Source organism: Dipodomys merriami, unplaced genomic scaffold (assembly GCF_024711535.1).
Source record: "Dipodomys merriami isolate MVZ:Mamm:240054 unplaced genomic scaffold, mDipMer1.0.p SCAF_3, whole genome shotgun sequence".
NCBI classification, from domain to species: Eukaryota; Metazoa; Chordata; class Mammalia; order Rodentia; family Heteromyidae; genus Dipodomys; species Dipodomys merriami.
In genome coordinates this window covers 2,225,603-2,342,441 of record NW_027204492.1, presented here as the reverse complement: position 1 = coordinate 2,342,441, position 116,839 = coordinate 2,225,603, and the positions used below count along the sequence as shown (strand labels likewise).

Here is a 116,839-nt window from a genome sequence, read left to right as displayed (position 1 = left end):
ATGGGTTTATAAACATGAAAAGTAGGAGGTGCAGGCTCTGAGGTGAGACCGCCTAGGTTCAAACGGAGCACCAACCCTCACCAGGTGTTTACTCCTCTCATCGGCAAAATGGGGGTGAGAGACAAATGTATCTCACGGAGGGTTATAAAAATGGAATGAGATGACATGGGTAAAGTGCTTGGCACAGTACCTGCTATACACCAATTTAAATCAATGTCAGTAAAGTATGCGCCCTCAGACCACTCCAACTAGTTTTGGCAAGTTGGCTTTGCCCATCCATTAACAGCATCATGGGAAAGTGTCAGAAGTTTCTGCTCTCTTGAGGTTACTAAAACTCACAGAAGATAGATTTGTCCATCTCGGACTTGATTTCATCCTCCCTCATCCAGGGAAGTCTCCTGAAGGAGGCATTTTCTGCCTCTTGCAACCTGAGGATTATTGAAGAATGGGACGACCAAGGCAATCCTGCAGGCTCCTTCCTTGCGGGGGCTCCTCAGCGACTCTTGCTGGGGCTTCTCCATCTTCTCTGATTATTCTGCATACCCTCAGCAATTCCCACACTGCCTAGGTCATGTCTTGTTTATCCCCTGTGGTGTCAAGGGGCTATCACTAGTTGCCCCTACCCCCAAATGCCTGGCCTTTCCCCTGGATGGCCCCATTCCTCTCAGATTCTGGTGTCAGTTTGTCTTGATTAGCACACAGCCCCCTCTATTCACTATCTCTCCCAAACCAACTTCATTACCCAGCCCTCACAAGGGCAGCTAGAAGAAAAGATCATGTTCCTCAGTTGATTCACATAGAGGCTCGAATTCTTGAATACACGAGTTGCGCAAGTAACTGATACAAGTAGCACCCTCCCCTTCCCAGCCCAAACACACTCTGAGCTAAGTCCAGTCCTCCAGATCCAAACAAACACCTGTCCTGTGTGGGAATGGGAACTCCAGTTTTCAAGAGAAGAGGGCTGGTGAAGCTAAGAGTCGGGGCCAGAGAAAGGAAAGATGAAAGTATATCCTAGGCCCATAGTAACATTTCTGCTGGTGCAAGAAATCTACATCAAAGTGGCCACAAGATGAGCTAATAGAAAATGGACGAATGTGACTCCACACTCCCTGTGTGGAATCCAGACTTCATAGGGAGAGGCCCACCAATGCAATTTTCCTGCTGTCTTGCCCTTCATGGGCCTCAGGACCCCATCTAGGATTAACCTTGAGCTTAGAAATGTAGGCATTTGCAAAAATGGCATGCCTGTCTTAGAATGGGTTTGGAGGGAGTGGGTCTGTTACACAAATGATCCCATCCCATTGTCCATAACACTTTCTGAACATTTGGTGTATACCTGACCACAGTCTGTGAGCAAAGAAGACTTGGGAGTGTGGGGGGGCCGGAGGGGGAGAGAATGGGCATTGGCTTCTGTCTTTGCAAGGGCTATGGGAAAGATGGGAAAACCAAATGGGACAGCCACACAGTGCCTTCTGTGAAGGGACTGACCATTCCGGATAACCTGCCTGTCAGCAATAGCTAAGAAGAGCAACCATATGAGAAGAGAGAATCCCCTTCTGGTGATCTTTGAGAAGCAACCACTTTCTACGGTCAAATTATGCACTCAGTCTGGCTTTGGTTTTAGATACAATTAGTTCTTTCTCAGGTGAGTGTGCCCTCTGATTCTGTTCATGTTCACCATTCCTCTGTATTTCTGATTTTGCAGACTTTATTTCTTCGTAGCTGTCATCTTTATAGACTTAAAAGTGCTTGGTTAGCAAAACAGGCTGGTTTATTACAGGAGCGTTCTGGCCTCTGACAGCCTGCTGGCTTTTTGCTTGTTAATCCTTCCTCTCTGGGCTTAGGCGAGGTGGGGGCTGGCCTCTGCTTCCAGCACACAGGGTGGAGGAGCCCACAGCTACTCGTTTTATGGGGGTGACACACATTGCTCTTGGCTGAAAGCAGCACCCAGAAGCCGTGAGTAGCACCAGCTCTGTGTCTTGAAAGTTTCCCCAGCCACAGGGAGGGAGGGAGGGAGGGATCTGGCATGACTTAAGTGGGCTCCTTGTAAAGTATTTGGGGGCCTCGGTATGGCCGTGTGGGCCTACAGTTGCTGTTGCAGGGGCTGGCAAGGCTAGCCTGGGTGTTAAGAATAGCACCCTTTTTTGTTTTTATTAGTGCTTTTTATTATGGAAGTAATACACTGTCATAAAAATTCAAAGAGTACAGCAAGAAGTAGAGAAAACTCAAAGTACCTTCCCACTCAGCCCACACAAACCCACTTCCTTGAGGCAGCCACTGTGATCACTTTCATGTGAAACCTTCCAGATCCTTTCTATGCATATGCAAGCACAGGGAATCTAAAACTGCAGTTTTTGAAAGCTGCTTTTTTAAAAAAGAAAAGATGCATATTTTAAGAAGTCAAACGTTGTAAAGAAAAACAGAGAAACAAAAAAAAATTAAAGTGACTGAAAATCCATCTTGTAGACCACAGCAAGTAGTAACATTCTCCAAGGGGTTTCCTGATGCCTTCCACAATTTTAAAGAAATGAAATCACATTATCCATGCTGTCATGTTTCTTACTTTCATGCAAACTGATTTCCCCTCTTTCATTCAGCAATATGGTATAGATAATATTCCACATGAGTAGAGATCTAAAATCATCATCCTGACTCGTCACAAATTGTCCAGTTGTAAATTTTCAATGTACCTCTTGGTGGAAAGGAAGCTTGGACAATGTTATAATGAGCAGACTTGTACTTAATTTTCCCCCATGATGCAGTTACCATGTGAGGATAAATGTTTAAAGGAAGGACTATAATTGAAAGCCATGGCAGGTTAGCACTTTGTACCCAGTGCATTGGCAAAATGTAACACAGGTGACAACACCAAGTGTTGCCAAGGGTATGGAGCACTGAGGACACTTAGGAATGAAAATTGGGTCAAACCATGTTTGGTCCTGCCTCAGACCCACTAGTGGGCAAGATCTGGGAGGTGAGACCCAAAACTCTGGGTTTGAGAATTGTTAGTCTAGAGAATCTCTTGCCCTGTAACTGGAGATATGTTCAAAAGTGTGCAGAACACCGCTGTTCATAATAGCAAAGCAACTAGAAACAACCCATTCACTGGCCAAACAATGGAAATGGCAGGAGTGATCAGATTTGGACTTATTGGGAAGGTGGTAGGATTTGCTGGCAGATTAGATGTGGGGAGCAAGAGAAAATGAAGAATCCAGGATGGCAGCAAAGACTGTGGCCTGAGTTCCTAGAAGGCGATGTCACCATCAACTGTCCTGGGACCAGTTGCAGAGAGAACAATCTTAGTTTAGATTGGGACATAGAATATGAGGCCCATGTGAAAGGTATCAGAATCAATATGGAGTTGATTGTGCCAATACTAGCCCCCAAAGAAAATAAATCTGGCATTATAAAGGCAGTGTTCTTACACCTGATAGGAACTATCACAAGGTTGCCATCACCTTATATAAGAAGTGCGTCTACCAGGACATCTGCCCAGCCACCATCCTTTCAACCTTGAACCTACACCTCCCTTGTTATTAATCGCTGTGGCCAAAGATTATTATTGAGTATGGGCTGACTCTAGTAAAACAATTCAGGTGGAGATATTGAACAGGCCAATATACTGTCCCCACCCCAACATGTCACCACAATAGATGTTGACTAGGATACTATAGATGTCACTCTGCAGTTCAGGGAAAGGTTGACATTTAGATGTCACCAGCCTGCAGGTGATGTTTTGAACTGCATACAATGAGTATGATAGAGAGAAGTTATAAGGACTGAATCCCGGATCCTTCCAAAATCAAGAGGTTGTCCTTGTGGAAGGAAAGAGAGTTGAGAAGGGGCCACAGAAGACAATATAAGAAGCCCTTGGTGTCTTGTAAAATGCAAACCAAGAACTGACCCTTGGATTTAGCAACATGGGAGGGGGGGTGGCAATTGGTGAACTTGACAAGGTTGATTTCTATCTAGTAGTGGAAATGAAGGAGAGAAGAAAGAAGGGGAATCAGACATGATGAGTGTAGATAATCCTCTCAAGGATTGTTCCTCTAATAGGAAGAGAAGCCATCAGTGGAGAGCAACTAAAGGGGAAGATAGGGTCAAGAGAAGGTTGGATTTTCTGGGAGTAGAATTACAGCAAGCATGTATGCAGGATGATCAGACGAACTCAGTTAAGAGGGAATAATTGATGAGCCAAGAGAAAGGGAGAAATGTTAGGAGTAGGCGATGAGAGATAGAATCTAGGGCACAAGCAGACAAGTTGGCCTTTCATCTGAGAAAAGGACAGGTTATTCCAGAGTACCAGGACAGGAGGCAGAATACGTAGGTAATGGTGCATCACATTTTACATAATATACAAAAGTGCTATTTTACGTATATGAGTGCATAAAAACAATCTGTAGCAATTGATATACTAGATCAAAAGAAGTCCTCAGCTTTCATTTTCTTACACATTTTAAGATCACCATCCTGGACTAATTTATACTCCCACTCTCGGGGGCTATGGAGCATGAAAGTCCCATTTTCCCACAGCTCAGGTAACTCCAGGCTTTGTGGTCCATTTTCAGTTCCCCATCCATGAGACTGAGGTAGAAATGACTGTCTTTATTTACATTTCAACTTCATATGTTTCCTCCGATGCCAGCTGCTTTTCTTGTTAGATTTATTTTACGAAGATTAAGCTTTGTGCTATCACATGCAGTACAAACAACGCTTCACTATTTGCTATTTGTCTAATGACAGTTATGGTGGGTTTGCCATACAGAAGTTTTTAATTTCTCCATCTTTTCTTTTATGGTTTCTGGTTTTCATGACATACTCAGAAAATGCTGTCCCCACCCCAAGACTCTTCTAGTACTTTTATGGTTTCGTTTCTTACATTAAATTTTTGAGCCATCTGGAGTTTATTTCAGTGTGGAGCATAAAGTAGGAAGTCTAGCTTGCTTTCCCTGAATGACCACTTGATCCAACATCATTTCTGAAATGATATGCCTTTAATGCACTGATTGGAATCCACCTTCATCATACACTGCATTTGAACGAACTTTTCTCCCTTCCTTCATATATACAGAATACATCTGCTGATGGCACACAACCAGGGCTCAAAGGAGACTGAGTATGAGGTGTGAATTGTGCATGCAAGAGGTGGAGAGAGATGCTGTACAACACACTGGCCACACCAGGTGATGAGTACTACAGGAAGTGGAAGACACAATCCCCTAAGTCTTTGTAGCTCTGGACAACTTTCTGCTACAAGCCATGACCTTAACCCCACAAGAGAGTATGGTGGTTAGCCAGAGCAGGGAGACCTACCTCAACATTAAGATCTAGAAGCAAGGCAAGTCTTAGGTTAGACGTCCAGTGTGTCAGGAGCTTAGAGCCTGAGGAGGTAGGGGCCATAGCAAGCACCAAACCTACAAAAGTAGAGAGAAGGAACAGTCTCAGAGGCTGCCCTGTTTCCAAGTTGGACAGAGAGCATAGGGAGAAGTATGACGGCTGCTTTGCAGACAGCAGATAGAGTAGGTCGAGAGCAGAAGCCAAAGAGCAGTGAGCAAGAAGTATGTGAGCAAGGACACCAACATGGAAGTGGGCAGAAGTGATCAGGCTCTGGATATGTTAGTGTCAGAACTGCAGTGAGGAGTTGCTGGTCCGTTGGATTCAAAAAGAGCCATTGATAATGAAGTCACAGAGGGAAGAGAGATTTGGAGGGCCCCAAACAAGGGATCTGTTAGACATTCGCGGTGATTTCAAGCAACAGCATTTGCAGAGGCAAGCATTCATTGTGCACTACCATGTAACAGTCTGTCTCTAGCCAGGTGCCAGAGGCTCACACCTGTAATCCTAGCTACTCAGGAGGCTGAGATCTGAGGATCACAGTTCAAAGGCAGCCTGGGCAGGAAACTCTATGAGACTCTTATCTCCAATAAACCACTCACAAAACCAGAAGTGGCGCTGTAGTTCAAGGGGTAGAATGCTAGCCTTGATCTGAAGAGCTGAGGGACAGTGCCCAGGCCCAGAGTTCAAGCCCCATGACGGACAAAAATAATGTCTCTATTCTAACCTTCATAATGACTTCTGGAGGTAGATGCTGGTACTCCTCCGTCTACTGAAGAGGTTAGACATTGAAATCCAGAGAGGACAAGTAACATACCCAAATGCATACAACTGTTAATTGGCACATCTGAAATTTGTACCCAGACAATCTGGTTCCAGAGTTTATGAACCTGACTTTCACACCTCCAGATAAAGTGAGGTGTCAAGGAAGCCAAGAAAGGCAAGTTTTTCCACAAGGAAGGAGTGATCCCCTGTGGCTAAGTGGTAAATGAAGGCAGGAATGTGAACATCAGGTTTGCAACATGATGATCCTTGGTGACACGAACTATTTTAAAGCTGTTGTAGGGCTGAAATCTGAATGGACATGTGATGATGAGTGAATGAGAGAAGCACATATAGTGAGTGTTGCGGAACAGAAAAATGGAGAAGTAAACTGAGGGGATGGTGAGGTCCAACTGAGATTCATTTATAAAACATGGTGGGAAGTGCTCCAAATGAGATAGATAGGTACTTTTTCATGTGGTGCATGGAATGAAACACTGCCAAGCAAGTGCTCTAGCACTGATCTACATCCCCAGGAAGACAGACGATACAGTGCAGAAGAAAAGGAGTAATTACAAAGATAGAAGTCCTTGAAAAGGTCTGTCAGGTCTCAGATTCTCAGTAGAATCTAGGATTTTATATTGGTATAATTTTGTACAGTCATATGACCATTGCTAGCCTGATGCATTGAAACACCGCGGGTATTTCAGATGCTTAGATTTGTCCAGATGTATAAGGCAGAGGTACCAGAAGGACAGTGAGGCCAGAAAGATTAGGATGTTGACAAGCCAGCAGTTGAAGTGATGGGCCCTGGACTCTTAGCCAAGTAGGAAGGAAAATGAAGACAGAAAAGAGCTGGTGCATGGAAAAGGAGAAGAGGAACCTGGCTGGAAGGTCATTAAGAACTTGGAAGAGCATTGTCTTAGAGGTAGTTGAACAAGTTCATTGGAAAAAGAGATTGTGTTGAGAAAGTAGGGGACTACCTTACAGACTCTAGAGGTGACCCCAGTACCCAGGCTGCCCCTGGAGAAAGTTGACAGGGTCTTTGGAGATAGGAAGGTGGGAAAATTAGGAAGCTTTGTGGGGCGGGGGGGCTGGCTGGCCACACTCATAGGTACGGAATTCATGTACACACTAACCCACCTCACTCCTAACACCTCTGCTTCCAGTCACTTTCACATACTGCTGCCAAGGCCAATTGATCTGAGCTTCAACATATGTGAGGTTTTCAAGCAAGGACACAGTAGTCTATCCAGAGATTGGTGGGCACAGGAGAAAAGAGAGCATCGTCTGGCAAGAACTGTAGGGGACTTCGCCTGATGGACAGGCCCTTCCTTCAAATAAAGAGGAAGTGGAGAGTTCCCATGACAGGGAAGCACAGCATATAGCACTGTCCAATGGAACGTTGTGCGATGATCAACCTGTCCTCTGTCTCTGCTTTCCAACACAGCAGCCATTGGCCATGTGGGGCTGTGGAGCACTTGAAATGTAGCCAGCATGACTGAAGAACAGATTTTCCAATATTTCATTGTAATGCAATTAAACTCCAATACCAGAGCCCCTGGGTTGGTCTCCTTCCCTCATGGGACAGATGGAACTAGTTTGGAAGTCAGGGTTCACAGCCAGGCATGGTGGCACTCCCAGCACATGGGAGATAGATGCAGGAAGATTGTGAGTTTGAGGCCACGCTGGGCTACATAGCAAGAGTGTCTTAAAATAACGATGTCAGGCCAAGCACAGGTGGTTCACACCTTTAATCTTAGCTATTCAAGAGGCTGAGATTGGAGAGTTGAAGTTTGAAGCTAGGCTGGGCAGGAAAGTCCCTGAGAGTCTTATCTCCAATTAACCAGCAAAATGTCATAAGTGGAGCTGTGGTTCAAGTGGTAGAGCCATACACCCTGGAGCCCAAAAGCTCAACAACGGTGCCCTTGTGTGTAGCCTGTCGCTCAGTGTCAGGCCTTGTAGCCCAGGGTCCCAATCAGAGCTGAGGGCCCCATCAACCTCAATGTCCACTCTGATGTTTCCATCTCTGAGCATGCAGCAGCTCCTACATCTTTCCTCTTCTATGCCCTCACTCAAAATACCCAGTAGGCATCAGTCCTGCCAGAGGGTCCGTGGAGACCGGACACTTCTGGGACAGCAGCAGGGCCTTGGGGCGGGGGGGGGGGGGCAAGGGGCAGATGGGTGTGGGGTTGGGCTAGGCTCTAAGGAGGAACCCAGCTGAAGGCAGACAGCCTGTGAATTCTTCAGGCAGAGGCCAACCTGGGACCCTGAGCGTGGCCCTACGCTGGCCAGCAAGGGCTGAGCTGAGCTTAGAGGATGAAGGGGGGAGGCTGGGCAGGGAGCCCACTGTCTCCTCCTCATCACTTCCCTTCCTCCTCATCCCAGGAGCCTCCTTGCCGGCCAACTGTACTAAAACTCCGGAAAACCATGGCGGGGAGGTTTTCCAATTAGAACATTCTTTTTCCGATCTGTGGATGATTCTTAAAGCAGCAAATAAAAAAAAAAAGAAAGAAAGAAAGAAAAAAGAAAGAAATAGAAAAAAGAAAAAAAGCCATTCTTCAGGGCTTGTGGGAATTATCTGCCAGCAAGGCCTTGGCTCCCCTCGTGCACTCGTGCTCTGGAGGCCTGGCCAGGGGCTGCTTCAGAGCCAGAGACAAAAGACACGAGTGTGTGTTCTAGGGCATCAGGTCATGCAGACCAGCACTACTAGTGAGTGCTTCCTGGCCTTATTCAAAGCAGTGGATTTGAAGAGCAGCAGTAGTCCAAGCTCCAGGCTGGGAAATGTAAGGAGATGCATGATCTCTTTACTGCTTCCCCCCTCTCCTTGCATGTCATGTCCCTTCATTGTAAAATGGGGTCACTGCTCCCGGTGGGGCTACAGTGGATGGGCGAAAGGATTCATGGGTATGGGTGCTCTCCCTGGGGGAGTGACGGCTCTGCTTCCTCCCTACACTCAGAACAGCTCCTGCTTGGGACTGGGTCTGCCTTGGTTTCTGGCGCATGCAGTGGGGGCACTTGGCAAAGGGCAGTCAGTGTGTTGCATGCCAGAGAGCAGGAGCAGGACCTCACTCCGCAGAGCGCAAGCGCCAGGCATGGCAGGAGGCCCAAAGGCAACAGCGAGTGGGTGGGTGGAGGGCTCACCCTGTCTGCTGAGGGTTTGGAGCAGCTACTAGCAGAGGAGCTGCTTCCAAACGGGAACAGGTTCAGGCTTCCAGAGGGCTCATTCTGGGCCAGTCCTGCCTGGTGTGGGGACCCCTGCCTCGAGGGAATGCATCCTGCTGGGAGTCTCACAAGTCACCCAGCAAGTGGAAACCAGTTGAAGAGCTTAGGAGGATGAGGTGGCAGGGCGGGCCTGGGAAGGAGGGAGGGGAAGAGGGGATTAGGGTGCAAGCGGGAGCCCAGCCCTCCCTACAGAGGAACCTCAGCACCCCAGCCTCTAGGCAGCTGGGTGGAGACCCATAGAGAGTCATTTCATGCAGAGTTTAGTCTCCGTTCTTGTCAGACTAGCTCTGGTGATTTTTGGTTAGCAATCTACCCTCTCTGGGCCTCAGTTTCCCCATTTGTCCAACGGAAAAGTTCAAGTTGTTTTAGTCCCCAGTCTTCTGTGGTGTAGGAACACTTCCCAGGTCATCTTTAGGGCCTGACAGCTTTCAAGGCCCCTCCCCATTTCCCCTCCCAAACCTAGGAACTCTTCAGCTAGATTGGCTTGCCTTAGCCCTACTCCCAGCCGTCCAGATGGAAATTGGGCCTCCCTGAGAGCAGAGCGATGCTGGCCTATTCTCTCACCTAGCCACCTGTCCCCCTCCCCATCTGCGGGCTTTCATCTGGCCTCCCTCAGTATAGGGTTACCGCCTGCCACTCTGCCTCCACCTTTCAGACCTTTTACCTCCTGTGATCATCCAGGCTATCCTGAGCCTACCATATTTGGAACCAGCAGCACCTTGCCGAGAGGGCTTGCTTATGCTGTTGCTCAGGCCCCTGAAAGTGTGACATTGCTACTCAAGCCTTCATGAGAAAGGCCAGGGCACTGGCTAATATTAGAGCTAAGGCTAGGGACTAAGACATAAAAAGATAGGAAAGCAGAGAGAGACAGAACCAAGGTCAGGCCAGGTAGAGGTAGAGCCTAGTCTAGGAAGCAGCCAATAGCCACTGGAACTTGAGAGGAGTCCAAGGGAAGATTCATGAGGAAGACAACATGACAACTGAGAGTGTATGGGAGATCACCTGGTATCTTCAAAGAAGAACTGTCATGCCAAACGAAGTGGGTATCTTGTACAGGGGGAGCGGCAGTGGTAGGAGAGCTCTTGATATATCTGAGTCCTTGTCACTGGGTATGTCTGGTGCCTGAGGAGGCTAAAAAAGACAGTATGGCTGAGCATTGGTGGCTTATGCCCGCCATCCTCATTATTGGGGAGGCTGCGAGCAGAAGGATCACAGATTAAGGCCAGTCGAGGCAGAAAAGTTCTTGAAACCATATCTCAAAGATAACCAGCAAAAACTGGGTTGGGGGCATACCTCAAGTGGTAAAGTACCAGCCAGCAAATATGAGGACCTGTGTTCAAACCCTAGTACTACCAAATAAACAAATGTCTGTAGGGCCAGATCCTGGTGACCCATGTCTATAATCCTAGCTACTCAGAAACAGAACTGAAGATTGTGGTTCGAAGCCAGCCTGGGCAACCTTATCTCCAATAAACCATCAAAAAAAAAAAGAGCCAGAAGTGGAGCTATAGGTCAAGGGGTAGAGCACTAGCCTTGAACAAAAATGCTCAAGGACAGTGTCCAGGCCCTGAGTTTTAAGCCCCAGAACTGGCACACACACACACACACACACACACACACACACACACACACACACACACACACACACACACACACACACAAATAAAAGCCAGTAGGGGTTTGGAAGACTGGCAAGTGACTACAGGTGGTTCTGGAAGGTAGTGGGGGTGGAAATCATTGTTGGGAGATTCTGCTGGGGCAGTGAACAGGTGGGCAGGGCAGGGCAGGGCAGTTACCATTCGAGTCAAACCCGTTTGCAGGCAAAATCCGCTGCAGGGCCTGGCAGTCTGGCCAGGAGGGAGGAGTTAAGGAAAGGCTGGTCTCTTTGGCTAAAACAGCATGGCAGAGCTGTCTTGGGCAGGGTTTTGTATCATCGGGGACATAAGAAGGGTTCGAGACCTAGCTAGCCCTTGGACCCCACTCACTCTTTCTCTTTCTCTTTAGCTGGACCACAATGACTTAGAACTGTGGAGTGAGTTTGCTGTTTCTTGAAGACAACCTTGGGAGACAAGTGTTCCCATCTCCCCATGACCTCTGATCCACCAGTATGTCATCTGCATGAGGAGGACAGACACCAGAGGAGTGTGACACACTCTAGGATGCCAAGCCACGCCCATGACCACCAAGAGCCACAGCGAGGGAAGGGAAGGTATTAGATGCCAGCCACCAGGCTCGGCCATACCATATTAATAAGGAGCAAAACACTTGACAGTAAGAACCATAGATGAACTGGAGTGGCTTTCTATACAATTCCCTTCAGAACACACAGTATCCCTCCTTCCAATGTGATGACCCCTCCAAGAGGAGCCCCTTCCTTTCACGATCTCAATTTCCTATACTTTGCGCAAATGCCTCAGAGCTGCTGGGCTGGTCTCTATGACCCAGTGGTGAGTCAGATGAAGTCCTGAGCTCCCAATGCTCACTGTGCAGAACAAGGAAGGGTGATATAGCTACTGTCCTGAGAGGGAACTAAGGTAGTGCATAGAAGGAAGTGATCGGCTTGACTGGGTCGCAGGCACGAGAGGGTTTGGGAATACTTGAGTGAACACTTGAAGAGTAATTGAGTTCACTAGGCAGACTTGGGATACAGGAAGGGCAGTGGAGGAATGTGGGCAGCTGAAGGTACAAGGAGACATGATGTGTTCAGAAGACACAGAAGGCCACCGTGAATGTACTGTACTGAAGAAAAGGAACACAGTGGGTGGGCTTGCAGAGAGAGGCCATCCACAGCCAAATCCTTGGGTCATGTTCAGAACTTCAGCTTTGATCCCAAAAGCTATGGGAAGCAATCGAGACGAAGAGGAACATAGTGATATTCACCCATCTAAGTGTCTCAACTGATTTCGAGGCTGAAAAGCCATGGAGAGGAGTGGGTGGATTTGAGGGCCTCTGGGCTACAGACTCACACCACCCGAGTAAGGAGGACCTGTTGTGTTGGTTGGTCCATTCTTTTGAGTCCTGGCTAATTCTCTGCCATTGCTTGGGCTGGCTTAAGTGTCCCGTCTTGTGGAGGGACTTCCTTAGCCTCACAGGTGGTGAGAGAGTTGGTGGTGGTAAATTTGTGTGTGTGTGTGTGTGTGTGTCTGTGTGTCTGTGTGTGTGTGTGTGTCTGTGTGTGTCTGTGTGTGTGTCTGTCTGTCTGTCTGTCTGTCTGTGTGCTGGTAGTGGAGCTGGCACCTGCAGTCAGGGCGTAGGCATGGTCTGGGCATTTTTTCCCCCTCAATGCTGACAATCTATGGCTTAAGGCACAGGTCTACTTCCAGATTTTTAGTGGTTAATTGGAGATGTGAGTCTTGTGAAGTTGGACTAGCTTCAAATGGTGATCCTCCTATATCAGCCTCCTGAGTAGCTAGGATTACAGGCTTGAACCGCTGGTCCTCAGTTTGGAGCTTCCTTTTGCTGCTCTCTCCATCGTAGCCCTGAAACCAGGACCAAACCTGCCATCATAGGGACTGTTGAGCAGCTTAAATGAATGACATGTATCCCAGTGCATGGACTCTGGAGCCTGAATGTGTCTTCGAGTCTAGTGTGTGAGGTAGCCTTGTTTATTGTGTCTTGAGGGGGGCTGCACCCCTTTCCCTGCATAGCCTTCCAGGGTGTCGGTTGTCCTGGGCCTGACGCTGACAGCAGCAGCTCCCTCGCTGCTTTCCCCTCCTTCTCTGCTTCGTAGACTTCCTGCATGATCTCAGCCAGCAGTATTCCCGCCCCCTCCCTGCCTGTGTCTGGGATCTCCATCTGTAAAATGGATCTAGGCACAGTAGTTGACAGAATTGACCCGACAGCATCTGTGGAAGTCGTTGGCCCTGAGCCTGGGCCAGATTTCGGCAGGCGCGGGCAGGGGCGCCGCTAGGCAGCGGGGGCCCTTCACGTGGTGGAGGCTTCTTGGCCCGGGTACCGCGAGCTCGGAGGAATTTGCCTGGAAGTTTTCCACGCGGCGAAACCTTCTGGAGCTCTCTCTGGGTTCGGCGTGGGGAGCCCGCGCCTTGATTTCTCCCGCAGCCCCGAGGGGGCGGGGCTGGGAAGGGGCGGGCAGGAGGAGGACACTGGCGGGAGAATGTGCGGAATGTGCCAGGCGCATCTACCTACCCTAGGACAGGGCAGAGGAAGGGGGCCGGACGAGGGGAGGGGCGAGGGGCGAGGCTCCGGGCAGCCGGAGAAAACCTGTTTGTTCTCCTGCGGGTGAGCCCAGTCCGGGCCTCCTCGCCTCCCCGAGCGCTCCCTGCTGCGTCCCGCTCCCAGCAATCGCCGCCACCTCGGTCTGGCCAGGTCCGGCACTTCCCACTCGAGGGAGCCTACGTCCGGCGCCCGCCCGACCCTCCGCGGGCCCCACAAGCTGGGCACCTGTTCCAGGTAGGGCTGTCGACTCGCCGTCCCAGGCAGCCAGACGGGGAGGCAGCGAGGGCCAAGCACCCATCCGTGTCCTGCAGGATACAACTCGGGACATCAGTTCTCTCACCCATAACTCCTTACTTCTCCAGGGAGGGGGCAGGGTAATCCTAGTGTTGATTGCTAAGAAATTCAGGGAGTCTGACGCCCCCACCCCCTACCCTCCACCCCGCAGCACTCTTATGTCCATTTTCGAGATGAGAAATCTGAACTGGCTGGCTCACCTGGAGGAACTCCTCACTGGTTCTCAACCTATGGAAGAGGACTTGATGGGGGTTTGTGATGAACATGTGCTGGGCACAGGGCGATCTCAGGGAGGGCCACGGGAAAGGAGTTGCTTGTGCTCAGACAGAAGGCGCCGAATCAAGTGTCACTGTGGTGCTATCAAGGCAATCTGCAGCACACAGGCTCTGTGGCTGGATTGTTTTGATGGGGGCAGGGGGAGCCAAGAGCCTTGTCCTCTTTGGAAAGTCAGAGTGATACCTTGCCTCACATAAAGGCTGAAAGCTCAGATCCTGCTGTCTGCTCTGCTACTTGCAAGCTTGGAGACACCCTGGGCAGCTCCATTGGCCCAGAGGGATAATATGCCAGGCAGCCTCTCACCAGAACTTCTCTGAGCAGGGATAAGGTAGGTGGTGGGATTGTGCCTGGGCTTTAGGACCTAGGAGATGTGTTCACCTATAGCATTTAGTCTTAGCACTGTGGAAGGTAATGAAGAAACATCTCAGGATGGAAAAAGACAGAGACAGAGAGGGAAGGAGGAAGACAAAGAAAGACAGAGACACACAGAGGGAAGGAGGAAGGGAGAAGGCCTTTCCTGCCCAATCCAGCACTGATCAAAGTTTCTGACACCTGGTATTACTGTTGCCATGGTCTCATGGCTCTTTTGACTTCTGCCTGCAGCCAGGAAACAGGGGTGGTTGATCTAAACCTAAACCTAAATGAAGCTTTAGGGTAAAGAGCCCTCGATCTGTTTGTATGTGTATGCGTCTGTCTGTATGTCTGTGATGTGTGTGTGCACGCACATGTGTGTCTGTGCATGCACATACCCACACAGAGCTACAGAACCAAGTTGAGGATGTTCAAGTGCCTTCCCAGGGCCTCAACTGTCACATCTGGGAAAGCAGGGTCTGCTTTGGTGAGCAGAGCACAGGTGCATTGACAAAGAGACAATGTTCTAGAGGGCTTGGTGCTTGTATCGTTCCCCTCATTGTACCCCCAGCACATTCACTCGAACATGAAAAAGAATAAAACCATCTCACTTGCCCTACCTTGCCCTCTTTGCCATTGTGGCTAGCAGAAGGCACCCAGTGCAGCACTCAGCACCCTGCCAGTGCTCAAAATCTGTTCTTTCTGTCCTCTGGACACTCAGCACATATGGTACTGCAGCTCTAGGAAGTAGAAAACATTAGACTCTTCCCCTGGACCAGGGAAGCAACTCTGGCTAAAAAGCTAAGGGCTGACTTCCTGGAAGAAGAAGACTTAGAAGCAGGATCAGAAGCTCAAAATCTGCCAAATCAAGGCTTACACATGGTTTGGAGTTGCTTGACTCTAGCTTTCACTCATTCCTGAAAAGCCAAAAGCAATTTTCCTTAGTCTCCAAAAATGTTCCTGTGAGAGCCAGACAGTGCAGGCTGGAAGAGAAAGCCTCGTGCCTGGCAGGGAGGAGTGACAGGAAGACAGATAAGCTACTTTGTAAGGAGCTGAATGGTAATGGCAGCAGTGATTGCTTGTCACTGGGACAAAGCGCTCTGGATTAAGGGCAGTGGTCCAGCGCAGCCAAAGCTGTACCTCAGCCTCACTCAGGCTGCTTTGCTTTCCCATCTTCTGTCTCACTCCCCCTGTTATAGCCTTCTGAGATCTTACAGAGCAGGGATTCTGGCCTCCCCGTGCTGACCCCAAAACCTGGTGAAAGGAAGGCATCCACACCTGTTCCCCTCAATTGTCTTCAGTTGCATGCCAAGAAAACACCCCCAATTCAGGGTTTGATCCATTGTGGAAGTTGGAAGCCTGTTCTTCTTTCCCACTCAAGTCTCCCCAAGTGACTGATTCCATAGGTGTGAATGCCGCCTCAAGGCACAGCCTGTAATGTAGCAGGCCACATGGCACACAGTGGGCCTCGCTGAGCCCTAAGGCCGCATTCATTACCATTCCCCAGGTGGTATGGGGCAAGAGCAGTGCCATGGAAGAGGAAAGCTCGTCTCTAGGTCTGTGGAACTCAGAGAAACGTCTCAGCTTCCACCCTAGGCCTTTGGGTCCCCACAGTTGGGACGAAGGATTTTGCATTCATCCTCCCTGCACCCACAGACAACTGGCTGATGGCAGAACAGGGCAGTGCACTAAGGACTGACAGTCAAGAAGGAATGAATTGTCCAGCATCTTGCTCCTAGTGGGGGATGTAATAGGTGAAGTTAGAGATGAAGAGGACAGCACCAGAGGTTATGCTAGATTCAAAGGAAAGCTCAGCTACCATGTAGCTGTGTGCAAACCCGAGTGTGCCACATGACCTCAAGAATGCTTGGGTTTCCTACTTGTATGAAAGCAGCTGGGTGTCTAGCTCAGAAGCTTAGGGGGAACCTCTTTCAGAAGCTCGTCAGGATGCACACTCCCTCCCACCCCTGAGGAAACGAGTTTGAAAATCCTTGATAGCTGCATGAGTGGTGCAGATAGTTTCATCATACAGTCCTTGGTGCTTAGGCCGAGTTCCCATGTCAACAAAAGTCTGGTTTGTTTTCTTGTTTCAAAGAACTCCTGTAACTTCCCACTGCTGACACATTGCCTCCTTTCTGATTGGGGTTATCGAGGGTCATTTTTCCTGAAGGGAAACTGAGGCACAGAAAGGGACTTGCTCTGGTCCTGTTTGAGGATGGGGAATGGAGTTTTTGATGCTCATTGAAGCATTTAACGTGCATTTTCTGCTCGTTTTGCTTGCTGCGATGGCTGGGAACCGAGAGGGCAGACAGGGAGGTGGGAGGGGCCAGGGCTAGGTGGGAAAAGAGAGGAGAAAATAAAAGGATCAGAGGTCCTGTACGTGTCCTTCCCCAGGGCCCGTGACTACACTGAGATTCAGAGGTGAGGAGGCAGAAAGGAATCTGGAGCTTAGGCAGATGTCCCAGGGGGATTTAGTTTCTGGAGGGACCCAGAGGCCACTTTCAGGAACACAGTCTGGGAACAGGCTGCCTGGAGCACTGCATGGGCAGTTCCCCAACCATGCCTAATGCCTGCTGTGTTGCCCCTCTTTCTGCAGAGCTTGTTCTTGAGGTTACTGCTGGTGGCTTAAAGTGGCTGTGGACCTCTGGAGCCACACCCCAGTCAGGGGGGAAGACCTGGGCCAGTGCTGAGCAGACCCCAAGCTGCTGGTGGTCCCTGGCCTTGGATGCGTTTGTGGGTCCATGTCAGGCACGTAGGTCCAGCCTCCTTGGTGTGGTCCCTGTGATCACTGGCTCCGCATGCCACTTTCTGATGACTAGGTCACTTTCCCCGAGAGCTTGATGTGGCAGAGTTGCTAGGGAGAGAGCAAGCACAAGAAGGGGATCCCTGCAGAAAATGCTTACATCAGACCCTGCCTGGTTTAGACTGGAACAGAAAACCACAACACAAACCAAAACGCAGGACTCGTTGCACCATTTCTGCCCGCGTGAGCTCCTACTCATTTTGGCATACTTTACGACCAGAGCCAAGGGCGCCTCCTTGGGAAATGCAGTGCTTTGGCAGGGCCACAGGGCTGTTCTCCCCTCCTCTGGCTCCTGGCTCCTCAGCTCTCCCCAGTACCCAGGCCAGCTGTTAGCTTTCCATAAATGCTTGTTGCAGAAAGGAAAATGTGACCTTGGGCAAATACTTTCTCCTTTCAAGGCCTCCATCTCTTAGTGAAAAGTAATGGGGGATAGGGGTGATAGTGGGAAGGGAGGGACTAAGAGGACTCTGAGTTGGAGCTGGACAGGAAAGTGAGAAAGGGCCGGGGCCAGGGGAGGGGGCGAGTGGGGGAGGCAAGGAAGCCCTGGGAGAGAAGGAGGCTGTAGTCTTGCCTCCCAGATCTAGGGTGAGGTTTCATCTGGGGGCTAGAGGGGCCTCTGGGTAGTCCTTACCTTTTGATCTTCACCTCTAAGATAGACCTAAAGCAGTTGGCTTTGGCCAGTGTTACTCAGTCCTACCCAGAGGTGGCAGCAGTGAGGTTGTATGTGACATTCCTGGGCATGGGAGGGAGAAAGAGAGAGGGGAAGGTGGGGTGGGGCAGGCCCCACAATTTCTAAACTTCTTTTTGTGCCAGTCGTAGTGCTTGATCTCAGGGCCTGTGTACTGTCCCTTAGCTTTATTCCACTCAAGGCTACTGGTTTCACCAGCTCCACATCTGGCTTTTTAGTGGTTAATTGGAGATAAGAGTTGCACAGACTTTCCTGACTAGCTTGGCTTTGAACTGTGATCCTCAGTGTCAGCCTTCTGAGTAAGATTATAGGCATGAGCTATCAGCATCTGGCCCTGAACCCCTTTTGGCCCCCTTTAAGCTGCTTTATCTACAGATGGTGGTAGTAGCATCTCTGCACAACTGAGACCTTGGTTCACAAGCTGCAAAAACTATTGTGGGGTGAGGGATGCAGAGGTTACCAGAGGCTGGAGGAGCCCCTGAGTTCCTCGGGGTCCTTTCTCATCGTACAGCCGACGAGGTGAGATGGTGATAGCACTGTGATTAGCTCATGGAGTCCTGCTGGCCTCGCCCAAACCCCTCCACAGAGGCGCTTCAGAGGGCTCTTCCCAGCATCCTTTGCTGGTCCTTGAGGCCACACCACTTCTGAAATGATCCAGTCTCCCCTAAGCAACTGCTTGTGTTCAGTTTACTGAGAGCCAGAAAATGGATAGCGGAGAGCCAGGTGAAAGCCTTGTGCCCCAGGAGTGGCAGGGGGCCATGGCCGCCTTTCCCCCTCAGGCTTCAGCTCCCCACCATCTTGGGAAGGAGCTGGCTTGCTTCAAAAATCTTCCTTCCATGGTCCCTTCAGCAAGACGCCGAGAAGTCTAGAATCTGGGGTGTTGGGGTGGGATGGCGGGAGGTGAAATTCCAGACTTTCATGCAGAAGTCATTTACCTGTAAAGCACATTTACAAATACCACCCCCCCCCAATACTAGTTCTTTTTCCATATTACATTTTTTCCTCAGCAACCAAAGTCTCTTCCAGCCCTTTTTTCCATTTGGTGAGCCTCCTTCCTGCTGTCTTGTTGGCCTCTAGGCAGGAGCCTCAGGGACTGGACTATCTCAAGCAGGTCGTGAGCTCCTGCAAGAAGGGAGGCTCGTGTAGCTCCTGGGAGGTATGTGCTGAGCAGCAAGTTAGGGGGGACAGTGGGGGATAGACGTGATCCAGCTGTTCCGCCACTGCTCTGCTGGGCCTAGCCCTGTCTAAGGCCTCTAAATCACTTTTTTATGCCAGTACTGGGCTTTGACTTCAGGACCTCATGCTTTTGCTTGGCTTTTACTCTCATGTCTGCCACTCTACCACACTTCTCCTAACTTTTTGGCAGATAATTAGAGATAAGAGTCTCATGGACCTGCCAAGTGCCAGTGACTCACGCCTGTAATCCTAGCTACTTGGGAGGATGAGATCTGAGGATCATGGTTCAAAGCCAGCCCAGGCACGAAAGACGTGAGACTCTTATCTCCAATAAACCACTAGAAAACCGGAAGTGGCGCTGTGGTTCAAGCGGTAGAGCACTCGCCTTGAGCTGAAGAGCTGAGCTGAGGGACAGCGCCCAGGCCCTGAGCTCAAGCCCTATGACCGACACACACACACACACACACACACACACACACACACACACACACACACACACACACACGCACACACACAAAGAGTCTCATGAACCTGTCTGCCCAGGCTGTCTTCAAACTGCAATCCTCATATCTCAGCCTCTCAGCCTCCCAAGTAGCTAAGATTACGAGTATAAACCACTGGAGCAGGTGGGGACAGTGTTAATGGTCCCTTTGCCTCCTTCTGGAAAGAAAGCAACCTGTCTAGTGATTCTGTTGAAATCCCAAGATATTAGGAATCCGAATTCTCGGATTCACAAGACCTGGACTAGGAGGCTGCATTATAAAATGGGACATTTCATCATGCCAGCCTTTTTGGCACAGAGAATCTGGCTGGCTGAGTGCTGGCTTAGGTCAGCCTGGGTCGAAACTCTATGAGCCAAGTGCATTCCTTGAGAAAGAACTGGATGGGGATATCCAAGTACTCTGTGTGTGTGTGTGTGTGTGTGTGTGTGTGTGTGTGTGTGTGTGTGTGTGTGTGTGTGTGTGTGTGTGTGTGTGTGTGTGTGTGTGTGTGTGTGTGGTGGGAGGGACATTCCTCAGCCTGCCTTGCACTTCAGGCTGTGTACGCCCTAGTACCCTTCCCAGGCAAGCAGGTGGAATATCAGCTTGTCCTTATACTTCCTGCTGTAGCTGAGGAGGAGGTAGCCTTAATGCAGCAAGGTTTTCTTCCTACTGTGCTAGGCTTTTGGTCCCACCCACCCAAAGTAGCACCCCATGGGGTCCTGTGACATGGGTGATCAGCAGAAGGTGCTGTTCTGAGCAAGAGGTTTGGGAGGGGAGCTATGGGAGCTGTGCCAAGCAGGCTGGAGCTTCAGGGTTGTCTCCTAGAAGGGCCAGAGGGGACTGATCTAGTGGTTGGAGGCTCCCTTGCAGATTTTTTTTTTGTCAGTTGTGGGGCTTGAACTCTGGGCTTGGGCACTGTCCGTGCGCTCTTCAGCTCAAGGCGACTGCTCTACCACTTGAGCCACAGCACCACTTTCGTTTTTCTAGTGGTTAATTGGAGATAAGAGTCTCACAGGTTTTCGTGCCTGGGCTGGCTTTGAACCGTGATCCTCAGATCTCAGCCTCCTGAGTAGCTAGGATTACAGGTGTGAGCCACAGGCACCGGGCTCCCTTGCAGATTTTATTTACCAAATGTTTAATCCTATGCCCTTATCCAGGTGGAGAATCAAGGGCCCATGAGGTGAGACTAGGTGTCCCAAGGGTTGCAGAGCTGGGATGAGAATGCCTTCTCCTTCCTACATACCAGCCATCTTCTCTGAGATCCCTCCATAAGCAGTGCCCAGCTGAGGGACTGGCACTGGCAGTATCCATGAATGTCTAGGGACTTGTTCCAGGGAAACAGAAGACTTTATCATCACCTTATCACTGTCCTCCTGACCAGATGGGAGCACTGTGTTTTTCCTGATGGGAAGGGGGAGTGCTAAGAGCCTGTCTCCCAACTATTTAACTATTTTGGGACTCTGCCTATCAGAGCAAGTTCTTGCCCCAAAGCTACATGCTTACAGACATCCTTTACCTAAAATATGGCCTGATGTCAGCCCAGCAATGAATCCCTGGGTTGGGCAGGTCAAGTCTTGATGGCTCATCCAGATGCTACTTGACACGTGCATTTGGCCACTGGGCTGCAGGTTCTTGCCTTGCCTTGCCACAGAAAGCTCATGCCTGTGGTCTTGGGCCCAGCAGGGCAGAGGGCTAGCTGCCTTGCCCCTCTCTAACTGCTTGCTCCACCTCTGCAAGAAGCCACCCCATCTCAGCTGTAGCAGGGGGAATTCAGGAGGGAAAGGGCTCTTCATCCTACAGTGGGCTAGTGTGGAGGCAGCATTAGAACCAGAGTGAACACCCTGGGATGCTATCAGTCAGAGCCTACACCAAACATAGATCATCAGAGCAGGTGGTCTTCCATGTCCATGTTTTCTGGGCTCCCACTCAGCATGGAACTAGGGGTCTGGGTTTGGGCAGTTGCAAGGTGACGTCTCAGTGTGAGGATTGCAACCTATCTTCCTAGACACTTCCTCTTCTTTCCATAAGTGACCAAGAGTGACATTGGACTGTGGCTGTATCCCTGGGCCAGGGAGCAGTGGGGCATGAGAGCTCCTCTAGGAAGGGAGATGGCTCTCATGAGGAATCAAATGTGGGGGGTTAGGGTGCAGCAGGGGCTTGGACAAAATGTCCTGTCAGTTTCATAGGCAGAGCACATCCCTGTGAAGTGCTTTTTCTTGGTACTGGTCTTGGGGCTTGAATTCAGGGCCTTGTGCTGTCCCTATACTTTTTTTTTTTTGCTCAAGTCTAGTGTTCTACCACTTAAGCCACAGCTCCACTTCCATTTTTTGCACATAATTAGAGACAACAGTCTCATAAACTTTCCTGCCCAGGCTGGCTTCAATCCTAAGATCTCAGCCTCCTGAACAGCTAGGGTTAATAGTGTGAGCCACTAGCACTTGACCTACTTGTGTTTTTATCTCATTCTCCTTACTCATCAGCCAAGCATATGTGTCACATCTTCTAACCCCCTCAACGTGGCTCCCGCTAGCCTTGAGTACTCTATATCCATTAGCTCTTTTGTACATTAGTGGGTCAGCTCTTGCTCTGACTTTACTCTGATGGTCCCTAACTCTGAGGTGCCTGGCTTGTTGTGGTCAGGAAAACACAGGCTCTTTGCAGGCCCCTCATTCCCTCCTTACTTCTATCTGTCCAAGACACTGATATGGAAGGTGTTAGGGAAGCCAGGCACTAAGCACATTGATATGGAAATTCCCAAAGTACCAGAAATTTTCTCCCAATCAAGGTAGAAGTGGAAGTCATGGTACGGAAAAGGTCCATACAATGGATGACCTGACTAGACAGGTGCTTGTGTGAATCATTTGGAGATTAGGACCCCACCATTATCAAAGTACCCAAGTCACAGCATGGAAAATTCCAGACAGGGTCACCTGCTCTAATTTGGGTGTGTCCTGCAAGAAAGAGGCTCTATGGACAGGTCCATGGACTTGGTGGCTCTGCACTACATTACAGATGAGGAGACCTAGGTTCAGAACCAGGAACTTCACAACTGTGTGACAACACTTTAGGAAGAAGAGCAGAGTTGTGAGCAGAGGTCACAGCCTATAAGAGAGTATTTGCCTTCAGGCTGGGCCACCTCCGATATCAAAGCTGATGGACCAGGATGACTTAAGTTCGTGGAAGGAACCCCAATCCCAGCAGTTTGCTCTTGAACTTTTTCAGAATTGTAGATCTCAGGCACAAGCCTGACAGAGGCAACAGAAGACAGGCTGCACAGCGAAGTGGAGGCCTTGCTCTTCTTCAGTCGGTTTCGGGAGTAACATGCTGATAAGTCTAAGCAGCTGGCAAGTCGGGGGGCATAGTCAGGCTATGTATTGGCTGGCCCCAGTGCTCAGCTTTGGAGGAGAAAGGAGAGGTGGCCGGTAGTGGGTGTGCCCGGATCCTGTCCCTTTACACCAGGAGCGTAAGATGCTGTCATGCATGCGGTTAGCAGGGCTCCTATATGGACTACAGCTCAAATCTTTGGGAGTATGGTCCTGGGCCAGCCCCTGACCTATCCTGGGTTCATTTGGTCATGGTGAAGCAGGAATGAAGTTGTAGTTAATGCCTGTGGTTTGCAGCTGTGCTGCCAGACGTCCGTGTCCCGTTCTCTGGACCTTAATGCAGAGTGCTGACCTGGCTCATGAGATGTACTGTGTGATGGAGGCCAGCTTTGCTAGCACTTCCCAGGGCCCCATGTGGCCTAGTGCCAGGTCTTCTTACAGCATGGCTTGGAACTGGCGGCAGCTGGAGAAAAGCGGAAAAGTCTGAGGCAGACTGTAGATGCTTCTCCCAAGGCTGATTGACTCTGTACTTGCTATTTTTACCCTAAGTGCAGAGAGAGCAGGTCCTGGGGGAGTAACTATAGGGCCATAAATATTTTGTGGGCCATACACATCTGTGCCAGGGACCTTCACTATCCCGCTTCTCCCCATTTTGTTTATATGAAGGCAGAAGCGTCTGAGGCTGTGCTGAGCACATATGCCCAGAGGACCATACTCATCAGTCTGGACACCACACTTTATATTTTCTAGATGCAAACCTCACAAGCAGGGAGTTCTCGTTGTCTCTTTGAGTACTTTGTTTTCTGCATAGATCCTGACTTACCAAGGATTGTGGAGCCTGCCCTGAGTGTGTGTGTGTGTGTGTGTGTGTGTGTGTGTGTGTGTGTGTGTGTGTGTGTGTGTGTGTATGTGTGTTGTACAGGGATTCCTCCTAACCTGATCAGCGCTTCTGCTCTAAGCAGGGAACAGATCCTTTAGTGGGCCACGTGTGCACTGTTTTTCAGCCATCTGTCCTAGTTTGTGTCCCTTGCACATTTCAGCAAAGAATGTAGCTTCCTCCCTCAGGGATATTTCTACTGCTTCTCTTGCTGTCATGACCTCACTGTTGGATCAGGGTCCAAAGGCACCTGCCTCAAAGTCTGCAGGTGCTCAAGTTCCTTCTATAACATTGTGTTGTATTTTCATGCTCTATGTGCATCTTCCCATGTGCTTCAAATCATCGCTAGATTTCTTATAATACAATGGCATTGCTATGCGAATGGTGCTTATTCTGTGCTGTATAGATGCAATTTTTTAGTACTTTTGATCTGAGGTTGGTTAAATCTACAGGTGTGGAAACAGACTATATAGGAAGACATGTTAAATTATAGATATTCATATAGATATTTGTTGTTTTTGGGGGGGTCCGGTTGTGGGGCCTGAACTCAGCCTGGGCGCTGTCCCTCAGCTCTTCAGCTCAAGGCTAGCGCTCTACCACTTGAGCCACAGCGCCACTTCCAGCTTTTTCTGCTTATGTGGTGCTGAGGAATCGAACCCAGGGCCTCATGCATGTAAGGCAAGCGCTCTACCACTGAGCCACCTTCCCAGCCCCAGATATAGATATTTGTGTATGTGTATAATTTGAAATAATTACATAGTGTGTGCTTGATTGGATTGGCCATACTATGTTTAGTATGACTGTTGGACTTCTAGATTATTCCCTTGGAAACACTAGGGAAACATCAGGAGGTGAGTGAGACATGGGGGTGGATATGGAAACGTAGGATTAGAGTCAATGAATGCTATTGGCAGGAAGGAGAGATGAATGCAGGATGACAAGGAAAAAAGTTGGCCAGGTGCTGGTGGCTTTCGCCTCTAATCCTAGCTACTCAGGAGGCTGAGCTCTGAGGATCATGGCTCAAAGCCAGCCCGGGCAGGAAAGTCCAGGAGACTCTTATCGCCAATAAAAACCACTAGAAACCCGGAAGTGGTGCTGTGGCTCAAGTGGTAGAGCACTCACCTTGAGCTGAGGAGCGCACGGACAGCACCCAGGCTCAGAGTTCAAGCCCCACAATTGACAAAAAAAAAAAAGTTATCTCAGCCCGAACCAAGAGGGGAAATGGGAGAGTATGACAAAGTGAAAAAAGATGGCAGCTCTCTGGCTAAGACTTAGAAGCTAACCCCACTTGTCAATCCACCTGCTTAAGACGGATCAACTTAAAGGTTGTTTTTTTTTTTTTTTATTTCAAAGAGCTGCCCTACTCTTCAATCTACTCTAGCAGTGATTTTTTGATTTATTGTCTTATCCAAAAAGAAACTGGACTTCTGAGATGCAGCCTGTTCCGAGAGAGAGAGAGAGAGAGAGAGAGAGAGAGAGAGAGAGTAGCCCATGCATAAGTATCAGCCCTGGTGTTTATCTGCTTCTGTCCCTGCCCCTTTGGCCTGGGAGTTGCCAATGGCCTCTCTGCTTATGTCATTCTGCACATGTATAAGTCTATATTGATTTGAGAAATAGCTTATGTGCTTCAGATTTGACAGAAGACTTCTAGGCAGCATGGCCATTAAATCTATCAAGGGAAGCTGAGGAGCTCCCGAGTCTCATGCTGGGCCTGGGATGGAATTCATGGGTGAAAACCAGTGGCCACAGCCTCTGAGGTCCTGAAAAGGAAGAATGTCCTTGAGGTTCCCTGAAGAAAGTAAGCTAAATCAGCAAGAACAGCCTGACAGGGTTAGAAAGACCCTTTGAGATCAAGTAGTACGAGGTCTTTGCTTGCAGGTGTGGAGTTAAAGCCCAGAGAAAGCAAAGGACTCTCGCAAGTTCTCCAAGTAGCACCAGGAGACCAACGACCAAGATCTCAGGCTACCTGGGCCTGACTTTACCCGTGTGCCCCAGCCTGTAAGGCCACTCCCCAGGAGGCCAGGATAGAGACAGTTGGGTAATTGGGCCTATGCAGCTGTAAGATCACCTGTGGAATGAGATCTTGACAGCAGTCTGATGTGGCAGCTGAGTTCAGTGCAGGGGCTGGGCATGCAGGACTCCCATCTTCCATGATGAGGTGCCGTTCCTGGCATGCAGCGGGTTTGGGCTGCCTGGACTGCTCATTTGGTGCAGTTTATGGGAGAGCCAGCTCTTGCTGACGTGGCTAATTTGGTTTGGTCTTGGCCCCTTGCCCTGCCCCTTTTAGTGTGCCCCTGACTTCCACACATGTCCAGGCTTTGCCAGCTGGCAGCAGTACAGAGCTGGCAGAGCCTAGCCCCGGAGGGGCCCACAGGGTGGCAGCCCCTGGGGAGAAAAGCTGTTCCTTCCTCAGAACTGTGCCAGCACAGCCCGGCCCCCACTTCTCACCTGCTGACCCCTCTGAGCCTCCCAGGTCCTCTTTTGAAACCACTCTAGACAGCGAGTAGACCCACATCCTAGACCTTTGGTATCCTTGCTGCTCTGAGTCACTCCCAGCCTGGAGGACAGGTGAACAGCCCTCGAGTTGTGAGGGGCTCAGAGACCAGCATGGCCCACCCCTTGCTGCCTTTCCCCCACCCTGCAGGGCACAGAGGAGGCAAGAGGAAGAGCAAAGCAAACCGCTAATGTGGGGCCTGACCAGAACTTCACCCTCATCTGGTCCTGCTAAGAGTTAGCACTGAGTCTCTAGGCTTTCCTCACTGGAAATGGAGCCAAGCCTAAACCAAAGAGAGCTGCATTACCCCAGACCATTTAAGTACGGACCCTCCCTCTTCCAGCAAAGACAAGTTGAGAGTTACTGCTACTTGGCTCCTGACCAATTGTCCAATCATCTTTCCTGTCCTCACAGAAATCCTGAAAGTCAGACTCCTAGTCCCATTTTACAAATGAAGAAATGAATCTGAGGCTGCATGGAGAGATTGTCTGACCTGTCCAAAGTCCATCAGACAGCTACTCAGGGTTACAAAAATGGTCCAGCCCCAAAGCAGCTGATTCCTCAAGCCCTGTCCTCCCTACATGCGTGGAAGTCAGGCCACCTGATTGCCCTGAGACTAGCTCCAGTCCCACCTTCTGAATCCAGTTGGACTGTCTTAACCCCATGCCAGTCTCCAAGACCCTGCAGAGGCTCCCTTGCTGCCAGCAGTCTCCCCCACACTACCAAGGGTACAGAATGAGGTCATTGGCACTCATTAGTAAGTTCATGCTTGGCCCCTATCAGTGATTTACTTGAATAGACAGTTCCTGACAGCTTGAGAGCTCTGTGCCCTCCAGGTGAGCTGGAGGTAGCGGTGTCACTCCCCAGTGGTAGGTACAGTGAGTGCTTGCTCCCTGGCCTTCGGCCTCCAGTCAGGACTCCACCAGTCTTTGCCACCCCCCCCCCCCCATGGCAAAGGAGACCGATTTATCTTCTTGTGCTAGAAATGACTTAGTGACTCTATTAGTCTTCTTTCTGTTACTGAGGCTGGGAACTTTATAAAGAAAAGATTGGGTTCGCTTACAGTTCAGGAGGCTGGCATGGTGTGGGCATGCAGTTTGGCTCTGCTGAGTGTCTCTAGGCTGATGACATCACAGTAGCAGCACAGCATGTGAGAGGATGAGCTCACACAATGAGATGGGAAGCCAGAAAGAGACTGAGGCCTGGCCAGACTCACTCCTTGATAACAACTCAGCCGTGTGAAGTAGAGTTCCATATGAGCTACAATTCATTCCCACGGAAATACCCCCACTGTGAGCAAGCTTCACCTGTTAAAGGTCCCGCCACCCCTTACTATTGTCACACTGGGAAACCAAGTTTCCAACGCATGAACTAGGGATTAAGCCACATCCCAACTATAGAAGCGACCCACAAGCCATCGCAAACATATGAAGTTACTAACATATGTTTGCCTTTGTCCCCAGGAGCTACAACTGAATCAACTGAGAAGGAAACTGCGCAGCAAACACCATGAGTATCTCAGCTCTGGGAAGCAGCACCAAAGGTGAGCTTAGGCTTCTAGGTGCTCTACTTATCTTGTTCCACATAACCCACAAGGGCCATGAATGCTGCCCAGGCAGCAAAGGGAGGGCAAAAGAAAAGAAAAGAGGCTGCAGGGCCTTGGGGCTAGGGTTCCCCTTTTAAAGTTGTGTGGTCTTGGCCCTGCCAGGGAAGCCCCTGCCTCCAGGTGAGGAGGAGCGCAATAATGTCCTCAAGCAGATGAAAGTTCGAACCATACTGAAAGGGGACAAGAGCTGGATCACCAAGCAGGATGAATCCGAGGGCCGCACCATGTAAGTTCAGGAGGGAGGACAGCAATGGAGTGGGACTGTACAATCCATGGGGCCTCAGCCTTTTGGGGGGAGGCTGAGGGGCGCTTTCCCTTAGCGCTCACTCCAATCGTGACCATTGGCCAGTCAGAGTTGATGGAGCACGGTGAAGGCAATCCAGCCAAGGGCAAGCAAGACCTAGAACAAGTCACAGAGCGGGAAAGCTCCCAGGTGCTAGGGCATCTATGTGCTCATGCACCAGTGGAGGAAGGTTGGGAAGGAGAAGGTGAGGTGGGAATGGCGGCATTCAGCAGCCTCTACAATGGAGGCCACGGGTGACAGGTGACGGATGCCCTTGGGGGCCGGTCTTTCACAAGGCTTCCTGCTTCCCCCCTCCCCCACCAGAGAGCTGCCTACGTGTCGGAATCGGGCCACATCCTTTTCATCACCTGGGGAGGTCTCCAAGGCCAGGTAAGAGGTGGTGCCCTGGAACTTTGTAGTATCTTGGGAGGCAGAGAGAGTGGACCATGCACAGGGGACACATAGAAGGCCTGAACTAAGCAGGAGCAGGAAAAGCAACACTGAGTCTTTTGAAATCCATAAGGAAGGTAAGGCTTTTCTGCTGCGCTTCCCCCTAGGGAAAGGATCCACTCCCTAGCCTTGCAGTGCAGGAGCAATGGCGCTGACTTCCCTTCTAGGCTATGGCTTCAGGTGGCCATGGGATAGAAATTATTAACAAGGCTGGGATTCTAAACTTGCCCTGCAGAAAAGAAGATCATATCTCTGAGGGTTCTCAGGCGGTTTTGATTCACCGGTGACTCAGTCCTGCCTGTCGTCCTGACTGCTGAGCACACACAGCACTTAGCCTGCCGGGGGAGCCTTACCAGTTTGCTCCAACTGTCCCCCTAAGTTCAGACTAATAGCTGGCCACATGGAATTGGCCTGTAGTTTAAGGCTTTTCCATCAGAAGTGTGGGCACATCCTGCTGGAGTTGGAAGGCACTCTCCTGAATGACATGCTCGGTCCTTGTTCCAAACTGCTGGCAGTGGCATTGGGAAGGGGGAGTTGCAGGTGATGGTAGAGGCAGTGTGGCCCAGAGGGCAGATTCTAGTAACTTCAGCCTTGCTTAATGACTCAAAATTGCTACGTACTGCCAGATCCTTTGTTGGGCACACAGGGTATAGTATTCATTGAGACCTAGATCCTCTCTCTAGGGGCCCACATTCCTTCCGGGGACACGGGCTCAGCTCAAGTAAAGTGATATATCCTAAGGAGACAAGTGGGAATTAGGATGGGCAGCACTGGCACGTAGTCCTAGCTTCCTTAATGTATGACAGACATTCACTCATATGAGCCACCTGGCTCAAATGAGTCTCACTCTAAGTGTTGCTGCAGGTTGACGACCTTGTGAAACACAGGGTGTGTGGGGATGAAGAATATTGGGCTTCTGCATGACCCTTTGACCTGACCTCACTGCTCTAGCCCAAAGCCTTTCCATTGGTGGACAGAGGGACTGTCTACCCCGAGTGCTTGTCTCCATATCCAGCTCTTAGGAAGGTTTCTTGGAGGTGCCCTGATCTCCTGTCCCTGAGCCCAAACCTAGACATTTTGGGGAACCTTTATCCTGAATTCGTTCACTTGTGAGAGCAGAGAGCAGGACGGCTGTCTGTAAGAAGAGCTGAGGAGAGCTCTCCTGCAGAAGCGTAAGGACCAGGCAGACCAGGAACAAGCTGGACTTTGGGAGAGACACTTCTGCAGTAAATGAGCAGCCATAGAACACACATTCCTAGGCACAGGAGTCAGGGCCATGCTGGGCCTGGCCACAAAAGAGCTATGGCCGCTCTTCCTGGGAGAGACTGCGAGCAACAGATGGAGGGAGCACCTGGGCTAAGGGGACGGGGATGTCTGGCTCCCCTCAGTCTGCTATACTGCACACCCATAAGCCAATACCCTTTCATGCCTCCAAGGGAGGCTTCATTTCACTTCCTACCTCATTTTCTCACAGCAGGCCTCCAAACACAAGGGCTTCTTCTGGTTATATCATCCGGTAAGTGCCTGCAGATCCCTGCCTGCCTTCCCATGCCACTTGGGCCACCCCCTGACTTCTCAACAACATCTGGGCTCTCTTGCAGGGGAGTGTTCACCAAGCCCATAGATAGCTCGTCTCAGCCCCAGCAGAACTTTCCTAAGGCTAATGGAGCTCCAAAAAGGTATGTCTATTGGGGTACTGACCTATTGGCTGGAAGGAAGGCATGATCCCTGTCCAGATTCATGGCAGAGAGAGGGGTATACCTCCTGCAAGTGATGGTGTGTGTGGGAAGATATCCTGACTGGCTCTCACAGCAGCCTGTGCAGTGTGGGGCAGAGGCATAAGGATGCAGCTGTGAGGAGCTGAGCCAGAGGTCCGCTGGCCCAACAGCTGACACTGCATATTCTGGGATCTTGGCTTTAGCCAATCAGAAGGCTGATGGGGCATATTATCCAAGCTCATGGTGTGAGGCACACCTGGGGCTCCATCAGAAAGGAAAGGCCAAGGAGACGAGAGGACAGGAAGAAGGCACAGTGAATCTGTTGGCAAGAGGTATCTTTCAGGGATGACAACAATGAGGAAAGGCTACCAGTGCCTTCCTTCCCCCCACACCCCAGCCATCTGTCACTCACATGACTGCTGGGCTGTGTGAGCGAGTCTGGGAACAAGAGAGGGCCTGTGGATGGGCACATGGGAACTCTTTGCCTCTCCAGTGCTACCGGACTGATGGGAGCGGGTAATCCCCGCCCCTCCTCCTCTGGCTACAAGATGACCACTGAGGATTACAAGAAGCTGTAAGTATGCACTGTCAGACCCAAATTTTGAGCCCAATAATTGGGCCTACTGAGAGCGGTTAGACACTTGGCTCCGAGCAAGAGATGGGAAACCTACTCTCATGGACTTGACAACCCTTGCCAGTTGCAGCTGGGATCTAGTGCCAACCAGAGTCCCATAACACTGGATAGCTATACATAGTGGTTTTATTTTTGTTCAATGTTTGAGGCAAAGTCTCGCTATGTAGCCAGGACAGCATTGTACTCTGGATCCTCATGTCTCAGCCTTTTGCATATGAGGATACAGGCCTGCGCTGCCATGCCTGGCTTCAGTGCATTTTTTGACTACAAAAACATTTCTAGGAGTGCAGGGATCTGGAGAAAGGACCATGGGCCATGGGCATGTGACTGTTGCTGGTGGGCTGTGTTTACTGGGCAACGTGCTGTATCGCTCTAAGTGTGAGGCTCTCAATCTGGGCTAGGCTGGCCTGAGAGTTTGATGATCCTTGAACTGTCTCTGGCCCTGGCAGCATATAGATATGAACATTTTTTTGTCTCAATCGGACTTGTTTCTAAGATGTGAACCTTTGGTATGCCCCCTCCCTCAGGATTCCCCTTGGGATTCTTAGCAGAGGCCCCCACTTAGGAAAGGAGAATCAAAATAAAGCTATAAGTAGTGCCTGTACTTCCCAGGGGCTTTATATTGCTGGTCCCTCATTCCCATCACCCAGTGTTGTGGAGTAGATGGCCCGTCATTCTAGGGAAGTGGCGAGTTGAACTGGGTCTAGAGGGAAGGGGATGGGGAAGAGTGCCCGCTCTCAGGAAGGAGGAAATGGTGCAAGCTAAGACCCAAGGGCAGCAGTAACAGCATATAGATGTCCAGAAGCAACACCACAAAGAGTGGCAGGCTGTGACAAGGAGCAGGGGGGAAGCGGTAGGAGAGCCATGACTGCCTCTCTTCTCCCAGGGCACCCTATAACATCAGGCGCAGCTCCACATCAGGAGCTGAAGAGGAAGAGCTGCCGTTCTCTTCAGATGAGCAAAAACGGAGGTAAGGGTGGTGTCCCTCATGGGCAGGACAAGGGCCTGACTGTCCAGGCTGCTGACAGGAATTGCCCAGTTGGGGCAACAGAATGTACCACACATAGGCCAGCAGTAAGTTCAGGGCGAAGCTTCATTTGTAGGTTCTTCAGGAGATTCTATGTTTGTTAGAAAGTGTCTTGAGAAAACTGAACAAAGATCTCTAGGATAGGGGCTGTGTACAGCACCCTCTATGCATGTGTGTGTCATGTGCAAAGTCGTAGCAGGCCCTACACTACACTCAGGAGGCAGGAACGCGCTCTGGGATTTTGAATGTAACTTTACCCACAAACGGAGGCTCTGCTTTGGGCTGACATCTGGCCACCCATCTGTAGCTCTGCTGACCCATCCGTGGCTCAGGAGCATGGGAAAGGCCCTTTGCTGAAGGCCTGGAAGCATGACAATCATAGGGAAGGAACTACAGTACCTTGAGCAGGAGTAGTGCAGGTGAATAATGCAGGAGCTAACACCTACCTTGCATTGAATGCCTGCTTTGCAACCTCTTAGATTTGTGCTCTTAGGCAAGTCACTACAGTCCCCTCAGGCCCAGTGAATGACAGAGAATAGATAGCACCCATGTGCCAAGGTGGGGCTGTCAGCATCCAGGGCCGGGCTGGGCACACACCGTGTGCTTGGAAGCAGTCCACATTTCTTTGGAATGGTCCTTGCAGCAGATACCATTATGGCTTCCTCCCTCATCCCCACGGGGTGGTCCTGACTCATTCTCACGACATCCTACACTACACTGGCACAGTGTGTCCACTTTACCACGTGTCCCATGCTGCTCCAGGTCAGAGGCTGCAAGCAGTGTAGTGAGGAAGACAGCCTCCCGGGAGCACTCCTATGTCCTGTCGGCGGCCAAGAAGACCACTGGGTAAGTGAGACAGCAAGGAGGCCCAGCAGGCCACATGTCTGCGCTCTGAGTCTGGCTTTGCTACCACCTGGCTCCATGCTCTGGAATACTTCCTTCTTCCTCAGGCTTCCAGTCCCTTTGCCTGGTGAAAGATTGGGTTGTAAAATTCCCAAGAGCCTTCCTACAGGGACCTTCTCAGCTTCTTGGATGTGCTTTCTAGAAAATGGAGGGAGTCTCTCTGCCCCTCATGAGGGAAGCTGTGATCTGGGTATAGGAGGGTCACCTAGAAATTTCTGGAGTAAGTGGCTGTGGTCACTGTCTATAGGCTCTGTCTGCTTCCTTTCCAGAAGTCCTACCCAGGAGATCCAGGCCCCATTTATTGCAAAGAGGTAAGTGTCATCAAGGAAAGCCATGGAAGCCTGTTGTTGTTGGCCATGGTAGAAGGCTGCCTGCCAGCAGGAGTGTGGGGAGACAGGGAAGGAGGGGGGATTGTTGTCCCTGAGCAGGACTTGTGAAAGGCCAGTGGCTAATCAAGCTGGGTCCATGATTCAAGATGGTGCCACCACATTTCCCAGGCACTCTGACAACGTGTTGCTGTTCTCTTGACCTCATTTGTGTACCTCCAGACATAGTTGGGTCCAGAGGCTTGCTACTGAGCATCTCTGGCTAGCTAAGCTTCATGCTTTTGTTCCACCCATTGTCCAAGATCCATTAGGAAGTATCTCCCTTGACCCCAGCAAAAGTCTTCTTGCCTCTTATCATACACTCTGCTTTTACTTAGGACCAGAGCAACCAAGAGACATTCCCTGAGAGGTGACCATGACATTAGAAATGAGTCCTAAAGGGCAAACAGGATGTCAGGACATTCTAAGAGAGTGAGGGAGGGGTGTGATTATGTGAGACAGGTCCCGCTCTGGGTGAGGAACATTTTGGAGAGAGGGTAAAGAAACTTCTATAAACTTGAGTCTCTTAGGGACCTTTGGTTAGATGGACAAGGAAGGCCTTTGAGGGAAGGTTGTATAACAAGCTGAGAACTGAAGTTCAAGGAGCATCAGCATGCTAGGTGTTCTAGGCTGAGGCCCAGAGGCCCAGAGGTGGGAATAGCTTGCTATGTTGAATGACCAGAAAGGCTGATTAGCATATCACACGCATGGGGTAGCGACAACACAAAGTAAGTGATAGAGAATAGTCTCACTGTGTCACTAACTGTATTTGGTTCTTGTGGCTGCTGTCAGAAAATATCACAAATTGGGTGGCTTAAAACATCAGAATAGACTAGCTCCCAGCTATAGAGGCTAGAAGTCTTAAGGCAAGGTGCTGGTAGGGTTGATCTCTTCCAGATTCACCAAGGGAGAAAGCTTCTGGTGATGGCTAGCAATCCTTGGTGTGCCTTGGCCTGTACCTCACTTGTTCCAATCTCTGCCACTGTGTTCACATGGCCATCTTTTCTCTGGGTGTCTGTGTCTGTCCAGATCTGCCTTGTCTTAGAAGGAAATCTGTCATTAGATTTGGGAGCCATTCTAATCCAATGTGACCTCATTTTACCTTGATTACATCCCCAAAGACCCTATTTCCAGATGTGATTGGAATCACAAGGAACATGGATTGTGTATGTGCCAGTACTGAGGCTTGAACTCAGAGCCTAGATGCTGTCCCTTAGGGTTTTTTCCCACTAAAAGCTAGTACTTTACCCCTTGAGCCACAGCTCCATTTCCAAGTTTTTGCTGGTTAATGGGAGATAAATGTCTCATGAACTTTCCTGCCCGGACCACCTTCGAACTGCAATGCTCAGATCTCTACTTCCTGAGTAGCTAGGATTCCAGGAGCGCACTACTGGTAACTAAGTAAGGAACGTGAATTTTGTCAAGGTACTATTCAGCTGCCAACGCCATCCTTACCCTGAGTTGCAGGACCTGTGTTCCCCAGCCTGGGCCACTTCATGATCACCTCATTTGGGCATCACTGAAAGCACTGGAGCCAGTAGGCTCTGGAGCAACCAAGATGACCACAAGTGCCACTTTTCCTCTTGCCTGCAGGGTTGAAGTGGTAGATGAGGACGGTACTTCTGAGGGGAGCCGGCAGCCACCTACTCTGGCAAGACCCACTTCTGGCTTGAGCAGGTAATGAATCACTCATCTCTGCCACTCAGATGCTAGAGAGCCTTGCTGGGCCTGGGTTCACTGTCCCCATGCGGCCAGTGGCAGAATGACAGGGAGCAGAAATCAGTAAGAGCTCATTTGAATGGATGTCCCAGGGCTGAAAAGAGCAAAACAGCCTGCCTCCAGGGAGGGAGCGCGTGGTTCTTGTCTGTTCAGTGCTTATCTGTGTCACCTTAACCCTTGCACGGCTGAGCCTCACAGTGGCAAAGCATCCCAAGAAAATGTACCAACTGGAGGGCTTCAGATGGCCAGCCACGGCTGCCATAGCGTGCTCTTGTTCAGCTTGCTCGTGGTGCTGCTATAAAGTGGCCAATCTCAGCCTGCCCGAGAAAGAAACTCTGCAGTCCCTAGCACTGTTCACGGCTGCCCTCTTTGCCAGTGCAGATAGGGGCAGATCGGATGCATGAGGAGTGTGCCTAGCCCCACCCTTTGGAAGTCAGGAGTCCAGGAGCTGGACTCAGCCACAAGCTGGCTCTACCCTGTGTGTTAGTCAGGTGTTTCCCACCTGCCTAGTTGGCTAGGCCTGCCAAGGAGAGAAGGTCTGGCAGAGTGGTGACAGGGCATGGGGCAGGCTGAGCCCTGCTTATCTCAGTCCAGGCGGGGCCGTGATTTGCCCTGATTTCTAAGCCCTGAGTGTCCAGGTAGATAATGGTGCTCTCTTGTCTTCAGATGAAGAGCATCAATACCTCCTTGTACTTTGCACTGAATAGTGCTAAGTCCTCCAGGGAGTGCCACTGCCTGCTTGCTGCAGTTGAAAGCACCTGCCTAGATTGAGAGCTTTGTCCAAGCCCAGTTCTGCACCTCTGTGGCACCCTGAGAAACACCTGAGGCTAGAAAAGGAGAGTGTATCCCTATGAGTCACTTCCTGGACCACAACTGTCTATTCTAGCTCTCCTGGAGCCATTTGACACCGTCCAACTTGAGCTTCCACCACTTTTAGACATGTGACCCTTCACTGTCTGCCCTACTCCTCCCATCAGAGCTCCCATCCATAAGGGATCTTTGTGCCAGTCCTAGGACTTGAACACAGAGCCTGGACACTGTCCCTGAGCTTTTGTGCTCAAGGCTCCTGTTCTACAACTTTGAGCCTTAGCTCCACTTCTGGCTTTTTAGTAGTTAATTGGAGATAACAGTCTTGCAGACTTGCCTACCCAGGCTGGCTTTGAACTAGAACCCTCAGATCTCAGCCTCCTAAGCAGCTAGGATTACAGGTGTGAGCCACCAGCACCTAGCTGTAAGGAACCTTACAGCTTGGAAAAGACAGTTGCAGAGCTCCTTGTCAGATGGTATGTAGGAGCCTTAGTGGTTGACGGGGTTAGGTCAGCAGCCATAGACAGGAACCACAGACTGGACAGCTTCAGCTACAGAAACTTCCTCATGGTTCTGGAGACGTAATCCAAGACCAAGGTGTATTAAGACTTGATTCCTCCTGAGGACTCTCTCCTTGCCAGGTAGATGGTCACTTTTTCTTTGTGTTCTTGAATAATCTTCCCCATATATATGCCTACATCTTCATCTCTTCTTTGGAGAATGCTAGCTATACTGGAGAGGGAGCACTTTAGTGACCTTACAGTACTCTGAGACCCCTGTCTCCAAATATCATACACATCTGACAAGAGCCATCCCACAACAGTATACATTTTAATTTCTCTTCATCTTTTGAAAAAAAGGAATAATTTTAAGATGCCTTTAATAGAGAGTACAGGTGGAAGTTTGAGTAGTACTATATGACAGATTTGAGAGGCAAAATTGTCTTGCCTGAGTGGCCTTAGGAAATGGAGCTCAAGCTAGATTATGGAACATTCTAGACTCCACAGCTCTCTAACAGAGCAGACAGAAGGAATTTTCCCATGTCAGAGTATGACTAGTTCGAAAAGCTGGAGATGGGTCCAAACTCTTAATAGTAGGCTCACCTTGATGCCTTCGACACTTTTCCCCTCAAGTTCTGCAGCCAAAACTAAATATGAAACCCACAGCTACTTCCGTTGAGCTGCTGGCCAGTCTTGAGCTTCTGGAGAGTCTTGTTCTCTGACTCCATCAATCAAATGCTGCACTGGGCTGGGCAGTCACCAGTGGTCCCCCCCCCCCCATGCCTAGTTCCTGTCTCTATCCATCTGAAAAGCCCAACCAGAGGGGTTGACTCAACCAAACTCTGGGTCCTAACAAAGCAGGTTGATGCGAGGGCTATATCCTATATCATGGCAGTGTCCTCCCTCATCCTGACCCTCCCTCATCCTGACTCTAACATGTCAGTCCAAAGGTTACCTTCTAATGACTCCGGTGCACCCTGTGAATTGAGCTGCTTGTCCTTCGCTGTGTTGGTCATGCTTTATGAGCTCTCTGCCTCCTGAAATCAGTGCAGGGCCTCAGCCTTCTGAGTTCTGGTCCTATGGTATTGATCCCATGATGTAACCTAACAGTATTTAGGGAACAGTGAGTAAGAGCATGGCTTCTGGCACAAAATATAACCCTGGATTTGCCTCCTGTTGGCTGAGTGACCTTGAGCAAGTCCCTTTACCTTTCACTACTTTGATTTTTTTTCATATACGTCATACAAAAAGCATCAATTCTTACTCAAGATTGTCTCAAATAAGTAGGATATCGCATTTCAATATTTAGCCTACTGGGCAGTGGTATTGATAATAGGTTTGCTAATTTGCAGAACTTGCAGAAAGAGCCTAGTATTGCCCCCTACTGGAAACTATGAGAACTGCAACTAAGTGCATTGAGAAGGAATTCTTCCCTTTCCAGCCTACCTCCACCCCCACCCCCCCACCCCACGCCACCCCCACCCCCCACACCTTCTCTCTGTCAGGATGGTGTCAGGATGGGTTAATGTGCTCTATGGCACAGGTCACTGTCACTTCCATTCCCACGGGTGTGCAGGGACATAGTGGGTGTTCAGTGATCAGTTTGGGGATTCAGGAAATGCCTGCTATCCAATGGTATGCAAACTTCCAAACTGTTCTTGGTCTTCTGTAGTAATCAGCTCAAATGAAAACTTCATATAGCACTAGAGCTCTCTACAGATTATGGTTTGGGAAGGTGGCAAGGTTTGTATGGGGCAACAGATAAGGAGAGACAAGATGGCCCCTGTATTCATCTGCTTAGACTCTGTAACAAAATGCCAGAAAGTGGGTGGCTTGAAACCATAGAAATGTAGTTTTGTACAATGTGAGAGGCCAGAAGTCTTATCACGGTTGGCAGAATCATGGTGCTTCTGCAGATTTTAGGGGAGAATCTGCCCCAGGCCTTTCTCTTAGCTTTTGTTGCTCACTGTCCATGCCATTCCTTGGCTTGCAACTTTTTACTTCTGTGAGTCTTTGCCTATGTCTTCACGTGGCCACCTTCTCTCTCATGTGCCTGTATCCAAATGTCCCTGTTCATCTAAAGGTGCCTCCAGCCTTTGTAAGGAGAATATGATCACATCAGTTCCCACCCTACTTCAAGCCAATCCTGTGGCTTCTTGTTGCCACACAGATATGGTCTCATTTCTACCCAGAAGGCCTTGTTGCTGTGCCTGAGAGAGTTCAAGGTGCAGTGTGTCCCCCTTTCTACTCCTTCCTCAGGGGCCTGAAGGTAAGGGGCCCCAGATCAGCTGCAGTACTCAGAAGGTTTAAGGTTAAAGAGCAGCTGAAAGCCAAACCAAAGGAGGAGCTTGGTGGGCATGAGTGTCCTGCTCACTAGCCAGGAGACGCCTGAGGGAAAAGGTCCCTGGATGCTACACAGATGGGGAAGTTGGAGGATTTTCCCATCATCAACCCTCCAGTTTCTCCTTTGGCCTGCAGCTTGAGAGGTGAGGAGATTGTCCGCCTGCAAATCACAACACCCAGGGCAGGACTCCGCGTGGTGGCCCCGGAACTGGAAAGCATGAGGTATGGAGAACTCTGGTGTGACCCTGTTTCGTTCTATACTATCCTTTTTCTTTTTCTTTTTTGTTTTTCTCTGTTTGCATGTTGGTAAGGGGGCTTGATCTCACTTGGCTTTCAGGCTCAAGGCTGCCTCTCTATCACTTGCGCCACACCGCCACACCTCTACTTTGGGCTTTTTGGTGGATAATTGGAGCTAAGAGAGTCATGGACTTTTCTGTTCAGTCTGGCTTTGAACTGTGATCCTCAGATCTCAGCCTGAGTAGCTAGGATAACAGATGTGAGTCTCTGGCACCTGGCTCCTGTATACCATTCTAGGGAGACAGGATGCAAATGACGAGGCCTGCCACCTGGTTTTGCCACTGTGGAGCTGAAAGATTAGTAGGTGCCAGTAATCCTGGGTCTTCTATCCCCAATTAATTCTTTCACTGAACACTGAGTATGAAAGGTGCACTTGGGCCTTGTGAGGCTGCAGTCAGTCGCCACAGCGGGATCCAGGGACGGTAGGGACCCTCTGAGTCAGAGTGACCGCTTCTATGTCTGATGATGGAGTCAATGCAGTCATGGCCAATGCTAACCACACTGTGTGCCCCAGTCCACAGGAAGTGACAGTATGGTTGGGCTGCATGGGGACACTGGGTTCATGTAGCCTCTTGTAGCCGCTGTGGTAATTGCTTTGCCTCTGTGGTGGGCAGGGGGGAGCACTGGTAACTGGGTAAGATTCCTGAATTAGCCTGCCTTTGTCTGTCCTCAGCCCACCCCCCACCTCCAGCCCAGGACCACAAGAAACCTGGAGTACAAAGGGCCTAGCTCTTTCTAGGGGAAGCAGAGGACCGTACAGGCAGGTGACAGGCCGGCAGCTTTGGGAGCCGTGAGCTGAGCCCAAGAGAAGATGGTTGGGCCACTTGTGAAGCCCAGAGTGTGGAGAGGGAAGCAGGATCATACATCAAAGATGATCCCTTAATCCCTGCAACACTGAGAACTCAGGGAAGGCTTCCTAGAAGAAGTAGCTTGGAAGATGAATCAAAAAGTCATCGCTAGGTCCCCTTATACTGCTCCTTGGATCCCGCTTCCTGCAACACACTGCTTTCCATTTTATTCTGTGTTGCTTCAAGTTCCACTGTCCCCCCTGGGGTTCTGGCCACCCCCACCTTAGCTATGTGCCACTGCATTCTACTGTCTCATTCTCAGACGGCCTCCCATGAATATACGTGGGTAACTATTGGGAAGTCATTAGCTCAAGGGAGACAGTAGACGCCATGGGGAGAGAACAGATGTAGGTAGCCCAGCAGGTGGCCAAGTGTGCGGACAGGGAGGAACTCGGGGAACCCAGACATTTAAGGGACAGAAGGGAGGAGAGGTGGCAAGGACGAGGGAGTAGCCACGATCAGCTAGGACTGATGGCGTCCTGAGATGACGGTGATGGCTGACTTCCTCACAGCCTCAAAGACAATAGCACAACAGTTGAGGCTTGAGATTTAGATTAGCTTACCTGGTAGGCAGCATCATCCAGACTCTGAACTCAGGCTGGGTTCAAATCCCACCTCTTCCTCTTATCTGTAGAACTTGGAGCACGTCACTCAGGCCTTCCAGACGTACGGTGGCTTACCTGGAAAATGGGAATATAAGAATATAACAACACTGCCCATGTCCTGGGGTTGCATAGAAAATAATAAGGACAGGGTGTGCTCCCCAGTAAATATTATTAGCAATGAGGTTTTGTGGACAGTTAGTTAATCAATAGGAGATACTAAGTTCCTTTTAGACGACTGGCATTTGAGGATGACGTAACTGGCTCCCCTGGCGTGTAGGTGGCTCCTAAGTGGTTAACACACATGTCTTTCCTCCATAGGTCTTCCCCCGGCCACAAAGACAAGGAGGCACCTTGCTCTGTAGGACTCAAGAGAAACTCGGCTGGCGAGGAAACCTTCAAGAGCCCCAACACGGACTCTAAAAGGTAATGCACTCCAGGGAACAGACTAACCCAAGAACACAAAGACCATGTGCACCCAGCGGAAGGACTCTATGGCCCTTGGTCTAAGATCAGCAGCTGAAACTGGGACCAGGACTATTTCTGGTGTGCCCCGTGCAATTGTATAGGTGTTTAGTGAATATTTGTTATAAGAATTAATGGGGCTGGATGTTGTGGTACATGCCTGTAATTCCAACATTTAGAAGACAGAGGTAGGAAGATTACAAATTCAGAGCCAGCTTGGGCTGCATACTGGTGGCGCACACCTACAATCGTAGCTACTCAGGGGAAGGCGATCTGAGGATCCAGCATTTTGAATGTCTGTGAGACTCTTTTTTTAATTTTATTTTATTGTAAAGATGCTGTACAGAGAGGTAACAGTTACCTGAGTAAGGTAGCGAGTACATATCTTGTCTTGAACATTGTTACCCTGTCCTTTGATTTCCTCCTACTATCCCTTCCCTCCTGCACCTCCCCAAGATCCATAAAGACTTTGATCTCGAGTTAAGAAGCAGTGAAAAGCTGAAGTGGAGCTATGGCTCAAATAGTAGAACACCTTCCTTTAGAGCAAAAGCTAAGGAATAGCACCCAGGTCCTGAATTCAAGCTTCAGTACTGGTATACACACACACACACACACACACACACACACACACACACACACACACACACACACACACAAAGAGTGAGTGAGAGAGAGAGAGAGAGAGAGAGAGAGAGAGAGAGAGAGAGAGAGAGAGAGAGAGAGAGATAAACCAGCAAGAAGGAGAGAGAGAGAGACAGGGAGAAAGAGAGAAAGAGGGAGAAAGGAAAGGAAGGAGTGAGGAAAGAAAGGAAGGGAGGGAGGGGGGGCCTGGGAAGGGCAGCTTTCTGCTAAGAACACCCAGTGAACCGAGTTCTTGGCCCTCAATGGGTTCCTTCCAGTCACCAAAAGCTGCCTCACTTTCTATGCAATTACTCTAGAACAAATCGTCTTTCCCAGGTTGACACTCAGAGGAATTCAATGACCAAAGAAAGTATACATGTTTATAGAACATCTAGCAGAGACTTGCCTGTGGAGAAAGGGAGACATTTGGGAACAGAGGGTGAAGGATGAGGAATCAGAGCCATGATGGAGAGGGATGAGCCCAGAGGGATGGGTGTGCCTGCTCATGCCACCATCACCCTGCAAACCTCTGGGCTGCGTAGGGAAGAATGATCTGGTGAGCAAGGACTGCACATCCCCATTTCCTCCATGAGAATTTGAACCCACTCTCCAGTCTTCTCAGTGTGGCACCCTGGAGTCCCAGTCAGGACTCTGGTGTCTGGGAACGAGGAAATGGAGCCCCAGATAGATGGAAGAACCTTATCTCTGCCTTCGATGGCCTAACGCTTTGCCCCGTGCTCTCTTGCCCTGTTGGCCCCCAACATGTCCTCCTCTCCAAGTTTCCACCTTGCTCTGGTTCTTGCCTCTGTTCCTTAACAATCAAGTCTGAACACAGAAATACTTGTTAGACTCCACTTGGTGTTGGCTCAACTCTTGTCAGAGCTATGTAGGGAGGAGGCAAGCAAGGGCCTGCACTTCCAGTCCTTGAGACCTGCCCTCAGGACTTGTAAGTTAGGTAAGGTCAAAGAGCAATCGCAGTCAAATGCTCTTCTTCTTAAAACAGATCAGCTACGCAATTGAGTGATGGCACCGAGGAATCTGGAGCCACAGGGTCTACACCAGAAGTCTCCATTGGAGAAGACAATGGCTCTGACACAAAAGGGTAAGGTGTTTGTGACACACAGGTACTCTCAAATCTCTGGTGATAGGCCAGGCTCAAGCTTCCAAACTGCTAAGGCTGCTGGGGGGTGGGGGGCTCTGGTAAGTTGTTGGGATTGCTGTGTGCTGCTTCTCCCATGCCCTGCCCCCAACCATCTCCTTTGTCTTGGGATTCCCACTTCTCTTGGAATGACTTGTGTTCCAATCTTGCTTCTTCTTCCCCCACCACTTTCATATTGGCCCTTAAGCTCCTGCAGAGCACGTACAAGGCCTGGCTACTAGACAAAGGTCCATCCCATAGCTGGGCCTTGCCTTGGGCAGATAGAATGTATGGGGAAAACAAAAGGGATAAAGAAATGGATGGATATATAAATGGTGGATGAATCAGTGTCATTTTCTTTCTGAGCACTGAAGACTATGGGAGGGAGGGGAGCTATTCCCCTGTCTTCTCCCCATGGCGGTGCAGACTGCCTCAGTTTATTATTGGCTACTGTCAACTTTTGGTCCAATATGATTGGCTCTGGTTCTGGGTGCTTTGATTTTGAATATTTATCTGGGCCATCTTTCTTGCTCATGCACCCTCATCAAAGGAAATCTTTGCTTTCTACTCCTGTGGAACAACTTCCTCTTCCATTCATTTTCATGCGTTTGTTCAATCATTGTGTGTAATCATTATAGATACACAACTGGTATGAGTAGGCTTGGGGACAAACATGAAGGAGTCTTAGTAAATGTTACTCAAGTGGAGGGCACAGATGTGTGCAGGTGACACGGTACCCTGTGAACATCAGTATGCGTATTTTACAGAGACAGAGGATGTGGCTTCACAGCAGGGATCCTGGGTAATAGAGGCTCAGGAAATCTGTAGCAACTGGGTAAATACAGATGGACAGTGAAAAGGTCCCTGTGCCTACAAATGACCACAAGATCCAGTAAGAGCAGGGAGCATATTAGCATGTGCTATGGTTGAGGCAGTATTTGCAGTACTTGGTCATGAGTTCATTTGTTTCTGTTAGAATACTTCCGAGACAGATCTGATGCTTGTTCCTAGTTTACTGATAATAGAGCAGTGGACCAAAGAGGTCAGGCAGTGTGCCCAAGGTCACACAGCTAGGAGAGACTAGCAGTGATTGGGATCCAGACCATGTGTTTCTAAGTTGTTGCACTTAACCAGTAGGCAACACTGTCCCACGTGTCCTTTGAGCAGTTCCTCATCTTTGGGGACAGAAAGCCACTTTTTTCAGTACAAAAAGTCCTGAACTTGGACCAGCTTGGCCTCCTCCAACAGGTGGGGCTCAGGTGCTAGCTCCACCCCTTTGTTGGGTGATCAGGATGTACATGGTGCCAGCTGTCACTCGTGTGAGCCTGGACCAGCAGCTGTCAAGTAAGAGTGTGGCAACTTCCCCAGGGACCAATCCCATTGCCAGACCCAGCCCGCAGAACTCATTCCAAGCTCCAGTGCCCACAGTTCTCAGCTCCTTCAAATGTCAGGTGCTCACAGCAGGGCAGGGGCCTGATCTAGAGCTACTGGGGGCAGTAGGAAAAGTGGGACAGGTGATAAGTCTATTGGACCCAGGACATTTCAGCATCAACCTCCATGAACTCACCGTGAGGTGGTAGGGAACCAGAAGCGGAAGGGAGGACACTGGGAGGCCATCCAAGAGAACACATTGTCCTGAGCACTGTCAGTGAGCCTGTTCCCAAGGGACTGTACTGTGGCTTACCAGATAGGAGGGAGGGAGAGAAATCCCAAGGTCAGACTCAGCAGAGAGAGCTGAGTCCAAGGGAACATGTGGCTGGAAAGGACAGATGGTAGCAGTGGTACAACTGAAAAACCATCCACCCCTGGCAGGCACAGTTCCGTTTGCCTGTGAGAAGGCGGCAGGCAAAGAGGAAAAGTTGGGCCCCAGCCAACCTCGGTGGCAGACCTCAGCAGTCCTCTCTGTTTTCTTCCCTCAGCTCCAGTTCCACTTCAGCCTCTGTTGCCCTGGCTGATAGCAAGGATGGCAGTGTAGCAGACCTGGAGGCTACCAAGGCGAACTCCAAGGGGTAAGGAAGGCATCAACAGGCAGTGCTGAGAATCTGGAATGGAGTGAGAAAGCATGGGTATGCATGGGTAGCCTTTGTCTGGGAAGGCCAGGCAGGAGAGCTGGTCTCAGGAACAGGGCAAAGAAGGAAGGCCCAGGGGGAACCTCGCAACAAATGCCTCTGAGGCCAGGAAGCTTTCTGTGAAATCCTATTGCTTCCAGCTGGTTAGTGCTCCCAAATCAGGAAGTATCACCCTCTTTCAGTTTGGTCCAGGCTGGACCAAGACAAATCAAGCATGGCTTTGTTTGCAAGGAGTCCTCATGCAGTCTATGTGGAATAAGGGGGGAGGTTGGATAAGATGTGGGCCACATTTGAGCAACACATCAGTACTACAGCAGGGAAGGAGTCTTTGGTATGGTTTAACAGAGAGGTTGTTTTTGAGGTTTTTCTCTTCATTAGATTCCTATGAATAGGAGTCCTACAAACAGTGAGAAGAGGATCTAGGAAGCTCAAAAGAACCCAGTGTTTCCTCTGTGTATAGCTGTGTGTGTGCAGAGATGTGATGTGGGTCTTTGGGGGAAGGAAATGATGGGAGAGATGGCTTTTCAAAGTAAGTAGAGCTCACTGGCTTTTTGTGCACAATATTGTTAATGACCACAAGAGCAAGTTCACTTTGGGGCACCTGTTGTGTTCACAGTATCCCGTAGAGCAGCCCCTAGTCTGTCCAGGTTTATGCCTAGTTCGAATAAAGAGTTAAGGGTATGTCTGAGATAGAAAGGTGATCGTGACTGAAAGCTTATATGCATTCAGAGTACAGGTGACTCAGGTAAGGAAAAGGAAGGGACAAAAAGACCTCAGCTAGCTTTGTTATTCAGAAAATGTGCACTAATTTTGCAAAATGTTCAACATTTGAGGCAAGTACTTTTGAAACTGGCATCTCTGTTTCTTTTTGTGCTGGTCCCGAGGCTTGAACTCCTCATCTGTATGCTGTCTCTGAGCTTGCTTGCTTGCTTTATTTTATTTTTAGCTCATACTAGCACCCTACCACTTGAGCAACAGCTGTACTTCCAGGTTTTTGTTGGTTAATTAGAGATAAGAATCTCACAGATTTTCCTGCCCAAGGTGGGTTTAAACTAGATCCTCAGATCTCAGCCTCCTGTTTACAATTGTGAGCCACCAGCTCCTTGCTAATAGTTAAATCGTGTGTGTGTGTGTGTGTGTGTCTTGTACTAGCACTGGGTCTTGAACTCTAGATTTTATGCTTTCCCTTGCCTTTTCTGATTAAGGCTGGCACTCAACCATTTGAGCCATTGCTCCATTTTGTTTTTTCTTTTTACAACTCCCAGTCTCTTCTCTTTTCCCATCTACGTGGTGAATATCTTCCTGAGCTAATCTCCCCTCTTCTTCACTCCAAGAGTGATCTAGTAAATAAGGCATCTAATTTCCACAACCGAGGGCAGGAGATACTCTCTCTTGAAAGTTAGAGACTAGACATGCCAGTCTACATGAATATCATTCACTACACATGACAGCACCTCATCTCCCAACACACACAACGGAAATAACAAGAAAAAACAGTACTAATGCCGAGGTTGCCAATTCCTGCTCTTTCACATTCACGATCTGCTTGGGAACAGAGTCAGGCTGTAAACAAGAAAAGGCGTGGACCTGAGGGTAGCCGAACCTGACAGAGACGTAATATTACGCAGGACAGGCAGAAGGCGTGGTCCACCGCTTTGGCGAGATTTCCCAGCGGCTAGCACGTAGCCACTTGCGGTGTGAGTGCGCCTGCGCAGGCCGCCATTTCCTGCAGCCGAGAGCTTGGGCTGCGACGTCTTTGGGAGAAAGGGCGCTGGTCGGGAAGCCAAAATGGCTGCTCGGTCGCGATCCGGCACAATGGGGCTCCTCCAGAGGTCGTACCCGCGTCGGCCGGTAGGTGGCAGGCGAGGATCACAAATGGTGTTGGCCGCTCCGTGGCCCCTCCCCCACACTGCTGGGCTCCGCCGCCCCGCCCCCAGGGACAGCAAGATGCGCGGGGAGGGGGAAGAGTCAGGAGAGAAGGAAAGGAAGAGATAGATCACAGTGGGGCCTTGTCCGCAGAGGACTCTGGGCAAAGCCCGACTGAGGGGTAGGGGGTGGGGAGCTGGCCTGCGTCCTGGAGCTCAATGATGAGGGACTTAGAAGTTTGATGGGGGAGCAGGCTGGGCAGGCCACAGCAGGGGTGGGAGGTTACAGAATGCTAGAATTTTACCTAGGTTACAAAGCTATTCCAACTGAATCTGTAGAGATTCTGCACTATACTAACTTGGTTCTGCTCCGTTACATGGATAGGAAGAGATGATACAGTACACTGGTGGCACTATGGACTCTGATGCTTGAGTTCAAAACCAAAGTCTACATCGTTGACTACTTGTGTAGCCTTGGAGGTATTATTTGTTACCTGTATCCCTCCATTTCCTTATATGGATACTGCTGGTCATAATATATTCTGTCATATAGACTTGTGAGGACTTCATGAGGCTGCATTAGGACATTTCTAAGCACAAAAGATTATAATGTCAAATGCTGCTTTTACAAAGGCTTCAAGTAAAATGAAGCACCTCTAGCGGAATGATTCCCTTAGTCAGCTGAACAAGGGCCCTTAAGAAGCTTGTCTCTGCTTACCTTAACCAAATTTATTGCCCTGAATTCATTTGATCACACATTTCCTTCCTGTTGAAATGTTGTATCAGACTTTGCATCTAAAACATGCTATTTTTCTCCTTGTTATGCAGCAGGTGTGGGTTTTACATGAGAAGCAGGTGAATTCTAGTTTCTTTCACTCACTGAGATCTCTTAGCCAGCACTAGAGGAATCTAGTCCAGATAGTGCCACAGTAGAAAGGGACAATGGCCTGTGGAGGGTGTGCTTATGTCCAGAATTAGCTATGGGCACATTACCCTCCTGGATCTTTGATTCAGACTAATTCCTACACCCACACAAATGGCTTCAGAAAATCCAAATAACTCCAAATATAAACCTCATTCATGGCCACCGTCATTATTACCTATCAGTAACCACTTCTAGGCAGTTCATCAGACCCCAGACAAATTAACAAAGAAATAAGATTGCTCTCCTCCCCCTCCTCATATTATATTTCTCAACAATGCTGCTTGTGTTTGATTAATATTTCCTATTCTTGACCCACATGGATTCCATCTCTTAAAATCAAAGTAGCGCTCCTCCAAGGCCTAGGATAAAGAGTTGTTATTCATCCGTTTGCCTTGTGTTGCATTGAACCCGAGATTGCTCTTTTTTTCTACTTTTGGGATTTTCTTTGGGGGTGGGTGTGTATGTGCCAATCCTGAGGCTTGAACTCAGGGCCTAGAACTTTCCCTGAGCTTTTGCTCAAGGCTAGTGTTCTACCACTTGAGCCAGACCTCTATTTCTGGCTTTTGGAGGGGGGGGTGGATAGTGTCTTGGAGATAAGAACCTTACAAACGTTCCTGCTCAGGCTGGCTTTGAACCAGGATCCTCAGACCTCAGCCTCCTGAGTAGCTAGTAGTGCAAGTGTGAGCCAAAGGTAGGTGCCCAGCTTCCAAATTTCTCTTTGGAAGAAACTTGGATCTGGTCCTTAATTTTGAGGACAGCTTCTATCACCACACTTCTACAAAGCACTGTGAAGCTGCAAGTGTCACTTGGTTTATTATCCCTGCCAGGGAGTTTTAGTTTCTCTTCAGTGAGGCCAAAAAATGACATCGTTTTTGGACATAGAAGTCCCTGAAAAGCATGACCATCACTTTCCATGTTACTCCAGCCTGAAAACGGGAAGCCTATTTAGTATGAACTTAACTTCCTTAAATAAATAAGAGTGCCAGGGATGGTGGTAGTTGATGGTTTTGTCTTGGGGTCACCCACCACCAGCTACTGGAGGCAACCCAATAGTGCTACCAAGTTGCTTTAGGTTCAGTTAAATCTGAGTGCTGGGATGGTGGGCTCAGGTGCCCCTGGCCTAGGAGTTCCTAGAATCAGGAACAGGAATGGTGATGTGAGGGTTACACAAGTGGAAGATGAATGACCAGCATTTCCTCTTTCTTTCCCTGTTGCTTGTCTTGAGAATTCAGCACAGGTGTGATGTAAGGCCAGGAAGAACCCCAAAGAGTTTCCGGCCCAAGACAGCTGGGGAAGAAGACACTCCCTGCTGGATTCAAGTGCCTTTGTTTATTATCCACAGAGGCTAGCTTTTTCCGTGATAAATGAGGAGCAGTGTGCCTGGCTCCCCCCTGCTGTATCCTCAAACACATGAGCCCCTCTGTGCCCGCAGGAGCTGACGGTGAGTGTGGCCAGGTGAGCAAGAACTACTTCCACCAATCATGTGCTTCTCTCTCAGGATCTCCGCCAGTTATGAGGTGAAGAGTGTGGGCCCCAAGATCAGTGAGGCCTCGCCGGAGAGATCTGGAGCCCCAGGAGCTGTCAGGGAAGGCGCGGCCGCACCCGCTGAGCAACTGGAAGATCCCAGTGCCTTGGAGCCGCAGAGCAGCCTCAGCAGTCCGGAGCAGTGCGTCGAAGTGCAGAGCTGCAGCAGCAGGTGAGGTTCTAGCTGCCCCGGGCATCTGCCAGCTGGAGCTGAGGGGTTCTGTCAGGGGCCATAACCCAGGTAGAACTTGCTTCCTCCACTCCCATGCCAGCGTCTTGACATATTACACAACCCGGAGCTTGTGCTGCTGCCTTGTGAGCAGGATCCTAAAGGCCACTGCTAGGCTGGCTGCTTATGGCTTGAGATGCAAGCCTGGGGTTGTAATAGGTGGAGCTGTGTGAGCACAGGTGTACGCACACAAATCCCCAGTGCTTCCCAGAGTTCATGTGCATGGCAGGAAGGGCATAGGCTGATTTTGTGTGCACAGTGGTACTGTGCAAATGTGACAGACATCACTAATGACAAACTATAAGGGACAGGGATGATTGGAAGTGAAGATAATACCATGATAAGGCAGTGGAAGAAGGTCACAGTGAGAGGACTCAAACCTGCTCTGAGCAGGTGGGAGTAGAAGTGACAGGAGATTGATTGGCATGTTGGTATGTGTGCAGGGGGAGGAGAGAAAACATGATGTGACTGGTGTGGGTGGGAGATTTTCAAGTCTGTCCTTTTCCCACACAGCCATGCACATAGAACAGACTCTTCCATCCGCTGTGCCTCCATTGTTGTGACTTTTAGGAGTAAAGAATTAGCTACTTCTGCAGATCAGTGTGGAGAGCTGCACACTTACCATAGAAACACTTCCCTGGCCCAGAAGACAGGACATGGTGGAAGTGAAAGTGTGTCCTCCTGGGGGTCTTCTTGCAGACTCCTCTTGCAGAAATAAAATGAAAATGTGCATTCACCCTGAGTTCTGGGACTCCTGGTACCACTCTTGCATAAGTAGTCAGGTAGAAGGGCATTTCAGGGCCAGGTTCACCTGTTACAAACATTTTGTTATTTACGAATGTACTCGCTGGGTGTTGGTGGTGATACCTGCAATCCTAAGCTAATCGGAAGGCTCAGATTTGAGGATCCAACTTCAGATCTACCCTAGGAAGGGAAATCCAATTAACCAGCACCAAGTCAGAATTGGAGTTGTGGTTAAAGTGATACTGCACTAGCTTTGAACACAAAGCTCAAGGACAGTGGCCAGGCCTTCACTTCAAGCTCTAATACCAACACAAAGAAAAGAATACTCCATGCATCCTTAGCTCCTTGGCCCTAGGCCCTCCAGGGGCCCAATCCAATGAGACTGCGTGCACAGCTCTGTCCCCTGTCTCGTCATTCTTCATACCTTGCTCAGCGTTCACACTATCAGGAGTATGGAAAAGGGCTGCAAAGAAGGTGATTGGTTCTTTTTTTCCTCTAGGGTGAGGATAGGTTGTGGTGTCAGGAAGGGTGTGCCTTGCAGGTGACATTGGAGCTAGATTGGAGGGCTAAGATACTGTATGCCAAATGGATATGCTGGAGGTGGCTTTCCAGTAGAGGAAAGGGAACATGAAGCATGGTGGCCATCATGAGAAGGGAAGCTATCTCCTGTCCTGGGAGAAGGCACCTTCCCCTGGGCACAGGGTCCCCAGGACTGCTGAGAGTTGCCATACAGGAGTGTGTCAGGACAGGTAAGTTGTAGGAGGCTGAGGCTAGGGAGGTACAGGGCAGCATGAGGTCCGAGGTCCATGAGGAGGCCTAGAGAGGGGTGATAAGGCTGCACCATTGATAACTGACTGAGGGTAACAATGAGGAAAATGGGGTGTTAAGGCTGCTCCCCGGATGGCAAGGCTGGGTCACTAGGTGGAGGGTGAAAGCAACTAGCAAAGAGTGAAGAGGTAGGGATGGTGAGGTGTGGGGAGCAGCATGAATCTGAAGTGCCTGGAGGCAATCTGAATGACAGTGTCCAGTATACCATTAAGTAAACGGGTGTGGAGCAGAGTGGCTAACAGGCTGAGAGCTGACACTCGTCAACATGTAGGGAGTAATTGAAGGGAGTAGGTGAGGTTGCTTGAAGCATGTCTTCAGAAGCCAATGGATACCAAGCCCACATTCTCCGCTTCGCCTCACCAGCACCCAGAGCCCTCATCCAGCCCCTGTCCATGGGGTTTGGGTTATAGAGGGAGATTTGGGAGCTGTACATCCAAACCTTTACCAGTAGACATGTATTCCCATTTCTGCTCTTGCTTTGTCTCAAAAACAAAGAAAAAAGCCAGGCGCCAGTGGCTCATGCCTCTAATTCTAGCTACTCAGGAGGCTAAGATCTGAGGATCACAGTTCAAAGCCAGCCAATGCAGGAAAGTCCGTGAGACTCTTATCCCCAGTTAACCACTAGAAAACCAGAAGTGGTGCTATGGCTCAAGTGGTAGAGTGCTTGCCTTGAGCTGCAATGCACAGCGACAGTGCCCAAGCCCAGTTCAAGCCCCACGAACAACAACAACAACAAACAGAGAAAAAGAAGGGCATTATTGGCCTCCCCAACCCCTAATCAAGTATACAAAATAAAAAGAGGTAAAGTCAAGTGCTGGTAGCTCACGGCCGTAATCCTAGCTACTTAGGAGGCTGAGATCTAAGGATCACAATTTGAAACCAGGGCTGGGAAGGTGGGTCAGTGGTAGAGTGCTTGCCTTGCATGCCTGAGGCCCTGGGTTCAATTCCTCAGCACCACATAAGCAAAAAGAAAAAAGCCGGAAGTGGCGCTGTGGCTCAAGTGGTAGAGCACTAGCCTTGAGCTGAAGAGCTGAGGGACAAACCATCCAGAGCAAGGAAGTCCCTGAGACTCCTATCTCAAATTAACTACCAAAAAAAATCTTGAGCTCAAGTGGTAGAGCACTAGCCTTGATCAAAAAGAAGCTTAGGGACATTACCCAGGCCCTGGGTTCAAACCCCAGGATTGGTAAAAAGAAAAAAAGAGGTAAAAATCAATGATGTTGACAGGCCTAGGTAAGGAAGAGGATCTGTAGAGAGGGTGTGAGAAGGAAGACTTCGGATAAATGGAAGAATTAGACAGGGGTGACGTCAGTCCCATGGCCGCTGCCTTGGGGAAGCAGGTTAGGGAGGAGGAGAGACTGATGTTAGGATGGAATGGATCGAAAAGGGAGTGTGAACTAAGATAGAGTTGGTGCGGACAAACAGCTCCTTAAGATGTTAGCCACACAATTGCAGGTGTGGGAGATATGCGGGTATCCATAGCTCCCGGGTGGCCGGGAGGGATTGCTAGATATGAAAACAACATAGTAGAAAAGATGAGTTTGCTGCTCAAATAGAAGACAGCGAATGTGAGGGAGGAGGGCTGCTGACGTCACAGCATAGTCTCAGAGCTGTGGGAAGGAAAGAAGGCTCTGTTTTGTAGACAGATGAGAGGTAGACCGAGAAAGGTGTAAGCCAAAAACTGGGGACCTTGAAAAATATAGGGATTTTGATTTTTTTCCCTCTCAGGAATTTATAAGCTGCCCCTGCCATAATTAAACAAAATGGTACTTAGTGACTCTTGTGTGTCCAGCCAAGTGCTCTAAGCACTGGGGACACAGACAAGGCCACACTACTTGACAGGGGTCAGGGCTGACTTGAAAGTATGAAGAGAAGAGACCCCATGGGAAAATCAAAGGAACACCCAAGGTAGCTGAAGGGACAGGACACCTGGAAGATGTAGTTTTCTGGGTGGTGAAAGGGATCCGGGAGACAGGGAGATTCTCCTGTGCTAATGTGTGGTTTGCTATGGCTAGTTTATGGTGACAAGTAGGGGAACTGATGTTGGCCAAGTGATGTACAGAAGGATGTTCATGTCATGGGTTACGGAGGGGAGGATGTGGGACTGAAGTTGAGGGAAACACTGGTTTTGAATAGGATGTTTAAGTGCTCAACACATCCCAGCTTCTACCCCTCCGTCCTCCCTAGGCAAGGACGCCAGATGTGATCTGCTGAAACAAGATGGGGGGAACAGTTTACTGAATGACACAGGACAAAGGCCATCCAGGCATTTATTAGCTGCAAGAGGATGGGCCCTCCCTTAGATTTTCATCTGCAAAAAACAGGATGAAAATGTTATTGCTTCATAATAATAGCTGTGACTATTGTCAGTCTCTAAAAGTGAGGCGGCCTCTACCTTGGCTCTTGGGGACTAGATTTGAAATGTTGCAAAGAAGAATTTTAGGACCCATCAAAGTAGAGACCAAGAAAGTTTATTTCTAAAGCCAAACCAAGAATAGTATACAACCCAGATATGGATGTAAGCACATCCACTAAGTAACTAAATGGGTGCTCTAGCATCATGGATATTTATGGTGGAAATATGGGCAGGGGTTAAGCTTAAATTTATTCCAGTTTCAACTTCTGCTTTGTTCTGGTACATTCTGTCATTCTTGCAGTTACCCTAGTTTTGTTATTGTTGTTGTTATTGTTGTTGTTGTTAATGGTGTTGTTTTGGTGTTCTGGGGCTTGAGCGTAGATCTTTGGTGGCCATCCTTTAGCTTTGTCACTCAAGGCTGGTGCTTTGCCACTTGAGCCACAGCTTCACTTCCAGATTTTTGCAGGCTAATTGAAAATAAGAGTTTCATAGAGTTTTCTGCCTCAGCTGGCAAACAACTGGGATTACAAGTGTGATCCACCTGCACCCAAGTGTCTGCTTTGATATAATCAATTGCACCCATTGATAACAGGTGCCATCAGTTTACTAAATCTAGGTAATTGTGACATCAATGTTTGTTTTTCTGATCATCCTTTTAAACAAAGTATGGGTTTCATCAGGTGCTTCTTTTAAGACAAATGTCTACCCTTGACATAAATGTTTTTTTCTTCTTTGTATATTGTTTGTGATCAATGGAGTTGTTTAACCATTTTTTTCTCCCCAAGGTTTTTTTTTCCCAGTATCTTTGCTCTTTTCCGAGTGTACTACTAATTAGTTGAGTAAGCGTAAGCAGGAAAGGTAAGAAAGCCTTAAAAAAAAAAAAACTGTCATAGCTTAGTGAGGGAGTACAAAGCTTTAAAAAAAAAACTGTTGTTTAATAAAGCCATTCATTAACATAATGTTTATCTCTCAATTCCTGGCTCTAGTTTCCCACCACCATTTACTTTCCTTGAGCTATATATACTACTTCACAATAAATAAGCTGGGATGGAATGGGGGTGAGGAGCGGGTGGGGTGTGCTATCTCTGAATGCAAACTGGAGGCAGTACATGTATGCCTGCGCATGCGTGCATAAAGATCATGGGCACTTAGGCCAGCGTGAGTGCGCTTGCGCACGCAGCCATTTCACACATCGGAGAACTGGGGCTGGAGTGCGTTTGTGGAAATGCAATAGTTCTGAAGGTGAAATGGCTGCCAGATCATAATCGTCCTCAGCTGCGGGGCTTCTCTTCAGGGTGTACCCGAGATGGCCAGTAGATGGCGTCTGAGGATCACAAATGGCTCCAGCCGCTCCTCTGGGCCCCGCCCTAGCAACAGTTCTCATCCCATCCCCCTCTCAGTGGATATCGCAGCCCTTTTGACAATGCAGTACCTGCTCTCTCCTTTATCGAAACCTCCGCAGCAGCATAGGTTGAAACCCCGTCTCAGATTCCCAGCCCTGACTGTGCTCACAAAGCTTCTTAACATTGGAGCCTAAGGGGAAGGCTGGATGGATTAGGTCGTTGTGCCCCTCCCTGCAATTCAACAGAACAGCTTGTAACTACTATGAATCTTTTTTTTTTAATGATCATTAAGTACTTGTATAAAGAGGTTGCAATCCCCTAAGTCAGGTTATGGGAACGATGCATCTTGATGAATGCATTGAGTGTTTTTAAGAGTGTGTGGTAGGTTGGAGACTCAGAAGGACTGGAATAAAGGAAGATGGCAGCATCGTGTGTTTCCAGTCAAAACCTCAAAATTTTAACACCTCACTGAGCTCATGAAGGGTACTTTGCCTTTTCCAATAACAAGACAGTAACAGAGATGAGTTCCCTGGAAGAAGCGATTCCCAGGCTTCCTATGGTGCAGGGCGTGCCTGGCTCCTTTCTGCCGCTGCCCCTCTGTGCCTGTGACAGCTAGTGTGCCCGGAGCTCACAAGGGCTACTTCCACCCTCCCTCCAATCGTGCGCGCTCTCTCTCAGGATCTCCGCCGGTTATGAGGTGAAGAGTGTGGGCCCTAAGATCAGTGAGGGCTCGCCGGAGAGATCTGGAGCCCCAGGAGCTGTCAGGGAAGGCGCAGCCGCACCCGCTGAGCAACTGGAAGATCCCAGTGCCTTGGAGCCGCAGAGCAGCCTCAGCAGTCCGGAGCAGTGCGTCGAAGTGCAGAGCTGCAGCAGCAGGTGAGGTTCTAGCTGCCCCAGTCATCTGCCAGCTGGAGCTGAGGGGTTCTGTCAGGGGCCACACACACACCCACACCCACACCCACCCACACACACACACACACACACACACGGAGCCTGTTACTCTCTGAATGGAGGCAGAGACAGACCAAAAGCAAACATGTCAGGATCTACTCCTCACAATAGTTCTGCACAGCTTTCACGTGGAGCCGTAGTGTGACATCTCTTAGGCCAAGGCTAACAGCCACTTGGAGGCTGTCAATGTGGGTCAGGGGACTTCCGACATTCATGGAGTTGGGAGGTCCCAAGGGAAGGTATGCGCTCCTGTGCCTGAAGGAAAGAATGCCACAAGACCTCACGTTCACAGTAGTTTGAACAGGCTGTGAAGTGGTAGTGCGAGGAAACAAGGGCCATGACAGCAGCCAAAGACCAAGGAGGAGCAGGGCAGAAGGGAACGGACAGTGCCAACTGCTTCATGTGCTTTCCTGCAAGCATCTCGATCTCCTGATCTCAGTAGAGCAATGCCCGGCCACAGCAAATCACTGTGTTCTCAGTATGACAACCTAGGAAGGTTGTAGAATATTTTTTTCACACCAAAAATGATCTAGAAGCAGTCTAGGGTAAAGGCTGTACAACGCCCTTCAATGTTCTGTGAATTCTTATCTGTAAAACTATGAGGAAAAACTGTGCTAAGGAAAAGCTGTGCGCTGGTGGCTCACACTTGTCACCCTGGCTATTTAGGGAGCTGAGATCTGAGGATCAAGATTTGAGGCCACGTACTAGTCCAAAAACAAACAACAAAAACAAACAAAAAACATGTATGAGGTAGAACATGGGGAATTCAGATGCAGTAGAAAGCTTCAGTTCTAGGTTCTTTGGGAGTTTATATCAGTTGGTTAAGGCTCCTGGGGGTGGAGAAGGTATCTAAGGAAAGTTGGATTTGTTGGGTCACATACAATGTGGTCTCTGGATGGATCTTCACATATTATAAGACATAGAGGGCTGGAGAAAAATGTCATAACTTGATAACATTCTCCCCAATCCTGCAAGGTGACCTGCACCTCCGTCTCTGTGGTGGAACTTTCTGGCCCCCACACCCAGCTTTGGTTCGTGGGAAGGCACCTTTGGCTCCTGCCCCAGCAGGTTGTAGAGTAGGGGCTTTTGACCCAAGGGAGGACTTCACTGCTCAGGATTCCCTCAGTCCTTGTGCTTCCTAGCTGTTCACCTGCCCTCTCACCTGATGTTGATCCATGCCCTCGCTCTCACCTCTCTGGTGGTTCCGTGCCTCTCAGTTCCAAGAAGTGGCCTAAAAGAGATTAGAATCCAGACAGTCGGCCCAGCACCTGCGTTATTAGTCACAGTGATATGCGTCCGGTCCTGTCGCTTTACCCCCAGTAAGCCAAGAAAGGAAAAATCGTGCTCTGACAGGAAGGGGCTCAGGATGGTCAGAGAAAGCTCTTGTGCTGATGAAGCACTTCAGCTGTAAGGGCTTGCCTGTAAATAACCTGGGAAAAAGCAACTTGGGCAAATTAGAGAGGGATGGGGGCACCTAAACCATGAGCCATGTGGCTGAAGGGGAGACAGTGAGGGGAACAGGACAGGAGCTAGGTCCTAGGCTAGGGAGAGGACACTGTTGAGAGGAAAGTGGGATAATTCCTTCAAGGGATGGACAGCTGTGTGTGTGTGTGTGTGTGTGTGTGTGTGTGTGTGTGTGTGTGTGTGTGTAGCGTGGGGGGGGAGCTCCTGCCGCTCTGGTTACAGTGCTGAGCAGTTGCCCTGAGATTGCTTTTTGAACCGTATCCCTTCAGTTCCGCTATCTGCTCATTCTTCTGGACACGGATCACAGGATACCTGCCACATGTTCAAACTATTCAGCCAGACAAAGTTCAGCTAGATAAAGTTCATCCTCTTTTTTTTTTTTTTGTGGATCCTGAGGCTTGAACTCTGGGCCTGGGTACTGTCCCTCAGCTCTTCAGCTCAAGGCTAGCACTCTACCAGTTGAGCCACAGTGCCACTTCCAGTTTTCTGGTGGTTTAATGGAGATAAGAGTCTCACAGACTTTCCTGCCTGGGCTGGCTTTTAACCGCGATCCTCAGATCTCAGCCTCTTGAGTACAGGTGGGAGCCACCGGCGCCCGGCCTTCCTCTTCTTCTTATAGGAAATTCTCTTCTTATTCTTGGCTTTTGCATTTTATTTCTCCCCTCCCCACATACACCTGTGTGTCCAAGTTCCTGTGGGGTCTCCCCTCCCATCCAGTCTCTTCTCCGTATCTCTGCTTCATGGGGCGCTACAGGAGTAGACACCGGATACACAACGTGCGGTAGACAGGCAGGTCCCTAGGTGTTATCTCTAAAGCCAGCACTCTTGGGGAACTGCAGGCCAATCAGTGTGGCTGGGGGTTTGGTTGCATATGACTCAGCTTGAGACTGGGATGAAGAAGAGCTACGCAGGTACCAGGTCATGACTGCTCATTCTGAAAGCATTTGAACTGTCAGGTACTGGATTCCCTGGCAAGGAAGTGATGCTCCAGAGCTGGGCCAGGTGCAAGAGCCATATCCACAGTGAGGAAGGAGTGGCAGACAAACCCATGTCAGCGCAGGGCTGGGTGTGCCCAGCCCTGCACAAAGGAAAACGTGATCAGTGGTGCCTGACAGGAGGTCTAGAATGACATCAGGCATCGTGCAGACTTTGGCACAAGAAGGTAGAGTGTGGGTCAACTAGAACTTGGGCAGAGAAAGGCCTGGGAGTGGCCTTGGGGGTTGCATCCCAGGACCGGACCCCTCTGTGGCATGGAGTCTGGCAGGAGCCTTCCTGGAGGATGTGCATCTGACTTTTGTCCTCATCCACATCTACATTCATTTGGCTTTCTGCCTTGGCCTTGTATTCTGCACACTTCTCTGCAGGTCCGGGAGAGGGACTGTTTGCCTGACTAGGAGTCAAGTTGTTCTGTGTCTTCCCTTCTCTGTCCTCACTGTCACATCATTAGCATCCTCACAAGTTATTCTCAGAGGTCCAGAACCTGAGCTGCAGTCAGGTTGGAAGATTGGGGTGTCGCAGTGCCGAGTCAAGGTGTGAGTTGGGCTATGTCTCCATGCAGTCCAGCTGCTTTTCTCTTCCATAAAGCGAGACGTTCATTTGCTGACCTCTGAGCACATGACATGATTGTAAAGGGAAGGACTGTGGGAGAAAGGATGGAGAAAGGAGAAAGTTACGGGCTATGATCTAGTGTATTATTGCATACATGAAAATAGTACAGTGAAGTTCACTAAAAGCTGAGGAGGGAGAGGGTTAACAAAGAGTAATAGAAGGGAGTCAATTTAGCTCAAAGGACACTGTATTCATGTATGTAAAAATTACAGTAAAACTCCTTTGCACAATTATTTTATGATAATAAAAATGGGAAGGAAGGAAATGCATATATCAATATCTATCTAGTAGCAAATGATTAGTGAGTTGTAGGCATGGTTTAAGAAATACTGTTTTGGGGCTGGGAAGGTGGCTCAGTGGTAGAGCGCTTGCCTTGCATGCCTGAGGCCCTGGGTTCGATTCCCCAGCACCACATATGCAAAAAGAAAAAAGCCGGAAGTGGTGCTGTGGCTCAAGTGGTAGAGTGCTAGCCTTGAGCTGAAGAGCTGAGGGACAGTGCCCAGGCCCAGAGTTCAGGCCCCACGACTGGACCCAAAAAAAAAAAGAAATACTGTTTTTCGCTGGGAAGGTGGCTCAGTGGTATACTACTTGCCTTGCGTGCATGAGGCCCTAGGTTCGATTCCTCAGCACCACATAAGCAAAAAGAAAAAAGCCCGAAGTGGTGCTGTGGCTCAGGTGGTAGAGCGCTAGCCTTGAGCTGAAGAGCTGAGGGATAGCGTCCAAGCCCAGAGTTCAGGCCCCACGACTGGACCTCCCCCCCCAAAAAAAAGTTATAAGAAATACTGTTATTCTTTAAAGCCCATTGAAGTGACAGTCTTGACATCAGGCCAGAAACTCAGCATCAGGGAAGTGCCCTGCCTGTGTCCCAAGCCAAGCCCCTCCTCCATTTCTTTCAGGGTGAAGAGTCCATCAAGCTGCATGGTCACGGTGACCGTCACGGCCACTTCTGAGCAACCTCACATTTATATTCCGGGCTCCTCAAGTGAATTGGAATCCAGCCCAACAACGTAAGAAGGGAGGCCTGCCATCGCAGAAGGGGTTTTCTGGGCGCATGGTGGCGGCTTTCTGTGTTCTCCTAGGAAGCAAAAGACTCAGCTCTCATTTCCTGTTCCTCCCTTGTAATGCCTCCCACAATGGGTTGACACAGTTCTGTTTTAGTCCCCCTAGTATATTTACTAGCACCCTTGACCTGTTTGCAGGCCTGCATTTGGTTCTCTATCCCCTTTCCCTATCCCTGTATAAAGCTTAGATGGTGTGTGCATGGCATCAATGGATGCAACCAGCACCAGGTCTCCGCCACCCATGCGACCTTGCTAGCATGCCCAGGAAACATGCCTATGTGTGTCTCATTCATCTACCCACAGCCTCACCTGTGCCTCTGGCCACCTCTTAGCATGCAGGAAGGGAGGGCATTGCAGGGAGTCTGCTGAGAGAAGTCGTGTGTGCTCAGGGGGTGACTAGAGGGCCCTATGCTAACATTTGGCAGTAGGCTGCAACATACAATGTGAAAATGAGGGCTACGTGTGGGCCATACTGAGCCCAGCATCATGCAGAACCTTGTTCCCAGTGCTCCCAGAGGCCTGTGTGGGATAAGGGGACTTCTGGGCCTGGGGACCTTCAAGAAGGAGAGAGGGCCTAGATTTGACATGGAAATGGTACAAGAGCTGAGGGCCTTGAGGGAAGGTACCAGATAGAAAGGGCTGGAATGGACAACAATTGAGACTTGAACAATATTCTGGTTGTGGGTAGAAGAAGAAGACACAGCTACAGAGGGCCAGTAGACAGGCACTGGCGGGAAGTGCAGGAGTCTAGCAAGAGGGTGCTGGCATTGAGGTCAGCATGGAGGAAGGCTGCAAGATCCTCTCTCGGTCCAAACACAACCTACAGGCGGAGCTTTTTGCCCATCCACAGTGGTCTCAGTAGCTTTGTCTGTTGCTGCTCGTGGAGGCTGGTATATACAAGCCACCAGCATCTGTAACCTGCACCTTCCTGTCAGCTTCTACACTTGTGGTTCAAACATGGCTAGGGGTACTGATCCCTCCTGTGGGCTACATCCAGTCCTTTGGAATGTTCTAGTATATTTCCTTCTGTTTTTTTTTTTTTTTTGTGCTTCTTCAGCAAAGGCATTGTGTTTGTGAAGGAGTACATGAACGCTAGTGAGGTGTCTTCTGGGAAGCCAGCATCTCCACGGTATGGCAGGTAAGAGCATGTTCCAGATCCTTCCTTGTCATGGCCTTCTGCCAGGCCTTGTGTTGCCCTCATTCCTGTATCTGATTACCTTTTCCAGGGCTCAGCTCTGAGTAGCTTCTGGGTAATCTTATTGTTGAAAGGACAAGTCATATGACTTGCCAGTGACATGACTTTCTGTATTTTTAAGATGTGCTGCATAATTGGTATCTTTGACTTTTCACCTAACAGTTAGGTCATTCTGTATCCCATACCCAGTGCCTCTCTTTTCTGTTTGTCTTTGTCACTTTCTTTCTTTCTTTTGTCAGTCATGGGGCTTGAACCCTGGGCTTGGGTTTTGTCCCTCAGCTCTTCAGCTCAAGGCTAGCACTCTACCACTTAAGTCACAGTGCCACTTCTGGTTTTCTGAGTGGTTTATTGGAGATAAGAGTCTCATGGACTTTCCTGCCCAGGTTGGCTTTGAATCATGACCCTCAGATCTCAGCCTCCTTAGTAGCTAGGATGACAGGTGTGAGCCAGTGGCACCCAGCACTTTGCCACTTTCTTTTGTTGCAGAGATGGTGGGGCCCTTAGGGCTATCTCATTGAGTCCATCCTGTTCCAGATCACAGGACTCTTGTCTTTGGCCCCATGTTCTTCCTCACCAGGCTGTGTCAGTTGAGAGCACATGACTAGTACTTGATGTGTATGTACTTTTCACTAGTCATCTTTTCAGTGTCTTCTTGCTTTCTGAGGGCACATAGAAGGCCATCTCCATGTCACCTCAGTGTTCTCCCACCTGCCCACATGGAGGCAGGGTACCAGGGGCCTCACAGAATGTGATATCACTGCAGGTCTGAGGATGTTTTTGTATGTGCTGGTTGGTCCTAGGGCTTAAACTCAGGGCCTCGATGCTGTCTTTGAGCTTCTTTTGTTCTAGGGCAGCACTCTACCACTTGAGCCATAGCTCCACTTGTGGATTTTTGGTAGTTAATTGCAAATGAGACTGTCACAGACTTTCCTGCATAGGCTGGTTTCAAATCATGATCCTCAGGTCTCAGCTTCCTGGGTGGCTAGGATTATAGGCATGAGACACTAGTGCTTAGCTAGGGATGAAGATTTTAGTAACCACAGATGAGCATCCTGGGCTTCTGGAAGTCTTCTACACTGGCTTTCACTATGGCTGGAGTGATTGATCACCATGAGCAACAGCGTGAGGTTCCAAGTTCTCAGATGACCTCCCACTGCTTGATTTATTTTAGATAAAGATGCTTTCTGAGTTGGAATGTGCCCTTCAAGTATATAATCCAGTGGGATTGGGTATATTCACAGAAGTATGCAACTGTCACTATCCCATTCCAGAATAGTATTGTTACCTTCCCCCAACAAAGAACCCGTTGAACCTTTAACAGACCCCCTACTACCTCCAGCCCTGGCCCACACACTCGTCTGTGTTCTGTCTCTGTAGCCTTCTTCAAGGACGGTCTAAGATGAGAAGTGACGTGAATGAAGCTAGCAGCATAGCCGTAGGTGCTGTCTCTGCCCTTCCTTCACTGAATCTTGTCCCATTTTCTTCTTTTTCACTATCAGTCTGTTAAATGTCATTAATGGACTCTTTTTTGAGGGTTGGTACTAAGGCTTGAACTAAGGGGCCATGCACTCTTGCTTGGCTTTTTCACTCAAGGCTCATGATCTACTGAACAAGTCAGAAGTCCATTTTTGCTGGTTAATTGGAGATGAGTCTCATGGATTTTTCTGAGCTGCCTTGAAACTGTGACCCTCAGATCTCAGCCCCCTGAGTAGCTAAGATTACAAATGTGAACCACCAGTACCTGGCTCATTCTTCAATCCTTGACAATTAAATTTATTTTAAAATTGAATTAAACATTTAATTACAATGTTATATCTAGTGAAAACCCTCAGACTTTTTCCTTAGCAGTCAGTGAGTACTGTGTAGTACTCTCCTGCTTTCCCTTTTTGCTTTCCTTTCAGGAAGCTTAGAGAAACTTCATGCTGACAAGAAATCAGGTCCAAGGCTGAAAAGTCAACTCATCTTTTATTCAGCGTTGCACTATAGGCAGGTTGACTGGTCTCTAACTAGCAATTTCCTCAATACCTCATGGGCACCCAAGGAAATGGCAGCTCCATTGGGAGTTTTGATGTATGTAGCTAACCAGCTCTTTTCCCGGAAAATATTTGCAAGCCATTAGTTTTTATTATTAAATAAAAACAAACAGTACTATTGAAAAGGAAAGCTGGGTGTTGGTGGTTCACGCCTGTAATCCTAGCTACTCAGGAGGCTGAGATCTGAGGATTATTATTCAAAGGCAGCCTGATTAATCACCAGAAAACTGGAAGTGGCACTGTGACTCAAGTGGTAGAGCGCTTGCCTTTGAGCTGAAGAGCTCAGAGACACCACCCAGGCCCAGAGTTCAAGCCCCACAACTGACAAAAAAGAAAAGAAAAGAAAATGAAAACATGGAAATGAAAAGTTCCACCTCATGCCTAATCCTACCATATAAAGGAAGCAGAGATGTCATGCTGTACACTTCTCTTGCCTTTCCCAGATATAGTGTCTGCTTTCTGCTGTTAGTGGGCTCCAGGTAACTCACGGTGTAATCCAGACACATACATGAATGGAAAAGCTCTAGTCTTTTTCTATTGGTCAGTAGAACTGAAGGTCTTCTTGTATCCAAGAAGCCATGTCATCTCCCTTCCCAAGGGATCTTGTTTATCCCCATGAAAGGGTTCCTCATCCAGAGAATTAAGCCTCCTTGGTATCATTATGCCTCTTATGGTACCAAGTGCCATTTAGGATTATGAGTGATGCCTGTCAGTGTAGTTATGTCTCAGCTTGAGGCCATGAGTTCATGAGAGAAGTGTCCCCTGCTCATGATGGTGGTTGTGATCTGACTCCCATCTTTTGCTCTCTATCATGCTTCCAGTGTCAGCAGTGCTGAGGACTCGCTTGACATGGAGAAGAAGCTCCCATACAACAGCACTCCATATTCTGAGAGGTACGTCTACTTTCTGACCAAGGAGCTTGCAGTTCCACATACAAAAGACAGTGAAGAATATCTCTGCACTGTATCTATTTGCTTTAGTCAGCTTCTTCGTGATTTCTGATCTATTAGAACATCTGTCACACAGTGTAATACACTATGTAGGGGGGTGCCACTTTCCTCAGGATATCACTCTTGTAGCAACTCAAGCCTGTGAACCCAGTTCAAAGCAAAAAATAGACACATCAGGCAACCAAGAAGGGAAGTGGTAGTGTCTGAAAACCCAGGGGTCACTTCCTCAGGAGAGGCAGTTCAGATCAGAAACTAATGAGCCACTATTGCACATTTAATCAGAAGTCAAAAAAAAACTACAAAACTAAGAATGCACAAGGATATAGAGTCATTGAAAGGCGCTGCCAGATGATAGTACAATCTTAGGATGATTTTGATAACAAAAAATTCCTACTTTTAAATTCTTGGAATAAGAGGGAAAAGAACATTTGAAATTGGATCCATTCCGGTTACAGTAAAGAAAAGAAGAATAAGTTATGCAGGGAGTTGGTGGCAGAGCCATAGCTAAATCCTACTGCCTAACTAGTCCTAATGCCTTCTCATTCACTGCTAGCTCTAAAGTGCTGTGAGGATGTTCCAAAACCATGGCTAGACTTGGAAAAAATGGAAGGAAGAAAGAGTTGAAAAGAAAAGAACCTACCAGGTGCTGCTGGCTCACGCATGTAATCCTAAATACTCAGGGGGCTGAGATCTGAGGATTGCAGTTTAAAGCCAGCCCGGGCAGGAAAGTCCTTGAGACTCTTCTCTCCAATTAACCACCATAAAACTGGAAGTGGTGCTGTAGCTCAAGTGGTAGAGCGCTAGCCTTGAGTTGAAGAGCTTACAGACAGTGCCCAGGCCCAGAGTTCAAGTCCCACCACCGGAAAAAGAAAAGAAAAGAATCTTTTGAGTCTCTCCTCTCCCTAACAGAATAGTCAGAGGAGCAGATGAATGAACAAGGCCATAGAAATCCCCTCCAGAATGGCTGAAGAAAGAGCCAAACACCTAAATTCTGGGCAACCATGTATCACTTAGTAAATCACATCACCAGGTGAATTCTTAGCACAAAAGGCAATGTACTAGTCTGTTACCTGTTGCTATCACAAATGCCTGAGGCAGAGAAGTTTCTAAAGAAGAGAGGCTTCTTTAGCTGACAGCAGTGGAAGCTCAAGAACATGACACTAATGTGTCTGGCTAGGGTGGGAGGCCTTGTGGCATCACAGGAGCCTTTTTTTGGGGAACTGACCTAACTATGAAAGATCCACATTGCTCTCTTTCAAAGACCTAATTATATCCCTGAAGCCTAACTCTTAAAGATCCCACTGCATGTCCCACTACCATACTGAAGACCAAGCTTTCAGCATATGAACCCTTGGGCACACACTCCAAGCAGAGGAGAGCAAGTGATTAAAAACATAGGAATGAATCAATTGTATAGGGTTAAATGGAATAAGGCAGATCAGATAGCCTAGAGCTCCCCCTCCTTGTGGTACAAATGTTAATCCAGAATCAAACATTTCTGGTTAATTGCTGAGTTTAGAGGAAAGAAGGAGATTCTCCAAGGACAACCTCAGTCGTCAGTGTCAGGTGCACAGACATGTGCACGTGCGAAGGAAGACTGAGTGAGATAGAAGGGGTAATGCACTGGATTCCTCTTGCTAAGGCAGGGCTCTCTTGCAACACTGATACCTACAAAGAGCTCTGGCCAACAGCAAGCTGGATGGCTGAATGCAGCATACCCATGATAAAGCTGGGCTGTGGCAGGACCTGAGGAAGCCAGACTGCTAGCACTTCCCTGGGTACTGTGAGAAGGAGGTATACATCTCTAGAAGAGAGCACTCATGATTTTAGCCTGGAGGAACAGAGCAAACTGGAGCTTTTGGCACATCTTATGTGAAGAGGAAAAGCACAGGTGACTGTTACGAACAAAAAGGTGGATCTACCAGGCACCAGTGGCTCACACCTACTCAGGAGACTGACATCTGAGGATCCTGGTTTGAAACCAGTCGGGGCAGGAAAGTCTGTGACACTATCATCTCCAATTAACCACCAACAAACCAACTCCCTCAACCAGTTCCAGGTACTGGTAGCTCACACCTATAGTCCAAGGTACTCAGGAGGCTGAGATCTGAGGATCACAGTTCCAAGCCAGTCCAGGTAGACAAATCAGTGAGATTCTAATTTCCAGTTAGCCAGCAAAAGGCTAGAACTGGAAGTATGGCTCAAGTGATAGAGCATGAGCCATGAGCAGAAATAGCCAAGGGAGGGTGTGAGGCCCTGAGATCAGGCCTCAGTACTAGCACATAAAACAAAAAAGAAACAAACCAGAGCTCCTGGAACACGGTTGTGAATTACCCCAAAAGGCAGTATCTTCAGCATTCACATGATTAAAGCAGGTTGTCCAAGCAGACTTAACGGCGGGGTCAGCCTAAGAATACAGAAGCAGAAAAGCAGGGTTCTGCAGTCCCAGGCATAACGTGGAGAAGGGCTGTCACACAAGGCTAGTGGAGAATGGGTTAGACCTAGGACCCAGGGCTACGCTCCCAATTGTGCACCACAGAAATAAGGAGCAGGCTGGATATGCTGAGAGGCTCTGGGGCTGGCTACATCAAGGCAGTAGGTCTTGTTGAATCATGTCAGAAACCTAAAAGACAGCTTTATCACTGGCTTCTTGTTTTTCTTCTTACAGAACAACTGGAGGGATCTGCACTTACTGCAGCCGGGAGATCCGAGACTGTCCAAAGATTACCCTAGAACATCTTGGCATCTGCTGCCATGAATATTGTTTTAAGGTAAGATGGAAGAATGGTGCTGGTGACATCACACAGAGCATAAGAGTGGCATGGGTTCTAGAGGATGTGAAGGCAGTTTGCTGTCTGTGAGCAAGTGTGAACTGTCTTACATGTGCTGCAGGACTGAGGAAGTGAAGGGGAATTGGTAACTGCACATGGCTAGTACCAATAAGAGAGACAAAAGTGGTCTTCTTCTCAACAAAGGGGCACTAAATATAAAGGTCCTAAGGTGGAAGCCTGGAGGGTGCTAGCTGGCATTGCTAGTGTGGCAAGTGTGAGGGGGAGAATGAGAAGAAAGGAGGAACTGAGCCGGTCTCTGGTGGCTCACGCCTGTCATCCTAGCTACTCAGGAGGCCGAGATCTGAAAATCACAGTTCAAAGCCAGTCCAGGCAGGAAAGTCCATGAGACTCTAATCTCCAATTAACCACTCAGAAAACCAGAAGTGGCCCTGTGCTCAAGTGGTAGAGCGCTCGCCTTGAGTTGAAGAGCTCAGGGACAGCAGCCAGGCCAAGAGTTCAAGCCCCATGACCAACAAAAGCAAAAATTAAAAAAAAGAAGATTCTGGAGGTAGCTGGAAGCTGCACTGTGTAGGCCTTAGAGGAAAGAGTTTGCATTTCATTCTACATGCAATTGGAACATAGAGGGTTAGTTGTGAAGTGATGAAATGTGATTGGTGCCTTTTCAAGGATCCCTGTCTTCCAAGGGAGGCTGCAAGGCAGGGAGAGAATGGTCACTTGACTCAAAGGATAGTAATGGCGAGGGGTGTCTGGATGGATAATAGAGCTGACAGGCTGTGGGATTCCAGACGCTGACAGAAGCCAAGATTTGGGATGTAAAGACACTGAGTGAAAGAATGGTCCTTTCCTTTCCAATGAGTGAGGGACTAAAGGGGTACAGGTTTGGACATGAATTCAAGAGTAAGGGTGGACATAGGTAACACTGAAGATGCCAATAGAGAGGTCACATAAGCAATTAAAAATGCATGCTTGGCTGGGTGCCTGTGGCTCACACCTGTCATCCTAGCTACTCAGGAGGCTGAGATCTCAGGATCGCAGTTCAAAGCCAGCCCGGGCAGGAAAGTCTGTGAGACTCTTATCTCCAATAAACCACCGGAAAACTGGAAGTGGCACTGCAGCTCAAGTGGTAGAGCACTGGCCTTGAGCTGAAGAGCTGAGGGACAGCGCCCAGGCCCGGAGTTCAAACCCCATGACCGACCAAAAAAAAAAAAAAAAAAAGCTTAAGTTTGGGTTCTAGGGAAAGGACAGGACTGGAGTCCATGTGACCAGATGAATTCAGCTAAGATGTAAGTAGGGGGAGGGGAGGACTGAGGAAACCAGCAGCTCTGTGGGTGATGTGGTATCAGAGCATAGCAAAAGGAAGACATTCAATAAAGCTTTGATGGAGTTCCATTGACAGACTGATTAGTCACTGCCTTTTGAGAGAGGAATGGGCCTTTTTACATCTTTCCCAAGGTTGCCAAACATATGATCCTTAAGGCTTGCGCCACCTGTTGAGTGATTTGAGAAGTGAAGATTGGTCCATTGCCACTTTGCAACCTAACCTAACCTAGGAATGACAGACTGCAGTAAAACTTTAGCCACTTTTGATGCCTTTTCAAAGGTGGTAGGAAAAGCTCCTATCCACCCAATAAAGATGTCAATAACTGTTAGGAAGTGTTTATGTTAGAGTTTTTATGGGTGAACATATGAGTAAAAATCTATTTGCGTGTCTTGGCTTGCACGTGTCCTTGTACTTGGTGTGTGGGCAATGAGGGATAGGTTTGCAACTGGTCCTGTGGATTGATTTGGTTCCAAATGAAGCATTGTTGTGCAACAGATGGAAAAGAATCCAAAGAGGGGCTGTGAAATATAGGGGGTGGAAGGAGTTGCATGCTTTTGTCCCTGTATATAGGGAGTTACAGATGTCTGCAAGGACACCCATCTTTCATTGTCAGGTAATCAAGGTCCTTCCCAGGTCGTCCCTGAGAGGGGAGGAATTAGGTGTTCTGTGGAGAGAGAGGCTTATAGGAAGGGTTTAAGGTATTAAGACAGGGATATGGCAGCTGCCTTGATATGCTAGGCTCATCTATGTGGCCAGGCAAATAGACCAGAAGGCTTACTGATGGGTGCGGGGCATCTAAGGTCTTATACAGGTGATAGTTTCTCAAGATGGCTGCAGTGGTCACCCCATAAATGATCACTAAGAGGTCAAATCACACTAAGCCTGAGAGTTAGCCATTGAATTCTGCAACATTCAGAGCTAAGGCTCACCTTGTGTGTGTGTGTGTGTGTGTGTGTGTGTGTGTGTGTGTGTGTGTGTGTGTGTGTGAGTGTGTGTGTGTGTGTGTGTGTGTTGGGTGAGATCGAAAGATAATAGAACATGTGGAAATAGAGAAAGCAAGTGTGGAATGACCTCGTTGAAGGCTTGGCCAACCATGTGAGTCACACACAGGGAGGGTCCCACATCAGGTGGTGAGAGATTGAGGAATTCTGTAGTTGCTCCGGTTTTCTGGATTGCTACAGACCACATTGTTTTTCTACTTTGTGGACATCCATGAAAGTCCTAGAAGATTCTGTAGACTTTAAGTAATGAACTTAATGATGGACACTCATGTGGAACACAGCATGCTTACCGGAATCTGAGAAGACAGGTGCTGTCTCCAGACCTGTGAGGGACACTGGTCTGGAGTTGGCAGTGAAAGGGCACGCTGGGCTTTGTTCAGGGTGCCACACACAGAAAAAGACAGCTGCTGCCTGGGTCTTGGCCGGGTCTATCAATGTAGGCAGAAAGCAGTCATCTGGCAGGCACAGAGAAAGTGCACAGCCAGGCGAGGATTTCACATCGCTTTGGACTCACATAAGGTGTGCACAAGTTGGGGTTGTGGCAGAAAAGTGGCAGAAAAGTCTGACATGCTTGGAGGATTTTTGGAGGGTGGACAGTGTGAGGAACTTGCCCAACCTTGCCAAGCTAATAAGTAGCCGAGTCCAGGCTCACACTGAATTCTGAAATCTAGGCTCCTGACCATTGTATGGTCCTAGTGCCATCTAGGGTTTTGTGGTAGTGGGGGGGGGGGTTCTTTTCATTTTTTAAGAATTTGTTCTTGTATGTTTGGTTGGCTTTTCTGGGGCTCTGTTGCAGGCCCTTAAATGTTAGACAAGCACTGTATTTATAAGCTACTCCCCAACCCTGTTTTTGTCTTATGTTTGAAGTTGAGTTTTGCTTCTCTCCTTCCCCTGGTGTCTGTACTTGGGTTTGTGCTCAGGGCCTTTTGTTTGATAGGCAGGCACTCTACCCCTTGAGCCATGATTCCAGACTTTTTTTTCTTTAGTTATTTTTGTCAGTAGGATGCTATGTGTTTGCTCAGGTCCAGCCTAAGACCATGCTCCTCATACCTGAGCCAACCACACAGCTGGGATCACAGACGTGTACCGTCTGATTACGATGTGGTCTCATTAACTTTCTGCCTAGGCTAGACCTGAACCATAATGCTTCAGATCCCCACCTCTGGAGTAACTAGGCTTAAAGGCATGAGCCACCACAGTAGGTTGTTTTTCTTGCCTTGTTTTATTGTCTTCTCGGAAGTTCAGGCTGTGCTATGGGCTCACAGCTTCTGCCTGCCCCCTTCCTGCTTTGAGTACTGACAGCCACCTGGCTTTCTCTTTCAGTGTGGCATCTGCAATAAACCAATGGGTGACCTCCTGGATCAGATCTTCATTCACCGAGACACCATCCACTGTGGGAAATGCTATGGAAAGCTCTTCTAGGTGGGTGCCTACAGACCATAAGATAAGCAGTCAAGAATCTACCAGAGGGAAGAAATTTGTCTAGGTCTCTGCCTATGTCTTTCCCCAGGACCATGCTATCCCTCTCAGCCTTTTGGTTCAGAGGGCCCTGAGTACTTGTCTTGTGCCATTTGACACTTGAGGTCTTCAGTAGCCTGGGTACTACTCCATGGGGATACTTCCAAGTTGGCCTAGTCATAGTCTCTTCCTGTCCACAGTACCTCCCACCCAGAAGCTCATCTGAGCTCTGTATCTCTGGGATGCCACTAGACCTCTGTTAGTCCCATTTTGTGACAAGGAAAAATAGTCTGGGGGTACACCTAAAACACCTAGCTGGTTTGTAGTAGAATCAAGACCTTACCCCAGGTCTTCAGACTCCAGTTGTGGCCTTTCTACTCTATTCTTTCAGAGCCTTTTGAGCACTTTCTGCCCAGCTTTAAATCCAGACATCAGAGCCTGGGTATTGAGTAGACTAGCCTCTAAGCTAACAGTCAGTGGAATTGCCCCAAGTATCTGATACAGAGCAGGAAATTTCCCTTGAAGGCAACTGGAATGGGTAGCAAGCAGGCTCTTTGCCCCATCTATATGCTGGTTGCCTTCTCTCCAGAAGATGCTTTTGAGTTGGACTCTAGCTCTTGAGCACTGGGGATGACAGATTACCTGCCCCCAGGGTCTGTGGCTGAATGTTGGATTAGATGTTTATTTCCAATATCATACTTCTGTTTCCTTTTAGCTCCCCACCGGCTGAGCAGAAGCTGATGAATCCCAGACAAGTTTGGCTATCCCATTGCCTAAAGTTACTGGCTCCTCTCTTTCTCTCTCTCACTGATCTCTTCATACTTCTACCCATCTTAGATTGAACTTACTAACATCCAATACTGTATCTTAATGATGCTACACCAATTACTTCTCTGTGTAGTTTTTATAGCTTAAGAAATCTCTTAACAGCTATGATTTCATTTCAGGCTTGAACTCCTTGATCAAAGGATCAAATAGGAACTGCATTTTGGCTTCTCTAAGACATACTGGCTTTATAACAAATGCAGCCAATCTGGATGTTAGGCCTGGGCAGAAGTGTGGGGCTCAATGTGCTGATTCTCTTGAGGCTTCTGAGGGACCACATTGAAAAGTATTGACGATCCCTGGTGGGTAAATTGCAAGCATTGAATGCTAGGCATTAAATAGGCTAATAGCTTGTCTATTTGCCACATGCATTTAAAAAATTTTCCATCCACATTTTAAAGTAGTTAGTTGTTTTACATGGAGTTATGTAGCAGATTTTAATTACTTCCTCCTATCTTCCTTTCACCATATTTGTTTTTCTGTGAAGGTTTGTGGGTATGTTTTGAGAAGTTTACCCAGTTAGACCTAAATTTAATAGGGTATGATTTTAGGAAGCTAACAACCAAAGGGCTATCTGTATCTGTTTGAATGTTGATAGCTGATTAATATCTTTGCCTTCGATTCCTACTCGCTGAGATTGACACAGAAGTCCTCTCAACTAGCTTTTAGGGTACATAGACCCCAGCAAGGTTAAGATGAGAGAAAAAGCAGATTACATTTCCTAAGGCCTCTCCACATACCAGCTGTTATCAAAAAGTGAAGGCATTAATCTCTGTGACCATCCTGAGGAGGGGGTGGGCATTTTTGGCCTCACGTTACACAAGGTAGTAAATCTCAAGGAGCTGGCCTGGCCTTCTGCAGAAGCCTGTGCAGAAACACTGCAGCCTCTCCCCACAGCCCATGCTTTCTCCAGGAGCCAATTGATTTGGTGTTCAGTATATGCCAAGCTCTGTTTGGAGGACACCTAATTCCCACCATGCAACACCACCCTATGAGTTTCTCATGGAGTATAAGAGGGGAACATTGTGAGACCAACTTTTCCTCTAAGCATCGAAGGGACTCCCTAAAATGCTCCAAGAGTCAGATTGCCCTTTCTCCCTCTCCTCCCTTTTCCATGAAAATTCCTCCAAACCACAGCTTTCAAGTGGGATCAGATTTAGTTCCCAGATCTTCCCAAAGAGGTGCTTGTCTAACCAGAGAAAAATCCAATAGGCCTGCTTCCCTGAGCACAGAGCCTTTGGTGGCCTGATTTCCAGTCCAACTTCTGTCTCAAGGTAGCCGCAACTACTGAGACCCTGAGTTCAGAGAACACAGGAATCTGTTGGCTGGCAGCACACAGGCAGGCCCATCTGCATGAACTTGACTGTACTCTGCTGTCTTTAGCCCCAACAGTAATTTGTAAGTTCTTTGAGTGAAAGAGCAAACTTTAAGTTTTTCAACTGAGTGGAGCACCAGTGGCTCACACCCGTAATCCTAGCTAATTGGGAGGCTAAGATAGGAGGATCATGGTTTAAAGCCAGCCTAGGCAAGAAAGTCCGTGAGACTCTTTATCTCCAATAAACTACCAAAAAAGCCAGAAGTGGAGCTGTGGTCCAATTGGTAGAGTGCTAACCTTGAGCAAAAGAAGCTCAGGGACAGTGCCCAGGCTCAGAATTCAAGCTCCAGGAGTGGGGGAAAAAAGTTGTCTTTTTTTTTTTAAAATTCAAAATGAAGGCCTCTTCTCTTGATCTTATTTGAAAATGTCTTTCCATCTCTTCACATTTTCTGAACCCTATGCACAATGATTTGTGGGCATATTCTTCCTGCCAAATGAGTAGATAGGAACGTGTCATTTATTTGCGTATGATTTACTCTGAAAGATATAAAACAAGTTGGCATGGTACACTCTGCACTCACACCACATGAGCTAGTCTTCCTGAAGTCTGATTCTCGGCATGGGTCTTGGCACATGATGAGCACTAACACTCAGGTGCTGAATGAATGGGAACAAGAGCAAAAAGCCACTCTTTGGTGAGAAGTGCTATCCCAGAGTATCAGTGAGGGCCCTTAAAGTAGAACATAAGGTAAAGAGACTTCAGATAGGCTGATTTCTCCACTTCAAAGTTATACTCTATCATTAAGGGAATTTAGAACCAAAATGTAAGATACGAAAAGACAGCTTGTAAAATGAATTCTGATTTTGATCCAAAACAGCTTCTTTCATTTCTTACAAGACACCGAAATCTGTAGACATAAGGAAAAGGAATGGTTGAATTGTTTTTGCTTTCTTTTCAATTGCTTAGTGTTTCTAATTATACTTGCTTAATCTACATTAATGTACACAATTACAATAAATGTTAAGCTATTACACAAGTCAGTGTTAAGCTTTCCTTTGTTATGAGTAATAACTTGGTGTGTTCTACCATGTGTATAATTTACCTGAACTCATTTTTTCTACACAAGCAGCTACATACTTGATATAAAGTATTATGCACAAGTAGTGGAGCTATCTAGACTCAGCAAATGCTACTAAGGAACACAGCATTCTTTTGGGGAGCATCCCTTCATGAGTCCTGTTACATACTTGGAGTGAGCAGGAGCTCAATTCCTTCCAAGTGTGTCTGTAGACAGCCTTAGTTTTAGAAAATGTATTCTTCAATTCAGTTAACAATCTCTTCACCTTTAATTGTCACCCATGATGGTCTGTAAAACCTCTCCTACATATATATATATATATATATATATATATATATACACCAGTCCCTAAAATAGATGAAGACACTTCTCAGGGTCTCATATTCTGTCAGTTTTTCCCATTTAAATAGCATTGGTCCCTTTTCTTCTTTGACCCTAATTGTTTTCGTATTTTTATTAGCTTCCATTAGTTACACAGGAATTAACTTCAGCATCACATATCCACATCCCTGAAACTAATTCTGAATGCACATGTCTCAAAGGCCCTCTCCAAAGATGCCACCCAATGTACACTGGAACTCGTTCCTCTACATATGTACAAAAGCTGCTTCATCTTGCTCCTTATGATCAATACCCCAGACTGTCTGAATCCTGTTGAGTTATCATTCAGCCTATCAAGTGAGCCAGGCTTCCACATTTTGTGTCATCTGAAAATGTGCCCAGAATGCCATCAAGGTCATGTTCCAACCCAGGGACAAGAAGTCCAAAGACAGAACACGTGGCATTCAGAGAACTCTGTCCACCACTGAGCAAGAACCTAAGGACTGTTCTAGGGTCCCTCATACCACTATTGATCACCATAAAGAGGGTATGACTGGGAAAGGAGGGAGAACGAATTCACAGAACGAGGACTATAACAGTAGCTCCTAATTACGTGTTGCTGTCTCAGCCGGTGATGGTATATGACACAGAGTAAAACAGGGTGACGTCATGAACAATGACTTGTTGACCATGTTGCCACTAAGCAAGTGGATTCCACTATTGGGCCTATCTGTTCCTCTTCCTGCTTTCTATCTGCTCCCTTCCCCCTGGGAGTATACTTACAAGGGCTGCCTCCCCATACCTAGTGTGCTGCCCTCTGGAGACTGCTTTTTGCTCACGAAGGTCTTTGGCCTGTAAATATCCTCCACAGAACACAAACATGTGAATCTTCTCTTCACAGTACCATCACTGGGAAGATGCCAAACCTGCTTCCAAGTGCTGTGTGCTCACTGTACTCTGCTTCTGAATGTCTCCCACGTCTGGCCCTTTGCCAGAGCCCTCTACCTGCTCTCTCAACTCTGCCACTGAGTTTTGACCTACCCAGACATTCCATAACCGAAGAGTTCTGCCAGTGAGACCTGTCTACACAACGCCTTCTTCCTGTGAGCATCCTTTCTCTAAAGCATGCTTTCTTCACTTAATTTCACTAAGGCTGTATTGCTTTTTGTTCCTAGAAAAAAAAATAGATTTTTCTGTTGTTTCATTGATTTTTTCTATTTTCTACTGTTTCCTTAATATCTGTTCTAATCTTCATTGTTTTATTTTCTGTAGTACTTACTTGGGATTTAGTTTTAATTTCTTAGGTCCTCAGTGTGCTTGGAAGTCATAGTTTGCTGTACATTCCTGAAGCTATGAAGTTGCATACTAATTTGTTTTCTTTAATGTGTGTGTGCAAGTTTTTCTCTCAGCTCTGCGTTAGCTGCATTTTTTTTCCTTTTCATTTGTTTCAGAAAATTAACTAGTTTCCCTAGTGACTTTGACCTACTGTGGAATGTGCTATTAAGCATGGATTCCAGGTAGGTGCTGGTGGTTCACACCTGTAAGGCTAACTACTCAGAGGCTGAGATCTGAGCATCTTGATTCAAGGCCAGCCCGGGCAAGAAAGTCCATGAGACTCTTATCTCCAATAAAGACAGAAGTGGTACTGTGACTACAGGGGTAGAGCACTATCCTTGAGCAAAAAGAAGCTCAGGGACAGTGCTCAGGCCAAGCTTAAGACCCAGCAATCGAAAAAAAGAAAAGAAAAAGAAAATTTAAAAAATTACAGATTCTAGCGGGGCACTGGTGGCTCATGCCTGTAATCCAAGCTACTCAGGAGGCTGAGATCTGAGGATCATGGTTCAAAGCCAGCCTGGGCAGGAAAGTCTGTGAAACTCTAATCTCCAATAAACCATTCAGAAAACCTGCAGTGGTTCTGTGACTCAAGTGGTAGAGTGCTCACCTTGAGCTGCAGAGCTCAGGGGCAGCAGCCAGGCCCAGAGTTCAAGCCTCACGACTGACCAAAACAAACAAACAAACAAAAAACAGATTCTTTAACTTTCTGTAAACAGATTTTTAGCTTCATTCTATGTAGGTCAGAGAATGTACTTTGCATGACTTCAGCCCCGTTCAATATATGTAGGGTTGTTCTGTCACCTTGTCCATTGCTCTGAATGTGCACTTCAGGGGTATTCTCTCTGAACAGCTACTTAGTATGGGTCTATGATCACTATCCACCCTGCCTTTTGCACTTGCAGCCTCCCTGGAGAATTGGCCCTGTGGCTAGGAAAGCCATTTCTGCCTTGCTCTTCACTTTTGAAGCCCACTGATCACTGGGCTCTGCATTTCAACACTCTCTGGAAACACATCTTTTTCAGACCAACTTCTGCCCTTCAATTGTAAGTGTGCTTTGATGTAGCATACATAATGCTCTGCTGCCTGGTCACCTTCTTGTCTGTCCACTAATACTCTTGATCAGTGCCACAAGAAATGTGCCACTTGAGTATCATCATACCCAGGTCAAACCCCAGTGCTGACAGCATTAAGGAAAGAGAAAAATAGACCAAACATTCTACAACTGAAAATCATTATAATAAGTGTTCTGAAGAGAACATGTAAGATGTGGAAATGCTGTAACAGAATAACCTATTCTGGGCTGATTGATCAGGAAAGCGTTGCCCAAGGAAATGATATTTGGCCTTAGTATGAGTTGCTAAACACGGGGAGAGTGTTTTCCAAACCATCATTTTTATGTGTTTGCTGATCTTGGGGATTGAACTCAGAGCCAAGGTGCTGTCCATGAGCTTTTTTTTTGTTTTATTTTTTCTGCTCAATGCTGGTGCTCAACCACTTGAGCCAGAGCTCCACTTCTGGCTTCTTTGGTGGTTAATTGGAGATAAGAGTCTCATGGACTTTCTTGCCCAGGCTGGCAATCCTGGCCCAATCCTCAGCCACCTGAATAGCTAGGGTTACAGACATGAACCGTCAGCACCTGACTCTGATCCCTCTTTAATGGTGCTCTACATTCAGTTCCACCAGCAAGGCAACTCATTCCTTTCACAGTGTGCCAGGTCTTCCATTGGGCACAGGGAATACAATAAGGAGTATTTAGTCACAGAGTGGCCATTTCCTGGTGAGACAGACAGGGAGCAAACCCTCTTCAGGAGTAGACAAGAGCTTTATGTAACCAGAATTTTCAGGTCAAAAATGGTGTCCTGGGGTAGGGGACCTCCGAGCTGAAGCCTGAATGAAGAAGTCATTCATTCATTCTTTCATTCATTCATGCAATAAAAGAATTCCTGAACACTCACTGTTGGTCACACGCTATAATGGGCCATGACAGGGTGATGGGTGGAGCTGTGAGTGAAGGCAGAGGTGTATTGGAGATCCCAGAAAGAGATGCTAGGAGCCCAGCATGCCTGCCAACGGAAGCTATAGGCAACAAGCAGAGCCAAGACTGAGACAATGGCCATGTGGTCTATAAGCACAGGATCACAGGGTCAGGGTCAGGAGTACTCCAGCTCTTGGGATCTCATATCCCACCAGCACTCCCTGCATACTGGACATGGAACTATGTGATTTAATGTTTGCTCTAGTGGGTTTTAGATTGGGCTTTGTTCCCATCTATCCTTTCTATGCCCCTATTCCTTGCTTTGGGAACTGTAATGATTACTCCGGGCCACTGTATGTCTGAAGCATGTAATTGATTTTTGATTGGTCATTATAGGGGCTCACATCTAAAAGTTTCCTGTGAAACTCAGAGGAGGCTTTGGATTTGAATTTTTTTGGTACCACTACTGGGACTTCAACTGAGGGCCTGGACTCTATCCCTTAGCTTTACCCCTCAAGGCTGGTGCTCTACCACTTGAGCCACAGCTCCATTTCCAACTTTTTGGTGGCTAATTCTAGATGAGACTCCCACAAACTTTTTGGCCTGGGCTGGTTTTGAACCGTGATCCTCAGATCTCGATCTCAGCCTCCTGAGTAGCTAGGAGTATAGGAAAGAGCCACCAGCTACTAGGTTGGCTTTGAACTTTTGAGCAATGCTGAAACACTTAAAACTAGGGACTCATTGGCTGGGAAGATGGCTCAGTGGCAGAGTGCTTGCCTTGCAATGCATGAGGCCCTGGGTTCGATTCCCCAGCACCACATAAGCAAAAAAAAACAACAACAACAAAAAAAAAACTAGGGACTCATGAAGACGGTCTAAGTGTATTTTATATTGTGAGATGGACATAAGATCTTTGGAGGCCAGGGGAGGATGTACAGAATCCCCCAAATGCCCATGGGCTAAAAGCTTGGTCCCCAACTTGGTGTTTCTCTGCCTAATTGTGGATTGGAGCATCTAAAACTATGAATCACACTACATCTTGTGAGAGGGCTGCTCTCTGCCCCCCCTCTCTTACTTCTAAAGCATAAGGTAAGCAGTTTTACTGCACCATGTGCTCCTGTCATGATGTGGTCCTAGTCACAGGTATAAAAGCAAAGGGACCACTAGAGGGGACCGAGGAAACCTCTAACACTGTGAGCCAAAGCAACTCTTTCCTCCTTATAAGTTAATCATCTCAGGTATTTGTTTTCATGTTTGAGCCTTTCCAAATTCATCTGACAAAGTTAACCATGCATTGAGGATTGGTAATTGCCTCTTTGGTGTGGGCCTCCTGAGTAGCTAGGATTATAGATATGAGACACCGGCACATGGCTTTAACTAGATTTTTAAGGCCCAATCACAAAGCTGAACACTGCTAGTTCATACCTAGCCACTCAAGAGGCTGAGATCGGAGGATCATGACTGAAAGCATGCCCACCTGCACAGAAAAGTCTGGAGATTCTTATATCCAGTTAACCAGCAAAAGCCAGAAGTGGAGCTGTGGCCAAGCGCCAGCCTTGAGATAAAAGGCAAAGCAAGAGTACAAGGCCCTGAATTCAAGCCTTAGTACTGGCATTAAAAGAAATCCCTATCATGAGTCAAGGTCACATTGAGGTATTAGGAGACCGAAATGGAAAATATAATTTTGTGGGGAGAAGAGAGAAAATTGAGCCCACATCAGTACTTTTTTGCAGCGTCATTTTCTAGAATAGCAATGAATGGGGATGATTTTGTAATTACTGGTGTTTTCCAAGACCATAGTACTCAAGTGAAGGTCAACAATGAATAGGTCACTGGTCCTGGTGCCAGGCAGGATAGGTGCTGTCACCCACAAAGGGTTCACAAGGCCAACTGCCATATAAGGGGCCACCATGCCCAGGGGAGAAGTCATGCCTCAGGCTCCATGGAGATGCAGTAGGTGCCTCGCTTTGGAGGGGTTTGCCACAATTGACCAGGGCTTTCAGTGGGGAAAATCTTTTTTGGGGGGAGGGGGTTCTGGTCATGGGGCCTGAACTCTGGGCCTGGGCACTGTCCCTCAGCTCTTCAGCTCAAGGCTAGCACTCTACCACTTGAGCCACAGCGCCACTTCCGGCTTTTTTCTTTTTGCTTATGTGGTGCTGAGGAATTGAACCCAGAGCCTCAGGCATGCAAGGCAAGCGCTCTACCACTGAGCCACCTTCCCAGCCCTGGGAAAATCTTATAGGGCAGAGCACACACCTGTTTTAGAAGTGGCCAATAAAGACCTGTGATGGTACAGATCAAAGGCTCCACCATTAGGGGATCTTGGTCCAACCTTTGAGCCCAGGGAAGTGGCTGGCAGGTGCCTAGGCTTTTTTCCTGCCCACATGACTCAGGTGAAGGTGCCAGGGTTCTAGGAGGGAGTGAGCCCCATCAATGGCCTGAGAGTGAAAGGAGAGAGACAAACAGTCATTCTGCTCAGGTGATATCTGAGGTTTGGGAATGGGGTGGCCTCCAGGGATCGGTGCCTTCTGACCAGACACTAGGCTTTCAGTTGGCCAGGGCCTATGGGGGATCAGGCTGCTCGGGAGAGGTCCTCACCTGTCGCCCCCTCTGTGGAGAAAGAGGGTGGAAATGAGCACAAGGCACTTGAGAATGGGCAAGCAGGGGCAGCAGCAGAGGGAGACGAGCAGCTCACAGAAGGCCAGGGTGGAGGCTGCAGCTTGCCTGGAGAAACCTCAGAGGTCCAGGACTGGCCTCTGGTTGGTGCTTCCTGCCTTCTGGTGGCATGAGCTAAACGCACGGTGCACGGTGACTGAGCAGCGGTGCCAAATACAGTCACTTTCTGAACGACCTCAAACTCAAACCCAAACTTGTCACCTCCCCGCCCTCAGGCCCAGAGGGGACGATTGATGGAAGCCCATCAGACAGTCACAGACTCACCTGCACGCGCATGATGCCGCACAGGCCTGTTGTGCTCAGGGGAAAGGCACAGAGCTTCCATGGGCTAGCTGACTGGCGTTAGCCCCTGCCCGGCCTTTGCCTCTGGTCCTGCTGCTGCAACCTGAAGGGGCTCCTGGCAAGTTGCCATGGAAACTGTGTGGCTCATGATGGGGACTATGACCAAAAACCTGTGCACTCCCTCCACACTTCAGTGGGGAGGATGGAGTTGGTCATGGATCTAAAGGCAAGGTCAGGTCTACTGTTTGCCTGGGCAAGATCACTTCAGTCTTCTGAGCTCCTATAAAAGCAGCTGCATGCAGGAGCATCTTGTCCTCATACCCAGGCTGATCTGGGAACTTTCTCTCGAGTTGTCAGCTTGGGATCGCACATATGGCCAGTCTGATCTCACTGAATGCCCCCAAATGCCCCCCAACACCCATGGTGCTGCCAGTGATCTTAAAGCCCTCTGACCCTTGTGCCCTTTCAACATCTGATCCACTTATACCAGGGGACTCCCCAAGTGCCCTGGGAAGCCAGGCAGTCACCAGCTCTGAAAACCATCAGCATGCTGTTGCCTGACTTCTGCTCATTTTCTGGCTCCCACAGCCCCTTACCAGTCTTGTCCTGGGCATCCCCAATGTTAGCCCAGAAACCCCCTTAGTACTCCCATCCCAACAAACATGAGACTCAGCAGGGAACATGCATGAAATTTATTGAAGAGAAACATTTGCTGAAAACCATTGAGAAAAGATGACAATAACTTCCACTGCCACTGAAGGATACCCATCTCTCTCCTCCACTCTTGACAACATCTTTTATTTACCAACTCCTCCTTGTCAACAGTCCTTGCTGAGAGTCTCAGATCTGCCTCTTGCCAATACAGTGGCCTTTGGCCATGCCCCCTCACTTCAGAAGTCCCTTCTCACTGTGTCTGGCACAAGACAGTCCCAAAACGCTGGAAAGCATAGCAAGGAACTCCACCCAAGTCAATCCTGGTCAGTTTGTTTTGCCCAATGTTGAAGTTTGGGTCACTGGTAAGTACTTTTTCATACACCCTTTCAGCTGGCTCCTGAGACTGGTCTCTGAGCCTCTGGAAAGGAATTGCTGAGTGAACGTAGGAAGACATACATGCACGCACACGCGCGTGCGTGCACACACACATATGCAAGAGAACACCAGGTAGTTTGGCCTGTGTCTGCAAGAAGAAACCAGAGGTGGACTATGGCACTAGACAGGAGCAAGGAGAGCCTGGGCCCCAACAGAAGTTCTCATTAGCTGGCACCTCCAGGTCAGCTGGTGTCTTACAGATACCTCCAGCTCAGCCACCCGAGTTGGCAGGGTACAACCTGGCCTTGGCCTTAACAGTGGCTGAGGTGTAACTTGCCATGCCAGGCTCCAGAACTCCCTGCTCATTATCTCCGGTTCTGCAGTCTCCCTGCAGGAACAAAAAGAACCAAACGACCCCATGCCACGTCCTCCCTCCTCTGCTGCTTCTGTTAGAACAAAGGCTGCCCAACACACCCACTCATTCCCACAGCAGTTCTACAGAACTGTCCCAAAGAGCTCCCCACCTCCACCGTGCCTATTTGTAGCATCTCTTAAATCTTTGGTGTCCTTCCCACACAGCCTTGTCAGGCTGCAGGGGAGGAAACTGCCTCTGGGTGGCTCTGGCCTCCCAGGGCCTTTAGGTCTAGGGACCCAGCCTTTACTTAAGCAGGGGCTCCAGGATTCTGCCCTCCTGGAGTTCCCTTGGAGCAGTGCAGATGATCCTGAAGATAGGCTGGACTATGCAGCTTCTCCTGTTGGGTCTTCTCTCTGTCCTGAAGCCCTGGCTCCTGCACACTGGCTCTTTCTGGCTGTGGCTTCCCTGAGGCAGGCTGCTTAATCCCCAGTGTGGCCTCACATTTAGTGAGGCTTAAAGCAGAGCCCGCATGGGGGGCATCTGGAGGTGACCTGGTGATGAGACCAAAGCCCTCAGCCTCACCATCTTGGTCCTCTGTTTCACTGTGGTCTACCTCAGGGAATTGGCTTTCTTGTGGGCTGGGTATGTCAGCTTCCTGGATATGTCCCTGGCCCTTCAAGGGGCCCCTGAGTATGGCCTTCACTGAGCTGGGTGAATGTTGGTCTTGGTTAGTGTCATATTTTCTAGTTGGTGGAGGGTGACAGGATGTGGTGTGGGCCTGGCTGCCCTGCCCTTCTGCTCCCATTAGGTCCCTTGTTACTTGTGTGGGCTCCCTAGTTCTCCTTTCAAAGTGTGCCTGCGGCCTGCAAGGAGAAGGAAGGCCTGCATCTCCTGAGCCTTTGTTTCCTAGGGCTTGGGGTGGCTCACAGCCCCAGGCCCCTCCCCATTTCCCAACTCTATTTTAGGCTGGACAATCTCAGGTCCTTGGTTTGTAACCTCACTCTGCCCTTCTTCTATTATACCATTAAGCACTGTTCGCCTGCGCTTCAGTGTCCCAGGTATCATTTCATGTGTGGTCTGGGTGCCACTCTCACTAAAAGTCACCGTCTGGGAAGCAGTGGTAGTGTTCTGGACACTGACTCCTGCGCTCTGTCTGGTACCACCCCTTTGTCTTGCCAAAGCCTCTAACCTCTGCTTCTCCCTCATCACTAGGATGGTATTCTCACGCTCCTCTTCATCTCGGACAAGCTTCATAAAATCCAGGAAACAAGGTGGGCACCCTCGCTTATCTAAGAGCTCAAGCTTACCCCGGAGGCTGGGGGTCATGGACACCTGAGATAGGACATGCTTGAGACGAATCATATCTGCATTTTGTGTTAACATTGGGCTTTTCTGCACAGCTTTCTGCAACAGGGGCTCTAAGCGCACCAAGAAAGCAGACATCTTCTCTGTAATCTTCTGAGAAGACTGCAGAAACCTGAATTGGGATGTTCTATAATCCTCTTTATCCCCAAAGATCTGATTCAGGGTGTCCAGGCACTGCTCCACAGTCATGGAGTTGTCATTGGCCACGAGGGGCCGAATGATCGCCAGGGCAGGGCCACGCAAGCTCTCGAGGAGGCGCCGCCTCTTCTCTCCCTGTGACACCTGCCACATGTGTATTATCTCAGTGACCTGCTCTAGCCAGACATCAAAGGGCTCTTCATTTTGACCTGGGTAAACGGTTCCCGAAAACACTTTGAGTTTTCGGTACCATGTGTTTTCCTGCAGAGGCTGCAAAGATAATGGTGTGGGGTCGCCTGCAGCCTCTGGGCTTACCCCCTCCTCCACGGGCATCATGCCGAACCCCAAGGTTTTGGCCACATCTACCATTCTCCGGCCCTCATCTTTGAGAAAAGAGTTCAGCTTATGTAGAAACTCCTCATCCGGGTTACGGGGTTTGACTATCACTTCCCAGGTCCCCCCATTTCCTTTGATATGAGTGGGTATCGTAGCATAATTGACAACATCAACCAATTCAATGAACACTGCCTTAGCATTGTCTTCCCTCCTGAAAATCTTGCCTGCCACCCTATACTCACACAGCGGATGTAAACCTGTCTTCACAGTCTCCTCAATCTCCACCTCATTACAGTGCACTGGGATACCCACAATCAGCAGCGCCTTTTGGGGATCCACGTCCATCCCCTTGCACCAATCCTCCAAGAGTGCCACAGCCATTGTCCCCACTCACTATTATCTGACACTACAGCAGTAATAAGTTCACAATCTTAACAGAAAGAATTCTACACCAGTGCCAACAAGACAAGTAGAAGGGTTCCAGGTTTCCACCACAGCCTGTAATACAGATGGGAAAGAGCATAGTTAGTAATTCCACCATTCCCTACTAACGGCCCTCTGCTAGAACCTCCCCTTAGAAACTTAGACTCTAGGCTTTCAATGTGGTTCAGTGGTAGGGTGCTTGCCTAGCATGCACTGAACCCTTGGGTTTGATTCCTCAGTACCACATCAACACAAAAAGCCAAAGTGGCACTGTGGTGAAGTGGTAGAGTGAGCAAAAGAAGCTCAGGGACAATGTCCCAGCCCTGAGTTCAAGCCCTAGGACTGGGGAAAAAAAGAAATTAATTTACTTTTTACTCCCTACACATCCCACAATCATTTTGTGCAGGGTGTTTGCAGGAAATCCCCCACCACCACCACCTACCGTGCTGACCTCCTACTGCTGAAGGTTCGTCCTTGGAAGTTTCGGGACTGTACTGCTATAAAGACCTGTGGTGGAAAAGGCCAATGTCAAGAGACAGAGTGTGATGTCAAATGTAGTGGACATACATTTCTGGAAAATTTTCCCATGGTCCAGTTGGGGTGTGGGAGTGCAGGTCACCTGGTATCGTCCTGGCACAGGACTTGTGTGGAGCTCCACTTTGAGGAATGTGTGATAAGTGAAAACAATGGCCACAGCTCTGAGAAATGTAAGAAGAGCAGTAGGTGTGGGGAATGGGAGACCAAGTGCAGTGTTTTTATGGAAACTTAGATTGTGGACTTTTATTAGCAAGCATGTTATACAGTAAAGTTAAGATCCTTGGAGAGTACCAGGTGCAGCCTCTGGCCTCCAAACAATAAAGCATCCTGGTTATAAGGGGTGGCGGGATGAGTATTGAGGGAAGAGTATAGTGCTGAGAAAACAAGAGTTTGTGGATTCAATGTGTGTGAAAGCTTGAAAGAGAGGCAAAGGAGAAGTGAGAAGGGTTAACACACACTTTGCACTATAGTCTGGGCATACAGAGCAGTGTGTGAACCATGGTAGGCAGCCCCTGCCCCTTTCTGCTATTTGTCAGGGTTTCTGAGTCCCCTCCCCTGCCAGCCTAGGCCACACAAGTCCTCACCGCTGTTCGTGTTGCAGTGCTAGACTGTCCTGGAGGTGGTTAGCTGTAATTTGGCTGGAACTAGAAGGTCATGGGCTTCCTGGACTCCGGTAGTCAGTCCCTGTGTCACTGGAGCTGTCCAAGGTAAGGAAGCAGGTGGTTTTTATTTTGGTTTTGTCCCTTGTCGTCCTGTGGGCTCCTGTTCTAGAGAAGGCATACTAAAGGGGAGTCTGTACAGAAGTTTCCACCCACCCCATACAGGGAGGAAGTGTTCAATATGGGATAGCTGGTAAGACAAAAAGAATCCCAAGGTCCAGTGGATCTCCTGGCCCTACTACACATCGTACCCACGCAAAATGGAGCTCACCGGACCCCACTCATGCTCAACTTCCCCACACTAAGTCATTAGGTAAACCCTTGCCCCCCAAAGGTGGGTGTGGTAGGATCTGGTTATGAGTCTGAGGCAGACCGGTTGCTTCAAGTCCAGAAAATCTATGATAGCTTAGGCTACACAGTGAAATCCTATGTCCTAAAAATAAAAATAAATAAGTAAAAGAATCCTCGCCTAACGATCCATATTCCTTCATATAAGGCCCATCCCCATCTGTAATTTTCTCCACACTGTGCCACACAGCAAAGTACCATATAAAAAACTGAAGGAGTCAAGTACCAGTGGCTCACGCCTGTAATCCTAGCTACTGAGGAGGCTGAGATCTGAGGATCACAGTTTGAAGCCAGTCCAGGCAGGAAACTTGTGAGATGCTTTTCTCCAATAAAAAACGTATCAGAAAACCGTAGCGTTTGCCTTGAGCAGAAGCGCGCAGAGACAGCGCCCCGGCCCGAGTTCAAGCCCCACAACTGACCCCTCCCCCCTCCAAAAAAGAAAAGAACAAACAGGTACAAAAAAATCTGCGTTTTTACCACATATTACTTCATCTAAGTTCCCCTAGCCACCGTTTTCTTCACAGCCTAGGCAACAAAGTGAGACCCAATATTTAAAAACCCTACCTATAGTCTATATTTCCTCATCTACCGCCGCACGCCCCCCCCTCAGCCCCCCTCCCCCTCCACATCAACGGCCATTCCCCAGCAGGGAGTCAAGGGTCAGGAACAGCCAAAGCCGAATCCCTCGCCTCAAAGTACCAGGCCACTGGTACTGTCCCCCAGACCTGTAGAGCACCACAGAAAATAGTACAGCTCTTTACTGGGTGCTGTGGCTAGGGCTGGGCCGGGAACCGAGCAGTATACCGGCTAGAAATGTCTCCTGAGCTCCTTCCCGCTTCTGCCTCCTCGTCAGCCACCGAACACACTAACCACCAAGCCGAAGCGGCAGCAATTTATACTAGCTGCCCCACCCCCCACGGCATAGCTGCACACGACCCTCTTGCGACTGCGCATTAGTGATCTTGCCCTGTTCTCCCCTTCCCCACCCCCACCCGAGTCCTCCTGCGTAGAGAACAAACTAATTTCCATTGTACAGTGTCTGAGTCCAGCTAATTTGGCCGAATGGATACACCCACGGTCTTGCCAACCCAGCAGCCACTGCGGCTCTGCTTGGACGGTCCCTCCTTAGACCGTACACGCACTTGTAAATTCAAACTGTTACTAGAGGGCCGAGAGCAAAATGGGGGGCCGTGCACAAAATGGAGGGCCAAATGCAGAATGGAGCATTGAGTACAAACGCAATCACCACATATACATCTGCCACTAAATACAGCTCTGTCGAAAATACAAGCCAATGTAAAATATAGGACTGGTGGGGCCTTTAACCAACTCAAAGGTGAAGACTTTGCTTATTTTTTTATTAGGCTGTATACAAGGACTTCTAACAGGGACACTAAATTTTTCACTGCTTACTAACAAATGAAAAACCTCAGAGAAATTATATTCTCTTTATTTTCTCATCGGGTATACCCCATTTTAGCACCCAAGCGGCCCTCTTGCCTTTCACAAGCAAGTTACTTCCACAAAGGAAAAACTTCCATGTTAACTCAGCAACCCCAAATCACAATCCTGGAAAAGACTGTGCAGATGGCATACAAATGAACACACTGAAAGTGCACATTTCAGAGTCAAAAGTCGAAGGTATTGCAGAACAGATTTCTTTGGCCTTATTTATGATTTAAAAGATTAGCCTTTTATAGAATGTCCTCATTAAAAATATTAAAAACACACAAAAAAGGCCACTGACCAAGACATTTGCATAAATGTCTTCCCACCTTATTTATTTATTTATGCAGACAAAATTCTGAAGGTAACCAAATGATCAAGATATTTGCAAAATTACTAGCCCCATTTATTTACTTGCTAGTTTTCAGACAAAATTTTAACGGTCACTGACATACTTGAAGAAATATGTGCCCACCCACCCACTTTACTTGTTTATTAATTGAAAGCAAATCTTAAGGATCATTGACCAACATATTTGCACAAATGCCTTCCCACCTTATTTATTCATTCGTGTATATATTTATGCAGACAAAATTTAAAAGCACTGAATGATCAATGCATTTGTAGACACAACTATTAACACTTGTTTATAATTTTATTTATTTTCATAGTACTAGAGGTGAAACTCAGGGCCCAGGCACATTAAGCGTGTACTCCATCACTCAGCTACATCCTCAGCCTTTAACTGCATCTGTTTTCTATGTCTCAGATGGATAGCATACACCTCCACTCTTGCTATTCCTAATAAGAACATTCCTTGGACATTCTTTTAAATCAGTCTCCCCCTGACGAGGAAAAAAATAGTGAGATAGTACTACTAGAGTTACAGATTCAATGTGATGCATTACCTGCAGCACCAGTCTGTGCTATCTCCTTGCCTCCACCACCTACCATTGTACATCACTTTATCATGGCAGTCATTATGGGAACAGGTCATATTCACCTTTGAGAGACTGCATGCTCCCATACTCAGACTCCCCTTTACTTCATACTAATAGAAAACTAGCTTCCTCTCTCTCCTTCCTTACGGTATAAGAAGTGGCAAAGGAATGATAGCAGTGTTGAATTTTACCTGAATCATGTGATAATGGAACAGTGTTCCTACCTTTCTGCAAAGAAATGTTTCCCCATGTGACTTAGATGAAACTTAAGGAATGCTTCCCTTATAATCCATGACAAGTCCAGACCAAGGTCCTTCAAAATCCTGTTCTTTTTTTTTGGGGGGGGGGTCATGGAAGCTTGAACTCTGGGCCTGGGCGCAGTCCCTCAGCTCATCAGCTCAAGGCAAGTGCTCGACCACTTTGAGCCACAGCGCAACTTCCATTTTTCTAGTGATTTATTGGAGATAAGAGTCTCATGAATTTTCTTGCCTGGACTAACTTTGAACCATGATCCTCAAATCTCAGCCTCCTGAGTAGCTAGGATTACAGGACTCAATCACCAGTGGCCAACTAAATTCTTGTTCTTTTGTGTCATAAATGATTAGTTGAACATCTTCCTACCACTCATCAACAGGATCAAAATCATTGCTTGGCAAGGTTTGAGGTAGTTTCTCTTCTTCTTATAGACTCAAACTTTAACCCATTCTTGTACCAAGGCAGCAGACGCAATAGAGGCAACCTCTAAGAATAGTCTGTTCCCAGGTAAAACATTCTCTTCTACATTCCAGAAATCCCCATTCACACACTATATTCTTTTCAACCTAGTTCACTCTTCCCTTTACAACAAACCCCTTTCTTGCCTAATCAAGAAGTATTTTTAGTATTGCAACATTTATCCTTTCCTCCTGACGGAAAGCCTTTCAGGTTAAGTCTCCTCATTAAGGTGATTCATTCTTTCCTAACCTTTATTGAGGTATGGTTGAAAATGAAAAAATTCATATATTTAGTGTGTATAAAGTTTTGATGTATGTACATATTGTAAAAATGTTTGCTATATTCAAGCTATTCATCATTCTACAGTTATGTAGAATTTTATGGAAACAATGAGACAAAATAGATCAGGGAAAAATTTTAAAAAACTGCAATATCTGGATTGGGCCCTGTGTTGATGGTTTTAAAGAATGAGTCCATAGACACAGAGGGAGAATAAAAATGGCGAAGACTTGTTGACGGAAAAGATACTCAAAGCTCCCACTAGATGAGAGGTTTCCCAAGGAAGAGTCAGTGCTTTTTGGAAGTGGATTGTGCTGAGAATAATAAGGTGCATATCCAAGAAAGAGCTATAAGACTCTACATAATTTAACAGCCCATGCCCATAGCAGTCCCCAGACCCAATCAGAGGCTCCATGCAGCCTGCAGGAGCTCTCCACATGTCGTTCAGCCCCTCTGACTTGGTGCCTATTCCATTGCACACTTTTAGGGTCCAACCTGTCTACTGTTCCCATGTAACTCTTTCTGGGGCAAGAGGCCATGAGGTGATGTCTAGACACTGTCATGCATGATTGATCAAGGCCATGGTGAGAAACAGAGTCCCTATGGGAGGGGGTCTTTGCCCTGATTGTATACCCAGGCATTTTCTGCTCTCAAAATGAATCATGGAAAACAGCAGAGAGGAATTCAAAGGTAAACATTGTATTAATGCATAGCTAAATTAAAAATACACAGTCTTCACCCTCCTAAGTAGCTAGGATTATAGGCACGAACCAATTAGCTAGCAAAGCAACAGAAGTGGAGTTGTGGCTCAAGTGGTAGCACGACCCTTGTGCAAAAAAGCTAAGAGATAATGCCCAGGCCCTGAGTTTAAGATCTCAGATTCCTGAATAGCTAGAATTACAGGTATGAGCTATCAGTGCCTAGCTGTGATAATTAATCTTCACTGTCAATTTGATTGGTTTTAGAAGTGCCTAAAACATAAAGGACACCTCTGGCTGTCTTTGTGAAGATCAACTAAGGAGGAAACATTCTCTCTGGATATCCCAAACTGTGGGATGAGTGACATTTAAAAAGGGTAAGAGGAGGAAGCCCACAACTACAAACATTCTCTCCTTCTCTTTCTTTCTCTCCCTATCTCTCTGGTTCATGGCTGCCATGAGTTGAGCAGCTCTATATACTGCCTCACAACAAATGTAATGAAATATTTGGTACATGACTAGCTACAGTGAGCTACACGTAAGAAATATATGTATGTATGTATATATATATATGTATATATATATATATATATATATATATATAATCCTATCTAGTTATTTAAAAAAAAAGAATACATAGACTGCCAAGGCACAATAAAATCTTTTTTGTCACTTTAGCAGTTTTTCATGAATGCCTGATCAATATAACCAAGTACTCAAGCTTTCTGGCAAATTGTGACATTTTTCCTTCATCAAATCAGATTCTAAATGATGTCTTCTCAAACTTAAAGTCTGTTTGAGACTTCATAGAGAGCCTCAGGAAAGAAGAATCTGTTCTTTCATGTTGGAAAATGAGAGCTAAAATAATTAGGTTAACTATGATATAAGTTGCAATGGGAAATATTGTCAAATTCTTAAAAAGTGCTTACCTTTTCCTATATTCCTATCAATAAAATGTTATTATCATTAACATTTCAAAAAAATGATCTTTGCTTCCATTGGGTTATAATCATGGTTAAAATAGTTGCAATCATACCTACTTTGTAGCTGTGATGGAATACCTTGATTGTTTATTTGAACTGGATTAAGGGGCTGGGAAGATGGCTCAGTGGTAGAGTGCTTGCCTTGAATGCATGAGTCCCTGGTTCGATTCCTCAGCACATATTTATGGTTCAAGTAATAGAGTGCTAGCACTGAGCACAAAAAGGTAAGGAACAGGGCTGGGAAGGTGGCTCAGGGGTACAATGCTTGCCTTGCATGCATGAGGTCCTGGGTTCAATTCCTCAGCACCAGAAAAAGCTGGAAGTGGTGCTGTGGCTCAAGTGGTAGAGTGCTACCCTTGAGCTGAAGAGCTGAGGGACAGGACCCAGGCCCAGAGTTCAAGCCCCACAACCAACAAAAATAAATGAACTGGATTAAGGGAGATTCGGAGATTAATAAAGCACAATACTGGATGAAGGCATTTCCAGAGATGATTAAATTATTATGGTTCTGCTCTAATGAATTTGACTATTTTAAAGCTATTAATGACCTCAAAATTTGAAAATGTTATTGAAAGGTGGTAGATCCATGGAAAATGGGGCCTGCTTGGAGAAGAAGGTCACTTGGGAACATTTCTTTGCGTGCTACATATTGCTCTGGCCCATTTATTAAGTTACTGCTTCTCTCTGCTTTCTTTCCACCATGATATGAGTGCTTGGTTACCCCCTCCCTGCCATGATAGATGAAACTTTTGAAACCATGAGTCTATATAAACATTTCCTCTTTTTATTTTCCAGGATTTTATCACAATGATGGAAAGCTCACTAATATTAGTTCTGCTTATGTACGCCTATTCCTAGTGGGTCCTTTTGTCTGAGTGAATGATTCCAGAGGATAGGGGAAGAGAGAGAGAAAGAGAAAAGGGGGAAAGGGTGATGGAGAGGGAGAGACTTATGGTGTTCAGATCTCAAACTCCTGATTGTCTACAACAGAAAGAAACAACCTGTAAGATACAAAAGACAAATCTTACCTTCATTGCATTGGTGCCTGACACTAACTTTCCTAATACTAACTAGAGTTGTATTACATCACAGCCCAGTTCAAATCCTGACGAATGGAAGTTACATACTTCAGGAGAATGATAGTGCCTTTTTGGGGAAAACATTTCCACCAATCCCCATATTTCTTGACACAATTCCTGGCATACCATGAAACCCCTAAATATGTGAAGTAATAGGAATATGTGAGTGACCCATGCCTTCATTGCTCTCATTCTGTTCTCTGAAGCAATTCTCTGGGCCAGCCTACATTCCTGAGTAGTAATTTACAGGGCCCCATGGGGGTGGGGGGGAGGGTAGGAGGTCAAGCTGTCTGGGTGAAGTTCTTATCATATCACCCTTTCCATGGGGGATAGAGGCAGAAAGTAACAGCCACATAGTCCTAAACATGGCAGAAAAAAGGCCTCTCTTGACTAATGCCTACAGAAGCAGTCACATTGTCACTTCAGCCAGTTCTTGTGTTCATTGGGGAAGCAGTCCCAAAGTTATACCTTATGTTACGTTTCTCACATTGCTCACCATGGGACTGTATCAAGCAACCTTCTGTATTCCCCGCATTGTTAGCCTGAGCATCCCTTCTATTTCTGATCCTTGTGGTCATTTGCTGTGCACAGTGGAAGGTAAAGCCCATGAAGAGTGTTCTTGTGGCCCATTTACAGATGAGGAAGGAAGAGAGACCTTCTGCATGTCATGCAAAAATGTCTGCTTAGTGCTAAGTAACCTCATCTTTGGCTGTCTCAAGACGCATTCTCCAATGCAAAGAATTCCTAGGTGGCAAAAGAGGCTTCTGAGCCAGGAACAGTCAGTCTCTGCATGATGTGGAGGTTCTTGGAATAATGAGGTAGACTTGTGTTTGCATAGGGACCATGGGAAACTACCTATCCTATCTTTCTGCTCTTCCACTAGGTCGTTCTGTTGATAGACAGCCAATGGAAATGCTTGTTGCCCTAGAAGTTTCAAGTCTTGCCATATTAAGCCCTGACCAAATAGGTTCTGTTTTCACAGCAGCGCTGACACCTCCATGTGTTCCATCATTTTCCTTAAACAAAGACATTTGAGATCTTTCTCTCCCATGTACCTGGGGCTTCTGGGAGAACTGAGAGGCTCAGGGGACCTTATCACAGGTATGAGAGGCACTGACAACTGCCCAACTGCATAGTTCTGGAATCCTGACATGCCTGGCTGAGGTGCATTCTTGGACCCCTTGTTCCTGGGCTTTGAGGCTGCTTCTAGAATCAGCTCTGCAAACTGGAGGCCACATTTTTTGAGCCTTTCAGGGGAGTTCTCTATACTGTGAAGTTCTCTGCAGCAGCACTCACAGCGTTAGAGAAAATTAGCAGGCAGCCAGGGGGCTTTGTTTGAGTAGGAGCCCAGAGTGATGTCAGTCACCATGGAAAGAGATTAGACTGCTGGCCCTGACTGGCAGTGGGCAGAGAAGGAGGTCTCAATCATGCAATTGGAGAAAGTGGGGCTTCCTGGCTGTAGAGAAGAATCCAGACTGCTGACGAAGCGTTGGCAACAGAGGCTCAGGTAGCAGTGAGAGAAGAGAGGCCCTGGCTCTTGTAAGGGGTAGGAACTCCTGGCTCTGGGTATGTGGAGCACAGTAGGGGGAGTAGCAAAAAGAATGAGGACAAGAATAAGAACAGAAATGATCATACTGCTGAGACCAATGATGTCACAGAGGCAAGTGCTACCACTGGCACCAAAGAGACCAATGTCTCCTCTGTCATTAGGCTAATCCTCATCATGAAAAGGCCCACCCGTAACTTGTATGCCCCTTAGTAACCCAGCGGTCAAGCGAGTGTACACTACCACACTGGCCATGCTTTCTGTGCAGAGGCACAGATGTGTCCCAAGCCTGGACAGAGGTCCTGGCACACCTGGCCAGCCTCTTCCATACCTGGGTATGTACTGTGAGCTTCCTCCCATGCCAGCCAAGGCTCCACTTGTTTCTATCCAGTGTCATGAGCTCAACCTCTGCTTTCTCAGTGTAGATCTAGGCCGGCTGCCTGCCGCCAGTTCTCGTGGACCTGTGTGCACGCGTGTGGGTTATGTTCTTCTCTGAGCACTTCCTCCCCAGAGGCCCCAAGCTCAGTCCCAGGAGCCATCAGGAAAGATGGACGATGAAGGCATGACGCTTCATGGTGGTTCAGACATTAGCCTCCATCGGGAAGATCGGGAACATAGATACTTGGGGTTCTGAGCAAAGTGTCTTGATGTTTCCTCTGCTCCATGAGGCTTTGTTTGCTGTGATTTCCAGTGTCCTGGGACTATCCTTTGCTGGCTTTGGGGCAAGATCACACAATGGTGGATGATCCCTTTGGAGGATCTCCTGGAGTGACTGGCCATTGGAAGAGGCCATCATCATAGCAAGAGGCAGATGTGGGCACTCAGCAAGAAGAATAAGGTGGCAAGGGCCCCAGCATGGGAAACGTGAGGCACCTCATCAGCAGTCCCAGGAGGAGTAAGGCCTGGGAACTGTGGCATCCATTGGCCATTAAAAGTTCCCATGTGTGCTGTTACCCCTTCTCAATGTTTTCAGCCAATGATTTTATTTAATAAATTTCTTGGATGTTTAAGCTTTGTCAGTCTCTACTTTGGGCTGCTGAAGGAAGGTTATGTTAGGCCTGAACATGGTGGTGGAAAAATGGTGGGCAGGTATACTCATCCTACAGGGCGTCGAAGGTTCTGTTTATAGGCACAGATAAGCACCGTGGATGATATGCTGCTAGTCCATAGGAAACTTCTGGAAGAAACTTCTGGCTACTTGCATCCCCGTGTCATGTACAGAGACTTCTGGGATGGAAAGGTTGAAAGGAGGGTACAGGAAAATAGACAAGACGTTAACTGTATCTCGAAGGTCTTGTATATGTATGTGTCATATTATTGGTGTGTCCATATCTATCATCTATCTATCATCTATGTGTGTATCTATGTACCTATCTATCTAATGTAGATATAAATAGGTTATGAGAGGGAAAAGATCGAGTGGGAGAGTGAATAGTGAACTTTGTGTTTGCTAGGGAAAGTAGTACCACTTGAGCCATGCTTCCAGCCCCTCTTTTCGTATTGATTATTTTTGAGGTAGGATTTAGCTTTATGCCTCGCTGGTCTGGGTTGAGATTGTCTTCCCTGTTTCAGTAGTGATGGCAGGCTCACCTCTGTGCTCACCCACTATTTACCCCATGGCTGGGATAACAGGTGCTTGTCACCACACCTTGCCATTGGGTCAGATGGAGTCTTGCAAACTTGTTTTTGCTGGGTCTGGACTACAAACACAATCCCCCATGTCATAGTTTTAATTGTTTGCTGTTTTTTTTATTATTATGTTTATCTTGTGCCTAAGCTATGGTACTAGACTGTTTATAATCTCTGGGAATAGTGATTTGAGCTATACAATAGATGAGTGGGACATTACAACCACACACACTGTCAGGAACCTGAGCATTGAACGCCAAACTTGTTCACGGGAGCATGTGAGAGCTCATTTTTCACTTGAGCCTTAGGCGCCTGTTCCTGTTCCTAGGTGAGTTGCAGCGAGCATGTGCGCGCCTGCGCGTGTGTGTGCACTGGGGGAGGGGGCGCTCTGCGCCTAGACCACCGATTAGGTGTGAGTGCGCCTGCGCAGGCCGCCATTTCCTGCAGCCGAGAGCTTGGGCTGCGACGTCTTTGGGAGAAAGGGCGCTGGTCGGGAAGCCAAAATGGCTGCTCGGTCGCGATCCGGCACAATGGGGCTCCTCCAGAGGTCGTACCCGCGTCGGCCGGTAGGTGGCAGGCGAGGATCACAAATGGTGTTGGCCGCTCCGTGGCCCCTCCCCCACACTGCTGGGCTCCGCCGCCCCGCCCCCAGGGACAGCAAGATGCGCGGGGAGGGGGAAGAGTCAGGAGAGGGGAAGGACTGGGCACTCATGGACCCTTAGGAGGCGGGGGAGATCGCTATGCCAGCAAGAAGCAGAAGAGGGCTTGACCGTAGAGGACTTAGCTAGGACGCCTACTGGAAACTGCGCAGCCCGACTTATCCCTAAGGAGCTGGTTCATGCCCAGGGGCTCCGTGATGATGGAGTTAGTACCCTATGTGGTTGATGAGGGGCATGCATGGGTGGGCGTGGGGTGATGAGATTTTTAAGAGCTCGGAATGGTGAAGGGACTCTTTATAGGAGGGACTAGAAATAGATGAATAGACAATACTGGGGGTTTAGCTGGTTCAGTGCTTAAGGACCGGGCTTCTTAAATCTGAAACTCGTGCCCATTTCACTACCCTCTACTGCTTCCAGTTTGGGATTGTCTCTTGCTGCCAATGCTTTGGTGAGCCTGTGACATTCAGTTCAAATGTGAAGGATGAATGCGCTGAGGCGCGGTGGTTCTCCCACTTCCTACCTCTTAGATGCCTGTTTGGACACCGCGACCACTTCTATTACATTTAGAAATCTAACATTACTATTATTGCCCAGACAAACTACTTCTGTTCTTTAATGTTTAATTATTACACTGGGAATGACATCCTAGAAGTGACTCTCCATGATCACCCTCTGTGTAGCATGTTCCTGGTCTAGTTATAAGAAGTCAGGCAGTTTCAATTAGGGCATTGGTGCCAAGCAGCCAGTAGAGCCCAATAGCATCTTTTCCCCACAGGCTCTGCTTTAAAAGAAAAATTATTACTTCCAGCAAAACCCCTCCCTGATTAATGACAAGCAAAACTCAGACTACTTTGTCCTTTGTCTTTTGCCTACTAAAGTCTTCTTTTCCCTAAGTAACAAAAGTGCACAGAGAGGCCACCCAGCATGTATTTCCCCTAGAAGATAATTTTTACTTTTCACCTAGCCTTAACTCTTTCCCTCGAGTCTCACATCTCAGCAAGCTGATAAATAGGTGAAGTGCTCTCTTTTTTTTTTGTTGTATAATGGTGATTCAAACCAGGGCAATTCTTTTCCCCCCATAAAAACTCTTACCCCTTCCCTAGAACTAACCCCAATGAAAACTCAGGCTACTTTCTTTTCTGCTCACCCAAGCTGACAGGCCTGTTCTGCTCTCTTCAGAACTATCAATTATTTAATTAAAGACATTTTTTCTTGGCTCTTGTGTGTGTGTGTGTGTGTGAGAGAGAGAGAGAGACAGACAGACAGACAGACAGACAGACAGACAGACAGACACACACACACACACAGACAGACAGACAGACACAGACACAGACACAGGGAGGACAGTAACAGACACAGACACAGAGATGGACAGAAAGACAGAAAGAGACAAAGACAGAGACACAGATATGCAGCAAAAGATAGAAGCTGGGGGAACTTCAGTGTCAACATCCAAAGCAGTTTTTAGATGTGGGTCTATCTTTTCAGGTTACCTTAACACTCAGGAAAACCAAGTGGAAGTGTGTTAAACTATACTCACTCACATGGCCAGGAGTATAAGTTTAACACAATATCACAATAGCCAGGTTTCTGGTAAGCCACAGTTCTAATCATAGCTTCTCAGGAGCCTGAGATTGGAGGATTGTGGTTCAAGCCCAGCTTGGTCAGAAAAATTCCTGAACACTTGCCTCCAATCAGCCAGCAAAAACAAACAAAATTACATTTGGACATGATAAATTAAACAAGACTCTAAACATTCACACAATTCTTAGGAGAAGATTAGAAAGGCTCAATAGCTATGTGCATATGATCATAAAAATGTTTATCAAAATGAACTCCAAGAAATGGAAACAAGAGGGGTTTTTGGGTTACTTTATTCCTCCCCCTTTGTCTCTGTTTTTGATTTCTGTATTCGTGTCTTGCATGGAAGTTTATCTGCTTTGGGGAGGGTAAGGGGGAGCACTGAAACAGTGGGACAAAGTGTAAAAAACTGCAGCAGTTGTATTCACTAGTCACTATGCTGAAAATGAACTGAACCACACTTGTGGGTGGAATGGGAGATAAAATTAGGAGACAGCAAGGGAAAAGGTGACACTGTTCAAAAAGAAATGTACTCATCATCTAAATTATGTAATTGTAACCCCTCTGTACGTCAGCTTTATACAAATAGATCAATTAATTTAAAAAACGGAGTGGACAAGTGGTAGAGCGCTAGCCTTGAGCTGAAGAGCTGAGGGACAGCGCCCAGGCCCAGAGTTCAGTCCCCACAACTGGACCCCCCCCCAAAAAAACCCAAAACTGAGTGGAGGTGCAGCTCTCAAGTGTTACAGCATGAACCTTGAACAAAAATGTGAAGTGACAGCACCCAAGCCCTGAGTACAAGCCCCTCATTGGTACCTTCCTCCCCACAAAACAATATTAGAATAGGCACTGCAAAACTTAGAACCACAAACACTCCAAAAAATCTTAAAGATATGTAACAGTCCCCAACAATTCCCTTTAATTTGTTCTTCTATACTTTGCAGACATCGAGTAGTTTCTGGAGAATGGCTGTCCACTGTCACACGCTAAACCAAGTAGCATCCTCATTTCTGATGCTATATGTTAAACATGGGGTCATTTTTCAAGCAGGTTCGTAAAGCCTTATGTGTAAGACTTGTGGATGGGGGCCACAACGCAGCCATTTGTCTTTTACTTTGGAGTGGACATCTTGGTGTATCCCAGGTAGGCAATGATTTGACCCATTAGGGAAAAGAATAGTAGTTCAAAACCATAGGGATAAACAAAAATCTTTATTCACACCTTGCTTCAGGGCCTTGTTAACTCTCCTTCCCTCTTTCATAATACCCTTCAAGGAGATATGGATTGTTTAGACAACACTCAGAACATTATGCAGACCTGTTATACTGACACCAAATAATGGAGACCTTAGTAAGACACACTTATTCTAGAAGGTGGGAGATAAGTCCTAAAAACGTCAGGTAATTGCCACCTTACTGAGCTTTTTACAGCTCTGGTATCAGGCATACTAAGATATCCTCTCCAAAGTAAAAGACAAATGGCTGTATCATGAGCCCATCCCGCTCCCCAAGAAGCAATGGTGTGCTGCTTTGGGTTCTGGGGAGAAAAATATCACAACTCTGGGGTGACTGCTCTGGTCCAAACACTGTGTGGCAGTGACACAGAAAGCTGAGAGCTTTGAGGGGCCAGAAGCAGGAGAGCAACGTACAAGGCAGGGTGGCAGGGGAAGAAGTGCTTGGATCATCCTATCTGACAGGCCCTATGGTGCGAGAGTGAGGCTTGGGTAGGAAAGGATGCAGCGTTGGGTTTAAGTTCAGCCCCCTCAGGAGAATCGCCATGCAGACCCCTAAGGGCTCTGGAGGACTGTGGGGAACGCCTTCTCGACCAGCGAGGAAAAACGACCACCACACCAGGAGTCTTCTCAGATCACACTTTATTGGAGAGCCTTTTAGTTGTAGGAGAGCTTGGGCGCGAGAGAGCGAGCACAGAAAAAATGGCCGCTTATATAGGGAATAGGGACACGTGTCGTCCTATCATTGGTCGTCTGCCTTTCACCGTCACCAAGTGCCACGGGATTGGCTGGGGACTCTACGTGGCTCGCGCATGCGCAAAGCCCAGGACCCACCGTCCGGCCAAGCACTGCCTAATATGGAGTTGTTTACCTCAACGCTGGAAGGGAGTGGGCGGTGGGCGGAGTCTAATTGCGTTCGCCCCCGCTCCCCACAGAGGACAGCCATGCCACTCCCATCAAAGAATTATATGCCTTTGTAGAAACAGTTTCTGGTGAGATTCTGGGTCCCTCTAGAAATAATACTTGACCATAGGATTTCAGGTGGCTTTTGTGTCTCAAACTCCCTATTATGAGCAGAGTTCTATCAGATGCCTATCAGCAATCCGTTATAGGATTGAATTGGTACATAAACCAGGTAGGGATATAAGTGCAATTGTATGGACAGCAGGGTAGACTCCTTGTTACCATCACAGTTACACCAATGCCCGTCTCTCAGTTCACGTCTTGGATCATATGATCTTGTAGCTAGGGAAGGGGAAATGCCCATGTTCAGTTTATGGAGGAATTGACTAGGTATTTGGAGTCATCTAAAGTGGATACAGCTGCATCCAACTCACCCTTCATGCCCACCTAGGGATGCCCCCAAATCATAGTGCGGAAGAAAGACCTTTCCCAATGGGTGAAGCTTTGAGTGGTAGACCTTGTTATTCATTTTGTGCGGAAAATAAATGGCTCAATAGGAATATACACAGATCCCTGAGCAGTGTCAAAGTTCTGGGAGTAAAAAGGACTCAATGGCTGAGGATAAAGGAGCCTGGATACACAAGCATATGTATGAGCATGAGAGGAAATACACGAATGCTCATCAGAAAGAATCAACAATTGGACATGACACCATTAGTCCACATTATGTCCCTTCTTTCTTGGAAGGACCAGGCTTTTCTTTCTTATAAGAATAAAAGCCTATTCTGAATATAATTTTTTTCTCCCCTTCTAGCAGAACTTCAGTCGGAATCACTATCCAGGGACCACCAAAGTGTGTGATATAGATTTGGAACCTCACAGAAGATGGCATCTTACTAGGGGACATGCTTCAGAGTGAAGGAAGCGTGTGACAGGACCCATGACCTAGAATGCTCTGCTGTCACACCTGGCACCAGCCATGAGATACTTGTTAGAGGTAGAATGGCCTGATGAAGGTGCAGCTAAAGCACAAGCTCAGCACAAATACTCTGCATGAAGGAGGACGCTTCTCCACAGTGTTACATGCTCAATCATAGACCTCCAGGCAGCACTTTGTTCCTGGGAGCAATATGTTGGTCAGGAAACTAAGGGATATAAGCCACAGAGCCCAGTGACTTAGCCAAGAATCATATCCTCACCTCTGGGCTGTGTAGAGATTCTCAGCCCTAAAGACAGTACATTTTCACCAGGAGGTAAAGCCAGGATCCCCTTGTACTTATAGCTTTGACTGCTGAGTGGGAATTACTGTGGTTCACTGGGTCCAGAGATGAGCAAACCGGAAGTCTCACCCTCTTGGTAGGGGTGATAGATATTTACCAAAGAAGAAGTAAGGCTAATGTTAAAATCGGGACAGGGAGGAACATATAGGGGACCTAGAAGAGCTCTGTGGGTGGTTCTTGGTATTTCTTGTCCGACTGAGGCTGTGAATAAACAAGTGCAGAAATTTTGGCCTGACATGAGTGTACATACCAAGGAATCAGCTCCCCAGGGATGAAGGAAAGTCACTAAGGCTGCAGAGATGAGAGCTAAGGGTGAGGGAAGTGGATAGTGGAAGAGAAGAGTGAATGGGATTACGAATACTTGTTGCAATCACAGGGCCAACCATACCAATGGAGGCTGGATTTTGTCCTACCAACTTCTGTTTGCCTTCAGAAAACCCCACAGGAACCACGGAGGAGCTGCTCCATATGCATGGGTCTCTGTGTTAGAAGAGGTGGCCTGAGGCAGCTATGGGAGTGTACCACTGACATGTGTCTTTAAGGGAGCCCTTGCCACCACGGGTACAGTTAGCTGACAGTATTTGAACCAAGGCCACGCCATTTCTAAGGACCTGCTAGTTAATGGCTTAGCACAGCAGAGTACTAGGGTGATTTCTAGCCAATGTAAGACTCTTCTGTAGGAGTCCGAGCTATTGCCAAGATCTTCTCAAAATTCCATATCTCCTCTTCTTATTTTTTTTTTTTTTTTTTGTCGGTCATGGACTTGAACTCTGGGCCTGGGTGCTATCCCTGAGCAATTTCACTCAAGGCTAGTGCTCAGCCACTTGAGCCACACCACCACTTCCGGTTTTCTGGTGGTTAACTGGAGATAGGAATCTCACAGACTTTCCTGCCTGGGATGGCTTTGAATCACAATCCTCAGATCTCAGCCTCCTCAGTAGCTAGGATGACAGGCGTGAGCCACCGGCACCTGGCTTGTCTGAATATCTTCTGTCAACCCTTCTCCTGTATCCCTCTCTCCTCAGGTATCAGGCCTGTATTGATCTAAAGGCTCTTCCTGCTTCACTTGTGGCTTTTCCACTTTGTCTTTCTCAGTAAATCTCTTGCACTCTGTTTTGCTTCCTGCAAGATCCAAACTGACATGTTTACTTTGCTGTTAGAAAGAATGCCTCCAAATCTTCCTCCGCAGAGAGGGTAGGAGAACAGCCAAAGCACTCTTTGCTCCTGTAAATTCCTTCCAAAATCATCTTTGAAATGCATAATCTTCTCTTTAACAGCCTCCATGGGATGGTGTTTGCTAAATTGGCTTTCCCATCTTTTATTTTATTTTATTTTTTGTTGGAAGTTCTTCAGTCTTGCTTTCCTTCTTTTTTTTTTTTTATTGTAAAGATACTATACAGAGGGTTACAGTTACATGAGTGAGGTAATGAGTACACTTCCTCTTGAACATTATTACCCCCTCCATTGTTTTCCCCCTACCATCCCCTCCCTCCCTCCCTTCCCTGAGGTTCTTTTTTTTTTATTGTGATTAAGTGATTACATAATTTCCGGAAATTCACAGTATTGTGGAATAATGATGCTCATTTAAAGTCACAAGTTCATTCTAACTTTCCTGGAGCAAATTGTCTATCACAGTCTGTAATATATAACGGTGCTCACATGTTATATACCATATATGTGATCAGCAGCATGGGGATATTTAGTAGTGGTTCAACCAGATGAGTGGGAGTTCTTTGTTTCTTAAGTCCTGTTAGTTTTGTCATATCACCTAACATTTTGGATTTAGCATCCACTTATCAGGGAGACCATGTACCGTTTGTCTCTTCGTTCTTGGCTTACGTCGCTCAACATGATTCCTTCTAGCTCCATCCATTTCCCTGCAAATGCCATTATTTTGTCATTTCTAATGGCTGCATAATATTCCATTGTGTATAGATACCACAATTTTTGGATCCATTCATCTGTGGTGGGGCATCTAGGTTGTTTCCATATCCTAGCTATTGCGAACACTGCTGCAATAAACATGGAGGTGCATGTGTCCTTGTATATTGGTTCCTGTTGTTCAGGGTAGATGTCTAGAAGTGGTATGACTGGGTCGTAAGGGAGGTCAATCTTTAGCTTTCTAAGGACCCTCCAGACTGCTTTCCAAAGTGGTTGTATAAGTGTACATTCCCACCAGCAGTGTAATAGGGTTCCTCTTTCTCCACATCCCCTCCAGCATTTGTCGTTGGCTGATTTGTGGATGTGGGACATTCTGACTGGGGTAAGGTGGTATCTCAGGGTTGTCTTTATTTGCATTTCCTTCACCACCAGGGATGATGAACATTTCCTCATGTGTTTCTTTGCCATTTTTATTTCTTCATTTGAGAAGTCCCTCTTTAGTTCCCTTGCCCATTTAGTAATTGGTTTGTTAGGTTTGGGAGGGATTAGTTTCTTGAGTTCCCTGTATATACAGGACTTTTCCATCTTTTATTACAGTCAGCAGTATATATAGGGATTTGGAGGCTGAGCAAGGAAAAATATGACCACAAGGGGCAATAGTACAGAGAGATCAATTAGGAGACAGCAGTTTGTACAAGAGGAGACTGTTCAGATTCTTACCAAGGAGAGCTTAAGTGCATCATCTGAGAGGGGAGGAAGGTATAAGGGACTCTTATGGAACAGAGATATTAAAAAAAGAGTTTACATAACTTGGCAATGCCATTCACAAGCACACTAAGAAATCTCTGGGTAGAGTACTAACTCTTGATTATTTGGTGTATTTAAAATAATTGAGCCAGGTGCAGGTGGCTCACGCCTGTAATCCTAGCTACTCAGGAGGCTGAGATCTGAGGATCACAGCCAGCCGGGGCAGAAAAGTCCATGAGACTCATCTCCAATAAACCACCAGAAAACCGGAAGTGGCACTGTGACTCAAGTGATAGAGTGCTAGCCTTGAGCTGAATAGCTGAGGGACGGTGCCCAGGCCCAGAGTTCAAGCCCCATGACTGACAAAAAAAATTGTGCGAAATTTGAGTTTGGATGATACACATTGTGCAGGGATTTACTTACTGTCCTCAGATTTGAACTGAAGTCATGTGAAAATAGGCAGCTTTCAGACTAAAAGTCCTTGAATAGCAAAGGCTGTTCTAGAACACTTTTGCAAGTATTGCAACACTGGACTTCAGTTTATACTGCAAAACCATAGTTACAAAACACAGTTTAATATGGCCACAAAAATAGACATGGAGACCAATGAGACAAAATAGAAGACTCATCCAGGCACCGGTGGCTCACGCCTGTAACCCTAGCTACGCAGGAGGCTGAGATCTGTGGATTTCCGTTCAAAGCCAGCCTGGGCAGGAAAGGCCGTGAAACTCTTATCTCCAATAAACCACCAGAAAAGTGGAAGTGGCACTGTGGCTCAAGTGGTAGAGCACTAGCCTTGAGTTGAAGAGTTGAGGGACAGTGCCCAGGCCCACAGTTCAAGCCCCACGACCGATTAAAATAAATTAATTAATTAATTAATTAATTATAAAATAGAAGACTCAAAAAAACAAGCCAAATAGTTATGACTATCTGATTTTTGACAAATGAGTCCAAATACACCCCGGTGAAAAGACAGCCTCTTCAACAAATGGTGCCAGGAAAATTTGTTATCTACATATAGTCAAGCCTCAATTCCTTCATCTGTGTAAAAACTAAGTCCAAATAGATCAAAGATCCTACCATGAGACCTGAAATCTTGACACTTTACAGGAAAAGTCTTACAGGGAAAACTCTCAAGGTGCAGACAAAGCTACTTATTTTTTTAAATAGGACCCCAATTGCTCTAAAATACAAGCAAGAATCAACAAATGGGTTCACATCAAATTAAAAAGGGTTTGCATATAAAAAGACAAAGTCTTGACCAACTATTCAACACACAAAGGATTAATATGTAGAATATACTAAGAGATAAAAAAATGAATCAGCACAAAATCAAATAATACAATTAATAAATGGGCAAACAAATACAACAAAGTTCTCTAAAGAAGAAACACAATGGCTAATAAATAAATGAATGAATGTTCAAAATCCTTGCTATAAAGGATATGGCCATTATAGTTCTACCCACAGAAGGATATCTAGGCAAGTGGGGGCAGAGGGTGCATAGGGTGTTGGTCATAGGACCCATCAGGAGCCACACAGTTTCCATGGCAACTTGCCAGGAGCCCCTTTAGATTTGAGAGGCAGGACAAGGGTAAGGGCAAGTAAAGGAATAACATCAGTCAGCCAGTCCTTGGTAGCTCTTTGTCTTTCCCAGGGACAGAGGGCTTGTGGATGCTGTGCTGTGATGGCTAAGTAGGTGTGACTGGAGTGGTGTGAGGGAGTAAGCAAAGGTATATATGATGTGGGCATGCATGGGAGCAGATGTGTTCATGTGAATCTCCAAGTATGTGAAACTAAATGAGAGTGAGTGTATGTGATTGTCGATGCCTATGTGTTGTTGAGAGTGTGGGTCACTGAGAATGTGGGGGAGTGGGTGTGTCTGAAAATGAGAAGGCTGTGAATCAGTGAGGGCATATACTGTGTATGAGCATGTGAGTATGCCATTCTGTGTCTGAGTTTGTGTGGCTTTGAATATGGAATGTGTAAGTGTACCACTGAATGAGTATGATTTGCTTGGCTTGTTTGTTGCGATTTGGTCTTGCTAACTTTTCTCCTATGCTGCCCCCAAACCACAATCCTCCCCATTTCTACCTCCAAAATAGCTCTATCAAGTTTCATATCGGTGCTATAATGTCAGTTTAATGGTGTTAACTCTGCGGGATGTCAATTGTTACTTCTCTGTACCTTTGAATTTGATTGTGAATACGGTTTAATAGCTATGTTAGGGGATATTACTGATTTCTCTTGTTTGAAATTACTATACATAAAGTAGTGGTTGTGCTTTCCTTTTTACCTTTTTGTTGTGGGGGGGGTCCGGTCATGTGGCCTAAACTCTGGGTCTGGGCGCTGTCCCTCAGCTCTTCAGCTCAAGGCTAGCACTCTACCACTTGAGCCACAGCGCCACTTCCGGCTTTTTTCTGTGGTGCTGAGGAATCGAACCCAGGGCCTAATGCATGCAAGGCAAGAACTCTACCACTGAGCCACCTTCCCAGCCCCTTTTTACCTTTTTATATGCTAAACTTTGTTGAATTTTTTGTATGTGTGTGCTAGTACTTGGGGCTTGAACTCAGAACCTGGGCATTCTTGCTTGTCTTTTTTATTCCAGGATGGTGCTCTACCCTGGCGACACAGATCCATTTCTGGATGGCTGGTGGTTCATTGGAGATAAGAGTCTCATGGACTTTTCCTGCCCAGGTTGGCTTGGAACCAAGATCTTCAGATCTCAGCCTCCTGAGTAGCTGGGATTGCAGGTGAGAACCACCAGTGCTAGCCATTGAATTTTTCTATATTGAAATTTAATTATGAGAAGCTCTTGTAAACAGAATTGCTCAGCCTATGTTAGACTCATCAGTTCAGTTTCCAGAGGTGGACTCCACAAACTTGCCCTCTTAGTGATAGTTGCCACTGGTTATCCTTCTCCATCTATTACACTTTTCACCTCACAAGTGGTGTTTATCCATTTGGTCTCCAAATGTAATGCTTTTGTGCTAGCTACCATACCAGATAGTGGAGACATAAAAGCAAATAAGACATTTCTACGGCCCCAGGGTCAGTGACTAAATTCAATTGGGAAAGCGTTCATAAACTTTTCAAACTGAACATATTCTACCTATCACCTCTATGCTTGGTATTCTTGAATCCTTTTCTGATGTACACAACATCCACCTGTCTGGGACTTCTAACAGTCTCCTATCTGGAGAAATTCCTGACATACCCTCTTGTCTTCACACCACTGGATGTTTTCCCTTGACAGCTCACAGCTTTGTCATTTATTCACTGACATTATATCTGTAGTGTCCCTTTGCTGAGCCTAAATTTCTGTCCCTGAAACTCACGCAATGAAGATTTGAACCGTTGGAGTGATAACGGTGGGACCAGAACATGGGCTTGGGGTTTTAGCTCAGTGGAAAAGCACTTGCCTGTGAAGTGCAAGGACCTCAGTTCAGTCCTCAGCTCTGGAAAAAAAGAAAAAAGAAAGAAAGTAAAAGGTCTAATAAAAGAAAAGAATACAAGGGGCTGGTTTGGCAATTTCCAAATGAATATTTTCTAGAGAGATGCATTCTGAATGATCTCATACATTTTTATGGACCAACACATACATTATTTTTGGGGGATGTTGAGAACATTTATTTCAACGAGCTAAGATTATTTTTCTCTAAATTCTGGAATTGGAGTATAATTTTGAAAATTTTCCTTTTTTTCTTTTTTTATTGAAAAGGTGATGAACAGGAGTTTACAGTTACATAAGTAAGGTAAGGAATGCATTTGTTTTTAAATACTGTTACCCCATCCCTCATTTATTCCCACTTACCCCTTCCCCCCAAGATGTAAGGTGCATTTTCAAAATAGTGACAAGTAAATGTCAATGTTGCATTAGTTCATCCTTTGTCCTGCTGTTTCTGTGATTCCCTTTCCCTTCCACAGATTGAATAAATTTATACATGAGGCACAAGGTACAGAAAAGTAAGAGAAAAAAATGAAAGAAAGAGAAACTATACATAGGGCATAATAAGCACCTCTTGTTCCCATGTCTTGGAGTTCATGTTGATACGTTTCATTGTATATGGTCCTATGCACAAAGCAGTTGGGTTATTGATATCCCCTGTTAAGAATATCTAAACATATTCTACTTCTTAAAATGAGGGTTCCCATTCAACCTACTTTTCTTTGGGTCTGGTTTTCTTCGCTTAATATATATTTTTCCCCAGGTCTTTCCTTACGAATTGGGCAATGCCATTCTTTCTGATGGAAGCACAGAATTCCATTGGGTATATTTACCACATCTTCTTGATTCATTCATCTACTGAGGGACATCTGGGTTGATTTCACATATCAGCTATGGTAAATAATGCTGCAACAAGCATGCCAAAACATACATTCTTGATCTTCAAAGCACCAGTGACAATGTCCCATTCTACATGCCATAGAAGGTAAATCACCACTTTCAGAGCAAGGCAATTGCGTCATATTTCCACAAGAGGGAATTCTACAAATGTGAAGTTAAACCAGCAGTCTCACTAATATATGTGGGAAGGACTACCGAATATATGGAAATCTGAAAAATAAATTCTGAGGTTAAAACAACCAGGGAGCAATGGTCCCAACTGTACTCAAAGACAGATGGACAGGGATTTAAGATCTAGTTTTGATTCAACTACAATGAAGTATTTGACCTTGCACAAGTCTCTTAACCTGTCTGAGGGTCATGAGTCAAATAAGGACAGTGTTAATAAACATACCTTACAGGGTTCTGGTGAGTAGTAACTAAAATGATTCCCATAAAGAGATTAAAAATTCAATCTGACCAAGGAAAAGCCATCAGGGGCCATTGCTTTTGGATCCCTGACAACTGACAGAACAATGACACATACAAATCTGAGGCCTCCCGGATGAGACCCAAGTCATGTGGACAGTTTTGTGTCACATTACTATACAAGGTGGTTTCTAACACCTCACTGGATGGATCCCTGTCTGAGCAGGCATGCATGCTCCTGGTGGGCTGACAAGAGGATAGAATGCTGCCCACAGGAGGCTGGGATCTAGCCCTCAAAGCAAGCATGATTACAAAGACTTAGGTGAATGGTACTCTGCCTCAAGGGGAGTCAATATCTCCCTCATTCAATTGCCTCCCTGACACCAAACAAATAGCAGGTTCAGAGACTGGGAAAAATGAGGCCTAGCATGTTGGGTTCAATATCAAAGGCCTTTCATCTGCATAGCGCAAATGCAGTCCACCACCCTTGACTCGTCGTGCAGAGAGAGAAAGGTCCATGTAAACTGTGCTATAGGTCACCCCGGTCTCCTGGACACTGGCCCCAGGGCAGGAAAGTTCTTTTGCTTCCACTGTGGCGCCACTGCAGGCTCAGGCCTGCCTGCAGTCCCCTTCTTCCAGCCAGATGGGCAGTCGAGCATGAACCTATGTGAGCACATGTGGGATCCCCTCCAGGGGACCCTACTGGGCAGGTAGGCCCTGCTCCTCTAGTTTATGGACCGGAGCCGTTGTGAGTGGGATCGGATTTAAGGAGAGCTGGGAAAGCCTCAGGGTCCCTGTTCCCATGCCTTGGCCACACCTCTGACCATTTTCTGGTGGCCTTGAGTGCAGGACGCTATCACTCCCTGGTCTCGCGGGCCCTGGACAAGTGCTCATCCCACGTCCCGAGGGGCGGGGTCGGGCGGCTGATCCCAGATAGGAGGGCCGGGCTGGGGGGAGCCTGGGGTCCTGGAAATCAGGTTCTTGCTGCCCAGGACGTGGGCGGGCGGGTGGGCGGGGGTCCCCCGGGACTGGGCGGGAGGGGTCGTGGAGCGGTGCGGCTGACGTCACCCGCGGCCCCCAGTGCCTGCGGCGGCAGTGGCGGTGGACACAGCGGCCCGGTCCCGTGACCCGCGAGCGCCAATGGCCCGGCGGTCTCCAGGGCGACGCGGAGGGTCCGGGCTCAGCCGCCGCCGCCGCCAACGCCGCCGCCGCCGCCACCGCACCCCCGCCCCGAGTCCGCACTGCAGAGAGCGGTGGCGAGCAGGCGCGGACGCACCGGCCCACGTGCCGGAACCAGACAGCCACAGGCACAGCCACAGCCAGACGCGCTGAGCGAGCCGGAGAGCGCGCAGCAGCGCACGGGCGCACGCACGCACGCGCCGGGGAACCGGGAACCGGGAACGGGGAGCCCGGCCACCGGGGAACCGGGAACCGGGAACCGGGGCCGCCCACCGCCCACGCCGCCGCGCGCAGCCCGCCGGAGAGCCCCGTGCGTGCGCAGCCCGCCTGCCACGGACCCGGGCCACGGCCACGAAGCCCCGGCCCCACGAGAAGGTACCCGCCAGAGCCGCGCGCGGCGGGCAGGAGGAGGGGAGGGAGGGGTGGAGGCGGCCGTCCCCGCGGAACCCCGGCGCCCTCCCTGCGTCGCGCCCTGACCCACTGCGGCAGCCTGGGGCGCGGGGGCCGGTGCGGGGACGGACGCCCACCCGACCCGACCCGACCCGAGCCACGGGGATCGGCCCACGGGCGGGGGAGGGCGCGGATGGGGTCCCCCCGGACAGGAAACACGGGCGCCTCCGGGGGCGGTGGCACGGGGCTGGGGCGGGCTGGGGGGCGGGCCTTCACCTCGCTCTTCCCCCCCCCCCCCCTTAGCCTTCGCAGGCACTGGAGACCTGGACGGGGATTGATGTGTTTACACGTAAATTAGAATACGCCGCAACTGCAAACATGCCTTTGACGCTGTTGCAGGACTGGTGTAGAGGGGAGCATCTGAACAGCCAGCGCTCCATGCTGATCCTGGGCATTCCGGAGGACTGTAGTGAGGATGACTTTCAGGAGACGGTCCACGCGGCTCTCAGGCACCTGGGAAGATACAGGGTCATCGGCAGGATGTTTAGGAGGGAGGAGAATGCCCAGGCTTCTCTACTGGAATTTGCAGAAGATTTTGACTGTTCTTCAGTCCCCAGAGAAATAGTAGGCAAGGGGGGGGCCTGGGAGGTGATTGTGGAACCTCCTAATTCAGATGGTGAATTTCTTACTAGATTGAACCACCTGTTAGAGGAGGAGAGGAGAACAGTGTCAGACATTAACAGAATCCTTGGATCCTATACTAATTCTACTCCTAGACTGGCTTTTAACCCAGAAGTTTGGAACTGGGCCCAGACCCTGGAGGTCACAGTTCAGCCTCTGCTAGAACAAATGTTGTATCGAGAGCTAAGAGTGTTTTCTGGGAACACCGTAGCTGTCCCAGGGATGTCAGCCTTTGAAACCTGGTTTGAGCATGCCACTGACATGTTACAGATGTGGCAAGTGCCTGAGATGGAAAAAAGGCGCAGGCTGATAGAGTGCCTTCGAGGCCCTGCTCTGCAGGTGGTCAGTGTGCTTCGGGCAAATAATGCTGGCATTACGGTAAAGGAGTGCCTGCAGGCCCTGCAGCAGGTGTTTGGGCCAGTAGAGAATGGCAAGATGGCTCAGATAAAATTTTGTAAAGCCTATCAGGAACCAGGAGAGAAAGTCTCCAACTTCGTGGTCCGTTTGGAGCCACTGCTCCAAAAAGCTATTGAAAAAAAGGTCATACCACGGAAGAATGTGAATCAGACTCGCCTGAAACGAATTTTAGGTGGAGCCACTCTCACTGACAAACTTCGAGACAAGCTTAAGCTGATGAAACAGCGCAGGAAGCCACCAGGTTTCCTGGCGCTAGTGAAGCTCCTGCGGGAAGAGGAGGAGTGGGAGGCTACCATGGGTACAGAAAGGGAGTTCCTGGAAGGGCTGGAATTATCCCCAAGATCACCAAGCAGAGTCAGTGGGTTGGGGCCTTTTGTCCCTACCTCTGACCAGAGTGTGGACACCTGGCCTTCCCAGGGCTCCCTGCGCCGTCGCCGCCGTGGCAGGAGGGGCCGCAGAGGTGGGAAGGGAAGTGTGCTGGGAGCTGGCTCTGGAGATGCAGGAAACCGGAACCATCACACATTCTGCTACAGTTGTGGAGAAGATGGCCACATCAGGGTACAGTGCTTCAACCCCTCCAACCTGCGCTTGGTGAAGCAGAAGAAGCAGGCTGCAATTGCAAAGTTGGGAAACGGAAACTGGGCTTGAGATAAGAGCCAACCCAAGCCCCAGGCCAAGTAGGCTCCAGAGAAGAAGGCACCCACTTTTACCACAGGTTAAGCAGACAAAAGACATACTGGAAAAATGGAAAGGGGCAGTCCAGACAAATAGCAGGAGACTTGAGGGGGGCAGAAGGGCCAGGCCAGACCCCCTCACCCTTCACCAGCTGCCACCAACCAAGACTAAACGGCACCCAACTCTTTGGAAGCCACACACAGGGACCCCATGAAGTGTCAGGGACACATGCAAGAAACAGACCCTCCTAGCCCAGAAGCCATCAAAAACTCCACTATAGGACTCAATGAAGCAGAGGCCCAAGATAGTGAGGCTGGGGGCTGTGGTCTGGGTGTCAACCCAGTGACATGGCCACCTCCAGATGCCCACCATGGGAGCTCTGATTTAAGCCTACTCACTAAATGTGAGGTTGCATTGGGCATAGACAGGCCTGCCCCAGCCAGAAAGAGCCAGTGCTGCAGGACACAGAGAGAAGACCCTACATGGAAAGCCCAGGCTGCAGCTTGTGTTCAGAATCATCCCCACTGCTCCAGGGGAAGCCCAGGAGGGCAGAATCCTGGAGCCCCTGTGTGAGTAAAAGCTGGGTCTCTAGACCCAAAGGCCCTGGGAGGCCAGAGCCACCCAGAGGCAGTTTCCTCCCCTGCAACCTGACAAGGCTGTGTGGGAAGATTCACGAGACCACCCCCTCTCCCCGCTTACAGGGACACGGGACTCTCCCTGGGACAGTTTTGTAGAACTGCCGTGGGAATGACTGGGTGTGTTGGGCAGCCTTGTTCTAACAGAAGCAGCAGAGGAGGGAGGACGTGGCGTGGGGTCGTTTGGTTCTTTTTGTTCCTGCAGGGAGACTGCAGAACCAGAGATAACGAGCAGGGAGTTCCAGAGCCTGGCATGGCAAGTTACAACTTAGCAGCTGATAAGGCCAAGACCAGCTCAAACCCTGCCAACTTGGATGGCTGAGCTGGAGGCATCTTCTAAGACACCAGCCTACATAAGGGTGCCTGGAACTCATATGGGAGAAGACACCATTTGAAAACTGCCAGCTGCCTGCCTCTCCCCAGACAGGCTACTTCCTTTCCTGGATAAGCCCACCCTTACCTGTAGGCCCCTTAGTTACCCCAGCTGTCAGACAAGAGCCCGCCCCCCCACACTAACCACTCTTCCTGTGCAGAGGTATGATGTGTGTGTCAAGCCCAGGCAGAGGCCCTTACTCACCTGGCCAGCCACTTCAAGGTCTGAGCACAGGCCATGAGCTTCCTCCCATGGCGTCCAAGCTCCTCTTTTTGTCCAGTGTCATGAGCTCAACTTCTGCTTTCTTGGTCTAGATCTAGAACAGCAGCCTTGCCGCTGGCTCTCATGGGCCTGTGTGCACATGTGTGTGTTATATTCTTCTCTGAGCAATTCCGCCCCAGAGTCCCTGAGCCCAGTCCCAGGAGCCATTGGGAAGAATGGACGATGAGGAGTGCTCTTCTGTGACCTGATTTTTAAATTTGGGCAAGAAGACCCAGACCAGGGATTTGTGGGGGGTCTGATGACTGTATTTTGATGTTTTGTTCCTGTGGCTCATTGTGACTCAGTTTCCTTTGCCCACTGGGGGTATTTTCTGCTGTTCTTTCCAGCATCTCAGAATTGTCCTGTGCTGACCATGGGCAGGGTCAGCCCACAGTGGGTGATTCTGAAGACAGCTGTGGAGAGTTCCTCTCTTTGCTTTCACTCTCTTTTTCTCAATGGTTTCAGCAAACATTTTTATTATATAAATTTCATTAATGTTTTTACTGTGTCCTGTCTCTGCTTGGATGAGTTGGGTTGGATCGAGGGGTCAAAGCACCTGGATTAACCAGGCACTGGTAGCTCATGCCTGTAATCCTAGCTGCTGAGGAGGCTGAAATCTGAGGATCACAGTTTGAAGCCAGTCATGAGACTTTTATCTCCAATTAATCACAAAAAAAGCTAGAAGTAGCTTGGTGGTTCATGTGGTAAAGTGCTAGCCTTCAGCAAAAGGAGCTCAGGAACTGTGCCCTGACCCAGAGTTCAAGCCCCAGGATCACAAAAAACAAACAAACAAACAAACAAATAAAAAACAACAAACCAAAACGGACTGGGCTAATTTTGAGAAATATGTTGGGCAGGGTTCACAAGAACTGTGGAGTGTCCTAAATGCAGAGGTGCTCACAACTCAGAAATAATGGTTTATAGAGTCAAAGAAGCCCAGCTGAACAAGTTGGCAGTTGACAGGGCATTAATGGATACAGGTAATGATCTCTGAATCACCGAGGTACCAGGGAGCTCCTCAAAAGTAAGTAGGCAGGCATGACATTAAAGGTACAATGGGTGTCATCAGGCTGCAGCAGATGGCTCATATTTGCTAGTACTGCTGGTGGAACTCAGGGCATCATATCTGGAGTGTCAGCCTTGTTCCTTGTATGTGAGTAAGTGTGAGGTGATGTGTGAAAATGTGTGAACTTCTGAGTTACTGATTGAGTGGCAGTGGATATTATATTAGCTTATGTTAGATAGTGGATATTATGAATGAGTATTTCAGTTAGTGAGACAGTATGCTAATGACTATGCTTGTGTGAATATATTAGGAGTTTTAAAATAAATGTATGGGTAAGTGAATGTGAATATGTGAGTGTGTGAGATGATCTGTGAATGAATATATTGTCCAATTGATTATGTATATACCTTCAAGTGTGAATGAATGTGTGCACTGGTACAAGTGTTTTTATGAGTGTTAATGTATGTAAATAGATGTGTGATAGTAGAGTAACATTGTAAAAATGCACATGATTATTTTGAGTATATGTGTGAGTGCATGTGTATACATATAAGTAAATGTGTGATCATACATGAAGTTGTGCTTGTGAGTAAATCCATGGGAATTTGTTTGAAGGTACATGTTGAATGTTTGGAGAATCAAAAAGACAAAACATTACATACAGGATGCAAGAAGTCTGATTAAGGTGCCAGGAAGATTCATGCCAGCTAGAAGATCTGACGGAGAATCCGTTGCATTCCTTTCAGCCTATCTCTGGGGGCCTTGGGCTTTCCTTGGCATGAAATACTATCTGAGAAAATTTCACATGACATCTGGCCTCCGTGGATGTCTGTATTTGTGTGTAAATTGTCCCTTTCATAAGAACATCAGTCATATTGGATCTGGGGCCTATCGTTCTTCAGTTTGACCTCTGTATTTGTGCCCAAATTGTCCCTTTCAAAAGAACATCAGTCATTGGATCTGGGACCCATCGTTCTCTAGTTTGACCTCATCTAAATTTAACTAATTAAATCTACAGTGATCCTATCTCCAAATAAGGTTGCATCCTAAGGCAAGGCAGGACTTCTTTCTTCCTTTCTTCTTCCCTTTCTCTTTCTCTTTCTCTTTCTTTCTTTCTTTCTTTCTTTCTTTCTTTCTTTCTTTCTTTTTCTTTCTTTCTTTCCTTCTTTCTTTCTTTCTTTCTTTCTTTCTTTCTTTCTTTCTTTCTTTCTTTCTTTCTTTCTTTCTTTCTTTTTTGAAGTAGTAGAGTTTGAACTCAGGAACACGTGATTTCTAGTCAGGTACTCTTACCACTTCAGTCTAACCTCCAGCCCACAAAGGACTTTTTAAATAGAAACCCTTTTTTAAAAGCAAGGGGGGAGGAGGGGCTTGGAATGGTGTGTTTCCAGTCATGGAAGAAAGTAACTGACAACCTAGATTAGTGTATCCAGCAAAGTCATCTTTCATGCTTGAAGCAGATATAATATGATAAACAAAAACTAAAGAAAATCATCACTTGTACACCAGCACTACAGAATGTACTTAAAAGAATTCTACACTGCAAAGAGACAGATAAGTACACTCACAAAAATACAGGAAAAATCACTTGATCCATGGATAAGGAAATGAGAAGAACAAAAATGAAACCCTACAAATTCAATAAAAACACAGGAATTACTACATGCTTATACATTATTCTGAATGCAAATAATCTTCATGTCCCAACCATAAGAAAGAGTGGAAAACTGAGTTAAGAAACAAGCTCAATCATTTCTTGCCTACAAGAAAGGTACCTTGCTGGCAAAGACATGGGCTTAAAGTGAAAGGACAGAACAAGAATTTCTGAGAAAATACAAACTGAAACAAATGTGTTCGCGTGCGCGTGCGTGAGTGCGCACACATGTGTGTGTGTGTGTATGACAATCTTACTTCAAACCCAAATTAGATGCTCCAAAGAAGGACACAGTATTGATAAGGGGAAAAATCCATCAGGAGGATATAAGACATAAACACATGTGCACTGAATGTTGGCACATCCAGTTTCATAAAGTAAACACTATTGGTTATACAAACATATATTATACTCCTTCATAAATACAAGGTGACTTCAATCCACAACTCTGTCATCCAGACAAGTCTAGTGAACATGTAACTTCAAACTTGAATATCACTATAGAGGGAATATACTTAACAGACATTTGCAGAATATTCCACCCCAGAATTTCTTCTTAGCAGCTCAAACATTCTCCAAAATAATGCTTTAGTATATAAGTCAAGTGTTAGTAGATACAAGAAAATTGAAATTAGTTCTTTTGTTTTATTAGACCACAATTGAATAAAGTTAGAGATCAGTATTGAGAAACTATTTCCACCAATATCTGGGCATGGTAACACATTCGGGTCACTTTAGCTATGTTGGAAATGTGAAGAGGATGATCAAAGTCCAGGCCAGTCCAGGGGAAAAAATAGACTTCATTACAAAAATAAGTAAAGCAAAAATGCTGTAGAACTTGGCTCAACTACAGCCCAGCAAGTGGAAGAGACTAAGTTCAAATCTGAGTATCATGAAACAAAATAACAATACAGGAAATTAATCAGAGTTTATTATTTGAGAAGGTAAAAAAGATTTTAAAAATTCTTAGCCAAGCTGAGTGCCAGTGGCTCATCATGCCTGTAATCCTAGTTACTCAGGAGATCTGAGGATCACAGTTTGAAGCCAGCCAGAACAGGAAGACTGTGAGACTCTTGCCTCCAATCAACTACCAAAAGAGCTGGAACCAGACCTGTGGCTCAAGTGGTAGACCACTGGCCTTTAGGCAAAAAAGTTCAAGGATAGCACCCAGGCTCTGATTTCAAGAACTAGGACCAGAAAAAAAGGAAACAAAAAAAAAGAAGAAATATCCTTAGGCACTCTTAAACAAAAGAGAGAAAATACACAATTTACCAAAATTAAAAATGAGAAAGGACATATCACTACAAATATCTATGAAATTTGGGGAATCATTGGTTCAGCATTCACTTATATTCTAATAATATGAGAAATCTAGAAGACATGGATAATTCCTAAATGTATATAACTTAATAAGTTTAAATTAAACAGAATTCAACAACACAGTAAAAAGATTAGGTAGCACAAACAAGTTGCTTTAATTGCAGGGATGCAAGGACATTTCAATTTATGCAAATCAATAAAAGTAATATAGCACATGAACAGAATAAAGGACAAAAATCATATAATCATCTCAATAAATACAGAAAAATGACAACATTCAGTATTCCTTAATGGTGAACTAGGAAGAGAAAGAATGTAACTCCATAATGTAAAGGCTATATATAATAAGCCTATAGCTAAATCCTACTAAGTGGGAAAAACTAAAAGTATTTCCTCTAAAATGAAGAACAAACCAAGGATGTTGATTCTCCCCAATCATATTATGATTGAATCATTAGGCAGGTGAAAAAAGGAAAAAGAAATAAAAGGGTTACAAGTTGGAAAAGAAGCCAAATGATCCCTACTTGCATAAGTCATGACTTGGTACTTAAAACTTTAAAGACTCCACCAAAATACCCCTGAGGTTTCATAAACAC

At 47.7% G+C, this 116,839-nt stretch overlaps 3 protein-coding genes across 7 annotated transcripts; 2 read left to right on the top strand and 1 right to left on the bottom strand.

Moving 5' to 3' along the window:
• The first annotated feature begins 13,571 nt into the window (after positions 1–13,571).
• On the top strand, positions 13,572–73,481 carry Znf185 (zinc finger protein 185 with LIM domain). 3 transcript variants are annotated; one of them, XM_070039547.1, is made up of 23 exons: positions 13,572–13,731; positions 27,725–27,804; positions 27,970–28,093; positions 28,475–28,540; positions 30,078–30,116; positions 30,202–30,279; positions 30,812–30,892; positions 31,839–31,922; positions 32,742–32,825; positions 33,152–33,193; positions 34,841–34,924; positions 38,752–38,838; positions 40,685–40,789; positions 42,453–42,551; positions 44,507–44,596; positions 48,945–49,142; positions 55,149–55,346; positions 59,390–59,500; positions 60,612–60,692; positions 63,604–63,675; positions 66,401–66,503; positions 70,170–70,268; positions 71,020–73,481. In XM_070039547.1, the coding sequence occupies exons 2-22, from the start codon at positions 27,771–27,773 to the stop codon at positions 70,266–70,268; spliced, it is 1,959 nt and encodes a 652-aa protein (XP_069895648.1). In that variant the 5' UTR covers positions 13,572–13,731; positions 27,725–27,770; the 3' UTR covers positions 71,020–73,481. The 3 variants fall into 3 exon arrangements, with proteins under 3 accessions (XP_069895648.1, XP_069895647.1, XP_069895649.1); XM_070039546.1 differs by having other exon boundaries at positions 30,075–30,116; XM_070039548.1 differs by lacking the exon at positions 30,078–30,116.
• Positions 73,482–81,775: 8,294 nt separating this feature from the next.
• Positions 81,776–84,976, bottom strand: Pnma5 (PNMA family member 5). The gene is made up of 3 exons (XM_070038878.1): positions 84,880–84,976; positions 84,201–84,265; positions 81,776–83,833 (listed from the first exon to the last, which is right to left on the bottom strand). Exon 3 carries the CDS (start codon positions 83,714–83,716, stop codon positions 82,403–82,405), a length of 1,314 nt encoding a protein of 437 aa, XP_069894979.1. The 5' UTR covers positions 83,717–83,833; positions 84,201–84,265; positions 84,880–84,976; the 3' UTR covers positions 81,776–82,402.
• Positions 84,977–108,801: 23,825 nt separating this feature from the next.
• On the top strand, positions 108,802–111,065 carry Pnma3 (PNMA family member 3). Of its 3 annotated transcripts, none has more exons than XM_070039543.1 (2): positions 108,802–109,209; positions 109,624–111,065. In XM_070039543.1, exon 2 carries the CDS (start codon positions 109,663–109,665, stop codon positions 110,968–110,970), a length of 1,308 nt encoding a protein of 435 aa, XP_069895644.1. In that variant the 5' UTR covers positions 108,802–109,209; positions 109,624–109,662; the 3' UTR covers positions 110,971–111,065. The 3 variants fall into 3 exon arrangements, with proteins under 3 accessions (XP_069895644.1, XP_069895643.1, XP_069895645.1); XM_070039542.1 differs by having other exon boundaries at positions 109,528–111,065; XM_070039544.1 differs by having other exon boundaries at positions 109,001–109,209; positions 109,537–111,065.
• The last annotated feature ends 5,774 nt before the right edge of the window (positions 111,066–116,839 follow it).

Bases quoted from the DNA above. Each gene is read 5' to 3' on its own strand.
- Znf185 (XM_070039546.1), top strand. From the start codon at position 27,771: ATGAGTATCTCAGCTCTGGGAAGCAGCACCAAAG. The intron at 33,194-34,840 runs GTAAGTGTCATC...TCTTGCCTGCAG, and splicing joins GCCCCATTTATTGCAAAGAG to GGTTGAAGTGGTAGATGAGG. The intron at 38,839-40,684 runs GTATGGAGAACT...TTTCCTCCATAG, and splicing joins CCGGAACTGGAAAGCATGAG to GTCTTCCCCCGGCCACAAAG.
- Pnma5 (XM_070038878.1), bottom strand. From the start codon at position 83,716: ATGGCTGTGGCACTCTTGGAGGATTGGTGCAAGGGGATGGACGTGGAT.
- Pnma3 (XM_070039542.1), top strand. From the start codon at position 109,603: ATGCCTTTGACGCTGTTGCAGGACTGGTGTAGAGGGGAGCATCTGAAC.